This window comes from Halictus rubicundus, chromosome 10 (genome assembly GCF_050948215.1).
Source record: "Halictus rubicundus isolate RS-2024b chromosome 10, iyHalRubi1_principal, whole genome shotgun sequence".
NCBI lineage: Eukaryota > Metazoa > Arthropoda > Insecta > Hymenoptera > Halictidae > Halictus > Halictus rubicundus.
The window spans coordinates 1,905,771-2,026,821 of NC_135158.1; the positions used below are offsets into that span (position 1 = coordinate 1,905,771).

At 37.7% G+C, this 121,051-nt stretch overlaps 19 protein-coding genes, 1 long non-coding RNA gene and 1 other non-coding gene across 28 annotated transcripts; 13 read left to right on the forward strand and 8 right to left on the reverse strand.

The window, feature by feature from the left end:
- Nucleotides 1–6,919: 6,919 nt before the first annotated feature.
- On the reverse strand, nucleotides 6,920–19,807 carry LOC143358034 (E3 ubiquitin-protein ligase KCMF1). Of its 2 annotated transcripts, none has more exons than XM_076794871.1 (8): nucleotides 19,569–19,807; nucleotides 18,011–18,178; nucleotides 17,793–17,932; nucleotides 17,407–17,606; nucleotides 16,816–16,903; nucleotides 16,513–16,733; nucleotides 15,739–16,180; nucleotides 6,920–14,788 (listed from the first exon to the last, which is right to left on the reverse strand). In XM_076794871.1, exons 1-8 carry the CDS (start codon nucleotides 19,582–19,584, stop codon nucleotides 14,630–14,632), a joined length of 1,434 nt encoding a protein of 477 aa, XP_076650986.1. In that variant the 5' UTR covers nucleotides 19,585–19,807; the 3' UTR covers nucleotides 6,920–14,629. The 2 variants fall into 2 exon arrangements, with proteins under 2 accessions (XP_076650986.1, XP_076650985.1); XM_076794870.1 differs by having other exon boundaries at nucleotides 16,816–17,002; nucleotides 19,569–19,806.
- On the forward strand, nucleotides 10,527–13,471 carry LOC143358039 (uncharacterized). The gene is made up of 2 exons (XR_013082917.1): nucleotides 10,527–10,667; nucleotides 11,091–13,471. It is a non-coding gene; the product is annotated as an uncharacterized LOC143358039 (long non-coding RNA).
- An 841-nt stretch (nucleotides 19,808–20,648) lies between the features above and the next one.
- On the forward strand, nucleotides 20,649–22,914 carry Dhpr (dihydropteridine reductase). Its single transcript, XM_076794873.1, has 5 exons — nucleotides 20,649–20,903; nucleotides 21,630–21,713; nucleotides 21,774–22,020; nucleotides 22,097–22,289; nucleotides 22,358–22,914. The coding sequence occupies exons 1-5, from the start codon at nucleotides 20,664–20,666 to the stop codon at nucleotides 22,455–22,457; spliced, it is 864 nt and encodes a 287-aa protein (XP_076650988.1). The 5' UTR covers nucleotides 20,649–20,663; the 3' UTR covers nucleotides 22,458–22,914.
- Nucleotides 22,915–23,219: 305 nt separating this feature from the next.
- On the forward strand, nucleotides 23,220–23,292 carry Trnak-uuu (transfer RNA lysine (anticodon UUU)). Its single transcript has one exon. It is a non-coding gene; the product is annotated as a tRNA-Lys (tRNA).
- A 135-nt stretch (nucleotides 23,293–23,427) lies between these two features.
- Nucleotides 23,428–24,430, reverse strand: Atpsyne (ATP synthase, subunit E). Its single transcript, XM_076794874.1, has 3 exons — nucleotides 24,292–24,430; nucleotides 23,781–23,937; nucleotides 23,428–23,639 (listed from the first exon to the last, which is right to left on the reverse strand). The coding sequence occupies exons 1-3, from the start codon at nucleotides 24,343–24,345 to the stop codon at nucleotides 23,596–23,598; spliced, it is 255 nt and encodes an 84-aa protein (XP_076650989.1). The 5' UTR covers nucleotides 24,346–24,430; the 3' UTR covers nucleotides 23,428–23,595.
- Nucleotides 24,431–24,560: 130 nt separating this feature from the next.
- Nucleotides 24,561–28,285, forward strand: LOC143358033 (WD repeat-containing protein 91). Its single transcript, XM_076794869.1, has 8 exons — nucleotides 24,561–25,205; nucleotides 25,317–25,581; nucleotides 25,669–25,784; nucleotides 25,970–26,157; nucleotides 26,242–26,557; nucleotides 26,627–26,748; nucleotides 26,824–27,478; nucleotides 27,583–28,285. Exons 1-8 carry the CDS (start codon nucleotides 25,086–25,088, stop codon nucleotides 27,730–27,732), a joined length of 1,932 nt encoding a protein of 643 aa, XP_076650984.1. The 5' UTR covers nucleotides 24,561–25,085; the 3' UTR covers nucleotides 27,733–28,285.
- Nucleotides 28,286–28,299: 14 nt separating this feature from the next.
- On the reverse strand, nucleotides 28,300–29,860 carry Spt3 (Transcription initiation protein Spt3). Its single transcript, XM_076794872.1, has 5 exons — nucleotides 29,672–29,860; nucleotides 29,380–29,610; nucleotides 28,992–29,306; nucleotides 28,730–28,917; nucleotides 28,300–28,650 (listed from the first exon to the last, which is right to left on the reverse strand). Exons 1-5 carry the CDS (start codon nucleotides 29,745–29,747, stop codon nucleotides 28,513–28,515), a joined length of 948 nt encoding a protein of 315 aa, XP_076650987.1. The 5' UTR covers nucleotides 29,748–29,860; the 3' UTR covers nucleotides 28,300–28,512.
- A 3,550-nt stretch (nucleotides 29,861–33,410) lies between these two features.
- Nucleotides 33,411–39,603, forward strand: LOC143358011 (uncharacterized). Its single transcript, XM_076794823.1, has 6 exons — nucleotides 33,411–34,396; nucleotides 34,463–34,675; nucleotides 34,748–35,163; nucleotides 35,242–36,196; nucleotides 36,268–36,424; nucleotides 39,498–39,603. The coding sequence occupies exons 1-4, from the start codon at nucleotides 33,787–33,789 to the stop codon at nucleotides 35,773–35,775; spliced, it is 1,773 nt and encodes a 590-aa protein (XP_076650938.1). The 5' UTR covers nucleotides 33,411–33,786; the 3' UTR covers nucleotides 35,776–36,196; nucleotides 36,268–36,424; nucleotides 39,498–39,603.
- On the reverse strand, nucleotides 36,034–37,954 carry LOC143358012 (uncharacterized). Its single transcript, XM_076794824.1, has 8 exons — nucleotides 37,778–37,954; nucleotides 37,560–37,716; nucleotides 37,186–37,472; nucleotides 36,905–37,114; nucleotides 36,677–36,841; nucleotides 36,477–36,596; nucleotides 36,231–36,397; nucleotides 36,034–36,170 (listed from the first exon to the last, which is right to left on the reverse strand). The coding sequence occupies exons 1-8, from the start codon at nucleotides 37,952–37,954 to the stop codon at nucleotides 36,041–36,043; spliced, it is 1,413 nt and encodes a 470-aa protein (XP_076650939.1). The 3' UTR covers nucleotides 36,034–36,040.
- On the reverse strand, nucleotides 38,820–39,463 carry LOC143358163 (uncharacterized). The gene is made up of 2 exons (XM_076795111.1): nucleotides 39,440–39,463; nucleotides 38,820–39,252 (listed from the first exon to the last, which is right to left on the reverse strand). Exons 1-2 carry the CDS (start codon nucleotides 39,461–39,463, stop codon nucleotides 38,956–38,958), a joined length of 321 nt encoding a protein of 106 aa, XP_076651226.1. The 3' UTR covers nucleotides 38,820–38,955.
- On the reverse strand, nucleotides 39,422–40,760 carry LOC143358016 (thialysine N-epsilon-acetyltransferase-like). The gene is made up of 5 exons (XM_076794831.1): nucleotides 40,411–40,760; nucleotides 40,288–40,339; nucleotides 40,007–40,212; nucleotides 39,758–39,917; nucleotides 39,422–39,551 (listed from the first exon to the last, which is right to left on the reverse strand). Exons 1-5 carry the CDS (start codon nucleotides 40,591–40,593, stop codon nucleotides 39,469–39,471), a joined length of 684 nt encoding a protein of 227 aa, XP_076650946.1. The 5' UTR covers nucleotides 40,594–40,760; the 3' UTR covers nucleotides 39,422–39,468.
- A 221-nt stretch (nucleotides 40,761–40,981) lies between these two features.
- LOC143358015 (uncharacterized) lies at nucleotides 40,982–45,860 on the forward strand. Of its 3 annotated transcripts, none has more exons than XM_076794828.1 (5): nucleotides 40,982–41,159; nucleotides 43,601–44,172; nucleotides 44,256–44,425; nucleotides 44,698–44,884; nucleotides 45,254–45,860. In XM_076794828.1, the coding sequence occupies exons 1-5, from the start codon at nucleotides 41,123–41,125 to the stop codon at nucleotides 45,443–45,445; spliced, it is 1,158 nt and encodes a 385-aa protein (XP_076650943.1). In that variant the 5' UTR covers nucleotides 40,982–41,122; the 3' UTR covers nucleotides 45,446–45,860. The 3 variants fall into 3 exon arrangements, with proteins under 3 accessions (XP_076650943.1, XP_076650945.1, XP_076650944.1); XM_076794830.1 differs by having other exon boundaries at nucleotides 44,767–44,884; XM_076794829.1 differs by lacking the exon at nucleotides 40,982–41,159 and adding an exon at nucleotides 41,966–42,825.
- A 126-nt stretch (nucleotides 45,861–45,986) lies between these two features.
- On the forward strand, nucleotides 45,987–49,022 carry LOC143358013 (succinate--CoA ligase [ADP-forming] subunit beta, mitochondrial-like). The gene is made up of 7 exons (XM_076794826.1): nucleotides 45,987–47,018; nucleotides 47,099–47,355; nucleotides 47,439–47,601; nucleotides 47,688–47,955; nucleotides 48,026–48,330; nucleotides 48,417–48,536; nucleotides 48,603–49,022. Exons 1-7 carry the CDS (start codon nucleotides 46,962–46,964, stop codon nucleotides 48,798–48,800), a joined length of 1,368 nt encoding a protein of 455 aa, XP_076650941.1. The 5' UTR covers nucleotides 45,987–46,961; the 3' UTR covers nucleotides 48,801–49,022.
- Nucleotides 49,023–49,493: 471 nt separating this feature from the next.
- LOC143358014 (succinate--CoA ligase [ADP-forming] subunit beta, mitochondrial-like) lies at nucleotides 49,494–53,035 on the forward strand. The gene is made up of 7 exons (XM_076794827.1): nucleotides 49,494–49,651; nucleotides 50,682–50,941; nucleotides 51,028–51,190; nucleotides 51,265–51,529; nucleotides 51,592–51,896; nucleotides 51,982–52,101; nucleotides 52,177–53,035. The coding sequence occupies exons 1-7, from the start codon at nucleotides 49,586–49,588 to the stop codon at nucleotides 52,345–52,347; spliced, it is 1,350 nt and encodes a 449-aa protein (XP_076650942.1). The 5' UTR covers nucleotides 49,494–49,585; the 3' UTR covers nucleotides 52,348–53,035.
- Nucleotides 53,036–53,187: 152 nt separating this feature from the next.
- On the forward strand, nucleotides 53,188–54,800 carry LOC143358017 (PCNA-associated factor). Its single transcript, XM_076794832.1, has 4 exons — nucleotides 53,188–53,936; nucleotides 54,094–54,165; nucleotides 54,374–54,495; nucleotides 54,571–54,800. The coding sequence occupies exons 1-4, from the start codon at nucleotides 53,900–53,902 to the stop codon at nucleotides 54,610–54,612; spliced, it is 273 nt and encodes a 90-aa protein (XP_076650947.1). The 5' UTR covers nucleotides 53,188–53,899; the 3' UTR covers nucleotides 54,613–54,800.
- Nucleotides 54,801–58,599: 3,799 nt separating this feature from the next.
- Nucleotides 58,600–60,942, forward strand: LOC143358381 (chitinase-3-like protein 1). The gene is made up of 5 exons (XM_076795481.1): nucleotides 58,600–58,638; nucleotides 59,062–59,125; nucleotides 59,285–59,952; nucleotides 60,025–60,317; nucleotides 60,427–60,942. The coding sequence occupies exons 2-5, from the start codon at nucleotides 59,062–59,064 to the stop codon at nucleotides 60,833–60,835; spliced, it is 1,434 nt and encodes a 477-aa protein (XP_076651596.1). The 5' UTR covers nucleotides 58,600–58,638; the 3' UTR covers nucleotides 60,836–60,942.
- Nucleotides 60,943–71,672: 10,730 nt separating this feature from the next.
- On the reverse strand, nucleotides 71,673–76,542 carry LOC143357867 (methanethiol oxidase-like). The gene is made up of 8 exons (XM_076794512.1): nucleotides 76,265–76,542; nucleotides 76,015–76,184; nucleotides 73,776–73,955; nucleotides 73,337–73,640; nucleotides 72,978–73,238; nucleotides 72,187–72,520; nucleotides 71,981–72,103; nucleotides 71,673–71,885 (listed from the first exon to the last, which is right to left on the reverse strand). Exons 1-8 carry the CDS (start codon nucleotides 76,275–76,277, stop codon nucleotides 71,834–71,836), a joined length of 1,437 nt encoding a protein of 478 aa, XP_076650627.1. The 5' UTR covers nucleotides 76,278–76,542; the 3' UTR covers nucleotides 71,673–71,833.
- A 7,625-nt stretch (nucleotides 76,543–84,167) lies between these two features.
- Nucleotides 84,168–90,219, forward strand: Cand1 (Cullin-associated and neddylation-dissociated 1). Of its 4 annotated transcripts, XM_076794191.1 has the most exons (17): nucleotides 84,168–84,461; nucleotides 84,964–85,133; nucleotides 85,321–85,534; nucleotides 85,610–85,902; nucleotides 85,974–86,136; nucleotides 86,219–86,492; nucleotides 86,605–87,111; nucleotides 87,181–87,464; nucleotides 87,537–87,668; nucleotides 87,754–87,922; nucleotides 88,001–88,289; nucleotides 88,358–88,556; nucleotides 88,683–88,940; nucleotides 89,007–89,195; nucleotides 89,352–89,595; nucleotides 89,668–89,814; nucleotides 89,877–90,219. In XM_076794191.1, exons 1-17 carry the CDS (start codon nucleotides 84,420–84,422, stop codon nucleotides 90,008–90,010), a joined length of 3,708 nt encoding a protein of 1,235 aa, XP_076650306.1. In that variant the 5' UTR covers nucleotides 84,168–84,419; the 3' UTR covers nucleotides 90,011–90,219. The 4 variants fall into 4 exon arrangements, with proteins under 4 accessions (XP_076650306.1, XP_076650304.1, XP_076650305.1 ...); XM_076794189.1 differs by having other exon boundaries at nucleotides 86,605–87,464; XM_076794190.1 differs by having other exon boundaries at nucleotides 85,613–85,902; nucleotides 86,605–87,464.
- A 2,311-nt stretch (nucleotides 90,220–92,530) lies between these two features.
- Nucleotides 92,531–104,110, forward strand: LOC143358226 (transmembrane protein 205). Its single transcript, XM_076795202.1, has 4 exons — nucleotides 92,531–93,034; nucleotides 102,959–103,152; nucleotides 103,264–103,427; nucleotides 103,823–104,110. The coding sequence occupies exons 1-4, from the start codon at nucleotides 92,727–92,729 to the stop codon at nucleotides 104,108–104,110; spliced, it is 954 nt and encodes a 317-aa protein (XP_076651317.1). The 5' UTR covers nucleotides 92,531–92,726.
- A 1,441-nt stretch (nucleotides 104,111–105,551) lies between these two features.
- On the reverse strand, nucleotides 105,552–108,024 carry Wap (DDB1 and CUL4 associated factor wap). 2 transcript variants are annotated; one of them, XM_076795198.1, is made up of 4 exons: nucleotides 107,824–108,024; nucleotides 107,306–107,579; nucleotides 106,680–107,232; nucleotides 105,552–106,598 (listed from the first exon to the last, which is right to left on the reverse strand). In XM_076795198.1, the coding sequence occupies exons 2-4, from the start codon at nucleotides 107,556–107,558 to the stop codon at nucleotides 106,364–106,366; spliced, it is 1,041 nt and encodes a 346-aa protein (XP_076651313.1). In that variant the 5' UTR covers nucleotides 107,559–107,579; nucleotides 107,824–108,024; the 3' UTR covers nucleotides 105,552–106,363. The 2 variants fall into 2 exon arrangements, with proteins under 2 accessions (XP_076651313.1, XP_076651312.1); XM_076795197.1 differs by lacking the exon at nucleotides 107,824–108,024 and adding an exon at nucleotides 107,678–107,731.
- Nucleotides 108,025–118,260: 10,236 nt separating this feature from the next.
- On the forward strand, nucleotides 118,261–119,478 carry LOC143358164 (uncharacterized). Its single transcript, XM_076795112.1, has one exon. It carries the CDS (start codon nucleotides 118,261–118,263, stop codon nucleotides 119,476–119,478), a length of 1,218 nt encoding a protein of 405 aa, XP_076651227.1.
- Nucleotides 119,479–121,051: the final 1,573 nt, after the last annotated feature.

Consider the following 121,051-nt stretch of genomic DNA (forward strand, 5'->3'; position numbering starts at 1 on the left):
GGTACCATCCATATTCAAGGAAGAACAATTTTTTGCGACGATCATTGAAAAAATAAAAGTGTTTCCTTCATTTCAGTGCTTTAGTGCGTTGGTGACGTAGCGCCCAGCACACCTACCTGTGTTCTGTGTCACATCTGGAGTTTTATGGTACGCTAACAATCCCTATTGAGTCGCAAGCCAGACCATACAAACGAATGCATCCACAACTTCCAGAGACCTGCCTCCAAAACTAATTAAAGGAAGGCTAGACAGTGTACTAAACTCCTCAAAAGAGGTGGATTCCAGTCGCTCGTGTCATAAACCGCATTCGATACTTCATCGACAGGGTGATTACACACGTCACATAATTTTTATTTTCTAATTTTGTCAAAGTAGTATATATAACAGAATCATACAAGTGTCTACAATTACTTGAAATCCAAAATACAGAGCGTTTCTTCCTCTGCGACTGTAAAAAAAGGACTTTAAAAGAATGTTTAGATAACAGGTGGGCTGTCCTTCCAAAAGGCACCTGTGGTCAGAATTGGGCATTATTTAGATAAAAAATTATTTAAACAACGATTCGAAGGTTCGAATAAAAAAAGTATCTTTATTCGACGAGTATCAGATAAATAATTTTATTCGACGAGAATTTATCCTACGAATAAAGATAATTTTTTTTATTCGAAGCGGATTTATTCGAACTTCGAATAATTTTTTCATCTTTTATCTGTATCTTTTATTCGAAGGCTTCGAATAAATCTTCGAATAACTTTTGCCGAGCGCCGAGCATCAAAGACTCAGCGACGACAGACGACATACAATGTAAGCGGATGGAGAATCGCGCACGAATGAAAGTTTAAACTTTTAGATTTTTCAACATATCCTCATAAAATTGTGACGACCGAATGGATGGGATTTTCCTGGTGAAAATGAGGTCAAATTCGAGTGTAATCGAACAAGTTTCACTGAATCAGAACAATATTGTTAATACGAATGAATTGTAGAGCTTGTTCCGATCGAAATGAGTCCAAACACGACATCATTTGGACTGTCTTTAATGAGATTGTAATTTTTATCGTAACATTACGTATCAGTGAAACTTGTTCGATTACACTCGAATTTGACCTCATTTTCATCAGGAAAATCCCCTCCATTCGCTCGTCACAATTTTATGAGGATATGTTGAAAAATCTAAAAGTTTAAACTTTCATTCGTGCGCGATTCTCCATCCGCTTACATTGTATGTCGTCTGTCGTCGCTGGGTCTTCGACGTTCGGCGCTCGTCGGTCCTCGTCGGCCGTCGTCGCCGTTTATTCGTCGAGCTGGCAAAAGTTAAAAATGCTAAATACAGTCCAATTTGTACCGTGTTTAGTGTCATATTAATCAGAAGAATGCCACGAATTAGTTGGCGCAAGTCCCATAAAAATATCATGAAAAACAATGAAGTTTTGCAATTGGATTGGTAGTTCTTTCACACCGATCTCTCGGGACTCCGCGAGCTCGGAACTTCAAAGACCAGCGACCGACCAACAGCCTACAATGTAAGCGGATGGAGAATCGATCATTATTGGCAATTTATGCTTTTATGTTTTGAATCAGAACAACATTGTTAATACGAATGAATTGTAGAGCTTATCCCGATCAAAATGAGTCCAAACACGACATCATTTGGACTGTCTTTAATGCCGTTTTGATAGTGTAAAGGCTATTCGATTTCAAATTCGCCAATTTCGAAACGCCTTGATCAAAATTGGCAACAACGCATCTGACAATAAATTGAAAATTGAGATTTTGTCTATTATGCGCAAGATAAATGAATTTGAATTTATTACCAGTTTTATCATTTGGTACGAAATATTATCAAAAATTAACATCGTCAGCAAAGTATTGCACAATCAAAAGATGCACATCGATTTGGCCACGAAGCATCTGAAAGGTCTTAACGTATTCTTTGCGGAATACAGAAATGAAGGATTTAGCAAAGCTATGATCGCAGCAAATAAAGTTGCAAAGGAAATGGACATAACACCAGATTTCAAATCATCATACCTTCTCGGTAATTTTTGTATGCGTTTATTACAAAAAGACTTCTCCAATTTGTATTTTACATATTCCATAAAACATTACATGTGTGAAACATAAAAAAAAATACATATAAAATACATATTTAGAAAGTAAAAAATAGTTCGGAAGTTTATATTTAAACAATTACGTTTTAATAAAAAAGATCCATGAGAATTAATTAAAAATTATTGTTTAACAAAAAATGCGATCTGCGATCCAGGTTTGTACATAGAGTAGCTTGCTGAGACGGCAAAATTTTCCGGGTTTTCACCGGGTGTGTACGCGTTGCCGAAGACGGGCGGGAAGGTTGACCCGAACCCCAGTACATGGTCGTGACCAGCTGTTTTCGTGGCTGTAAAATAATTTAGTTTGTTTTAATTTGGAGCCTTTCTTGTTCCACGACGGAACAATGAGCGAACACAGAGTTAATCGTGTTCGATAATTGAGAGAAGATACTTCCTCAGTTACATATCCAAGTAATTAAAATATTCACTTGCACTGTTGTTTATATATACGTAAAGGGTTCCATATTTATATTCTATAATCTGCTCTGTGCTAATTTTTCTATATCTATGTTCACCTTTTGTATTATATTTATTTTCTCCTTAAATTAGATAACGTTTCTTATTTTATTACATTCATTGTATTGTTTATTATCTGTATTATATTTATTACTTTATTTAAATAAGTAGATAATACTTATTATTTTGTTGTTCGAATGACAGTAAAAAAGGATTGTTATCAAGGTTTCTTGGAATAAATAATTCCTGAAATTTAAAAAATAAAGTTTAAGTAACTTTAGCCCGCTCTTTCTAGAATTTAAGAACCGTTCCCATACAGTTAAAATGGATTACATTAACCTTCCTTGGTTAACCCAATTTAACCCCTTGGTTATGGTTAAGCGACGGTTCGAACCCCTGTTAACGAATAACAGAATTTACGGTACGAGCGACTGAAATCCAGTGTTTTTGAGGATTTTGGCACACGGCATTTTCTGTGTTCCTTTACTTATTTTAGCCTTGGAGTCAGGCCTCTGGAAGTTGCGAATGGGTTTGCTTGTACGGTCTGACTTGCAACTCAATGTCGATTGTTAGCGTGCCATATAACTCCAGATGTGACACAGTAGGGATGTGCGGGCCGGCTCGTGAATCGGGCACTCGAATCGGGACACGTCGAGAGGCCCGAGCCTTTCGGACGACCCATGACCCGACCTCATCGAGCGCGTTCGAAAAGAATCGGACAAGTTCGGGCGAGCGAGTTATCGCAATACCCAAGATTCAACTCTGCGTTCTTTTTGAAATAAACAATGGTAATAATAGTATTTCATTTGTAACTTATAACGGGATTTTTAATATATTTGATTTTTTAAATAACTACATTAGGTATATTCGGCAAGTATGTGCGTAATCTTTATTTGTATTAATATTTGAAATAATTCACGTGAAAAACTTAAAAGACAATATTCCCGGCATTCTAACGAATTTGTTTCGAATGAACTTACATATGAATCGATAATATCATTAAAATACCCTTACGGAGTTACATACACATAGAAGGTATATAAATATGGTAAATCATCATAATTTTTTGGAGGGTGATGTTATTATTAACTGCTATATGGCTTGCTTAATATCGTGTTATTTAACTTACTGAACTATCATTAACCTTACGTAAATTGTGCAACGCCTACTGACGCCGTGAATTCATTTTCTCACGTAAGCCTTGCAGGATACTGCACAAAGATCCCTTGTTCAAGGATCTTTCCCCGAAACTTGTATCGCCTTACTCCTGAGTGTCTGCCTGCGATGTGTCAATTGTCATTGAGTGGAGTACGGCTGGTCTGTCTTCTTGTTTCTAGACCCGTACCCAAGCCCGTAACAAATTCTTAAGGCCAAGCATGCCAATAAATAACTAAAAAATTACAGTGTCCCACTCATTCGTAACACAGACTCAGACATGATGTCTGAGCATGGGCAATCATGATGCCTAAACAATTCTAGAAAAATATAATATTAAATTCCCTACATTTCAATTTAAATAAGATAAGTTAATTTTTAAAGTAAGTTAAATTACAATCAAAGTAAATACTTTTGTCTACACGTATAACTCCACACAATCAAATTGTACAAAAATTTTAACAGCTTACAGCTAGCAAAGATTATTCGAAGAAAATTATTCGAAGCGTTTGAATAGCAATACACATCAAATTATATCGTGTTTAGTGTCATTTTAATCAGAAAAACTCCACAAATAGGTTAATGGAAGTGCTATAAAAAATAATGAAAAATAAAGAAGTTTTGTAATTTGATTGGTGGAGTTTCACACCGATATACCTGTTCTCGCCTCGGTCGCGCGGCTGCCGTTTATTGCATCGCTGGGCGACCGAGGCTTCTGGGCCTGGGCCGACGGGGCTCGAAGCCGCTTATTCGAGCTGAAGAAATTATTCGAAATTCGGAAGAATTAGTCGTAGCCTCCGAATAACAGTACAGATAAAAAATGAAAATTTAATTTGGAGCTTCGAATATAAAACAGTATTTTTATTCGTCGGATAAATTCTCATCTAATAAAATTATTTATTCGACACTCGTCCAATAAAGATGCTTTTTTTTTATTCGAACCTTCAAATAACAAATAAAGATAAAGTATCTTTTATTCGAATTTTTATTTAAATAATTTTTATCCCAAATAATGCCCAACTCTGCGAGGGCCGTTAGCAGCGTGAAAGATTTACTTCATATTTTATTGAATTTAATTATTACAAAGAGTGTATCATGAACAAAGTGTATGCACTTTCGATGCAGTATCGAATGAGGTTTATAACACGAGCGACTGGAATCCGCCTCTTTTGAGGAGTTTATTACACACTGCATGTCTAGCCTTCCTTTAATTAGTTTTGGAGGCAGGTCTCTGGAAGTTGTGAATGCATTCGCTTGTATGGTTTGGCTTGCGACTCAATAGGGATTGTTAGAATACCATAAAATTCCAGATATGACACAGAACACAGGTAAATAGGTGTGCTGGGCGCTACGTCACCAACGCACTAAAGGACTGAAATGAAGGAAACACTTTTATTTTTTCAATGATCGTCGCAAAAAATTGTTCTTCCTTGAATATGGATGGTACCATGGTATTGAGTTGTAAAAGAGTGTTAAACAGAGCTGCAATGCAGCCCATAAAAAATTAGTAGAACGGTGAAATAAAGAGTAAACTAGAATGTTTTCGAGTAAAATTATTTAAAAATAGTTCTAATGTGTTTTTAAAGTCATCTAGTAAAAATCTTATGGTGTTGAGGCGGAAAAAAATATTTATTCATGAAAGAAAATTTTTTTTAATTAGTAATAACAGTAACTAAATATATGAAAAAAATTAAGATAGTGTTGATGACAATAGCTCATTATTAAATTAATATTCAGGTTGGTCGCTTTTAAACTTCGATATGAAATCTGTATTTGTTCGAATTTTTCCGGATTTTCCATTTTTTACAACTAGAGTTTGCAACTACAAAATTGGAAAAAAATAAGATACGTATCATTACAATTAATATTATTCTTAATTTATATTAATTAGAGATTTTGTACACAAGATTTACATGTTAGTTACATATTTCATATAAAACAATTAAGCTGTACGTTCTAATCCTGGTTAAAAAAATAATGTGCGTTCAGTCTTATGCTAAAAGACTGACCGGTTCTGTTCCAGGAAAGACTGACCGGTTCTGTGCCATGCTAAAAGACTGACCGGTTCTGTTCCAGGAGAGACTGACCGGTTCTGTGCCATGCTAAAGCGGCGATGTCACGAAAGTGGGAACGCCGAAACCCCGGGCGTGAGCACTCTCATTCCTCTCTGCTTGTACGATCTAGCGTTGTGTGCAGCAAACCATGGCACACGCACACGGCACGCACACGGCACACACACTGTCATTTGAGCTTCTCCTATGCGGCCGTTCGTAGCGTGAAGATCGCTAGGAAGCTTCTCCTAGTTCCTGTTTGGAGCGTGGCGACTCAAGGCCACGTAGGAAAACTGGCCCTTAACACGGGGGCTGGCAGTCTTTATATATATCTCGTCGGTGATTGGGGCCATTACCGACCGCTCCCAGTACCCACCTGGGACCCACTTTGAGATACGCAGTTTAACATGCGGGCTGGCAGTCTTTCTAAATATCTCGTCGATGCCCTGGGGTCTTGTCCATGATAAGGCTGAGCAGATGTCAGCACTATACCGGGAACTGTGGGGAGTATGGCGCTGGTGTCGTCATTCCACTAGGTCGCGCCTAGGGAGATCACCGTCAAGAAGTTGGCAGCCCTACTCCCAACCGTCTCTCGTAGCGACCGTTACGCGAGGCTTCCCTCGCACAATTCAAAATAGTAATTCTTTGCGATCGGACGTATCTGAACTCTTCCAGTTTTACTGCGTTACGAGACTTACCTCGTGGTACATATTCTTCGTCGTACCGATACGACGGATGTAATTATAGTTACAAATAAAACACAGTTAAATGGTTCTCGTTGAACTAAAAATTCAGTGAGTTTATTAAAATCCTAACCACGTGGTTCCGTGTAAACGTAGAGTAGGCTACGTTTTTCGGTACCTTTCCCGAAGTTTTATATATTCTCCGTGGGAGAGGTATATACTAATCCTACAGAACGCCGAAAACTCGGACATGAGCACTCTCGTATCCTCTCTGCATGCGTACACCCTACGCCACCGCCATTGTATCGTTCCATTATTTTCAAACTCATCTTCGATGACGGATGAGAACGACTCCAATAGCGAGCCACATTTGAAACACGTGTTAAGGCGGCAAAATTCAAATTCAAATAATTCGATTCCGTGACAATCACCGGAAATACAGGGAGTTCGAAAAACAACGAGACTCAATCGAATTTCCATTATATTCAGCATCAGAGGCGAATAACACAAAATACAACCAAACACAATTTACATTTCAATAATTATTATGTATAAGATTTCACTTTAATTTTCTATCAGTACTTTAATAGTAATATTCGTCTCAACACTTTCCGTATCAACGTGTCACGTGCGCAGTACTCTCTCTCTCTCTCTCTCTCTCTCTCTCTCTCTCTCTCTCTCTCTCTGTCTCTCTTTCCCTCTCTCTCACACACGCACACACACAATGTTCGACGTTCATTCATCAGGCTCGTACATTTTTTTCTGTTATCGATTAATTCTTAAAAATCAGGTAAAAATTCGCAAACCGTTATCGTCGCATCGAGTCAATTTGTTCGCGTACGTATTTCGAGCAGACTTGAGAGGGGAAAAAATCGTTAGCAAAATTCATGTTGATGACACCGTACTAATTGTGCGGCAACTTCATCAAGATCAAAAAGCGTTCCGAGGTCCACTTTGTACAACGAAGGGCAAACTTTGGCCGTCGTCGACGTACAAGGCCGAATTAAGGTAATATCGTGAGTGCATAATAATCGTGTAAAATCTATATGATCGATCGTACGGACACACCAGGCTCGCATAAGTACAATCGAAATCATTCATCACCGACACCTGCCCTACGAAACATTCTCGCGTAAACTGTTTAGTGCGATCCTAACGCAGAACGAACACCTCGCGTTTAAGCTTGCACACGTACGAAGCTAATAAAGTTTCTTTTTTTTCTTCAAATACCGTTTTTTTCGTTCTCTTTTTCTGTCTTTTCGTCTTCATTGAAATTCAAGCGATCGATCACGCTCAATACGGCCGTGTCGAGGAAAGTTTACGACGATACTAATCGCGATGTCGCGAGTGCCAATAATCCTATGAGCAGAATTGCATTGCTAACCTTACTTCAAAGACTTTTTCCCAAGCTATAAAATTCTCGAAGCGAAAAACCGTTTGAAAAAAAGAAACGCAAAATATTATTAATATATTCCAGTTTCACATCTTCTCAGTCAGGCATAAACATACATTTATAGGCATTTGCACATGCGCACAGTATTTCCGTTTCTCTCTCTCTCTCTCTCTCTCTCTCTCTCTCTCTCTCTCTCCGTCTTCTTCTCACACACGCACGCGTCCGCACACTATTTTTCGCTGTCTTTCTGTCCGATGAACTAGAAAGAACTTCGCGGAGAAGTTTCGTCTTGTCGATTCTGTTTTTTTTTTGATTCTACCCTCTTATCCCGTACACCACCCACCATTAATTGAAACGACAATGAAAAAAGAAAACCTAGATGTTAGAGGGCCATGAAGCCGCTACGTAAGTTTCTTCAACCCACTCTTCTTTACCTAGCGTTGATACATTCATCTATATGCGCTTTGCTAGCTCCTACAAATTTTGCTCATCGTGCTCTCCTCCGCACACAACTCGCATCTTCCCTTCGATTATGTTGTTTTTTTTCCTGTTTGGTTAAGCAAAACTTGTCAGACTTTCGTAAACAAATTATCGATCGATTTTATGAGGAACGTACACCGATCGAGAGACGATCCGGTTCGCAGATTGAATATACAATACATTGTCGGTGACACATTTGAATTATTCATCGAAAGAAAATGTACGCCGAAAGTGCACCTAGGTATCGATTGTAAACGAGCAAGTATTAGCGAGATACGACACGATTCGACTAACGAGTTCTATCACGGACGCGACAACGTTAGTCAAATTAAACGGTACTCTTTCTTTCCCTCTGTTTTTTTTAACATCTTCTCTTTTCGTCGATTTACTTATTATTTCCTTAGAGTCTTCCGAGCTCTTGCGTTCAACGCTGAAATATTTTCGTTTGTTTATCGATCGCGTACCATGCATATCTGACGTGAGGAAGGCAACAGCGATAGTTATCGATGGTGCATATTACGCGTATGCATACTTTATATCACAGTACAAAAATACTGTGGGAAAATATAGTGTAATAAATATCCTTAATAAAAAGTAAAAGGAAGTTTCCTTTCTCACGTTTACAATGTGTTTTTTTTTGTTTTGTATGTGTTTTTTTTTAGTTATTCGTTAGCAACCGTTTTATCTTTATCAGACAATTTCTTACAACGACGAAGTAGAGTAATTCGAGTGTGAGTTGAATCGCGCGCCATTAACCTGATAACCAGAGACGATCTCTATGGATTCAAGAATCTTTGCGTAAACAGATGGAAAGAAAACATTGAAAATTTATAAATATAGGTATAAGATATACGTTTGAACACCGATCACCATTTAACTTTTGTCCACTCCGGTTAACAGGCTAAATGACAGAGCATCGTTCTAATGTCAATGACAAATCTTCCTTGTTCGAAATGATCGTATCGATATATTATTATACAAACTTTCGCCATCTTGGGCCTCTATCTACCTACAAGTCCTAATTTATTATTAAATACTAATAAATCGATTATAACGATAAGAAAATTGTATCGCGATAAGAGCGTAATATATGAGAAATCATTGTATTCGATCGCATCTCGAAAGTTTCTTTTTTTCTCTTCTGATTACTTTCTCGGCCTTGCGATTATTCATTTCCGTCTTTTTATATATTTTGTTTGTTTTTCTTTTTTTTTTTGCGTTTTTTGTCTCAATACGTGTGCATACTTGCGAGTGATGAGAGTGATCACTAGACCACGCCACTGTAAATAATTTCTGCGAAAAATCACTCAGTTGAAAATACGACGGAGATGCCCGAGACCGAATGGAACGTTTCGCAGTCTAGCGATCATCATCGATCGTCGATCGTAAGAGGTAGGCAAAGTATCCTTTTACCACAAGGATATTCTACAATCGTTCGAAACAAAACTGCTATTTGAATTTCTACAAGCGGGAATCTTTTTTATTCGACGAACAGAGCGGATAAAAAATTATGTGTAGATAAAAGTTTTGCCAGTCTCTACTGTCCGCTTCCGGTATACACACGTGCGCGCGAATACACTTGCTTGAACGTATATATAAATATTTCATCTATACGCACGCGTATATATAGTAATATTTGTGTATATTTATGCGGTAGGCAATGATAAGTAAAATAACGGGACAATTTTTCGTCGAATAGAAAAGGGGTTGAGATTTGGGAGAGAAAAAAGCGCGCTTTTTCATCCTCTCCGATTTTTCTTGTTCGCGTGACGAGATCGAAAACTATGGCGCCATGTTCATGGAAATTCGTTGTCAAGTTCGCCCTCTTTTTCGTGAAAACCCACTTATCTTTTCCCAAAAACCATTCGATACAATTGATCGAGAATTCTGGTACGCTCTCTTCTTTTCCAGTGGCGGAATATTTATCCATCGTAACGAATGACGCAGTAATTGCTATCAATATATTTATCCCCGGAATGGTATAAAAATTTACTAGAATGGAAGTGAAAGAAACTACGTATTTGCAATTATTTTGCAATGCAGTATCGGAAATTGGTATACAGAAATTTTGTCTAGGATCACAATAAACCCGAAGGTACCGTTCCAGGGTTACTCGTGTAATGTAATGCGTTTATTTGTTTCCGTTCGTAATTTCAGATGACAATTTCCAAACTTTATTCTGTCCTAGGCTTTTCGAATGCATAATCCACCACTGTTACTGCATCCCGAAAAAAGCGGGAACATTTCGAAACGAAAAGAGAGAAGAGAGAAGAGAGAAAGTTACGACGATACTCTAAGGGATCCTTTCGTTTTTACGAATAAATATACATATACATATGTATGTGTACATATTTTATATGTAACGTAAAAAGCCGTTCTGCTTTGAAGATTACGCCGAGATTTGAATTAATCGACGAAGTAAATGAAAAATCGGTGACGATAGCGCAGCGTTCCATTGGGAGGCGGCTGTAATTATTAGGTATCGGAAAAAGCTCGTATAATCAATTCTCATTAAATTTGGTTACTGTGAAAACGAATTGTGCACTTTTTTCTGTTAATAAATCGTTTAATAGCGATAGCAGTTTCTTTTAATGTTCAGTTATTAAAAAGTCTGTCGATAGACTTCCAGTATTTAAAGCGGTAACAGTTATTTTAAGAAAGTTCAGATTTCTTCGAACGAACATTTTTCGTTACCTAATAGATTGTGGGTTTATTGTGTTGATTACAAAATATTTAGTTAATCGAGACACGTTGTTTTCAGCGAAAATTATTGCGGCTCGCCGGAACGACCGCAGCGTAATACTAATTTACGAGTAATCGGACTGTTGCTCGAGCTTTTTGGGATTCCGGAAGTGACGTAGAAACAAGGGGAACGCAAGTTTGCTGCGGACAGAACAGCGGCACATTGGAATCGTGAAAGAAAAAAATGAAGAGGCGCAGCACGTGCTAATCGTCGACTTTATATGAAGAAAGTTGAATTCGATACATAGGAAAGTCGGAGCCACTGTCGATGCTCTCGTCGCATTCGTTTTCTCTTGTCGATCAATGGGAATTGAGTTTCGTGTCGCATGCTCGCGCGGAGTCTTGCTTCGTTCTGATCAAACGCTGACAAAACGCTTTTTCCCCTCTCCGTCGAGTGTAAGTAACTCTTTCTCCGTAATCGACACCATCTCTTCCGGTGTAGCGAATGATCTTGCGTTTTTTAGTATCTTCTAACAGCAACGATTATATCCGTGTTTACATGTATTTATTACTGCGATAGAAACTAATTGTTTACCTCGCATAATTGTGTACGCGTCCCAAAACCACCCGGTTAACAAATTGTAAGACTTTTTTTAATTGTAAAATCGACACATCTCCGAAAGGTTCCCTGTGAATTTTATCAGGCAATTCGTGTTAAGGCAGTTAGTATATTATCTTTTTTTTTGTTCCTCCTTGTCTAGTGGCCTTTTCTCCATTTTTCTTGTCCTCTTTTTTTCTCGCAGTGTTAATTGTTAATTCACGAATCGCAAAGTACACGAGAATACGATTAACAGGGGATCAGACAGAAATTCAACAAAAGATTCGGGAGGATGAGAGAGAGAGAGAGAGAGAGAGAGAGAGAGAGAAAGAAATAGAGAGACAGAGAGAAACGAAACGTCTAGTCTTTCAACACCTTTGGTTATTCGTAACGTTAATATGACAAATTCGATTACGAATTTGAACGTTTAAAAAAGCCGGAACACGCGAGAGCATGTAAAGACAATTAAAAAAGTAATTGTAATAATGAAAAGTCACACGCTACATACTTTATATAATTTTTTATCAGTTTATATGTATATGTATAAGTGTGTATATATATATATATATGTATAATTTTACTTTGTTGTTTTCATCATCCACGTCTGGCAGATACACCCACAAAAGAAAAAAAAAATAGTTAAAGCAACATAAGATGAGAAATTAATACAAAGAAAAATTAATTACAAAACGAAATGTACACAAATGGATTAACGAAGAGAACCTATGCGGTGAAATTAAAAAGAAAGAGCGGTAAGGGGCTGGTGGGGTGAGTGGAGGGGATCGTGATGGCATCAGGTGGTTGTTAATGACGGAGGAAGGAAGGGAGGCATGAGGATGATCGAAACATAACTAATTTACTCGTTTTAGACGCGAGCTGGTTTGATTGCAGTTCTACTCTCAGTAGAATCGCCGCGTCGGAGAATGTCCGCGCAATGCATTCGCAACGTGCGTCACACGCACGCGTTCGATGCATCTTCTCTTTTTCTTGCATTTTTTTCCGTCGCCTTCAAGATTATAATTTTACTATTTTTCCTAGTTAAAACGCAAATCGACCAATTCATTCGCCGAACAAAAGAAAACAAACAGAAATTCAGATGAAGCCTCTTACACCGAAAATGAAAATAAAACGAAATAAAACACACGTATAAATATATTGTAAATTTAATCTCGCTTCGTACCGTAAAATGGAGCGATTAGATTTGCCATTATAGGCGAAAACGAAGAAAAAAAGACGACGAAATGCCGTGCGAATCGTTTTTTTTTTTTGTTTGTTTTAAGGGACACGCGTATCTAATAAATATCTCGCTCGCTTTGAATTAAGTATATTCGAGGTTTTCTGATTAAAATATAATTTAAAGCTCCGTCTAATCCCTCCATTTTCCAACAGCGATCGCTAGAGCAGCCGTAACATGCCAAGGGATGGCCCGCCAATCTAATTTTGAAGATACACGTGTCGCAGCAATTAATTCTGCAAGCATCGAGATTGATTTGACATAATAATCGCGACCGTCTCGCGACTACTCTTTTCCATTCGATAACTGTAATGCAGGTTTTATGCATATATAGAATATATCAATGTTTAAAGTTCAGTGCAGTTAAAAAGACGATAAAGTTCGACGAGGATCTCGCTTTGTACGAAACGGTTTCTGTAAAATAGTTCTTAAAAATCTACATTTGCATAAACATCCGCACACTATCGAAAGGTCTATGAGTTACGTGTATACGTGATTGTGTGTATGTATGTGTGGCTGTGTACCGGTGTATGGACAAATTTGTATCGCTGAAACGGCGAGACATTAAAAGTTCTTTCATGGTCGATCACTGCCTTAATACGTTCCGTTCTAATCTGGATTTGTCAACCCGTTAACCGAGAAAAACAAGACAAACTCATTATAATTGTAATCGCTAGACTGAGGATATTATGTATTTGTTGGAATCTTGACATTCCGAAACTCTGAGATTTATATTTTATTTGGAACTCAATGAAATTTTTAATAAAAGAATTAGATTAATGTTCGGCTGAAATTTTCTAAAATCCATAGTCTAGTAATCTCACCTATATTTGCTTCCGAACATTTTCGAATTAAAGCGTGTTATGATGTTTTTTCGGCAACATCGACTGTTAGCCGGTTAACAGGTTGAATCGCGAACGGACCAACCCAGGCGACAAATAAATCCCTAATTTTCTATGAAACACGTGTTCCGTATCCTAAAAGCAAACAAAACGAGAGTACAGGATACGTTAGCTGCTAACCGTTTAACAAAGTACACAATATAATCAGTATAGAGGAAAAGAAGATTAATTTCACCAGCTCTCTCGGATCCGGCGTTGTAAAAGCGTAATGCGTACGACGAGCACGGTGCGTTTTCTAAGTTCCTCGAATTCTCTGTATTCACAGGGCTCCCGTGTGATTCGAGATGTACATTTTTGAGTATTCTTTCGCCTTCATCGAACAAGTCCGACTCTGTCCGAAACCGTTACTTATATGTATACGCAGTCACCAGTAAACCATGAAACTTTTAATATTTTTTTTTTTGTCCACGTTGCCGTGCTCTGCGATCCTTTTTACGTTATTCTTTTGCGTTTCTCTCGGCCAGTCCCAACATATATATATCCTCAATTCAACGTGTGTGTCGTGACACAGAATACAACAGAAATGTTTTCAATATGGAAGAACGTGGCAAGACTCGCTGAGGAGCGGTGCACGAGGAGTTTGTGTATGACTGCAAGAAGTGAGTTATGTACATTATTTGCATGTGTCGGCGAATCAGCCCTTGCCCTTGTTCCATGTCACAATAACGACAAAAAAGATGGCGAGATTAGAGTTTCAGTTTTCTTTTTTTTTTTTGTTTGGAAAGTGATAAGATAGGGAGGGTGAGGAGGAGGGCATTCGAATAATTATTAATATATAATATTATAATAATAACAATAATGATGAGGTGTTCTAAACAGTGCTAGGACTAGTGCTAGAGGGTCCTGTGAGGAGTCAGGGTGGGTGGGTACGGGCTAAGGAGGGGTTAGTGTGGGGGCGGAGGTTCCGTAGACTGGTTTCTGCCATCTACAGCCCTAACCGGCTTCCTACGCGAAGAACCTGTTACTCTATGGTACGCTGGTGTCGGGGTCGCCATCGGGTCTCTGATAGTTCTAACTGGTGACACCAATGGTTCACGCAGTACCTGTACGCAAACATTTCAAACGTTCATTTACCAGAAAACCATCTCGTCTTATTATCAGGACAATCTGTTAGTTGAGCAACATTCTGTACCAGAGTTGGGCAAAAGTTATTTCAAATAACGAATAAATTAATTATTAATTACTTCATTTAAAACTTACGTACACTGGATGCAAAAAGTATTTGAACACCAAATACCATATACCTATATTTAAACTGTGATAATTTCGTAAAAAATGATTGCAAGACAATAAATTTGGACTCATTTTAAAGCTAGAAGCCTCTAGTTTCATAATCCATCGTTCATATTATTCTAAGATTTTTCTCACGATGTAGCGCGCGAGAAACTGAAGACGCGTTTTTTTTTCGAAAAAGCTATATATTCGAACGTTTGTGAAAATTTTGAAAGATTTTTTTCGTGACTGAAACCACCATGGAATTAAACATTGAAGCTTCTTCTTTACAACGATACCTTAAAAATTGATGTACGATTCTTTTTAGTCGTTTCATAGAACTTTGATTGAGGGATATACCGCCAACTTTACAGTAGTATAAGTTACAGTATGAGAGCTTTAGACGACTGAACTTGTTCCACATTTTCGTTCTATAAAACAGTGAAAAAAAAATCGTATCAAAGAAACAGTTACTTTATGAATTTAGCCGGTCCCGATTTTTGTCGCTAATCGGCAGACTACAGTGTAACGAATAAAGGAATAACGAATAACAAATGAAAATTTATTAGAATAATGCCCAATTCTGTTCTGTACGTACTATAAATAGCTTTAATATTCGGATACTACATAATTATTTGTTGTGTTCAACGTGTATCTAGAAAATTGATCGTGTAGAATGCTACAGAGAAAAATACAGAATGACGAAATAAACTGTGTAATATCCGTATATTAAAGGGGTTCGTTATAAACAAAATCGGTGAAATATTTAGCGAAGACTCACCAGTGGCGGTAATACACTATGCATCAGTGTTTGAACCCTAGGTGTGTTTTGTGTCGCGAGGTTATTCGAGTTCGGGGGCGGCAATCCTTGAGTCTGTACACCTGTTCCCACGCCGTCAGCAGCAGCAGCCTGAACAGTATGCGATTGTTGTGTAGACGTTTGCGTTACGTTTTTACTCGTCGCTTGATCCCTTTTCGCCTCCTGAGTTAAACTTAATTTCTTCGTAGAAACGGTTGACGAGTTGGCGTTCGGCGTTTCCGGACTGGTAGTGGCAGTAGTTGCACTCGACACTGGCGTTTGCGCTGCGGACTCCTGCTGTATCAACTCCGGCAATGTTTGTGACAGAGTACTGACGATTAATTCGCGCGTGAACAGGCTCCTGTTCGCGCTCTCGCGTTCAATGTTCTGCAGATGTAAGTCAGACAGAGTACTCGTGATGCATCTGGGGAAAATAAAAAGAAAACAACGTCGAACGATTAAATGTCTGTTAGTATCCGAGCTAGTAAACATATGCTTGTTGCCTCATGGAAGTTAAGAATAGCTATACCGCAGCATTTGCTCTCAACGGGATATCTTAAAATATAGCTTTTGGCACCTAATACAATGACCATGATATGCACTTTTACTGCTTTCCGACAAAGAACTCGCATGCACGTATATCATGACGGAATATACGACGGTATAGATGAAAATTTAGTGTATCGGTTTCTTATTTCGTACAGCAGTTATGTAAGAAACTATACTATCCAATCGAAACTTTTTTAACCGACATACCTGGGTAATAGAAACATATAGTTCTGTGAATTGGTAGACAATACGCCGGACGGGTTGGCCACATTGGTTGCATTATTATTACTACTCCCACTATTTGCTACCACATTGGTCAAAGTTGTAGAAGGACCTCCACTGGTACCTCCTCCACCACTCACAGAACCAATAGCCTGTGTCTGCCTCCTAGTATGGGGAGGTAACCGCTCCAATTGTTGCCTAGCAGCCTAGAACCATGTGCCTTATTATTTATACTGCATACCTCGAACGAGTAAGACTTTCGGTTACCGAACAACACAGTGTACATACTCTAAATTGTTGGCGCTCCATTTGTAGCTGCATTTGCAAGTGTTGTAATTGCGAGGGTGTTGATGGGCTCTGACCAGTTCCTCCACCTCTACGAACACCGGATAATTGAGAGAGTAACTCAGTAATCGGATCTATACCATCTCGACTACTCGGACTCAATCCCCCGGACGAACTGAAATGCATGGACCTGCAGGTCCAATGACACACCAATGAGCATTATCTAAGATGAGATGACAATGAACAACTGTTCCTGAAGTCTTATTTCGTGACCCTTAATATTCGGCAGCGATGTATTGCGAGGGTTTAAGAATGAGCACCTAATGAATCGATACATTAAAATCCTTACAGTACAAACGAAAAAACAATACGGCCAAATACATGCATTCGAAGGTGAAACTTCGAAATTAGATGTGTACGATGCACTGACGCATTCGTGTTACTCAACATACATGTTAGCAACCTCGCTTCGTATTGTTCCTCTGATCGAACGCGACCACACCAAAATTTGTGTATTTTGGTTGAAACGTATGGCAATCATTTTTTTCAGATTATACTGCAACGTTCGCCACACACGCTCACCGAAATACATACCTGCGAGGTCGTGGCCCACTAAGAACTCTAGATTGATGCAGTTGTACCCGTCTACCGCTATGTCTACTTGAAGCTGGTTCGTCTAGAAAAGAGATCAGGTCCCTTGGTCCACTACGATGCTCCAAACTTAAATGTGCCGCGAAATCATCAGTCACGCTATTAGGATCTCCTCCTGGAGTGGATGCGCATACAGGACAAACCTACAATGAAGTTGCAAGCTCAGACGTCGTTTACTACTGTAAACTGTATTCGCACAGCACCCTGTTGCACGTACTACAATTTTAATATGACCGCCTATTTGTTTTACATTTTTAATTGACCACCAACGTGTTCTTGAATCGTATACAGTAGTATTTATGTCTCATCCATTATCATCTGATACTTACCACTTCGAAAGAAGTGTCCGGATGATCTGCGGTAACATGCTCTTGCAAGGTAGTCTCGGTGAAGCCCATTCTTGTACAATAGGGACAAGTTAAAGACTGTGGCTGCTCTATACTCACTCCCTCTCCACCATAATACAATTCTATTAGATAGCATATCAAAATGTTAATTGTTATTCGAACGTGAGAAACAAGAGCAAGAGATTTGTATATTTTCTTACCAAAATCAGATCTAGTAAGTATACATTGCATCGGATGATCGGTGAGATGACGTGTACTGCTGACACCTCCTTCATAACAGCTAGCACATAAGTCATAGTCGAAGCACACTAGGCACTTATACCTGCGACCCCGAAAATGACCCTTTAAGCAAGAGTCACAGCTTACCCCTGAAATAAATTCAATAATATGTTATTGTACACCGACTGAGAAATGTTCCACAAAGATGACAGTGGAATCATGACGCCGAGTCTCAAAACAGCGCAAACGCTGTTGTTCCTGCAAAAGATATTTATATATATACATATCTTATGCACAGGTATGTGTGCACTAACCTTGAACCAAATCTATAAAAAGTAACTTGCTTCAGTCTACTTTTAAATTTGAATGCAAGTGCATGCAACTCTTCGAACAAAGATTGCTCCACATTTTTATAATAATATATGGATTTTTTTTAGCTGTTTAATGGCCAGCTGTAAATAGTAAACATGTAAATAGTAAACATCATTATGCATAAATACATAATTTCTGACAATTAACCTTTGTTTGTTACATTAGAAGCACTGTTTATATTTATATATAGAATATCATCACCTATGGCACCACTCTTTTCGCTTTGACATGTATTTTGAATATTTATTTTTTTGCAACATTAAAGATATAGAATAGTTTTAGCGAAATAATATAAATATAAACGTAGTCTATGCAAATAATTTGTAATCTATAGGTATACAAAAGGTAAAAAGAATTTTTTGTAATCTTGACACAGATATCGATACAAGCGTAATATCGACAACACTTTTGTGCTTCAACGCGATATTTGTAACTTTAATTATGTAACATGCAAAGATGTAATGAGATAGAAAAAATAATACGTATTTACATTGCCTGTGCAAATATTGTGATTTTAAATCTACGATTGTATCATTTAGACTTCGAAAACAAATGTACAGAATTGTTTAATACTAGAATTAGGATCTTCCAGGTAAATAAACAATGTTTTGTTATTCGTAGAACAGAAATTCGAAATTGAAGAAAGACAGATGAAAAGACTGGCTCAATGTAGAAGAACAAAAGGAATTCGTTCCAATATGTTTTACAAGTCTAACATTATGAGAAAGAGAAGGGGATTGAAGAAAACTAATTCCAAAGTAGTCAGCTGGTGGAGTATTCTGACAGCCGGCCAAAACGATTTTTTCGACAGAGCTTTTTCGCCTGCGAGGACAAAGCATCGGGAAGGAATGACATCGCAAAAAAGTTTACCGAAATCATCAAAGAAGAACATTACAAATCCTCAGAAATTGGAGTAATTTTTTAATAAGTGCTGCCATCTGGCCTCTGACATTAGACCCTTTGATACAGGGCTCGCGAGAGAAATGTCTCTTGCGAAAAATCTCATGTGTCGCAGATCTCGTAACCTCGACGACGATTCTGCACGAATTATTCATGAACCCGAATTATCGTCGACCCAATCATTTTATGATCAACGCGAAACAAATTAGCGAACAGGGGAATTCGAGGCTGACTTGCCTGGCCAGGGAACAGCGCACACGTACGTACCTTCATGTCGATTCATTTTCCGTTTAAAATCTCATATACGCCGATAGCGCGAGGTCTCGCGATCGAACGGTTCACGAGATACGATTGCCTGCTCGCCACTGCGTTCACTCTTCACACGTTTTGCTCAGCGCAGCGGACACGATGGGAAAAAATGAATCGTCGAACAAAAAATTTCTCGTTAGAATTTCCAGCGTAAACCTAACCCAACTAGGCTACCGTGACGTCACGCTAGACCTACGCTCCCGGAGAACGTTGCGGGCAGGGTCTCTGTCGTTGCGACGTTGCCACTCGCCGTGAAAAACGCGCGCGGGAAATTCAAACGTTATTCAGTATAATTCTTTCGTCTCAACGGTATTATTGAAAATTTCTATTATTTCGAATATACTAATACTCACACATTGACACTAAACGTTACATTTCGTACATAAAACTTTATGTAAATCATAACACAATATTTTCTTTGCCAATTTTAAAAGAACGGGCAAGCGCGGCTAATTCAAATGTTATTGAGCACAAGCCTTTTATTTCAAAGGTATTATTGAAAATTGCTGTTATTTCGAATGTACATCAATATAAAGCTTATAGTTCGTACACAGTTAATATTTCATACACTACTTGTAGTAAAGTAAACCATAGAAAATATTTTCTTTGTTCATTTTAATCGAACGGACATGTGCGATAAATTGAAATTTTTTAGGCACGATTGTTTGTTCTCAGCGATATTTACTGAAGATTTCCATTACTTCAAATATATTAATTCTTATGTGTTAATACGAAGTTTATATTTCATACATAGTTTTAAGCAAACCATAGAAAACATTTCTTTACTGATTTTAAAAGGAGACAGACGATGTGTTGTCTGTAAAATTCAAATTCGCTAACATCCTTTTTCGAAGCCAACGAACAAGAGTTCGCCAGTTACTAACAGAAATTAATGTTAAACTGTATGTGTCACACGATAATAATTTCCAATACAAGTTTAAATACTTTTATTAATAAGTGTTTGATTTTTAATACATTTAAGTAGGGCGTTATTTTGCAATGTGTTTGAAGTTCTTTCTGTTGATGTAATATCAACCACTCGATTGGCGATCTATGATCATAGTTAATGTCGAGATCCGGCAATCCGGCACTCCTTTCACGAACTTTTCCGAGAGTTTCTCGTATGACTTCGTATTATTCCGTATAAAATCGCGCAAACACCCGAAACCTATATCGCGAAGTTGTTTCTCATTTATTGAACAAATGGCGAATACAGTAGGACGCGTTCTCGTATACGGCGGTAGAGGAGCCTTAGGCTCTGTTTGTGTCTCGACATTTAAATCAAATAATTGGGTAAGTTAACTGTACAAAAGTGTTTATTAGAACTAAAAAGATTGAGCATCTGTTTCACTATAATTGACGTCGGTTTCGCTGTTAGAGGAAGTCTCAGCTTTTCCTTATAATTTCGAAGAATACTAACTCTATAAATTAATGACGACCAACATTCTTCACATGAGAATTATTGTAGAACATTAATAGCATGAATTATGACAAATAATTACAAAATTAATAACGAATAATTATTACTTTCAGAAGTATGCGAGCAAAGAGATTTCATTGCGCAAGATTTATCTCAAACGATAGTAATATTCTTTTTACTATAAAAAATGTTCTTTTATCTCTTTTTTCTTTTCTTAAGTTTATCTTGTAGCTGTTTGAAAACTCCGTGCAATGATTAACATACGTTTGATATTTTCTTAAATATATATGATTTCTAAATTTTCGCGATGTGTTTTTTTTTCACATATTATTTTGATAGTGTGCTTAAATTATAATTTAGTATTTTTAAATATTATTTTATCGATATAAATATTACGATTCATCGTAATTGTTGAATAATTCTTAACCATGTAGGACAATTAGATCAAGGCCATTACTGGTAACTAGATCCTTTCACATTATGAAACCTTGGAATTATACTGTCATGATTATTGAAAAATTTCATTTCAAATTTTAATATTGTCTATATTGTAAAGAAATTAAAAACATTATTATTATATGCTGCTTTTATAATTGCAGTGGGTTGGGTCCATTGATATGAAAAAAAATGATCAGGCAGATGTAAGCATAATTGTAAAACCTGAAAACTCCTGGCAGGAACAGGTAATTGTATACTTCTTTATAAAAAAATAAATTTATATGTACATGTATGTATATTTTTAGGAAACTGATGTTCTCCAGCAAGTCACCAATATTTTAAATGGGGATAAAGTAGATGGTGTGATTTGCGTAGCTGGAGGATGGGCTGGTGGAAATGCTGCCCATTCTGATTATGTAAAGAATAGTGATCTCATGTGGAAGCAGAGTGTATGGAGCTCAGTCATCGCTAGCAGTATCGCTGCCCATCATTTAAAAGAAGGAGGTTTCCTTTCATTGACTGGTGCCAAACCTGCATTAAACGGCACACCGGGTACATATTCTTTTAAACTTATTTGAAAACAATCTTTTTATATTTTCATATAAATTATATCGTTTCATCTAACTAGGAATGATCGGCTATGGAATGGCCAAAGCAGCCGTTCACCATCTGACAAAGTCTTTGGCATCTGAAGAGAGTGGCCTGCCAAAGGATTCTTTAGTGACTGCTATTTTACCTGTAACTTTGGACACACCTATGAATAGAAAGTGGATGTCCAATGCTGATACCAGTGCTTGGACTCCTCTCGAATTTGTGGCAGAGTATGAACACACCTAATTCTCTTCTAATTGGTTTTATTACCTACTAACATTATTGTTTTATTTGACAGACTATTCTGGAAATGGTCACAGGGACAAGACCGTCCTACTAATGGCAGTCTTCTACAACTGATTACTCGAGAGAACAAAACGAAATTGGTTCCAGTGTAAAAAGGAAATATCAGATACATGCAGGAACAAAAACTTCTGGATGCTTCCTTGACAATACAAATATCTGATGCGCATGATCTGTATTTGGACTTCTGGCCCATTACCTCAGTGTTATGTTTGAAACCTCTATCATTTACAATATAAGCATTTAAGAAAGTTGTTACTAAAAATGTACAAAAATACTTTTATCTTCATTCCAATGTAATAGATCTGTCACCATGAAAGTATGTAACCTGAAGACATCATTTTAAGAAAATGTCATTATAAGTTACACATGATTTTGTGTATTTATTTTTATACGAATGTAATATATTTTTTATAGTAAAGTAATACTTAATTCACGAGAATGTAATATTTTACAATTTTCTGAAAACTATTGTGTTACGTGTATAAAATGAAGGAATATGAAAGATGTTCTACAATATAATATATAAAGAATATATTAGAAAGATATTAATTGATGTAGTTTTCATTTGTGCATGCCTGCTACTATATAGTATACACGAAGTTTCGTTGACTTTATTAATCAATCACGCAGGAATAAATAAAATTTTTCTTTTTTTTAAATCTTACTATTTTAATTAAGAAAAACTACTTTATAAGAATCGATACTTTTACATAATCTAAAATCAATGCACAATTATCTGTCTTTGTAAAATATGCAATTATGTTATGTTAATTTTATGATAATTACATCTTCAATTTAATGTCATTGTAATTTAACTAAGAAAATGACGTATTTTAAACACGTTATATCCAAATGCCTGAATAGCTCAGTCGGTAGAGCATTAGACTTTTAATCTAAGGGTCCAGGGTTCGAGTCCCTGTTCGGGCGATTTTTTTTTCACTTTAAAAAATGAAGAAAATATTTAATAATTTATACGACACGTCATTAACAATATGATAATTTTATTAACGAGTCACAACGAAAATTTGTACGAAGTATGAAAGTCAATATAAAAACGAAGTCTTAGAATAATGCACTGTATGTTATTTTATTTCATAAATAATACAATGGAAAGTTTATGAGTCATGCCCACTGCAAATTCTAAATATGAATGTACACATAATGGATCTCGTTTGATAGATTTATTGACAATAACCATTTACACTAACGCTAAGGCAATGATAAAATTTATTACAGTTTCCCTGAAACGAGATCGTCCAACATTTTCTTTTCAGCTGAAACAGAGGAATATATGATTGATTATAATTTAATAAAAGAGAGCTAATGTATTTCAACATTTTACTTGTTGAGTTATGCGTAATATAGAAATATTATAATAGTAATTTGAATTAATCCTCAATCAGACTGTCTTTTACCTTCTTGAGCACGCTTCCTTTCTTCAGCTAGTTTTGCATCTCGCATAGGCTTCTCAGCCAATTCTTTCTCACGAAGTTGTGCTTCCTTTTTGCTGAACCTGCGTTGATGGTAAGATCCCCAAACAACTCCAAGCAATAGAAAACTCCATCGACTGAACTGTATGAAATATTAAAAATTAGTAAGTTTATACAGTTGCAACTGTTCAGCATTCAGTCAGTAGACAAGGTTAAGAAATAATAGTAAAGTTCATTGACGACCATAAATCTATTAACACGTCAGAGAAAGAACAAATCATTTTCATTTATATTTAATCTCGTGGATGTTGGTTAATAGTTTTGTCAAAATCCAATAAAAATTATGTAATGCGATCAACTTGAATATCCGAAACGGATATTCGTTCGAATAACAAAAGAACGTATGACAGGTGATTAGTTCTCGGAACAACTATTTTAAACAGTACTAGACTATGTTCGTTTTTCGAATTTTAATAGAACAAGTGATGGTACTCACTTTAATAAGAGGAGATACCCGGACAGGTTGCGAACCAACTTCCACGGACGACATTTTGCTAGTGAGTAAGAAGAGATCGTACCGAGTACTGAGAGATTGAGAGTACTGAACGAAAATCTAGTCTATCATCCATAGATTGGTAAAAACGTTCGTTCATGAGCCTCCTTTAAAATACAGACAATAATAATTAACTACTGTTTTTTTTCTTTTTTCTTCAAACAAATGTAATATTTGATTTATGCCTAAAATATAATTTCTTTATTAGTAGAAATCGTGAGAAAAATTCTTTGTTATATTTATGATAATATTCAGTGGTATATAGTACATTTTTGAAAATACAGAAAAAATAATCTGTTTATCATGAGATATTTTATGTAATATTTAATGTTACAACAATATTATAATATGTGTTTGTAACATCGTGTGGCGGTACATATCTATATACCCAAGCTATAGACCAATCAATATTGTGATCACGCCATCAAGTGGCAATAATATAAATTTTAAGCGTTTGCTGAATTTATTAGTAATCGCCATTCATTTATTTAATATACGTTTAAGTTAGTATGTTTATTTGGTATTGGTTCGCAGCATTACTTAAACAAAAATACAAATTAATTATCACCGTGCCTAGAGTTCTTTATGGAACGAGTATTGGTAGTACTGTTCTTAAAACGATAACACGAAACTTTCACTATGTGTATATTCAGCGAGTATCAAAATGGTCAAAGGATGACAATACATAGTTGTCAGTTGAAGGAAAAAAGAGATATTTCGAAAAGAATCGCGGGAAAATGTCTCATATCCAGTATGTAGACGAATTGGTCAAGGAATACTTACTTTTTAGAGGTTTTAGTCAAACTTTAAAAGCTTTCGATAATGACTTAAAAGCTGAGAAGGAGAAAGGCTTTCGGGTAAGTGCACAGCAAAATGCTGTGGAAACAGAAGGATATACAAAAACAATACGTAAAAGACATTGCACATAGAAATCCTTTGTGAATTCATGCTCTATCATCTGTTATTAGGTAGACAAGATTGTGGATCAATTGATGCAATATGTGTACAATTATGACTTAACATCTTTGAGAGAATTATGGGGGCACTTGGATACAAAAATGTTTTCTCGGCTGGAGAGCCATTTTACACCAGCTGTGAGAAAATTGGAAAATGCTGTTTTAAAAATGTATTTGGTAAACGCAGCATTGAATAATAAGCAGGATCGAATTCAAGAATTTTTTATGAAAATGACACCAGAACTGCAGGGCCATTCGGAATGGAAGGAATGGTTCGGTAGGATATCCAACAGCTCCTTTCATTCGGTTCCAAGATTTGTAAGAGATACGATTTATTCTACTTTATTCCCTTTCTATCTTACAGCATTACCATTCGTTAAAAATCCAGAAGACAATCCAGCATACTCTGTACATTTTAGTAGACAGTGGCAAGACACTATGTTACTATCCCTACACAATTTCCTTGCTACTATTTTCCAAGTAGGTGAAAGGTATTTTGCATCTTGCCTCTCATATTATCAGTTCCATGAATCGCTAACATACTAGGTTTTGTGGAAGTTCATAATCTTTTCAATAAAGAGAATTTGTTACAAGTTCTTCTAGAACACAGAAATCATGAGATTGTAAAATGAAATGTACAAAGCATATTTATTTAAATTTTACAGTGTATGCCACTACCAACGCTACTCACTATAGACGAAGATACAAATAAATTAAAACGCTTGCAAGAGGAGAATGAAGCCCTCAGGCAACGATTAAGCGATTCGGTTAAGATCGATAATATAATGGATGTAAATCCAGGACCAGCTCCTCAGCATCCGCCTATTATGGACGATTTTTATATAATAGCACAGTAAGCATTGCGTCTATTGTAAAAATTGAACTATTAGTAGAAAGGATATGTAAATAGCTAATTCTTTTATTTTTATCCGAGTAGAGAATCTCCTTTATTAGAAAACCCCAAGACTCTAAGGAACCTGATACGAAATATAGGTGGAGGTTCTAGTCCCATTTTAAGTAGAAAATCTGCAGCAAGTTCAAGGAAGACGACCGAACCCGAGGCAGTATCTACGAAACGAACGAACACCAAGGGGAAATTGAGTTCAATCAGTAAGTCTGATACTGTTACCAAAAGAAGCATTAGCTGTGATTCAAGATTAACTAGCTCTAGAAAAAGAGACTCGTCCATCGACGCGGTGGCCGAAAGGAAGGCTAAAGATAAAATTGATTCCACTTATATTCTTCTTAGCCAGGTAATACAATTTTACTTATGTTGCGAACGTTTTGCAAATTTCATGTAACAAAAAAAAACTAATTTTCAGGAGGAGTATACGGAGCATAAAACATCGATAATCCAATGTAAAAGTAATGCGAGCGGTTCGTACGTCGCTACGGGCGATGCTGATGGTATTATTAAAGTCTGGACTCCGATACCGTCACCAAAGTAAGTCTATCAAGCTTAGATTTATTTGCAAGCTAATGCTTCGATCTAATATATTTTGTTCTATTTGTCGGACAGGACTGTTACTACATATATCTCTGCTACAGCGAACTCGAACAAAGCTATAACAGCGCTAGACTGGATCTCAAAGAACGAACGTTATTTTTTACACGGTGATAACAATGGTTTAATCCAGTTGCACGATACTCGCGACTGTAAAACTTTGTGGGATATTCAACACGAGAACTCACGAATCATAACTCTGCTCTGCAATCCGACCGAATCCACGTTCGTGTGTTCCGTATCGGATTCGATCGAAGGGAGACTTTTGTTATACGATATTAAAACGAGAAAATTGGAGAGAACGTTACCATTGGAACAAAACGTAACCGCGTTATGCTCTGCGTTTAATCACAACGGTCAACTTCTTATCACAGGGTTATCTAACGGAAATATTTTGATTCACGATTTGAGACGGAACGAAATTATTGATAATATTAGTTGTCATTCAAGCCCAGTCATCGATATAGAATTAATTAACGATTATACGAACATTTGCACGCAAAGCGAAGACGGCAAATTATGTCAAAGAAGTTTGAATCACTCGGGAAAGATCCTTTGGGAGACGAAGATCAAAGTGGAGAAAAATACAGTCCATGGAAAACTGTTTACTTTCGACCAAAGCGGTAATTATATGCTACTCTGTACACAAACCGGAGGAAATATATACAAGGTACGTCATTTTTATCAGACGATGCTACTGAGATCTAATCCTTGCTTTCAATGCATTAGTAATTGCATTTTAAAGTACATACTAAAACGGAAATTACTTTGCAGATGCCACCAGGTGCACAAGCCAAAGTCTTAGAATTGGGTGGTCATAAAGGCACACTCTGTTGCGATTGGTCTACCGCCAATCAATCCGGAACTTGCATAACTGGTGGTGCTGAAGGAAAAGTCCGAGTATCGACGTTGCTTTCACCATGATACAAAAGCAGAATTAGTATCTGTGTGAATTCATAAAACGACTGCAAAGTTCGTCGGATTAGCTCAAATTTGTAGATAGTATTTACTTACTTAGCACATTGAATGTTAGGAAGAGGTTTTACAATTACTATACTAAGGACGAGTTCGAAGAAGCGAAGTCCGGAATTATTTCTGCTGATTCACGTGTTACTCGTCCCGAGTATCAAAGAATGGAATTCGAGAATATTCCGAGCGATACGTTCGTAATATCATAAAGCCGAAGGAAAGATCCAAGTATTTTGTGAAAAGTACAATGAACAGAAACGTATCATACATTAGTTCAAAAATCGACTGTATTATAATTATATGATTATAACTCAAATCAGGGATTACCAAATGTAACATATACAAAAATACTGTAAAAAGGAATACTATGAATCTTACGTTAAAAATAGGTCACATGACTAGAAAATTTTGTAAAAAAAATATATGGGGAACTAGACTAATTTGCGTAGTAACGGTCATGTGTAAAATTAGCGATTAAGTTAAATAGTGTAGGAGGTACAGGAATATGTCAATAAACATTGGTCAATTTTAAAATATTCTATATTGTTGACATGCTGACAAAATCCAACAAAATACTTCCGGTATAAAATACTGACAACGCATTTCGAATTGCGTTTCCTCGGGACAACAAAATTACGTTAACATATTCGCTGCCGATGACGTAAATTTACGTAATTTCAAATTCTATTTCTGATTGCCATGAAAAAAAATAAAAAATTATCGGTTCCTAAAGTGTTAACAGGCGAGAAGTTTTAAATGTGGTTTCCTCATTGACCAACGATCGAACGGGCCTGTCATATCTAATTGCGGAGACCAGAACCTCCTGAGAGCTTCGATAATTTCCGCGGGTGATATTGGTTTTGTTACAGCAACCTAACAAGAAAACATTGAACGAGATTTGTTACAATTTTTCTACGAGTTTCACATGTGATTTTTTCTTAATAGTACAAACCTTGCCATGGTAGTATGGCTTATAAGTGTATGGATTCACATAACTGAGTCTGAGTCGATCTATAGCATCTCCATAAATTTTATTTTGGTCCTGCCTTACCAACAATGATAAATCTACAATTTGTGCTACCGTTTCGTATGCTAAATATCCCAGAATTGTGTATCCTTGTTTTGTTATTGTTATCTCACCTATAAAAAATGAAAGCATACTTAATGCCTGAAGTTGTGCCTATTGGCAAGCATATTTTCAGTTTAATGCTCACTTTCTGGTGACAGCCAGTCGCTAAATTTATGTCTATTTTTATTTGCAAACGACGCGTTCCGGGCCTTACTGAATTTTAAGTATCTAGCTTCATCCATGGATCGTGTCATTATTTCAGCACGAACGCATCTCTGTTGTTTAATCTCGTCCACGGTGGATGCGTCTTCAAAGAGTTCACCGGTGTTGTCAATTTGATTTAAAAAACTATGAAATGGTCCTTTATTTTTGGAATTTTCTGCACTTTCACCGTTTAGAATATCCTCGGGCATATCGCTATCTATAGTTTTGTTCAAAGAAGATTTGTAATCTTTTAATTCTGTAAAGTAAATGTTCAGGTAAGTATTTTTATCCGGCTATGTCCTGGAATTAAATGATAACATTAGACCTGCCTAAATATTTTATAAGTCGCTGTAACTTCACTTTATCTTTGCGTAACAAAAAGATTAGATCTTCCGCACAGATGTTGGTGCCCTTTTTTGAAATTCCTCGTCTTTCGGAAACTTCGCACGCTTTTTTTACGATCGTCCTCATTTGTTGTAAAACTACTTCCTCAACAATTCTTGCAGATTCCATTAGAGGCTCGCTACTATCTCCGAAACCATGCATCATTTGTCGAATTTCTAAAAAGCATTATTTATGTAGCGAGTTAAATTTATTTTACAAATTTAAAGTTATCAATACCGGTAGTGTAATTCACAGGTTCGTTTCGAATAAACTGTGATTCGCTCGCCGATTTCGCGAACGTTGATTCAGCCATTGTCGCTAATTGGTTGTTGATATCTATTATCTGATATCTGACAAATTTTCCAAAAACAATAACAATTAGGTTAAGTATCACATATGTACATTGCTATACTGAAATGTCACGTTTGCTGATTCGAAGTTGACAGAGCTTCCCAGGAAGCGAAAGTGGCGCCACTTGTAGTAAAATGGTAAAACGCTCAAACTGCTAGCCAAATGTTGCCGACAGATCTGTATTACCGACGGTCAGTACGATAGCGTTTTTTTTAAGGGCCAGTTTTCCTACGTGGCCTTGAGTCGCCACGCTCCAAACAGGAACTAGGAGAAGCTTCCTAGCGATCTTCACGCTACCAACGGCCGCTAGGAGAAGCTCAAATGACAGTGTGTGTGCCGTGTGCGTGTGCCATGGTATGCCCCACACAACGCTAGATCCGCAAGAACGAAAAAGATTGCCAGGGTTCAGGAGGCGGCAAATCATTGTTCGATAATGCAAAGATGGGGCTTTCCAGGGGTGAAAAGCGTTAGATAAAAGATAAATCTAGAGCGCTCGCGAACGAACAGGTCGTACTTTTGCGTTTTCTAGGCATAATTTGCAATATTCGGCAGAATGTAGATATAAGGACACATTTTCTTAAATAACCGGGTTCTTTTTTTTTTTTTTTTTTTTATTAATAACATCTTAGGCCATTATTGGCCCATAGATACATATTGAGCTACAAAAATATAGACGCCTGTTGAAATAAACAAATATAGATACACGTTAAGATACCAAAACAATATAAACAGCTTATACAATAATCTCCTCCTTACACATCCCCTTACAAATTAATATCGCATTTCTTACAAAAGTCATAACCGGGTTCTTATTGAGAATGTTGACGGCGAGCGCTCTAGCGGTGACATATACAATGTCAATGCAACGCCTATTATATTGTATAATTACGTATTAAACAAAGGATTTGCCGCCCCCGAAAAACCATCCCACAGCTATTATCAGAGAGGAATGAGAGTGCTCACGCCCGGGGTTTCGGCGTTCCCACTTTCGTAACATCGCCGCTTTAGCATGGCACAGAACCGGTCAGTCTTTCCTGGAACAGAACCGGTCCGTCTTTTAGCATAAAACTGAACGCACATTATTTTTTTAACCAAGATTAGAACGTACAGCTAAAGTGTTTATATGAAATATGTAACTAACATGTAAATCTTGTGTACAAAATCTCTAATTAATATAAATTAAGAATATTATTAATTGTAATGATACGTATTTTATTTTTTTCCAAGTTTGTAGTTGCAAACTCTAGTTGTAAAAAATGGAAAATCCGGAAAAATTCGAACAAATACAGATCTCATATCGAAGTTTAAAAGCGACCAAACTGAATATTAATTTAATAATGAGCTATTGTCATCAACACTATCTTAAATTTTTTCATATATATAGCTACTGTTATTATTAATTAAAAAAAATTTTCTTTCGTGAATAAATATTTTTTCCACCTCAGCACCATAAGATTTTTACTAGATGACTTTAAAAACACATTAGAACTATTTTTAAATAATTTTACTCGAAAACATTCTAGTTTACTCTTTATTTCACCGTTCTACTAATTTTTTATGGGCTGCATTGCAGCTCTGTTTAACACCCCTTTACAACCCAATACCATGGTACAATCCATATTCAAGGAAGAACAATTTTTTGCGACGATCATTGAAAAAACAAAAGTGTTTCCTTCATTTCAGTCCTTTAGTGCGTTGGTGACATAGCGCCCAGCACACCTACCTGTGTTCTGTGTCACATCTGGAGTTTTATGGTATCCTAACAATCCCTATTGAGTCGCAATGCAGACCATACAAGCGAATGCATCCACAACTTCCAGAGACCTGCCTCCAAAACTAATTAAAGGAAGGCTAGACATGCAGTGTGTACTAAACTCCTCAAAAGAGGCGGATTCCAGTCGCTCGTGTTATAAACCTCATTCGATTCTTCATCGAAAGGGTGATCTTACATATTTCTGTAACAGTTCCAAGTGCATGCACTTTGTTCATGATACACTCTTTGTAATTATTAAATTCAATTAAATATTAAGTAAATCTTTCACGGTGCTAACGGCCCTCGCCGAGATGGGCATTATTTGGGATAAAAAATTATTTAAATGAAAATTTGAGTAAAAGATACTTTATCTTTATTTGTTATTTGAAGGTTCGAATAAAAAAAAGCATCTTTATTGGACGAGTATCGGATAAATAATTTTATTCGTCGAGAATTTATCCGACGAATAAAGATAATTTTTTCTATTCAAAGCGGATTTATTCGAACTTCGAATAATTTTTTCATCTTTTATCTGTATCTTTTATTCGAAGGCTTGGAATAAATCTTCGAATAACTTTTACCGAGCGCCGAGCTTCAAAAACCCAGCAACGACGGACGACATACAATGTAAGCGAATGGAGAATCGCGCACGTATGAAAGTTTAAACTTTTAGATTGTTCAATATATCCTCATAAAATTGTGACGTTCGAATGGAGGGCATTTTCCTGATGAAAATGAGGTCAAATTCGAGTATAATCGAACAAGTTTCTCTGATACGTAATGTTACGATAAAAATTACAATCTCATTAAAGACAGTCCAAATGATGTCGTGTTTGGACTCATTTTGATCGGGATAAGCTCTACAACTCATTCCTATTAACAATATTGTCCTGATTAAAAACATAAAAGCATAAATTGCTAATAATGCTGGATTCTCCATCTGCTTACATTCCAGGCTGTTGGTCGGTCTTTAAAAAAAAATCTTTATTCGTCGAATAAATTCATTACGTGTGGAATAGAGATAACATAATTATTTTTATTTGACGCGTAACAAATAATTTTTTTATCTTTTATTCGCTGTTTGAAATGTCTAGTTCAATAAAAATTTGCCTATCTTTGCTCCTACAATTATATTATTTTATATTATATTAATTAATCCACGTGATTCCCTCTCAAACTCTATACTATTCGGAATAGTACGTTACATAAACGCTACTCTGGTTTTCAACATATTTCTGTTCCCACAGATCGATTCTTGGAACAATTATCTATAAAAAAAAGTGTAAGGAAATAATGCTTGTTCATGAAATATTTTTAAATTACAAATTAAGGTATCTCATATGGAAGTAGAAATTGATTTCCCTAAAATTATGCTTTAATAATTTCTTACGTAAAATATTTTTACGAATTTTTCGTCCTTGATATTAGTTTTACTTTTAATATTTTAAATCTTAAAAAGCAACACTAAAAAAAATATCTGTTTAATTTGAATACGTTTATCGGAGAATGTAACATTTAATAATCGATATGGTTCCGTGATGATTCACCTTCTCACCGACGAGAATTTCCTTAGTGGCTTCTGCACCGACGAGATACCATCGTTGGCCTTCTGATTCTGTTTCTTACTCCAGCCAAAATCTATCCTAGAGGGCGGTAGAAGACACCGCATTTTTCGAGCGACACATTCTCCCGTAAGGCTGGCAGTCTTTATATATATCTGTATATATCTCGTCGGTGGACCGGTTCTGTTCCAGGAAAGACTGACCGGTTCTATGCCATGCTAAGGCTGAGCAGATGTCAGCACTATATCGGGAACGCCGAAAACCCGGCGTGAGCACTCTCATTCCTCTCTGCTACGAAACGCTCACTCTACATACACACGACATCAAGGATTCCAATAGGAATTTCGCCTCTATAAGAGTTTTCTGTAGTTAATGAATCCATAAACATAAATAAGGAACTATTCAACCATTATTTCTGCTATTATGTAAATATGCACTGTTACGCTTTCAGATTTTTAAGACATAAACAATGTTTTTAAAAATAGCTAATGCGTTCAATCATTGTTGACTTGTTATGTTACCGAACAAGGTGAAGGCTCCACTTAAAATGCGATTTCGAAGAATAATTTATGTTGATAAAAAAAATGGTTGCACACTGTTTATTATTCGTGACAAAATAACACTATAAGGTATTGAACAATCAGGCTATTTAGAGTTCCAATAAAACTTCAGCGACACTGAGAAAAATGATGCCGATACCTAATTTATTTTGTCTACTATGCAAGAGGACTTTCGACATTTCGTCCTGTATAAATATATTTTGTACAGCTCTCCCTCGCAACGGAGAATTATTAGCGAATTTCATATCAAAAGTGTTGCGTGCAACTCTTTCAGAATTAAATGATTCGTATGTCTGTTCTCAATGCTATAAAATGTTCGAAATGCTAGAACAAGCTCAGAAAACTGTTCTAAATATACGTTGTGAAATTTTAAAGATATACTGTGCTGGTCAGAGAAGAAAAACTATGAAACAATTGATAAACAACGATGCAATATTGAATGCAAGAACAGTTTTAGAAGAAAACAAATTAGACTTGAATGGGAAAAATTTACAACCTTTCCCAATCAAAGAACTGGTTAAACAACAATGTATCAAAAACAAAGTAACAGACCATGTATCGAATCTAGTTGATAGTATTAATATTGAAACAACAAGCACGGAGAATATTAGAACTTATGATAATAATAATAGTCAGAATAATGTGAAGAAGAGACAAATTTTAAAAAATGGTACAAGTTGTCATTCACTATCATTGATTAATGACAACAATATATATAATATTGATTCTTCAGAAGGTAAAAAAACATTATTTCGAATAATGTAAGTATCTGAATTAATAACATTTTCCAAAATGCTTTCAGTGAATATATGTACAGTAAAATTGCATACAGGGGAAAGAAGCTGTTTTTCCTCTGTGAATTCTGGGAGCAAATTAAAGAGTTTAAAAGAATCCAATCCTTTACTTTCTGACAATAAGTTGCAAGTACAAAACATTACAGAGTCCATCGAATCGAAATGTAAAAAAATTGATGAAAATGCATTAGAGATAAATGAAAGTACTGGATGCTCAACTGGTAAGGAAATTTCTAAAAAATTACTTTTTAAACAGTATACTTGTAATTATTGAAATTTTTATACAAATTCAGCATTGAAAGCTAAGAAAGCAAAAGTTCCTGCAAAATCAGAGAAAGCTTCAAAACTCAAGCCAAAATCATTTACATGTTCCACTTGTGGAACGAAATGGAATACATCAGCTGAATTGAAAATACATGTAAAAACTCATGCTTCATTAAAACCCTATATGTGTGAAAAATGTGGTCAGGCATACAAACGCAAACATGCATTGGAAGTACATGTAGGAATGCATAATGGAATTAATCCATTCCAATGCAATTTCTGTAACAAGTGCTTCTCACAGAAAGTAGCACTTATAAGACACTTGCCAATGCACACTGGTGAAACCCCTTATCAGTGTGAGTTATGTGGCAAAAGGTTTATACATCATACGTCTTATAATATGCATAAACTGTCGCACAGTGGAAAGAAATCTTATAAATGCCATGTCCGTAATATTTTCTGTTTATCGCTTGTTTCACATTTAAAAAATTAAACCTTTATTGAAGTCGTTTCCTTATTACAGATTTGCGACTTGTCCTTCCTCTCAACATCCCATTTGAAGAGACATACGCGAGCTCATAGTGGTGAAAAACCATACAGCTGTACATTGTGTGGAAAACGTTTTACGCAACGATATAATTTACTTGCACACCAGAAGATTCATAACCCGTTCGAAAATAAAACGAAGAAAGCTCATGCGGACGGTAACTCTGATCTTAAAAACTCGTGCACAGGCTCTTCGGTTGAACCAGAATCAAACGATTTATCGAGGAACGTAGATGCCGAGGATATGATGCATGAAAAGTGGATTCAAATGAATCATTCGAAATCAGAACAAATCGATACACAAACGAAGCTTGTACTTTTACAAAATCCTCTGCCCGAAATCGACGAGAGTTCCTTCGCAGTCACGTTCGACAATCAGAGGGAGAGTACAAATTATAATGCAAGTTTGCAAGTAATTACACAATCATCGGATACTTCGATTTTTAATAAAAATCTCTCCTCATTTGATAAAACGGCATGTGGCCAATCGTTGAATGACGTTACATATTAAAACATAAGTAATACGTAACTTTAGCACCGTTAAATAGATTTTAGCGATAAAAGAATAATTTATTTTTCAACATTTTTAAGGCAAGAAAACGCTAATTATATTTTATTAACTCAATCACGACTAAATAAATACATTAAGTAAATTGATGATAGTTCCTCGTGCAAAAGTATTTCTGACAAAGTGTGTTCTTATAAGAATAAGTGTGAACTTATTAAAAATAAACTACGGTAAGCTTATAATGAATGAAGTTTATAAATTCTTGTGGTTAATCATCATTGGCGTCGCGACATTTCTTTGAATCGCGGGACATTTGACTAGGCATCAATTTTTTAAATGATGTAACACCGTAAGTTCTTAACCACGTTTTTGTTTGCAGTTTTGACGACGAGAGTGATCTATAAATTTAAATATTCAGAGTCAAGTAAACATAAAAAATTGGTAAAACATATACTTACTGTCTTATTTCTTCAGTTACAGTATTTACCATTGCAGGAATAGCAACTTGTGAAAAGTGTTCAGTTTCAGTAAAAAATTTAGGTTGCTCAGTGGAGTAGCCTGTATACGATTTATAAATAATATTGATCAGTCTATTAAAGGCCAGCTTATATTCGTCTGTCAACAACTACAAAAAGCAATGGAATCTAATTAAGTAAGCATTGCACATTTTGTATCTTCTACTGGATTATGGTAAAAATTCATACCACTAAACAAAAAAATCCTGGATTATTTACATGGTGCTTCAAGTACATTGTTCTTGTTTTTATTACAAGATCAGTGTACATTTCCTTCAAGTATTCTGGATTTCTTGTTTCCATTAGGAACTTGAAATAAATGGCAAAACAACATTGCATTGTGTATAGAACGTTAACATTAAGATAGGAAGAAAGTTTTTAGTACAAACTTGATCGAATAATGTTTCTTCGCTTGACCCTGATTCGCTTAGATTATCTGGGGTATATAATTCTCGATGTAATAATGTACTCCTACGCTGCATCAGTTTTGCTTGATGCCTTTTTCGTTTTAAAACTTCGTCTTCTTCTACGGTCAATCCTTTATCCAAAATTACCTAATCAATGAAACAATTATTTATTCTTGAAACTATTAATTGTTAAGTATCAATGTTTTATACCCTCAAATCGTTTTCTTTATCTAATGTAGAACTAAACGATGGGTCAATGAATTTTGTATCAGTTAATTGTTCTCCTTCAAATTTGATATATTTTTTCTCTTCAATTTCTTCATCACTTTTCTTTGAAAAGACTCTTGGTAATGATGAACTACTTTCATGTATACAAGCTACATTTTTGCTTTCTGCTTCTTCTTGAAAGTTTTCTGCATCCTAACGACCGAAATCTTTGCAACAATAATAATATCATTGTAAAGACAGAGGAATGTGTATATTGTTCATACATTACTCGAATCATCTTCATCTTCGTGTATCACAGTTCCCTCGGATTCTATACTCTCCCCGTTCATACTTTTGCTTTCCTTTGGTGAACATTCTGTACTTTCCTTAATACATGTATATACATCAAACTTCTCCTTAATCCAACTGCGATGAATTTTCTCGCTTTTCGTCAACACAAGAATCGGCTTAGCATTGGAGTACCGTCTACACATTTGTATAGCTGCATGCAAATCCATTTGTGTAATACCAATTTTCTTTTCAGATATTAACGAAGCGATTTGATTGTGATCTGCTCAAATACATAGGGGCAATTACAATTTGTCCATACTCGAATAAAAAAATATCGCTCGCAAAATTTAATATATTTTTAACTAACGAAACCCATAACTGTTTCCTAACATTTCTTGAATCGCTAGAAATTCTCCGCGGCGAGACATATCGTTAAATTCTTCCCTATTTGCAAAAATGTACGACTGCCGTTCTAGTTTACTGTCGCCTAATTCTTTTGTGGTGTACCATGGGCAGTACTTTATCTGAAATTAATTGTTAATCTTAAACGTCCTGGCTCAGCATCTCTATGTATAGCTGTATTACCTTTTTTGAAAGTGTTTGAACAACGTGTTGTGCTAAAGACATTTTTTTTACTGCTGATGGGCCGGTAAGTAGTAATAATGGTGGGCTTGCTTCATCATATGGTAGAACATGGAGATCAATTGTAGGTATATTTAATTGTTCTAATAAAGTTAGTTTCGTTACAGTGCGGGCCGCCATTAAATTTACCGGTGATGCAAACAAAGTTGCTGCAACGATCTGTTCGAATTACTTTTCTTCAATGTGATGACATTATTATATTTCACCATTTAATTGCATACTTTTTCAGACGAATGTACGGGAACACCATCAATTTTTTGTATACTCGGTATGGAGAACAAGAGTACAGCTTTATAATTAGGCCATTCTGTGCAACCATTTCCTCTAAGATCTATTTCATCGGTGAAACCCTTGAAGTTCAGTAATTCCAGTAAATCTGAAATTCTATTAAACTTCAAGTCTATTACACGTAAGCTGTATCCATCCTAAACGAAAATTTTACGTTTAAAACTTTTTACTACCTGATGGATCAAGCATAATATTACAGATATTATTACTTTAAAAAATTCCAAGTTAGAGATTCTATTGTATCCTAAGTATATTTCTCGCAAATGTGGCAAAGTGTTAATATTGTACTCAGGTATACCAGATCTAAATGATGTTATACAATTGCCTTCCAGGTTGAGTTGTTGAATATTCAATTTATCCAAATTCTCGATACATTCGATTAAATTGTACGACAAATTTAAGTACTTCAAATATCTAAAAAGACCACCATGGCTGAACACCACAAATTGTTTTCTTTTTTAAGTAAGCGCGGCAAGTATACTAACTTTAAATTGTGCAAGCCGGAGATTACTTCGATCGCATTGTGAGATAAATCCAAGTGTACGATACTCCAAAAGCAACTAATATCGCGCATCTCTGATATATAATTATAAGACAAATCTACGTAAGTCAAATACCAAGGTGGATCAAAGTCTAAAATTGTGCTCACTCTATTATGCATTAGATTTAGATGCATTAAATAGGGAATTTTTCCCAAAGGAGATAAATTCGATATATGATTATATGCAAGATCAATGTATCTCAAATAACGGTGCAAATGTAACATTGTAATGTTTGAAATAGCCTGTGGGAAAATGGTCCGTATTAAGAGAGATTTCTTTTTGTCAATGATGCTAACAAAGTACCATGTTCCTCATAACGAATTTGTTTAGTACGTAAAGGCCGTTTTCCGGGGACTTAGCCAAGAATGAAGATCCAATTCCTATCAGTCTATCTGTTAGAAAGCCACAGAATTCAAAATCATCGAACATCACTTCTTTAAGATTTCTCAACTGTACAACAGGTGCTCTATCATCATCCCATGCATTCGCGTCTACAGCATAACTACCCCAACTGCTTTCGGTTGCACAATGCACTGCACCTATACTTGTTGGTACTGGCATTTGATCAAGTACAATCGATGGACTAGACTTAGAACGTGTAAGAAAATTATTACTTTGATTTCATTAACAAAGTGCGAAGTAATATTTACACTCGAGCCAGAAGAAATTGAAGAAGAAGACGAAGAGGACCCGTCGTATAAAATTTCATATGGCACATATCTATCCTCTAACGAGCCCCAACTCATATCACTATGTGACAATAAATCAGAATCACTGTCAATGTGATCATTCTCGACATGATCCTTATGTGGTTTTTCCTTTCCAATAGGAAGTGGAATTATATTGGATCCATGCAGCGATGTGGTCGAAGAAAAGAGATATGTAAGCTGTACATAAAATGAGACAGAGGGAATTAAATACTGTAACATTAATCCTAAATTTGCATTACATACTATGTTACCTTTCTATTACTCATTTTTATATTGAAATGATTATTAGCATAGATATGTAACTAATGATCTTCATACATTTGTTAACAGTTGAATACGTTGTCACATATAGGGGGTTTAAAAATAAAGTAATAACTATATACTAGCAGCTAAAGCTTTTAAAGCTGTGTCCGAGAAACGGTAGTGATGCCATCCTTCATCTACAGTCAAGTCTGTAGCTCCCTTAATTTTATAAAACTCTTGTGCAGGGTTCCATTCAAGAACTGAAAAATCTAATCTGCAGCAATTGTTATCCGTGGCTTCCTGTAATGTATGACAAATTTATTAATTATAATTTACTTGAATATTAATGTAATTTTAATAACAAGTTCTTCACATTCGAGAGCTTATACCTTAGCAATTGCTTTCAACAATTGACCACCAATATGTTGTTTTCGATATTCTTGCGTTACATATATATCTTCTAAATACATAGCTTTCCCACACCATGTAGAGTACGTATAATATGAAATTGCATATCCTAGTACATTCCCATTAATCTCTGCCACAAAGCAAATGAAGAAGGGATGCTCCGTATCGAATCCATCCTTTTCTAATGCTAAAATTGTTTGTAAATTTATTTATAACTAGCTTTGTAATGTTACAATGAAAATATTTAAAACAGACTCGTTACTTTTATGATCGATCCTTGGTCCATCTGACATTTTTTCAAAATCCGCAAGTTCCTAAAAAAGGATAACAATAAAAGTGGAAAATATATATATTTTTTATAATAAATAAAAAATAAATATTTTACTTGTATTAAATTTCTTATAGCCTTGCAATCTTCACGCTTTGCTTTGCGGATTATAGCTTCCATATTTGGTAATAAATTTACTGATATTGTTTTGAAAAATGTAACAAGGCTAAGAATGAACTTAACCTCAAAGCATTCAGTGTACGTATATAAATCATCGGTATTGAATGTTAATATATACATTAGTCGTTAATAAAGGGAAGTAATTCTTATCTTCGGCCATAATATTCAAATACTTATTTTTTATTTAAGAAACGTATTTTATTTCAGAGTCGGACAATGTTTAATGCAATTAATTATTAATAATTGCAGTCGACATGATTGATTATCAGTTGTTACACAGTTATGTATAACGTATAATCGTAGTTAATAAAATATTTTAATCGGTCAATGACCAATTATGTTTTATTCGACAAGTAGCTGAACGGTAAATATTCAGATGAATTTTAAAATTTGGCGGGCGATTGTATCGATTTCCTTCGTTCGTCCAATGAACAGAAACTTCCGGTCAGGGACAACGGTGACTTCCTGCCGCTGATGCACCGTTTGTAGAGTGTATTGGAGTGTATTCACTTGGGTTCGGTGCGTCTTGTGATGTCATTTTGTGCGACCGGTGGTGACGTTCGAATGATAATTTCGGGTTGATAGTCGGTTCGCGATTCTCGTCTATTCTTCGTAAAAACTGATACAGAAAAGAGAAAGATTCAGAAAAATGTCAGAGATTGACGCGAAAGTGAACATGTCGCTTGGTAAGTGGCTAGAATCTCGAAAATCTAGCGGTTTCGCCGATAATCCTGGGTGAGCGTACGGCTACCGTTTCTTCTTTTGCACGAATTCAATATGGCGACGGAAAAAATCGTAAGCGTAGATATACCCACCAATTTATTTTCGTTCCGTTTACGCCCGACGATAGATAATGATTTAAAAAAAAGTGGGTTTCAACGACGAGGCTTAATTAATTCCGGCATTAATTTTTAACCACGTTTAATCGTTGTTGAGAAAAGAGAGACGTGTGTGTGTGTGGGACCTTTCGATCACTGGAAGAAAAAAATGTCCTTGGGAGTTTACGATACGTTGGGCAACGTTTATGGCGGTGTACGCATTCCTATTCGGCAAAAAATAAAATAGAAGGAGAATATTGAGACCATTCAGTACAACCATGGCGATAAATGCGTTATCGTGAGTTCGGCGAGTATTAGTGAAAAAGGAGAAAATAGCCGCCGCAAAAGGATTTACTATGATTCACGTAGAATTATAGTGGAAATTGGAAAATTGACGAACATGAACCCGGGACACTATTTTGGATGTGGCCGCAACCGAAGCCGTGACTCACGCTTCACAGAAAAGAAGTCAACTTTCTCGTTGCGTGGGATACGCGTTTGCGTAACTTTCGTTGTATTTTTATCTCTGCTATCATGTTCCTCGAGTTTCTCTTCCTTCATGCGATGAACCTGAAACGGTGCACCATCCACGAGCGTATGCAAAAGCTTCTATACACTGTTAAATTAAATTGTTTGATTTCTTTATGAATGACAGTATACGTATGTATACGACAAGTATCTGTCACTCAGGATGATTACGTTTTATGTTTAAACATGTTCAGTTTGAAAAAATACACATATGTATATATATACATATACATAAATGTTCAGAATGACAGGATATTCTATGCAAATGGTTCATTGTACGTATGTTATTTGAATGATAAAGAACTGATGAAGCGCAGAATAAGCTAACTTCAAGGAGACAAGGAGTCTGAACAATCCTGAGTCAACTATATATATTTGCACAGATACAATGTTTGTGGAAACTTAGTATTAGCAGAGCAAACATAAACGGTCGCTACGGATTCAATTTGAAACAGGAAAACAGGAGAACTATATGGTTTCGATTCAAGACCCATGTCGATATCAGAAAACTTAAAATCATCGTTATTCGTGCAATCAAGTCACCATAATTTAATAGAAAGAGTCATGAAACTAATATTTGCAAACTATTTTATGCAAGCATTCATATCATTTTTCTGGATCCCTTTTATTCAAAGAATAACTAATTCAGTATTTTTAAACAAGCACAAAGAGATAGAAAAAGTAACTGAGCCAAGATACGTGTAATATCAAAGACAAAAAGACAGATTATTAAAAATCATACAGAAGAAGACAACATCTTGATCAGGCTAAATCAGAAATCACAGAAAGTCTGAGAACGCTGAAGATCAATTATTTTCTATTGAGAAATTGGTGGAAAAGACATTCTATGAACTGTTAAGATATAAAAAGGAGGAATCGCGTAGAGTCAAGAGTCAGAAAAATATCGGTGAAAGAAAAATTAAATATACAACTGGATCTACTCCTTGGAGTAACAAGTAACAATGGACATTTAATAATATCTTTAATGGAGCAAGAAGAAGGACTGGTAATGAAGAAAACAATACGTTTATAGGATACTAGTAGAACCTTGAAAATATGGGAAGAAAGAAGAAAAATACTATAAAAATGATAAAGCAGAATAATTGATTGTCGCCTTACACATCAGTCCTGAATGCTTCCTGGATGACCAATAATAATTACATACAAAAACTTTAATAATCATAAATTCATATACCATATGAATTAAATATATTTTATACATTTTATAATTTATAAATTTTACTATAGCATTGAAAGATACCTTAAAAGTTTAAATAGTAGTACATTTTACAGTTAGGAGGGTTTTAATATCTCTTGTAATTTTTTCATTAGAGCAATATGTTTGATTTCGTTGCTATCTTTATTGTTATTATTTTAATACTACACTTAGATAGTTAGCAAAGAGTCTTACACTATTCTCAAGTGATTGGGAAACATTAAACAATAATTCACACACAGGACAGTCGAATGTTATGGTTTTAATATATATTGAATTAATAAATTTATATATAAATTTACTCAATGAAAAACGATTTGAATATGCACGTATACATATATCAGAGGAAAATCAGGGAAGCGGTTAACAAAAAACAGACCAGATTCCATAATGGAATTAATACATTGAGTTTCTCATCTTGAATTATCCTTCAGTGTCATCCGTACAGGAGGGGAGTTTTCACGTATTCCAGATTAAAGCTTAAAAACCAAAAAACAAAAACAAATTAACTTCCAGAACTAAGGCCGTACGCTCACTAAACCTTGTGAATTTTCTTCCTTTTAAGATGAAATCATAAAGATGGAGAAAAAGGAGAAAAAGAAAAAGGCTGGGACCGCCAATGGAAAAGCTGGTGTTAAACGCACACAAGGTAGTGCAAGAGGACGGAATGGACTGAGAGGTAGAGGTGCAAGAGTGAAACGTAACATTGGAACTGCTAAGAAAGAACAGCCCTGGCAAGCTGGACAGAATAATAATAATGTGCGCGGAGGTTATGTGAGAAAACGGTACAAGAAAAACAATGGTCTCACCAGATCACGAAGCAATTTAACATTGAACCAAAAGTCCAACACACGAGGGGCTTTCAATGTTCGCCGTGGTCGAGCCAACAGATTTGGTCTGACTCGCAGTAGAAGTCGTACAAATCTGACTTTTACTCAAGGAGGATTTTTTACCAATAATAAAACACCGTTGAAAAGAACGAACAGTCTGCCGAATTTGCGGGACCCGACTTCAGTCCACAATCGGCTAGGATATCAAAGTCCTGCTCAAATTGCTTACCGAAATCGTGTCAAGAGAGCAAAACAGCTGTTGTTGCAGAGACAAAATCAGAGATTATCTTTGCAAAATCAGTTCAGAGTAAGTATCTCGTTCTGCGCGCAGTCGTGAGCAAGCTGGAAAACCGTAGTCGCATAGAAACTAGAACAATTGTTTTATTGCAGGTGCCGCAAGCTGGAAAATCTTTGTTGTCGCTGCAGCAAAGAAGCGCCATAGAAAGAAGACAGCAGATTTTAACATCTCAACGCCGTTTCACTACCGGCGGATTGCGGTCAGATCAGATTGCCAGAGCACAGAGACGCGCACAATACGAACAGAAATTGATGAGACTAAGGTATGATTAAAGTACCTTTGACGATCTCGTTACGAATAGGTTATGAGCAAAATTTACAAGTAGTTTGTTGGCATTTTTCATTGGGTCAGTGGAGAAGTTCGTGTCCAATTTCCGTATTAAAATACAAGAAGGAATCGGGCACGTACTCCTTTTACACTGACCTAATACATTCTGTTTAGACTTTTAAAGTTGTATCGTCACTTTGGAGACACCTTTTTTTTAAGTGAGCATTGTACATATTTGAGCTTAATACGATGAAACAATGTTTGTAGTTCTCCACGATTAAGTACTAATTCAAATGTGAACTTCATGTGTACCATGGGAAATGAATATACTCCTAGCACGCATCAACGTCCGCTTGCTCTTGCACCAAGCCGAAATGGAAGCGCTGTGAATAGTTTGCGCCAGTTACCCAGGGGACGTTCACCATTCAGACAGAGTCTACAAAGTTTAAATATGGTATGTTTAAATTATAAGTCACAGGGGCGATTTAGGGGACTGTTGTAATAAGATAGCTGCTTCATTAAGGAGGTATTCTGGTTTTCCATTTTCAAGAAATCGATTTTTCTTTCAATATGAGTGCTGTAGGTGTGCAAAGGGATTTTTTTGAATTCATAAAATTAACGTATTTAGAAACGATTGCCACAATATCTCAATTTTTTTATTTCCAATCAGTAGAAAAACCTGAATCATGGCGACCGTCGACCCATGTATTTGCAAAACATATTCATGTAATTTTGATTGTTAATTAAAAATGAATTTCTAGTGTTACGGATACTATAACGTTTTTTTTTTCAACGCAGTTCTAATAAACTGAATGGATTTCAGGTTGGTCGGGCACCTCTTTTCGGTCGACAACGTTCGAGGTCCAGATCCCGTTCCCGCTCTCGTACACGTAATACCCCATCATCGGATGCTGGAGCAGATGTTGATGATCGTACCTTCAGCGAAGTCATGTACAGCTTATCCGGAAACCTCGGCGTCACGGGGAGAACGTTGAACGATAGATTTAGCTTTTGAATTTAACGAAAGGATTTGTTTTGTATTTAGAGTATAAGACTGTTGAGGCCAGAGATGAAAGTTTTATGCTTGAAACATATAGATACAGCAATCTTACAAATTATATTGATGTTTAAGTTGTATCACGTGCAAAAGAAAAAAATGAAAACTAGTTTCTTTGCACGTACTTTTGAATTTTTTCTCATTTCATATTTCAGAAAATATGAAGGTTTATTTTTAAGCTGTAGACTGTAGACGATTTATGTTTCGAATATATTAAGAGAATTAGATATAGATATAGTATATAAATATCTATATCGTTTTTAATAAAATTTAATATTTCTATTATTTTCAATGTTTGACATTGCGTTAAAGTCTTAAAGTATTTTTTATTTTGAATCTCGTACATAGTAAAATGTTCGTTCTTTATTTCCTTCCAACATTTATTTCTTCGCTTATTCACTTACACGAACAAAATTTTGCTGCTCGTGTTTACAAACCTTAATAAATATCTAGTGATGGAATTTTAGAATTTTTATATCGAGACATGTTTAATTTATTATAATCTCGTATGATTCTGTTCGTCTACATCTTGAATATTTCCGGGTTATTTCTAGAAACTCAAGGCCTCGATAAGCATTCTATTTGTTCCATAATTGAGTCATACGCATCATCCAAGTGTGAAGTATAATAAGAAGTAAAACTGAGATACTATAACTCTATACGAATTATCAGAATATTAGAAAACTCGTTAAGGACCTAGTTCCTAAGATAATCGTAAGTCTGATTTAATAAGAAAAATATTGTTATTGAACCGAGTGGTATTAACACATGATCGACTTATCACGCGTATCGAACTATATCTAAACTGACATACCAATAAATTATTATGAAAATAACGTAGTATGAAATGAATTCTCTTTCTGTTAAAATTATCTTAATTATAAACGCTTGTAAGAAAATCTGTAATCCGATTCTACATAGATGAAATTGTAAATTGACTTTTTATATTGTATTGTATTAACATAATGTAATACATGTATCTGCAATGCGTATAAAAGAGAATAGATAAATATCGCAGGTATATTACGATAATCTAAAAGTTCAATCTAACCGGAAGACTCATTTTCTTAATTCGCTGTTTCTACCGATACTGGACGTTGTTACACGAAGAGTGTAAGAAAACAGTATTTTGTAATTACTTTTGACGGTATACATGTTCTGGGATTATCAACTGGAAGCGGTATCAACCGCACATAAATACATACATATACATTTATCGTAATAAGACAAAGGAGCGCCCGCTCACTGCCTACTCAGCTTAATCTAAAGTGTATGCATACAATGAAGTTCATTCTGAAACTTGTAAGTTGAACATTCTTTATGATGGCTCTGCGAATAGATTTGCCTGCAAGATTTATAAGTATCAAAGTATCATTTTCTGTATTCTCGTAAACCTTGCGTTACATCGAGTGAACGGATTCATTGGATCGCCTTTTGCGCAGACTAAGCTGGTCAAACTTTATCAACTGATAACATGTCAATCAGAATATTATCTCTTTTATCAATCGGTACACGGACCATAAAGGGACAGGTAGTTATCTTCGCGTTTTAAATGCTAGTTTCATTCAAACGTATCCTTGCCGATTCATGCGAAAAAAATATATGTTTCAGTGTATTCGTCGATCAAACCTTTTTTTCCAACAAATTCGACGGCTGCAAGTTCACGAGCATGCTGCATATACTTTATTGAAGGAAGCTGGAATTCCGACACCAGTATTTAAGGTAGCCAAAACTCCAGATGAAACTGCCACGGCGGTCAAGGACCTGGCTTTAAAGGATATTGTTCTGAAAGCCCAAGTCCTTGCTGGGGGTCGAGGAAAGGGGCATTTTAAAGGTACCGATGTTAGCGGCGTTGTTATGTGCGACACGTGAGTCTGATCAGAACTTGATTTTAGCAATTGTATGTAATCATTAATTTCAAAAGCGTTGTTCAACTCCAGTAACTTTGCAGAGCCGAACAAGCAAAAGATATAGCCAGTAACATGATCGGAAAATTCTTAGTAACGAAACAGACTGGAGAAGCTGGAAGAATTTGTAATTCGATCATGGTCACGACCCGAATGTTTCCCCGCAAAGAATATTATCTGGCAGTTATGTTGGAGACAAGTTTTGATGTAAGTCTCCCAAATCCCATCATCTCCCGATCTCATCATTCGGAGGCAATCGATCAACGATCGCTAAATCTATCTACAAATTTCAGGGACCGGTTGTAATCGCGTCTAAACAAGGTGGTGTTAATATTGAGGACATCGCTGCTACGAATCCTGAAGCTATATCGTACATTCCAGTTAATATTATGAAGGGTTTGTCAGTTGAACAAGCAAACAAAATTGCAGATACGTTAGGGGTAAAAGAAGAAGACAAAAAGATTATTTCGGCCATCGCTTGCAATCTTTATGAGCTGTTCATTGAAAAAGATGCTTTGTTACTCGAGATAAATCCGTTGGCGTTAGATCTTTGTGAAGAATGTATGTTTAAAAACGATATTAATTAATCCACCGGGCAAGAACATTTGATTAGTAATCTATGTATTTTCAGATTATGCGTTAGACTGTAAATGTTCATTCGATGACAGTGCAGAATTCAGGCAGAAAGAACTGTTTGCTTTGCAAGACTTCTCGCAGATGGATCCTAATGAAGTCCAAGCGAATAAATTCCAGTTAAATTATATAGCTCTCGATGGGAATATAGGATGCATGGTAAACGGGGCTGGATTAGCCATGGCTACTATGGATATAATAAAACATTACGGTGGTACGCCAGCCAATTTTTTGGACGTAGGCGGTACTGCCACGGCGGAAACTGTCAAGGAAGCTTTTCAAATAATAGTTTCTGATGCAAAGGTAATTTTACAATGAAATGGGAATGCCAATTCTTAAGTTCAATTATTAATTATCACATAAGTTGAATTCTTTCTCTAAATTTCCAGGTAGACGCCATTTTTGTGAATATATTTGGTGGTATCATGAGGTGCGACATAATTGCTCAAGGAATTATTACCGCATCGAAAGACTTGAACTTGAACTTGCCGATAATCGTAAGATTACAAGTAAGTTATCAAGAAACTTGATAGACGTTCGTAAAAATCAATACATTTTATGTTTCGTTTCCCCAGGGTACCAACGTGGAGGAAGCGAGAGTGTTAATTCGAGATGCTCAATTAAAAGTGATTTCCGTGGACGATTTTGCTGGTGCATCTGAGGCGGTCGTCAAATTGGCTCTAATGGTGAACTTGGCAAATTCTTTGAATCTCGATATTTCATTTGTAAGCAAGGAGAAATCGAATGACAAAAATAGCAAATGCAAAACGTAAACGAAAAGATAACGAAAGGAATTTTGTAAATGTTTAAGGAAAGAATGTAAAAGCATTGTATGATATCTATTACTTTTAAATATATAGTCTTTTTGTATCTCGCTTTTATTTGTCTAATTAATGACTTTAAAATCATAATTCATAGCCATAATCATATTTCTGTATAGCATATTTATAGGGATATGAATGTTATAAAGAAATAAAGATTGTCTTCACAATTCATAGTGCGTTAACACTTTAGCTACCGAAAGCCTATATACATTTATTAAAAAACCCTCGTTTATCTTCGCTTTTGAAGGACTACTCTGCTGCAAAAGTATTGGGTAAAATAATTTACCCTACTTTCGAAACATATTAATCATTGTTCTCAATTTGGTCGCATGTAGGCGACTGAAACATCCAAATAGATTTAAAACTTTAGTATTCAATATCTTTTACATGTATTTTAATTTTAAAAATACGTATCGCTGGAACAGTGTACGGAGGATAGACGGTGCAGTGTGGTTTTGTATTTTCAGATCTAGATAAAGGATTGCTAAAGAAACGTACAGTAAATAGGTAGCTGAATACCCGGTTGCCTATACAGGGGCTACATTGAAACGATCGAGCCGATAACGCAAATGATTTTTGTTTCAAATAATGATTAGCTTAGTAGAAATGTGGTGCCGCCACCGCGGCTCTTCAGCTGCGGAGTTTGCGTCATGTTTTTGCAGGAAACATCAAGGAAGGTGGGGACATGAAGGCGCAGCTTACGCTCGGCAGTCCACTGCCACTGCTTTAGTAAGATGGCTACCATGTTGTCGCGGTCCATCTCACTTGCTGAGAATCTTGCCCGATTCAACGGGTGCAAGGTACGTTCAGGTCACATTTACTACAGTGTGACCTTCCATCTATTTGTTTTCGCTCGCCTGGAACTAGTCGGTCTGTTTACATACCGAATAAAATTTGTCGGATATGTCCGAATGATTCATACGAAGGGCAACCACCATATTTGATGTCTGTAGTCTGCTAAATTGGGCGCCAGGGTCAGTCGATTCGAAGCCAAAGATCGCGGCCTCGTACTAAACTCAATTTTTTCACGAATTATGTGTGTGACAGTTATGCAATATTTTATATACGCGAATATTTCTATGCCCGCTCGTCCATTCATTGGTCATTGACTCTGCATCGTTCGTTTGTATTTAATTAACAGTGATTGAATTACATCCGAACGAGCACCACTTGTCAAACAATCAACAGTGGTCGTGTTCTGCGAAAATTCAAAGTTCAAACTAATCGACCGACCGATCTCTCTCGTCATTTGTTTTCCTTCTTATCGTTCCCTTTGACTCGTCTTTGGTGATATTTATCAACAAACCGTTATTTTTTAAAAAGATAGCGGTTTTTGTTTTCATTGAAAATGTCACTCACTACTCGGAAATTTAAAAAATTATGAAACATTCAATCGTGAACGGCTACATTCGAATATTAAAGGGAAAACACATTTATTGGTAATGTTTGTCATATTAATCATGTTTCTTACTCATGTCCCACAAAGTTTCGTAATTTTTTAAATTTCCGAGTTGGGGATCTTCCTTTGTTTGTTATCGAAAACAACTCAGGGACAATAGTGATCAAGCGTAACGTATGTGGGTCATTACCAATGATCGATCTCAGAGTTCAGATTATTTTTAAATCTGAGAGGCAACAGAGTATTTTGAGCCTATGAAATGCCAATGACAAGGTGTCAGGCTCTTTGTATTTAAGTCATCTTTGTTCTTGCACTTGAACATTCTTTCTGCCCTGTTAAAGTAGTAATTATATTATTATACGAATTAATTGCCTAATAAAGATATTATTTTTACGGAACATTGCTAATTTTTCAATTATTTGTCTTTATAGATACTAGGATGCAAGACCAACTTAGTAAAGCAACCAGTGAGGAACCTAAACGTGCACGAGCACATCAGCTATAGTCTTCTAAACGAAGCTGGAGTGCCAACTCCAAAGTTTGGAGTTGCGAAAACTCCAGATGAGGCTGCAAAACTTGCCGCCGATTTAAAGAGCAAAGACATTGTGCTGAAGGCGCAAGTTTTAGCTGGTGGCAGAGGAAAAGGCCATTTTAAAGACACCAATGTCAGCGGTGTGAAAATGTGTGAAACGTATGTCATTAGTAATCATATGAATTATCACAATGATTACATTAAAATGTCTATTGCTTTGTAATACATTCTTATTTGATTCCTAGGCCAGAAGAAGCTAAGAAGTTAGCCAATCAAATGTTAGGTAAATTATTAATTACAAAGCAAACAGGTGAAGCTGGTAGGATATGCAATGCGGTGATGGTCACACAGCGCATGTTTCCCCGCAAAGAGTACTACCTTGCGGTCATGATGGAGAGAGCCTTTGGAGTATGTTGTTAAATAAAATACAAAATTCGAATCATTAAAGATCCAATGCATAACACGTGAACTTTTCATTTAAGGGTCCAGTTATAATAGCTTCGAGCCAAGGTGGTGTGAACATCGAAGAAGTTGCTGCAACAAATCCTAGCGCTATCATGTATGAGCCCATTGACATTCAAAAAGGAATTACAAAAGAGCAGGCAGATCGCATTGCCGTTAAGCTCGGTCTGCAAAACGTTAAGGACTATATTTCCAAGATCATTGTGAATCTGTATCAGATGTTTATTAAGAAGGATGCTCTTCTGTTGGAAGTGAACCCTCTTGCAGAGGATATTAATGGAAACTGTAAGTTTAATGTAAAAATTGATAGGGATAGACACAAAGTAATGTTATTTTGTCGTACGTAGACTTTGCTTTGGACTGCAAATGCAGATTCGACGATAACGCCGAGTTTAGGCAAAAAGAATTATTTGCCCTGAGAGATTGGACTCAAGAAGACACTAAAGAAGTCGAAGCAGCAAAGTTTGATCTGAATTACATCGCACTCGACGGCAACATTGGTTGTATGGTCAATGGAGCTGGTTTAGCTATGGCTACTATGGACATTATCAAATTACACGGTGGAGAACCAGCTAACTTCTTGGACGTTGGCGGTGGTGCGTCCACCTCTGCTGTAAAAGAAGCATTTAAAATTATTACATCCGATGCACGCGTAAGTGATACGCTTAAATATTATTCGACCAAGCATACAAATTTGTTGTACAATTAAATTGAATATTTCACTTCCATCAACATAGGTCCATGCTCTTTTGGTTAATATATTTGGTGGTATCATGAGGTGCGATGTTATTGCGGAGGGAATTATAGCTGCAACTAAAGAACTTAGCTTAAAAATTCCTGTCGTTGTTCGATTGCAGGTAACTGAAGAATGATGTTTTTTTTTAAGTTTGCGTCATAAAAATGCAAAGCATTCAATTGTTTTGTTATTTTAGGGTACAAACGTGGACGAAGCGAAAGCCTTGATCGCTAACGCAGGATTAAAGATCGTGCCGATCGACGATCTCGACGAAGCTGCCCGAGTCGCGGTTAAGTTGTCTACGATCGTCAAATTGGCGCAATCGGAGAATCTTAGTGTTAATTTCGAGATACCTTCGATTTCATAGATATAGCGAGAATTGTAATTTACACGCGTTATCAGATAACGAGGAAAATCAAGAATGTATTCTCGAGCATTGTTAAACGGTTGGAACAACATTTGAAAGTAATAACTACATAACAATTTCGAATGTTATTTCTGCGCTTATCTCTTTAGAATCACATTTTCAGTGTTCCGAACGCCGCCGCCGCCGCCGCCGTGCGTGTCGCACGGAGTAGAAAAATATTCGTCGAATGTGTTCTGGAAAAGACTTGTACTTTTCTGTAAGAACACACGGTTTCTTTACGCAGTCTTGTAAATGTTGAATGCTAGAAAAATTATTCAGACTATATCCATTCAAATTCTTTGGTGTTGCTTCTTTTCCAGTGTAAGCACAAACTTACTACCGAGAGAGAAGTATATGCAGACTTCTCCGAGGGTATACATTTATTGCTTACCCATCGCCGGGTCTCTGTGATTCAGTATTAAAACTAAGTTATATGATATATATTTATCAACATAGCTATATTTTTTGCACGGAAGTCTATACAACATCCTTTCAAACATTGTCCACGAACGAACCAATTGTAACATCTCCCACACAAAAAAAGAAATTGTTGTATGTAAGCTATATGTCATCCAAGCAAAGGCCTGTTTAATGTAACATAGACATATATGTAGTTATATGTATACATATATAAATTATTTTACGTAATTTTCATTTGTTTTATTTTCTGTTAACGATTGAGTACGCAACGCGCACGTTTTTCATCACCCTGAAATATAATTTCATTACGAAATAAGAAGATTTTGCTGTGTCAGTATTATACGCACATATGTATATATATATACTCATGACGTGATTCAGTAATGATAATATAAATAATGACACGTTGATTCTCGTATCCAAGATACAGAAATATATCATATAACTGACATATTCCATAATGTCGTTCGTTTATAAGAACTCGTTCAGAAAAAGTTCTCTTTGATAAATATATACAATGTAATGTTACTTTAAATACAATGAAAACTTTAAATAAAACAGCAAATGTTCCTTCATATGTGTGACGCAGTTCGAAAGTATATATTATCGGTTTATTAATACTATGTTATATTTTTCTTAATAAGAATATTGCGATAATGTACAAATTTATGAGAATAGGAATTTGCGTATCAAAATGTTTGAACAACATGTTTATTAACTTAAGACTATGTTTATACTTTTTAATATTTGTTATAAAAAAAAGACAAGAAGGTCGAGCATAAAGATTATGAGACAAAAACATAATTTTGAAATATTTAAATTATTAATTGATATTACAATAAATTATACATAAGAATTTCATAACTTTAAATCTTTTTTAAATTTACTATTTTATGTCATAGTCGTTCTCAGGTTGGCTCTCCTGTCTGGAACAGGTACTAAAGAGTAGGGATGTAGGGGTCTACAATTGGTAACAGAACCGCAGTTGACCGCAGTAGACATATGATTTGAATAACGTGTATTGTATATTGTAACGAAAATTTCATATTTTCTCTTGCAATTCTAATTTATTAAGACCTTTCAGTTTGAGAATATGGTGAGAACAAAAGCAGATCGTGTGCCAAGCAAAGGTGAATGAATTTTGTTGAAATTTCTAACTAAATTCTCGACTTCAGCGAACTCTGAAAATGATTCCTTTGTTTGTATTTGATCTTGATTTCCATTTTCTATTAAACTTTCAAATAAGTCTAATCCTATTTAGAATTATTGTTTGTTCTTTCTTTGTAGTCGTTGGCGGCAAAGCACCAGCTAAATCCGTGAAAAGTACACCCGTGAAGAAAGTTGTGGGAACCAGCAAAGGTAGACAAAATTTATCAGTAATTATTACAAACAAAAATAATATTTATGCACTAGCATTTACTAACAATAATATTTCTTATTTAACAACTATAAAATCACCTTTGGCCCAGTGTTATATTAACAGTTGATACAAAAATCTAGTGGTTGCATAAATATTTTTCTTTCTGTGTATATTATTAATGCTTCAAGTATAGAAATTTCATTTTAGGAAAGAATTATTCAGGTGGTAATCCATACCATCCAAGAGAGACACCTGAATGGCAGAAGCCGATCACGTGTTTCCTTAATCAAAATTCTTCTACAGAATATGTTGATACTTCGGCATCACAGGTACATTTTTACATATTATATAGTAAGATATAACTTGACCAGAAAGTTAGTTTAACATTAATTTATCATCGATAGGAAATTGGAGGCCAGAATGAGGATGAAGAAACTGGAAATTAAACAAATTAAAAACTAGGGGAAACTAGAAACCTAGAAAACTAGTTAAAAGGTTTCCATGTAATGCCATATTATCTCGTTGATACATCCCAGTACAAACATTATTTATTTCTCATAAATAGCATAGGCATAACTTGCTACTAATTTATATTTTCATCGATACATTACAAAAACTTCAAGTTTTTAAACATATGTGATAAGACACAGAGTAGATGAATTTATTAGATTTCTTAGTGTTTAAAACTAGGAGTATTATAAATTATAAATAATTTTAAACTTTTTTTTTATGAGTGATATTCAAAATATGTTCAGTTCATTGCAAGTAGATTACGGATATTCATCTAAATATTAATTTTGTAAGTACGATATTAAAATGTTAATTATTATTTTATTTAAGATAAGAATTTTTAGCTCATTGCATTTTTAGTTTTTCCGGTTATAAGAAGTCCTCACAAATTTCGGAGCTTTAAGACTGTAAAATTTTTAATAAATGATCAAGTATTTTTATAGTTAGATATTGACTAACTCTGACATAAAACCACATACGAGGTATAAGCAGAGAGGAATGAGAGTGCTCACGCCCGGGTTTTCGGCGTTCCCGATATAGTGCTGACATCTGCTCAGCCTTAGCATGGCACAGAACCGGTCAGTCTTTCCTGGAACAGAACCGGTCCGTCTTTTAGCATAAAACTGAACGCACATTATTTTTTTAACCAAGATTAGAACGTACAGCTTAATCGTTTTATATGAAATATGTAACTAACATGTAAATCTTGTGTACAAAATCTCTAATTAATATAAATTAAGAATATTATTAATTGTAATGATACGTATTTTATTTTTTTCCAAGTTTGTAGTTGCAAACTCTAGTTGTAAAAAATGGAAAATCCGGAAAAATTCGAACAAATACAGATCTCATATCGTAGTTTAAAAGCGACCAACCTGAATATTAATTTAATAATGAGATATTGTCATCAACACTATCTTAAATTTTTTCATATATTTAGCTATTGTTATTATTAATTAAAAAAATTTTTCTTTCATGAATAAATATTTTTTCCACCTCAGCACCATAAGATTTTTACTAGATGACTTTAAAAACACATTAGAACTATTTTTAAATAATTTTACTCGAAAACATTCTAGTTTACTCTTTATTTCACCGTTCTACTAATTTTTTATGGGCTGCATTGCAGCTCTGTTTAACACTCTTTTACAACTCAATACCATGGTACCATCCATATTCAAGGAAGAACAATTTTTTGCGACGATCATTGAAAAAACAAAAGTGTTTCCTTCATTTCAGTCCTTTAGTGCGTTGATGACGTAGCGCCCAGCACACCTACCTGTGTTCTGTGTCACATCTGGAGTTTTATGGTATCCTAACAATCCCTATTGAGTCGCAATGCAGACCATACAAGCGAATGCATCCACAACTTCCAGAGACCTGCCTCCAAAACTAATTAAAGGAAGGCTAGACATGCAGTGTGTACTAAACTCCTCAAAAGAGGCGGATTCCAGTCGCTCGTGTTATAAACCTCATTCGATACTTTATCGAAAGGGTGATCTTACATATTTCTGTAACAGTTCCAAGTGCATGCACTTTGTTCACTCTTGTAATGATACACTCTTTAAATATTAAGTAAATCTTTCACGCTGCTAACGGCCCTCGCAGAGTTGGGCATTATTTGGGATAAAAAATTATTTAAATAAAAATTTGAATAAAAGATACTTTATCTTTATTTGTTATTTGAAGGTTCCAATAAAAAAAAGCATCTTTATTGGACGAGTGTCGAATAAATAATTTTATTAGATGAGAATTTATCCGACGAATAAGAATACTTTTTTATATTCGAAGCTTCAAATTAAATTTTCATTTTTTATCTGTACTGTTATTCGGAGGCTACGACTAATTCTTCCGAATTTCGAATAATTTTCGTCAGCTCGAATAAGCGGCTTCGAGCCCCGTTGGCACAGGCCCAGAAGCTCGTGCCACCCAGAGTTGGGCATTATTTAGATAAAAAATTATTTAAATAACGATTCGAATAAAAGATACTTTATCTTTATTCGTTATTCGAAGGTTCGAATAAAAAAAGTATCTTTATTCGACGAGTATCGGATAAATAATTTTATTCGACGAGAATTTATCCGACGAATAAAGATAATTTTTTTTATTCGAAGCGGATTTATTCGAACTTCGAATAATTTTTTCATCTTTTATCTGCATCTTTTATTTTTATCGAAGCCTTCGAATAAATCTTCGAATAACTTTTGCCGAGCGCCGAGCTTCAAAGACCCAACGATGACAGACGACATACAATGTAAGCGGATGGAGAATCGCGCACGAATGAAAGTTTAAACTTTTAGATTTTTCAATATACCCTCATAAAATTGTGACGAGCGAATGGAGGAGATTTTCCTGATGAAAATGAGGTCAAATTCGAGTGTAATCGAACAAGTTTCACTGATACGTAATGTTACGCTAAAAATTACAATCTCATTAAAGACAGTCCAAATGATGTCGTGTTTGCACTCATTTTGATCGGAACAAGCTCTACAACTCATTCGTCTTAACAATATTGTTCTGATTAAAAACATAAATTGCCAATAATGCTCGATTCTCCATCTGCTTACATTGTAGACTGTTGGTCGGTCTTTAAAAAAAAAATCTTTATTCGTCGAATAAATTCATTACGTGTGGAATAGAGATAACATAATTAGTTTTATTTGACGCGTAACAAATCATTTTTTATCTTTTATTCGCTGTTTGAAATGTCTATTTCAATAAAAATTTGCCCATCTTTGCTCCTACAATTATATTATTTTATATTATATTAATTCATCCACGTGATTCTCTCTCAAACTCTATACTATTCGGAATAGTACGTTAAATAAACGCTACTCTGGTTTTCAACATATTTCTGTATTTCTGTATATTTCTGTTTTTCTGTATTTCTGTTTCTTTCATATTTCTGTTTTTCTGTTATAAAAAAAGTGTAAGGAAATAATGCTTGTTCATGAAATATTTTTAAATTACAAATTAAGTTATCTCATATGAAATTTGAAGTAGAAATTGATTTTCCTAAAATTATGCTTTAATAATTTCTTACGTAAAATATTTCTACGAATCTTTTGTCCTTGATATCAGTTTTACTTTCAATATTTTAAATCTTAAAAAGCAACACTAAAAAAAAGATATCTGTTTAATTCGAATACGTTCGTCGGAGAATGTAACATTTGATAATCGATATGGTTCCGTGATGATTCACCTTCTCACCGACGAGAATTTCCTTAGTGGCCTTCTGCACCGACGAGATACCGTCGTTGGCCTTATGTTTCTTACTCCAGGCAAAATCTATCCTAGAGGGTGGTAGACAACACCGTATTTTGCGAGCGACACATTCTCCCGTAAGGCTGGCAAAATTAGACTAGGGGGCAACACTATACCGTGAGCACTCTCATTTCCTTTCTGTCATGATCTACCGCGGAACCATGAATTTGCCGTGTAGACCGTCGATATTGTGGCCTTATATTCAAATGCATCCTCGAAAATTCAGACGTCAAAGACGTATTCGAATGAACAAACAAATCGCTGCTGTTCGGCAATTTCCATTGTTCTTTTTTCACGAAGGTTACCGGTGCACTTTGATTCATAAAAAAATCAATTAAAGATTAGCTTCGATGGTACAGCTCGTGGCGAAGGTGATCTATTGTAATCGATAGATCACCAATTAATCATCTTCCGTCATTGATTATGTCGTAGTCGATTTGCTTTCAAGTGATGAAATAAGAGTTCACCGCGTCGGCGGATTCGGACGTGTTAGACCAAGTGTCACGCTGTTTTTGTACGAGCATATGTATTTATATGTGTGTGCGATTAGATCGTGACTGATAAAGTCCTTTCCATATCCATATGTAACGCCGATAACACCGATTACAAATATTCGGACGGAATATAAAAAGGATCGAGAAGACGATGCCGGTAGAGTGGTAGAATCTGCAGAACGTCGCCGGAAGCGAGGAACTAAGGTATCGCGACTTAGACATCAAACATGCTTAACGCTAGAACTACCGGATCAGTCAAAATGACTTGCTCCCAATTTTTTCGTTTAGAAATAATGGAATTATAAAGATGATTTCAAGAGAATCTTTTTCTAATAAACTTCTCTATCGAAGTAGATATTTAAACAAATCTGGTACGAAATGTATATCAGTTGCACTTGCTGCTTGGTAGTTCTAGTGTTAATCGGGCTTAGCGTGCGTATTCTCGAAACTTGAAGTTGCGATAACTTGTTCAATGATCGACATTCTGCTTCGTAGGATACGTATGTATTCCGTAATCATGCATCTTTTCGCGGAGAAGACTATATCTTCTGAAACATGGTTGTCACCCTAAAGAGTGAAGAAGCTATCGGTAGATAAAGTGTTAAGAAACGAATCTCTTGTTTCCAGATGTTCAAGGTAGCGTTCTTGGTCACATTCATGGCGACAATCGTCGCCAATGTTCAAGCTGAAAGTAAGTATCCTTGTACTTGATAATGCTGAAAGAAAAGCTTTTTACCCAGATGATCGTTTAAGCCACAATATCTACGTTGGCAATCGGTTGTCGGGGCTTTCTATCGTAGACAAGATCCGTGACATTTATTGTATAATACAATGCGCTCTCGTTATTTAGAGAAGATCGTTTGCTACTTCGGTAGCTGGACCGTGTATCGTCCAGGGAACGGACAGATCCAAATATCGGACATCAACCCCAGTCTTTGCACGCACATGATCTACACCTTCATCGGTATCAACACGGACGGCACTGTCAAAATATTGGATCCGTGGGCCGATTTACCGGACGGCGGCGGCAAGAACGGTTTCGGCCAGTTGGTTGCCCGCAGCAAACAAAGCCCCGGTACCAAGGCTTTGATCGCGATCGGCGGCTGGAACGAGGGATCCGCCAAGTTCTCGCAGGTGGTCAGAAATCCGCAAACCCGTTCCCGACTGGTTCAGGACGTGGTCGGGTTCCTGCAACGGTACAACTTCGACGGTTTCGACGTCGACTGGGAATACCCTAACCAGCGCGGTGGTCAACCGTCCGACAAAGAGAATTTCGTGGCTCTGTTGAGGGAGCTGAGACAGGCTTTCGACAGCCGCGGTTACATCCTCAGCGTGGCCGTTGGCGCCGCTGAGAAGTCCGCTTCCCTATCCTACATCATCGATCAGGTGGCGCGGTATGTTCATTTCATCAATCTAATGACCTACGACATGAACGGTTCCTGGAATAACTTCGCTGGCCACAACGCCCCTCTGTATGCTTCAGCTCGTGAACAAGGAGAACAGGCTAAACTCAATGTTGTAAGTGCACGTTGTACAGCTTGAATGTCGGTGTAGTTTATTGTCCAATCACGATGTTCTTTATTATTCTAGGATGCTGCCGTCCGCTACTGGCTCTCTAAAGGTGCTCCGGCCGATAAGCTCGTTGTTGGTATTCCTTCCTACGGAAGATCCTTCACTCTGGCAAACTCTGGCAACAATGATGTAGGTGCTCCAACGACTGGTGCCGGAGCTGCTGGACCATACACCAGACAGCCAGGCATGCTCGGCTACAACGAGATTTGCGAATCTATGCGCCAAGGCGGCTGGACCGTTCGTCGGCAGAATGAGCAACGCGTGCCTTTTGCCGTCAAAGGCAACCAATGGGTCGGATACGACGATGTCCAGTAAGTGTTCTGCATTCCTGTAAAACGCTCTGCATAGTTACGAGTGGAGTACGCGCTAAAAGAATTGTAGATAATTTGTTTAATCGTACGTGTTTGCGTTCGTTTTCAGGTCCGTTGACGAAAAGTGTAACTACATTAACAAGCTCAATCTTGGCGGTGGTATGATGTGGAGCGTTGAAACCGACGACTTCCGTGGTATCTGTGGACCAAAGTATCCTCTCCTGACTAAAATGAACGAGGTTCTAAGAGGCCGTGTACCCAGCGATCCTCAACCACCACCAAACACAACACCAAACCCACCCCCAACGCCAAAACCAACGCCATCGCCGCCCCCACCGTCATCAGGATTATGCAACAAAGAAGGATATGTCCGCGACCCTAAAGACTGCTCCATCTTCTACTATTGCCAGAATATGAACGGACAATGGAATCCGATCCAGTTCCACTGCCCAGATGGTCTCGTCTTTGACCCGTCCATCCTCGCCTGCAACTACAGAGACAAAGTACCGGGCTGCTGAACTATGCCAACCGAATAAATAGACTGTTATACCGAATTATTTTTGTGATATACACGTTTTGTAGTCCGAAAAACATTTTAATAAAAAAAAAATCGTTAAAGAAAGCCTTAACCCGTATTATTATCACGAGATGAACCTATGGTCCAAATTTTGTTACTCTCCTACTTTTCTTACAATCTGTTTGATGTCGAGCGGATTATTTATACAGTTATGTCTGTTGAGGCTTTCGGGTGTAGGCCGTGTCCTAAAGGAAAAAATTTCCCAACGTTTCGCAAGCATTGCAGCTAGCTTCATCAGTGTGTCTACTGACCCCCTGATGAAGCTAGCTGCAATGCTTGCGGATCGTTGGGAAATTTCTTCCTTTAGGACACGGTTTACACCCGGAAGCCTCAACAGACATAACTGTATGATGCCGGGCCGAGAAAGTCTCAAATCTCGGATTATTTATAGATCATTTATGCCGCAAGGTTTTTTGTATTTTTAAAAACTGTTTTGTTAATTCGAAAGTTGGTTTTACATTAACAAGAAACGAAATGCTTAGTAACACGAAATTCTAAGCAGACTAATGGCACAATTTAACATATTAGTGCAAAGAAATAGTGGTTAGCATTATAAATTGCTATTAGGTAGTAATAGTTACGTCTTATCACCATTTGCTACGGATAAGAAATAATTGTTACTGATAAACAAACCTTACAAAGCTCAACTGCGGTTTCAAATGATAATAGATAACGACAGTGTTTGTCTAAAGAATTAAAAGATAGCAATAAAAAAAATTCCAATAAAAATAGTACGCAATTTTGATAACAATAATTCTCTGAACAAACAATGGAAAGTGAGAACAATTTCAAAGAATTTCTAGGATTTTACATTCAGTCTCGATAGCAGTCATTGGTTTGAAAGTGTTCTTTCACATATTTTTCCATAACATTCATATTGTTCAACGATTGTACGTCCGTTGTAAAAAAAAAACAAAAATTATTTATTATACATTTGTCGGTTTGATTTCCATATGTTTTCACATGATCTTAGATACCAATAAGAATGGTTAAATCGATTTTATCTTGAGTAAATATTGGCTAGAGACTATTAAATTGAAGTGAAGAGTACATAGACAAACTTTCGAAAACGAAAGATTATGCATATTATACACTTCGATTGAAGAGTATAATAATTGAATGTGTCAGATCGGCAAACCGTTTAAATATAATTTTGCATTAAAAAATATCTTCGGTGCTATAAAACGTTCCCAGTTAGCCAAATGCCCACTCGACCAAATTGAGTGGAATGTGTGCTGCACACATTGCGAGCAAAAGACTTATGTATTTGGTAGCAAACCCTGCTCGAAGCAGAATTTAGTTCTCATTTGGTATGATTTTGACACCAAAATTTGTCGTCAAATTCCTAGTCAAATGCGGAAACAGATGGATGTCAAAATCCATGCGAAGTCTCCAGGTAAAATTCCATGCGGAATTGGAGCCAAACTTTGGCTTCGTTATAGAGAGCAGGTCCGTCGCACTAAGAACGGACCTTGTTGTAACCTTGTTCTAACAGTAAATATCGGGAAAAAATGAAGTAAATCTTCCGGGGAAAAGGTAGGGTGGGAAAAGGTATTTTATTTAAGTTTCGATGCGTAATAAAGATAAAGTGATGCGTAAACACCACAATGGCCCCTAGTAACAGATTACAAAAGCGGTTCACATCGATCGGTTCACTGTACGCGTCTTAAAACGTCCTATTAGATAGTACATAGAAAAGTTTATCATTCTAATTTAGAAAATGGAGTTGACCTTCATATGTCCTCTGCGCGTCCACCTACCAAGAAAACCATTAACATGGAACTATGCCGCCCTCGAAACCATGCAAGTTTTGTCTTACAGGAGGGTTTACTGTATTTCTGGCGAACAGTTCTTAGGGAATAATTTTATCAATGATATTTTTACCGTGATTAGAACGCCAGCATTCAATATTAGCTCCATCAAGGTGCCCCAGCCAACAAGCTCATCGTTGGAATACCATTCTACTGAATAACCTTCATTCTGAAGGACAACAGCAAACACGGTCTTCGTGCCCCCACATCTGAGCCTTGGAAGAAGGGACCGTTAACCAACGACGAAGGTAACATTGGCTACAACGAGATGTGTGTGAAGCTGAAGAAAGGCGAATGGGCCGTCGTCCGAACTCGTAAGGAAGGTAACGCGTACAAAGGTAACCAATGGGTCAGCTATGATGATCCAAGGTGAGTGTTTGTTCGTAATACTAAAATATTGAGCACGTAAAAAGATTAAATCGATTACGCATAATGTGTATACGTTTGTATAAAATGTCCTTACAGCTCGGTCAGGTTAAAGGCCGAATTCGCCAAGTCTCATAATCTCGGTGGTGTGATGATCTGGAGCGTAGATACTGACGACTTCCATGGAAACTGTGGCCCCAAAAACGCGCTTCTCAAAGCTATCAATGGGGTTTTGAAAAAGTGTGAGTAATAACAAAAAAAAAAGAGTAAACTATGTATTGAACCTGTATGGCAAATATGGTCGATTTGTTTGTAGAAGTCGCATAACATTATCTGGATGGATCGACGACGTTGTTTCCACCTGACGCGTTCGAAAAAAAGACGTGCAACTGCAAATATTTAAATGAAACAAAAAAATAAAATATAAGAATAAGCCAGATGAATTGAAATGCAAATAAAGAATATAAATAGTATAAATTGTTTCCTCCTTTAACCCCTACCCGTCCCTTGCAACAATTTCACACATTTCCACGGATTCTGAGTAAATAACTGCTTATCGTATTGTTGATTGTTAACAACGTGAATAATCTTAGTTTACATATTCCACGTCTTATCGGATTTCTTAATTTTCCAAGAAGAAAATTACAAAATCAATTATTTATCTTTCCATCATATTGATCTTTTATCGTTGCGTCAATTTGACATCAGGAGTTAAATTAAACCTACAGAACAGTAAAATATTAAATGCTAAGTATAAAACACAAGATTTGAAAAGCAAAGTAACCAAAGTTAATGTTTCAACAAATCTATAAATGATTGGATTACTTTCTTGATGGTTTATTGGATCATGACCAGAATTGCCATTGCTGTTGAGTAATTTTTTACGAAATACTCAGCTGCAAGTCATAAACATTTAAAATATACTATATAGACGCCAGTAACTATACGTATATAAATATACGTATAAATATACGTGTGGTTTATTATAATATTGTAAGTACACCTCTATTTTAAAGTGATCTGCTCAAATATATTATAATTCGCAGTTGATTGTATAGCGATTAAAAACTCAAGAGACAGCCTTGCTATAGGCAACCCGGCGTATTAGCTTGTAAGAGGGTCAATTGGAAAACAGGAGTCATGATGGTCTGCCCACAGATGAGGTATAGGAGTAGACCAATCACCATTTGGGGTTTCGTGTCTCACGATCTGAAATACCGACATCGTTAACAACAACTAGATTTCTTACGTCATCTACGCTGACGAACGATAAATGTTGCAACTAGATCCACGAGAAGCTGAGATCATATACAGAGAGGAAATGAGAGTGCTCACGCTCGGGGTTTTAGTATCCCCACTTTTCTGCATCATCTTTTTAGCCTGGACCAGAACCTGCATCACCTTTTTAGCCTGTATTAGAATCTACATAATCTTTTAGGCTGGATCAGAGCCTACATACAAGAGCCTCTTTTAACACAGAAGCACCGACGAGATATATATAAAGACTGCCAGCCCCCGTGTACTGCGAGTCTCAAAGTGGGTGCCAGGTGGGTGCTGGGAGCGGTCGGTAACGGCCCCAATCACCGACGAGATATACAGGGTGGCCCACATAACTCTGAACAGCTCAATAAATAGCGTTATGGAATTATACGCGCTTGAGTCCTTTGCTTATTCATGAAGAAACACAAACAATAATATTTACAATTCTTGAGTTTGACTCACTTATCTGTGAAAACGTTTTCAGTTTAGAGCTGTTATTCAAGCAGTAACATTGTGATTATGGCTACTTTTGACACAGAAGTGAACATGTTATTAACGTTAGGTGAATGCCAAAAAAATTGTCGGCGTGCAGCAGTGATGTTTTTTGAACGTTATAGGATCAAAAAATGTCATGCAACGTCATGATGAGGCCACTTTTATGAATTCAGGGCATGTAAATAGACATAATCTGCATTATTGGGCCGTGGAAAACCCAAATTGGATGCGATGTGTTCCCTTTCAACATCGATGGTCTTTAAATGTTTGGTGTGGCCTAATAGGAGATTTTGTGAATGGAGCTTATTTTTTTCAAGAAACTGTAACATCTGCAAGTTATTGTGATTTCTTAAAAAATCATTTGCCTGCGCTTTTGGAAGATGTGCCACTGCACGTTAGAAGAGAAATGTGGTTCCAACAAGACGGCGCTCCTCCACATTTTGCAATCATCACCAGGCAATTTTTGAACGAAAAATTTGGGAACAAATGGATAGGTCGTGGGGGACCTCGTCAATGGCCTCCTTGATCCCCCGATCTAACACCATTAGATTTTTTCTTATGGGGATATGTAAAGGACAAAGTTATGTTTGAACCACCGACGACAAAAGAGGATATGAAACAAAGAATACGTGACGCTTGCGCTTCAGTGACTCCCGAAATGTTAAAAAATGTTAGAACAACTTTGATGTTTCGAGTCAATAAATGTTTACAAGCCCGTGGTGGACATTTTGAACATTTCATTTAAAGTACATTTTATTTCTTCACGAATAAGCAAAGGACTCAAGCGCGTATAATTCCATAACGCTATTTCCGAGCGGTTCAAGTACCTACAACTCAAAACTTCAAACTGTTATATCTCATCATGGAAGTATCTGACAAAAAAATGTTTCAGACAAAATTGACTTGTTTTTTCCGGTAGAATCTAAATATGTAACATTTTATAGGTGGTTCCATTTAAAATTAGAAAGGTACCTCCCCTCCCCCGTTAAAGGGGAAGGGAGGCCACTTCACGTTTATGTAGTCAGAAAGGCCCTTCAGTTCCATGCAATTTAAGACTAAGAACTTTAAAATCGATGGCATAGTTTTCGAGATATTGAGCTGTTCATAGTTATGTGGGCCACCCTGTATATACTACTTTGACAAAATTAGAAAATAAAAATTATGTGGCGTGTGTAATGTCGTACAAAGTAGTTTCAGATGAATGATAATGTGTTCAGGAACTGTTACAAAAATATGTAAGAAATATGTGAGATTTTGAGGAGTTTAGTACACACTGCGTGTCTAGCCTTCCTTTAATTAGTTTTGGAGGCAGGTCTCTGGAAGTTGTGGATGCATTCGCTTGTACGGTCTGGCTTGCGAGTCAATAGCAATTGTTAGCGTACCATAAAACTCCAGATGTGACACAGAACACAGGTAGGTGTGCTGGGCGCTACGTCACCAACGCACTAAAGGACTGAAATGAAGGAAACACTTTTGTTTTTTCAATGATCGTCGCAAAAAATTGTTCTTCCTTGAATATGGATGGTACCATGGTATTGGGTTGTAAAGGGGTGTTAAACAGAGCTGCAATGCAGCCCATAAAAAATTAGTAGAACGGTGAAATAAAGAGTAAACTAGAATGTTTTCGAGTAAAATTATTTAAAAATAGTTCTAATGTGTTTTTAAAGTCATCTAGTCAAAATCTTATGGTGCTGAGGTGGAAAAAATATTTAGTCATGAAAGAAAATTTTTTTAAATTAATAATAACAGTAGCTAAATATATGAAAAAATTTAAGATAGTTTTTATGACAATAGCTCATTATTAAATTAATATTCAGGTTGGTCGCTTTTAAACTTCGATATGAGATCTGTATTTGTTCGAATTTTTCCGGATTTTCTATTTTTTACAATTAGAGTTTGTAACTACAAACTTGGAAAAAAATAAAATACGTATCATTACAATTAATATTATTCTTAATTTATATTAATTAGAGATTTTGTACACAAGATTTACATGTTAGTTACATATTTCATATAAAACAATTAAGCTGTACGTTCTAATCCTGGTTAAAAAAATAATGTGCGTTCAGTTTTATGCTAAAAGACTGACCGGTTCTGTTCCAGGAAAGACTGACCGGTTCTGTGCCATGCTAAGGCTGAGCAGATGTCAGCACTATATCGGGAACGCCGAAAACTCGGGCGTGAGCACTCTCATTCCTCTCTGCTTATAACCAGAGAGGATAGGAGAGTGCTCACGCCCGGGGTTTCGGCGTTCCCACTTTCGTGACATCGCCGCTTTAGCATGGCACAGAACCGTGTCGTCTTTCCTGGAACAGAACCGTGTCGTCTTTTAGCATGACACAGAACCGTGTCGTCTTTCCTGGAACAGAACCGTGTTGTCTTTCCTGGAACATAACCGTGTCGTCTTTTAGCATAAAACCGAACGCACATTATTTTTTTAACCAGGATTAGAACGTACAGCTTAATTGTTTTATATGAAATATCTAACTAACATGTAAATCTTGTGTACAAAATCTCTAATTAATATAAATTAAGAATAATATTAATTGTAATGATACGTATTTTATTTTTTTCCAATTTTGTAGTTGCAAACTCTAGTTGTAAAAAATGGAAAACCCGGAAAAATTTGAATAAACACAGATCTCATATCGAAGTTTAAAAGCGACCAACCTGAATATTAATCTAATAATGAGCTATTGTCATCAACACTATCTTAAATTTGTTCATATATTTAGCTGCTGTTATTATTAATTAAAAAAAATTTTCTTTCATGAATAAATATTTTTTCCACCTCAGCACCAAAAGATTTTTACTAGATGACTTTAAAAACACATTAGAACTATTTTTAAATAATTTTACTCGAAAACATTCTAGTTTGCTCTTTATTTCACCGTTCTACTAATTTTTTATGGGCTGCATTGCACTCTTTTACAACTCAATACCATGGTACCATCCATATTCAAGGAAGAACAATTTTTTGCGACGATCATTGAAAAAACAAAAGTGTTTCCTTCATTTCAGTCCTTTAGTGCGTTGGTGACGTAGCGCCCAGCACACCTACCTGTGTTCTGTGTCACATCTGGAGTTTTATGGTACGCTAACTCGCAAGCCAGACCATACAAGCGAATGCATCCACAACTTGCAGAGACCTGCCTCCAAAACTAATTAAAGGAAGGCTAGACATGCAGTGTGTACTAAACTCCTCAAAAGGGGCGGATTCCAGTCGCTCGTGTTATAAACCTCATTCGATACTTCATCGAAAGGGTGATCTTACATATTTTTGTAACAGTTCCAAGTGCATGCACTTTGTTCATGATACACTCTTTGTAATTATTAAATTCAATTAAATATTAAGTAAATCTTTCACGGTGCTAACGGCCCTCGCAGAGATGGGCATTATTTGGGATAAAAAATTATTTAAATAAAAATTCGAATAAAAGATACTTAGTTATTTGCAAATAGGGACCAAATGCTGCTTCAAGCATGCTTCTGACACCTAAATGACCAGCTTTTACTCGCAAAGTACGATTACAAACATTGATCAACATTTGCTTGAAGCAATTTTGGCTGACTGAGAGCTGTTACTTAATACATTATTACAATTTGACGGGAAAATACCCGTCCTATTTAGGTCCTAAGATTCCTCTGCATATGTAGAAGTCTCCATGGCACCATAACGACCCGACACTCTCGACGAACGAATGGACGCTCCCAGATAGCACAGAGACGTCTTAAAGACGTCTTAAAGACGTCTGTCGATGGACATTCAGACGTCTTAAAGACGTCTTGAATGTCCTACGAACGTCTTCCGAACGTCTTGTGAACGTCTCTGGAACGTCTTTGTTATAAAACTGTACGTCTTAAAGACGTCTTTAAAACGTCTGTTAGACGTCTTTAAGACGTCTGTTAGACGTCTTTAAGACGTCTGTTAGACGCCTTTAAAACGTCTGTTAGACGTCTTTAAGACGTCTTTAAAACGTCTGTCAGACGCCTTTAAAACGTCTGTTAGACGTCTTTAAGACGTCTTTAAAACGTCTGTCAGACGTCTTTAAGACGTCTCGAAACAGAGGTCTTTAAGACGTTCATAAATTTTAGTAAAATGCAATTAAAGAGGGATTAAATAGGGATTAATTAGGGATTGGGAGAGAAAAATTTTTAAAGAAAAACGAGTTCAAAGTATATTCATTTTATTATCAAGCTCAAACAAATAATACTACATAAAGTTAAACTTAAAATTAAACACACTTAAACAAATAATACTATTTAAAGATAAACTTAAAATTAACATTAAACAAATTAAACGAATAATACAACATAAACTTAATATCAATCAATTAGTTTATTTGATCCCCTCAGGGTTACAAATTCATACCCTTCCCCTCACTTAAACCTAAATCGCTCTTAACCTAATTACATCTAACGCCGCACCCTACTCGCCAGAACATAAACTTAATATTAAATAAGTTAAAGTTAAACTTAAAAGTAAAATTAAAACTAAAATTAAAATTAAAATTAAAATTAAAATTAAAATTAAAATTAAAATTAAATTTAAATTGTACATTTATGGTGTATAATAGTTGTAACTTACCGAAAGTGCTATTTTTAAAAATTTTTACTTTATATTTGGACCATAAATTGCTACTGGCCTCCATTTTTTTAAGGGCTGTGATTAAACGTGCCCTTTGGTACGGTGGCCAATAACAATTCTCGCCCTCTGACCACCTGGACGGAACAGCCTCTACGCTGCCATCCTCTATAAATTGTACCACTGTCCACGTTTTCATCTCCATTCTGTAGTTGCCTAGAATTGGAAAATACAGTCAAAATTTGTGTAGCATGACTGAATACAGTGAAATCTCGTTGTATAACAGTGCCAACTTTACGTTTCCAACGAAGAAGCTCGAGAGCCGTTGCGGCCACAACATTGTCCGATTTCGTATTCGTGTAGGTAAAAATAACGGCGGTACATACAACGAGATTTCACTGTATTGTAGTTCACAGGATTATATAAAAAAAAATATATAGCGAAAAAGCGTAAGAGAAAACACTAATGGTAACAAATAATAGCAATAAAAATACTTACTTGTCTATGTGGATCTCGGGTGAAATAAATGAGACTAAATGAGGCTCGTTGATATGTATGGTTCGTTATTTGTACGGATCGTCGACCGTCCTGTTCCAGCGTACGCGAGCGAATGTTCGTCGTTTGCATTCGTTTGTCCGAACTTTTGTCTCGCCATGCGATTATTTTGCAAACGACGATCGACCTCGGAACCGATCTTCGCGTGTTTCGTTTCCCGAGGATGGTCGCCGCCGCGCATACTATGTATCTGGTGGTTCGTCGGTGTGCTCGTTGCACAGGCCGCCACATCGAATTAAAGGACTCGAGCGCGTATAATTCCATAACGCTATTTCCGAGCGCTTCAAGTACCTACAACTCGAAACTTCAAACTGTTATATCTCATCATGGAAGTATCTGACAAAAAAATGTTTCCGACAAAATTGACTTGTTTTTTCCTGTAGAATCTAAATATGTAACATTTTATAGGGGGTTCCATTTAAAATTATAAATGTACCTCCCCTCCCTCGTTAAAAGGGAAGGGAGGCCACTTCACGTTTATGTAGTCAGAAAGGCCCTTCAGTTCCATGCAATTTAAGACTAAGAACTTTAAAATCGATGGCATAGTTTTCGAGATATTGAGTTGTTCAGAGTTATGTGGGCCACCCTGTATATGGCAGTTGTTGCATGAATAAGGATGCTCCTTACCGATTTTGAAAACAATTTATATAAATATATTGTAACTCAATATTTTGAACAATTTTTGTGTGCCTATACACTATGCATGTTACCGCATTTTTTCCGTATATGTTACCGCATTTTTCCAACGACGACGTCGCTGACCAGGATTTCTTGCAGTAGTATATATACAGTAATAAAGTTTTTCGCAAATATCTCTAAAACTGACCTTTATACATAACATTTAACAATCATCGAAATCGGTGAAGTGTAACTTACTGTACATATATACACTTACTACAATTAAATCTGTCCTAGCCAATTGTAACATTATATTGCAGTTGTGCTATATATACATGTATAAAGCCAGTCAAATTGTGGGACGATAGGGCTACCGGCAAACTACCCACATAAAAAAAAAAACAGCAACGTGCCAGGGGGTAACACCTCAATAGGTGGTAATGGAAGATTACCCATTATATTTGTATCAGGGAGCAAAATGGTACTGAGAATAACAGTTTCCAACTCTTATATTGATCGGTTCTGTTTAAAACAGTTTTGAAGAACCGAAATATTTAGTCTTGAAAAAGACATCGATGTCTTAAAGATTTTTAATAAGACCTCTGAAATGAAACGTCTCGAAAAAGACGTTTTATTTTAGACGTAAAAATGACGACTCCAAAAAGACGTCTTAAAGACGTCTGAAATAAGACGTCGTTTTTACGTCTGAAATAAGACGTCGTTTTTACGTCTGAAATAAGACGTCGTTTTTACGTCTGAAACGAGACGTCTTAAAGACGTCTTTTTCGGGACGTCGTTTTTACGTCTGAAACGAGACGTCTTAAAGACGTCTTTTTCGGGACGTCGTTTTTACGTCTGAAACGAGACGTCTTAAAGACGTCTTTTTCGGGACGTCGTTTTTACGTCTGAAATAAGACGCCTTAAAGACGCCTTTTCCAGACGTAAGACTTTCAGACGTAAAATGGACGTAAAACAGACGTCTTTAAGACGTCGCGTGCTATCTGGGCTATTCTTCGAGAACTGCACCGCTTCCGAGTTCCGAGTCGAGAAAATAGAAAGGAAGGAGAGTAATGAACCGCCAAGACAACTTACAACAGCAAACAATCAACCTTTATTGCAACTCGCGACATCTCGAAGAAGATCGGACGCGCTTCGTTGTCCACGCGCGCGCAATATCCTTATCCAATTTAATCAATATCCAATATCCTTTTTTCCGATTGTAGAGAAAACGCGAGAGAAGGTTATCGCATCAAGGATGTTCAGGTAACCATATGTCGGATGTGCAATCGCCTCCGGGGTACCTGAAACGTAAACGACCACGATATATTTCCGAAAAAATACTTCGCTACGCTTAAAACATTGTGTAATCGTGTGATCACGATAGCAAGTCGGTTACCGCATTTCGTGTGCAAGTAGTACATCATTTTTATCCTCGCCAAAGTCTATCAAAAATTCATTGTCAAGTTTTAAACCACCGTTCTCCGTGTCCACGTCCAGCTTGACCATTACCGATCCGTTCCTAGAACAACGAGGTATCGTACGAGTGAGTTTACGAACGATAGGCAGGAAAATGCGTGTACAATAAGAAAGAGCGTATCTTACTCGACTTGATCGGGATAAAATTGTTGATCCCATGGTTTGAACATAGAAGTGGTCACGTATAAGCGCGTTCCGTCGAGGCTCAGTTGAAGCATCTGCGGCGCGCCGTAAAATCGACGGCTCTTCACGTAAACCGGGCTCGGTTGTTCGGTTAATTCTTCGTCGTGAATCACGCGAACCTTCGAGCCGTTTAAAATCGACCCGCCGAGGAAGATTTGGCCGGTTAACTTTGGATTCTTCCTGTCGGAGATGTCGTACTGTCTGACGTCTCCGTGAAGCCAATTCGAGAGATAAAGATATTTGTCGTCGAGGCTGATCAATATGTCGGTAATTATACCTACGAAACGGTGGATTAAGGGTCGATTCATATACGTCGGAGATGGACCGTATAGCATGGGGACCCTTCTAAAGGGACACAATTAAATCAATCAATTAAAAATGCATCTCTCGAAATTAAGAGAATCTCTCTGCGGCAGCCATCTTGTGACGTCATACTTGCATCAGAAAGCGAATTTTCTGCCGAATATTACAAATTACACGACGATGAGGTAGAAATTCGCAATTTGGGCTCCGGACAGACGTAGATTGGACTTTTGGGAAACACAAGTAACCACTTTTAAACTGCTCATTGCAATATTGAAGCGTCAATTTGTCAAGATTTTGACCCTTGCAATCGTATTCTCTTAATTTCGAGAGATTTAGTGTTCGTATCGAAAAAAGGCTCGAACTCGGCCGAACGAAATTTCCAAACTGGTGGTATGTATATCCTAGTCGGAAAAAGAAGGAAGGATTACCTGGCATTTGCGGAGCGATCCAGCCCTCGACTTTTTTAGCAGGCACTTGAATCACCTTTTCGGTGCGCCATTCGCCTTCCGGTGTTTCGTAGAATCTGTGCACGTTCGAACTGACCGCGCATCCGACGAAACCCTCGCTGGCTTTCGGATCGTGCAGAAACCTGACTTCAAGAGGAGCGATTCCATCGTCTCCCAAGTTAATCGTTTGCTTCAACTTTCTTTCGCTCCACGAATAAAAATTCAAACTTCTGCCGTAAATTGCTGCGAAAAGATAACGTATCAGCGGATTCGATTCGATTCAATTCGATTCGAAATAGATAAAGAGAGAGAGAGGGAGAGAGAGAGATGCGAAGACCAACTTGGATCGGTGCTGTCCGTGATATTGAATCCTCGTTTAAACTCTCTGGGTACACCCCATTCGCTGGCAACGAGCACGTCGTGATACGGCTGGTACCAAAAATCGTAACCGAAAGCCGCTTTTTGCTCTCCCTTCGTCCACACGCCTTTCACCTCGAACGTCTCCGAGTCGATGCGAAGGAATTCGCCTTGCGCGTCACCGTTTGGCTTGCCCATCGCGGAAATCATTATCTCTCCTGTAGGCGCGCAATGGCTTGTATGTATGGCCGATAACCCGTATCCGTGTACCTCGGCCGGCGACAACACCTTCACACGGCGATGCAACGCGACGGGACAACCAGATAGAATAGAATGGGATGGAATGGAAAAGAGAAGAGAAAATAAGAGAAACGACAGTCACGCGAACGTGAAGAAAGGTTTGTAACGCGAACGTGGACAAACCTTCTTGATGGACGGTGCTCGTTCGTTGCTCGTGTCGATGAAATAGACACGGTCTGACATCAGACACGGGAGCACCAAGATGTCCCGTTTACGCGGCTGACCGTGGCAGCTGCTGCAAATGTTCCATCCCGTATGATGAAGTTCGTCGCCGACATACAGCATTCGTAGTTTGTGAATGATCTACGCGAATTTTCGCGATGGGATCGCGCGGAAAGGCGCACGGAAACGGAAACAGAAACAGAAACAGAGATTAGATCGATTGGAATCAGAGTACCGATAGCTTGCACCCTTGTGCAATATGGAGCGTTTATTTTGAAAGTGGTGCAAGTGCATTTTTTGCTGATAAAAAAAAAACCATGCAAATGTACGAATTAACACTAAACCTTCCACAGCCGGTCAAAATGACCGTTCCAGATTTTTTATTTTACAGTTACTGAAATTGTAAAAGTGCTTTCGTGGGAAATGATTAAATAAATATATTTAGGAGAGCATGTATTATAATACGAACCGCACAAAATCCAAATAAATTCAATCTCGTCATTTTTATAAGACAACATGTATTAGTTGCTTTTAAGGCTCGATAGGTTTAGTGTTAAAAGGAAACCTACAAATTAACACTTTGACTGCCAAACTCGAAACTTCAAATATTCCATAAAATCAAAGTAAGTTATTTAATGAAATAAAAATTGAAAAAATTAAATGTATGTGTTACGTATGGAGACGTTCTCCACGTTTATTTCGATTAGAATTTGTAATCTCTTTTCTGAGAACGAAAAGCGTCCCAACAGGCCCCTTTTATTAACGAAAGATACTGTATGCCTTCTTTATATCAAAATCTCTAGACACTCCCTTCTGGCATCCGTTAATCAATATTCTGATAGGAAATAGCCCGGATAACCTTCATTAACCCCTTTCCACGAAAATCTAACTTAGGCCTGCTTTTCATTAGAAGTGACAAAAAATGTGACTGTGACCCTAAACGACATCAAATCTTAAACAGAGTACCCCTTTCATTTTCAAGGTATATAAACCCATTCGTTTTCATCCTCTTTGGTTAGTCGAGAAGCGGTTCAGCCAAGATTCAGACGCGGTTCAGTACTCGTGCAGTCACGTCGCGTCAAGTCTAGTGAGATCGGGTTAAAGTCCCTTTCGAATCAATTCATAACCTTATAGATTCCGTTAGTTCGGTATATATTCTATTTGGCATTCAACAATCGCCATCTAACCCCGCATTGCCAGTGCGTCAACACCGTGCAACATAGGTAACAAATTCTCAAATTGTACATTCACTCGCGACACAAACAACAACATTTGTAATTATCTTAAATCAGAATATATTTGTCTTGTTTGTTAACTCGCGTAATATACAACCCTTAATGATTGCCTAATATCCTAATCTAATAATTGAACGTTCCCACACGATACAATTTTACCGCACGGATTGTATCAATTAAATTATATATAAGTTACGAGGCTTACTAATCTTAAATTCAAATCAACGAAGATTTTTTCCCACCTAGTGGCTCCCCGGTTCCGCATTGGGTGCTTCCACGAAAACTATACCATCCTAGCGGATCCCCGATTTCGCATTGGGTTCTTCCGTATCCTAGCAGCTCCCTGATTTTGCATCAGGTGCGTCTGTGAGTTTTCCACCTTCCTTTCATATCGGGTTCGCCGCGTGTCCAACCTAGTGACTCACCGATCTCGCATTGGGTGCGTTCGCGAAGTTTCATCCTCCTAGTAGCTCCTCGGTTTCGGATCGGGTGCGTCTGCGTTTGACTCCAACCTCCCAGAGGTTCCCTGATTTCGCATCAGGTGCGTCCTCGACGTCAACTATCCTAGCGGCTCCCCGATTTCGCATTGGGTGCGTCCGCGTACCTAACTAACAAATTGAAACCATATTCCTGGGGTAACAACCCCTCGCCGGCCTCTCGCGTTGCTCGCAGCCCTGGCTCGTAACATATGATATTGAGTAGTCCTCCAACTTTCTTGAATTTGACAGATCCTAATCAAATTAGGCACAATGAATATATTAACGTACTTAAATATTCATTTTAAAACCTGGACAAATAATTCCGTCACCCACATATGGGTGACATGGCAGTCAACGTGTTAAACAATTATAAAATTTTAAATATACAAATTATGTGATATCCCATTGTTTTTTTTTTTTTAAACAAATGGACTTACACCACTTACAAAATAAACGGTCCATATGATAGTATGCGGTAGTTTCTACCTTGCAGTAGGTTGGGCTCGCTGGATCCACGTCTACGGTGGAAAGCACATCCGGTTTTTCGGGATCCGTGTGCACGCAAACAACGTACAACAACTTTTCGCGCGGGCCCTCGAGCATCGCAGCTTTCGGCGATTTGTAACCGGGACCGGCGCAGTTCGAACATCCTGACCCTAGAATCAATCATTCTCTCGAAACTCTGCTAAATCGTTTATAAGACTAAGTCCACCGGTTGTCGAAACTTCATGCGTACCTTTGCTTTCCATAGTCCGTATTCCCGTGTTCGCTTCTCGACTGGATCCTGTGCTCGACGAATCGAAACTGATGCCGAGCCAAGAGTCAACACGCCCTATATACGTAGTTTAAATCGTACAAAAAGAAAATCAGGAACAAGTGACAAACGATTTAAACGTAAACTCCGACTGCTGCGTATCAGCGACCAACCGAGAATATCCACGCACACGCGATGACACGTATGTTTGATATAAACCGCTCTCGACAGCCGATAATTGACAACACGTGTAGTGCTCGTCACGGTTACGTAACAAACTTGCTCGGTAACCGTTCGTCGACTAAACTACAGATACAGAGTGAATCATTAATCTTGAGAGTGTTATCATCACAGGCTTAACGGCGACTGCCGTTACGATAAAAACTAACGTGTTCATTGAGTATGTTCGATTCCGACTCAATTTCTAATATTAGTTATCATTTCTAACAACAGTCCGCCTCTTTTCCGTAGTTCGAGACCGTATCTGTTCGAAGCTAACAACGCGATCAACGCAACCGTCATAACAATCGTAAATCTTAAAAGGCTCTTTTGCAACAGCGTCATCGTATTTGGAAGATTTATCGTCGAATATTGTTGCCGTTGCGCTCGACGTTCCCATTTTGCGATTTGAATTCAACTTTGTAAACCTCGCAGGCGCCCCGTCAACTAGTCGACGGTTACAGAGTACTTTTGGTATTCTTCTCTTGAAGAATAAAAAGCTTGTTATTATATGACGCGACGCGACACAAGACAGAGACAGAGACGTAGACAGAGAGAAATAGACCCAAACAAACTCAGCCATCGTGTTACCCGCTTCGCGTTTCCACGAACATATACATACATATGTTTCGATGCTGGAAGGTCGCCACACACAAGACAGGCAAGATGCCGAAGTTGTTTGGGAGCCTAAAATCGCCGCCCATAAGGACTGAGCGTATCCGTAGGCCACTTGAGAGGCGCTCGAGGTGCTCGCAACAAAGGCCAAGTGCCGAGAATCGTCAACTCTCGGAAGGCCAATCTGGAAGCAATAAAACGTTCAAAGTTATGGCCCCAACGACGTTGGAAAAGACTTCTGGCACGAAGACCATTCTTCGGCCGGCAAATTTCTAACCCTTGTTTTTGAATCTAGGCGCCCAAACAACTTCGGCATCTTGCCTGTCTTGTGTGTGCCTGGGTTGGAGGTCATTTGTAGGTCATATTGTGTTACATGGATGAATTCGTTATTTTGTCAGCTACAACATTACGTTAACGAAGATATATCATTCCATTTAAAAAAACATCGATTACTTTGAAATCTCATAAAAAAATGACCTTGAAAATTTTTTCCCTTACACCGTTACATGTGGCCCTTCAAACAGTATAACTTTGTCTTAAGAATTTTTTTGTACAACGAAAAGTAACGGAGATATTTAGGTGTTCTCACTCGTTCTCACTTATGTTCGGGCTCACCCTGTATATGTATTTTTATTTTTGTAGGAGAGTACTAAACACAAATTGCTTTGTAAACATTAAGAAAATCTACTATCAACTATTTCATGTAATAATAATAAAATCTATCTAATATACGCGGGTATCTGATGAGTAGACTGGGGATTTTATGCATTTATGGCAAAAATGAGTTGGTGCGATTGAAAACAATGAAGAAGTTAAAAGAATCTAAGAACGTTGTCTTCTGCTTCTTGTAATTGCTCCAAACAATTTTTATTGTGCATAAAGATCCGCATTCTATTTGTAAGATACCTTGGTAATTTTTGTTTACCCGGGTATCTCAAAAGTAACTTCTCTACTAGCCACTGTTTATTACATAGGCTTGCGTAAAGATAATCTACCTGTCTGTTGAACGGTATCAAGTGAACCGAGTCCAGTCGAGCGTTCGCTCCCGTGGCACCGGAAATCCTAGTGGACGGCGACGAGCATCGTCGACCGAACGATGAGCTTGCGTACGTCGCGATGCTGCACGACTCTTCCGCGTAGTGGTACCGTATCAACAGGAACGTACCATTTGCGAAGAAAGTGTTCAGGCCCGGCACGCGTTTCGCATCTACAACAAACGGAACGAACGAAAGAAACAATTACAATGGACATTAATCGCGAGACGGCTCACGATCGGCTTCTAAGCGACGCGACGGATCTCCTTGCCAAGTATCACGAATTCCATCAGTGAAATATACTCTTTAATTCGCTTACCGGCAAATTGACAAAGTGTAAAGCCAACGATCAACGAAAACATGTTTTCTCTCCGCAATTCGAAGCTATGAATCAAACTATAGAACCATACAACTAATTTGCTCCTCTGTACGTTGCACCAATCACTTTCTCTCTTCGTAGAGGAATATCATGTGAACTGTACAGAAAGATTTCCCTGACAAATTCAACTCGCGTCGAAGTCAACCCCAACCCGGTATTTATCCGTATCCCTTATTCCTTCCCAACTTTCTCATCTCGAACAATTGTGGACGCGACCACTGATCGCGCATTTAGCATGCACGGTGCATAATACATTACTCGCTTTGCATCTCTCTCTCTCTCTCTCTCTCTCTCTCTCTCTCTCTCTCTCTCTTTTCATCCAAACATCCGTCTATTCGACCTCAAAGCATCATCCGTACCAAATCGTTTATACTCCCTCTGTTCCATAATAATAGTAGCAAGTGTATATTTAAACGGGAATTATTGGTGAACACAGCTGTAAGTTATGGTGTGGCGCAAAGCTGCGAAGCCTTCAATCAAAATCAATGTTTCATGATTGGTTTCGACACATCTTTCTATTTTTAGGCTAACATAATTATTACGAATTCTAACTATTTTTCTAATTTTATCCGCTGATCGAAATCAATTGTTTTATTTCAGTTGAATATCAACCTATTGTGAAAGTACGATGGAAAAAAGAGAGTTTGAAGACCGATGGTTCCAATAATTTTAAGCTCACTCATATGGGGAAAGCAAAGCTTCGTAGCCAAGGTATCCTACCTACAAGTTTAAAATGCAGTAACGAAATTATTGAAATATCCAGAAACTATGTGAACACTCAAAATAAAAATTAGGGGTAATATTTTTGATTTGTTGTTTAATTTAATCTAGTTTTTTAATAATGGATGCTCCGTTCAATAGTTATTTTCTCTTGCTACTATTATTATGGGACAAATTAAATTCACCAACTGCTACTATTATTATGGGACAGAGGGAGTATAAGTTTATACCCTCACGTTCTCATACCAGAGAGGAATGAGAGTGCTCACGCCCGGGGTTTCGGCGTTCCCACTTTCGTAACATCGCCGCTTTAGCATGGCACAGAACCGGTCAGTCTTTCCTGGAACAGAACCGGTCAGTCTTGTAGCATGGCACAGAACCGGTCAGTCTTTTAGAATAAAACTGAACGCACATTATTTTTTTAACCAGGATTAGAACGTACAGCTTAATTGTTTTATATGAAATATGTAACTAACATGTTAATCTTGTGTACAAAATCTCTAATTAATATAAATTAAGAATAATATTAATTGTAATGATACGTATTTTATTTTTTTCCAATTTTGTAGTTGCAAACTCTAGTTGTAAAAAATGGAAAACCCGGAAAAATTCGAACAAATACAGATCTCATATCGAAGTTTAAAAGCGACCAACCTGAATATTAATCTAATAATGAGCTATTGTCATCAACACTATCTTAAATTTTTTCATATATTTAGCTACTGTTATTATTAATTAAAAAAAATTTTCTTTCATGAATAAATATTTTTTCCACCTCAGCACCATAAGATTTTTACTAGATGACTTTAAAAACACATTAGAACTATTTTTAAATAATTTTACTCGAAAACATTCTAGTTTACTCTTTATTTCACCGTTCTACTAATTTTTTATGGGCTGCATTGCAGCTCTGTTTAACACCCCTTTACAACCCAATACCATGGTACCATCCATCTTCAAGAAAGAACAATTTTTTGCGACGATCATTGAAAAAACAAAAGTGTTTCCTTCGTTTCAGTCCTTTAGTGCGTTGGTGACATAGCGCCCAGCACACCTACCTGTGTTCTGTGTAACATCTGGAGTTTTATGGTACGCTAACAATTGCTATTGACTCGCAAGCCAGACCGTACAAGCGAATGCATTCACAACTTCCAGAGACCTGCCTCCAAAACTAATTAAAGGAAGGCTAGACATGCAGTGTGTACTAAACTCCTCAAAAGAGGCGGATTCCAGTCGCTCGTGTTATAAACCTCATTCGATACTTCATCGAAAGGGTGATCTTACATATTTCTGTAACAGTTCCAAGTGCATGCACTTTGTTCATGATACACTCTTTGTAATTATTAAATTCAATTAAATATTAAGTAAATCTTTCACGGTGCTAACGGCCCTCGCAGAGATGGGCATTATTTGGGATAAAAAATTATTTAAATGAAAATTTGAATAAAAGATTCTTTATCTTTATTTGTTATTTGAAGGTTCGAATAAAAAAAGCATCTTTATTGGACGAGTATCGGATAAATAATTTTATTCGTCGAGAATTTATCCGACGAATAAAGATAATTTTTTCTATTCGAAGTGGATTTATTCGAACTTCGAATAATTTTTTCATCTTTTATCTGTATCTTTTATTCGAAGGCTTCGAACAAATCTTGGAATAACTTTTGCCGAGCGCCGAGCTTCAAAGACCCAGCAACGACGGACGACATACAATGTAAGCGAATGGAGAATCGTGCACGTATGAAAGTTTAAACTTTTAGATTTTTCAATATATCCTCATGAAATTGTGACGAGCGAATGGAGGTGATTTTCCTGATGAAAATGAGGTCAAATTCGAGTGTAATCGAACAAGTTTCACTGATACGTAATGTTACGATAAAAATTACAATCTCATTAAAGACAGTCCAAATGATGTCGCGTTTGGACTCATTTTGATCGGAACAAGCTCTACAACTCATTCGTCTTAACAATATTGTTCTGATTAAAAACATACAAGCATAAATTGCCAGTAATGCTCGATTCCCCATCTGCTTACATTGTAGGCTGTTGGTCGGTCGCTGGTCTTTGAAGTTCCGAGCTCGCAGAGTCGCGAGATATCGGTGTGAAACAACTACCAATCCAATTGCAAAACTTCATTATTTTTCATGATTTTTTTATGGGACTTGCGCCAACTAATTCGTGGCATTCTTCTGATTAAAATGACACTAAACACGGTACAAATTGGAATGTATTTAATATTTTTATCCGTAGATTTATTCGAAGGCTTCGAATAAATCTTCGGATAACTTTTGCCAGCTCGACGAATAAACGGCGACGACGGCTGACGAGGACCGACGAGCGCTGAACGTCGAAGACCCAGCGACTGCCAAACGGTATACAATGTAAGCGGATGGAGAATCCCGCATTATTGGCAATTTATGGTTGTATGTTTTTAATCAGAACAATATTGTTAAGACGAATGAGTTGTAGAGCTTGTTCCGATCGAAATGAGTCCAAACACGACATCATTTGGACTGTCTTTAATGAGATTGTAATTCTTATCGTAACATTACATATCAGTGAAACTTGTTCGATTACACTCGAATTTGACCTCATTTTCATCAGAAAAATCCCCTCCATACGCTCGTCACAATTTTTTGAGGATATGTTGAAAAATCTAAAACTTTAAACTTTCATTCGTGCGCGATTCTCCATCCGCTTACATTGTATGTCGTCTGTCGTCGCTGAGTCTTTGATGCTCGGCGCTCGGCAAAAGTTATTCGAAGATTTATTCGAAGCCTTCGAATAAAAGATACAGATAAAAGTTGAAAAAATTATTCGAAGTTCGAATAAATCCGCTTCGAATAAAAAAAATTATCTTTATTCGTCGGATAAATTCTCGTCGAATAAAATTATTTATCTGATACTCGTCGAATAAAGATACTTTTTTTATTCGAACCTTCGAATAACGAATAAAGATAAAGTATCTTTTATTCGAATCGTTATTTAAATAATTTTTTATCTAAATAATGCCCAACTCTGGCCACAGGTGCCTTTTGGAAGGACAGCCCACCTGTTATCTTAACATTCTTTTAAAGTCCTTTTTTTACAGTCGCAGAGGAAGAAACGCTCTGTATTTTGGATTTCAAGTAATTGTAGACACTTGTATGATTCTGTTATATATACTACTTTGACAAAATTAGAAAATAAAAATTATGTGGCGTGTGTAATGTCGTACAAAGCAGTTTCAGATGAATGATAATGTGTTCAGGAACTGTTACAGAAATATGTAAGATCACCCTGTCGATGAAGTATCGAATGCGGTTTATGACACGAGCGACTTGAATCCACCTCTTTTGAGGAGTTTAGTACACACTGCATGTCTAGCCTTCCTTTAATTAGTTTTGGAGGCAGGTCTCCGGAAGTTGTGGATGCATTCGTTTGTATGGTCTGGCTTGCGACTCAATAGGGATTGTTAGCGTACCATAAAACTCCAGATGTGACACAGAACACAGGCAGGTGTGCTGGGCGCTACGTCACCAACGCACTAAAGGACTGAAATGAAGGAAACACTTTTATTTTTTCAATGATCGTCGCAAAAAATTGTTCTTCCTTGAATATGGATGGTACCATGGTATTGGGTTGTAAAGGGGTGTTAAACAGAGCTGCAATGCAGCCCATAAAAAATTAGTAGAACGGTGAAATAAAGAGTAAACTAGAATGTTTTCGAGTAAAATTATTTAAAAATAGTTCTAATGTGTTTTTAAAGTCATCTAGTAAAAATCTTATGGCGCTGAGGTGGAAAAAATATTTATTCATGAAAGAAAATTTTTTTTAATTAATAATAACAGTAGCTATATATATGAAAAAATTTAAGATAGTGTTGATGACAATAGCTCATTATTAGATTAATATTCAGTTTGGTCGCTTTTAAACTTCGATATGAGATCTGTATTTGTTCGAATTTTTCCGGATTTTCCATTTTTTACAACTAAAGTTTGCAACTACAAACTTGGAAAAAAAATAAAATACGTATCATTACAATTAATATTATTCTTAATTTATATTAATTAGAGATTTTGTACACAAGATTTACATGTTAGTTACATATTTCATATACAACAATTAAGCTGTACGTTCTAATCCTGGTTAAAAAAATAATGTGCGTTCAGTTTTATGCTAAAAGACTGACCGGTTCTGTCCCAGGAAAGACTGACCGGTTCTGTGCCATGCTAAAAGACTGACCGGTTCTGTTTCAGGAAAGACTGACCGGTTCTGTGCCATGCTAAGGCTGAGCAGATGTCAGCACTATATCGGGAACGCCGAAAACCCGGGCGTGAGCACTCTTATTCCTCTCTGTTATAACTTGTCTGTGATATAGTTATTTTTAATTTTAATTCCTACCAATAACGATGCTGTCAGCAGATTTTAGTTCCAGTTGGTAATATAGGATGTGAGACGAAAATGGTAATGGGGTTACGTGACCCCACAAAAGTGGGCCACGAAAATACATTGGATGACAGATCTATCCTATACCTCGTCTCTGCCATTACCGACCGCTCCCAGTACCCACTTGGAACCCACTTTGAGGCTCGCAGTTTAACACGGGGGCTGGCAATCTTTCTAAATATCTCGTCGGTGGTTACGTGCAGTTACGTGACCCCGAAAAAGTGATCCAGAAAAATACATTGGATGATAGGTTTATCCTATACCTCGTCTGTGATAAAACCTTTTCACGAATATTTTTGCATTTCTCCCGCATTTTTTGGTAATCAATTTGCAGTACGCATGCGTCCTCTAGTAGTCCTCCGAATTCACGTTTCAAATATTGCCGCGCTTTCAAATTGTCCAAATTTCTTGATTCGTTAACATCAAAAATTCCGACTCGAGTTTCGCCTCTCTGATATCTATTTCCCGTGACTGTTATTTCGATGGGTTCCGGAACGCACGATTACCATCAAAATTTTGGCAGTCGAAGTTGCGGTAAAGATTCGCAGTATTGAAATGTTGCGGGCGGTGAAATTTCATTAGAACGAAGCTTTCCTAACAAGATCTTCGACTGAACGAACGGAATCGAATTCAGTGTCACCTGTTCCCCGGAAACTCCGTAATTTTCTGTTCTTTTTGTTGAATTACAACGTAGAAATATTGGGAACGACAACTGTAACCGGCTGTGAAAAAGTTTTCAATCATGGCTAGTGTCTCTTATCACATTGCTAACTTGCTGGAGAAGGTATTTATCATGGTTCCTTTAAACGAATCTTTTTATCAGACCGAACATTACGAATCTTTGCTTGTTATTTTGAAATTATCCCGCACGAAACTGTTAACGTTGTAACCGTTAATGATACTCAACTTTTACATAACCTTTATCTACGTAAAAAGCTTCTGTTGATTTCGTAAATTCGAGTTGATCTTCAATACGAGTACACATCGATCCATTTATCTAAATTGATCTGATTTTTGTTTGAAAATGTATCCACTATTTTTCGCTATTATCTATCATAAATGGAAATTTGTATTGCAATAAGTGCATTGAGATTCAATGAGAATCAGAGTTGCATTTAACTGTCAAAAAAATAGTTTAATGCGAATGTTATCCTATTTAATTTAATAGAGGCTGTTACAGTATTTTTAAACCTTCACATTACATATTTTCATTAATTTTTGTTTATTTTATAATTTTATATGTTTTGAATCATTTGAACGAAATCTAATAGAATGTATTATCTTAGATGACCTCCAGCGACAAGGACTTCAGATTTATGGCAACCAACGATCTTATGAGTGAATTACAAAAAGATAGCATCAAATTGGATGATGAATCAGAGCGCAAAGTTGTAAAAATGCTTTTAAAACTGCTAGAAGACAAGAATGGAGAAGTACAAAATCTTGCTGTAAAATGGTACAGTTGCATATAAATTAAACCTAGACTATAAGACATTGCCTCTATCGTTTTGTGTAAAATTAGCTTACAATGGATATAGATATCCAGTATTTCCTTTATTTTAAAAGACTAGTTAAGCTCTTTCTTGCATTTGCAAGATTTTCTCTGTATTTGGACATGATTACAGAAACGTGTCCGATTTCAGTTTGGGCCCATTAGTCAATAAGGTAAAGGAGTACCAAGTGGAAACTATTGTAGATGCGTTATGCAGTAACATGGTGTCAGACAAAGAACAATTAAGAGACATCTCCAGTATCGGATTGAAGACTGTAATCTCCGAACTTCCTTTAGGATCCAGTGAACTAGTTGCGAACGTTTGTAAACGAATAACCGGTCGTCTTAGCAGCGCTATCGAAAAAGTAATTATGGCCGCTGAATTGCTGAAATACTCGATACAAGTTTCAAAGAAAAACTACTAATTACTATTCACATAGCAGGAAGATGTATCTGTACAACTTGAAGCTCTTGATATCGTCGCTGATCTATTGTCTCGATTCGGTGCTTTACTAGTCACCTTTCACTCTATCATTTTGGCTGCTCTGTTACCACAACTCTCTTCACCGCGTCAAGCAGTTCGAAAACGTACTATAGTAGCGTTGAGTCATCTGTTAACTTCGAGTAACAATTACTTGTACAATAAGCTTTTGGATCATTTGCTTGAAGGTCTTTCCACTCAAACTGCTAAAAATGTGGTACGCACTTATATACAATGCATCGCGTCTATTTGGTGAGTATTTCTCAGAGAACAGTTTTAGCTCACCCTGTATATGATTTTCTACTGTTATCGTTAAATTTCAGTCGTCAAGCCGGACACAGATTTGGAGAACAAATAGGGAGGGTAATGCCTCTAATCTTACAGTATAGCATGGACGACGACGATGAACTTAGAGAATATTGTTTGCAAGCTTTTGAATCTTTTGTATACAGATGCCCCAAAGAAATTACCCCGCATATAAGTAAAGTAAGATATCTCTTTGTACAGTTTTGCTACAGACTCATCAGACTCGTTATCCACCGAGACTCAACAAACATCTGTTCTGTAGATTATAGATATTTGTTTGATGTACATCACCTATGACCCAAACTATAATTACGATGATGATATGAACGATGCGTCCGATGGAGAAGGTGCCGTGATGGAAGTAGAAGAAGATGGAGAGGAAGATGCAGAGGACGAATACTCAGATGACGATGATATGAGTTGGAAGGTTCGCAGGGCAGCTGCGAAGTGTCTCGAGGCTGTTGTTTCTAGTAGGCGAGAACTTCTCCCAGAACTTTACAAGGATGTTTCTCCAGCTTTAATTGCAAGATTTAAAGGTATAGAATAAAATGCCCGATACAAACAATTACTATTACATCTATTACTATTACATCTATTACTATTACAATTACTATTACTAGTAAAATTACAACATATATGTTAACACAGAGAGAGAAGAGAATGTAAAATCGGATATATTCCACGCATACATCGCTCTTCTGAAACAAACTAGACCAACCACTGGAGTGCCACTCGATCCTGACGCGATGGAGGACGACGACGGTCCAATATCGTTACTCCAACAACAAGTTCCGTTAATAGTAAAAGCAGTCCACCGTCAGATGAAAGAGAAAAGCATTAAAACCAGACAGGACTGTTTCTCTCTGTTGAAAGAGTTAGTACTCGTGTTGCCTGGTGCTTTGAATAACCACATACCGGCGTTAATATCCGGTATTCAATACTCATTGGGAGACAAGAATTCCTCATCGAATATGAAGATCGATGCACTCGCTTTCGTGCATACGTTATTAATTACACATCAACCGGAAGTGTTTCATCCGCACATGGCGGTCCTAGCGCCTCCGATTATAGCTGCCGTTGGAGATCCATTTTACAAAATTACAGCGGAGGCGTTACTGGTATTGCAACAGCTTGTACAAGTAATTCGACCACACGGTAGGTTGTGGGAGATCATGTTTAAATGGTTTGATAAAATAAGAAGTTTTAAGATAAATGCTGTTCCAGATAAACCATGCTATTTCGAATTAACATCACTATCTGGCGAGATATATCGTTGCACATTGACGAGACTAAAAACAGCGGACATCGATCAGGAAGTGAAAGAAAGAGCAATCGCTTGCATGGGTCAGATTCTAGCTCATTTCGGAGACATCTTGTCGGATGAATTGCACGTGTGTCTGCCTATATTCCTGGACAGACTTCGTAACGAGATCACGCGACTGACAACCGTGAAGGCCCTGACTTGTATAGCATCGTCGCCTTTGAGAGTAGATCTTAAGCCGATTATGGTACGTGTATTTCATTGTACGGTACGCATAAGCTTCGTGCAAGCTTCATGTATTATCTTCTACTTTCTGTAGGATGAGGCCATTCCAATTCTTGGATCTTTCCTCCGAAAAAATCAACGAGCTTTGAAATTGTGTTCCCTACCACTTTTAGATACTCTCGTGCAAAATTACAGCTCTGCTCTTCATGTAGATTTATTAGATAAGGTAATGGATGCCCAAGAGCACCGTATAATTAAATATCAATTAGACATTGAAATTGTGTGTTGTAAAATAATATTTCATTCGTTAGGTAACCGCGGAGCTACCAGCATTACTGAATGAGACTGATCTGCATATTGCGCAATTAACTCTTAATCTCCTGACCGTTATCGCGATGCTCCATCCCGTCGCTTTGACAAAGGTGTCTGATTACATCCTCCCAGAAATATTGATTTTGGTCAAATCTCCGCTCCTCCAAGGTAATTATAATTAAAAATTGCTGTGCTATCATAATTTTCCTTCCCGTTATCGTTCACTCGTTTACGTTTGTAATTTAGGCGTGGCCTTGACTTCTATGCTGGAATTCTTCCAAGCATTGGTCCAGGCAGACATACCGGGTCTGGGGTACAGAGAATTGCTTTCGATGTTGATAACGCCTGTGAATCAGTCTGTACTTCATAAGCAAGCCTACCATTCCCTTGCTAAATGCGCGGCCGCGTTAACGATCACGTGGCACCAGGAAGCTCAGGCAGTGGTAGAACAATTTTTGAAAGACGTTCAGAAACCTCAGAGCGACGCGCAACATATCTTCGCGCTGTTAGTCATCGGTGAAATAGGCAGACACGTGTAAGTAATATATCACGAAGTGTTTCGGATTTACACCGCGTCTAGAATTGCATTTCGTTCTCGTGCAGGGATCTGAGCAGAATCACGTCTCTGAAGCATATAATTTTAAACTCGTTCTCGTCTCACTCGGAGGAAGTGAAATCGGCAGCCAGCTACACATTGGGGAACATAGCAGTCGGCAACCTTCCGGAGTATTTACCATTCATACTGAAGGAAATCGAGGCACAACCGAAACGTCAATATCTTCTCTTGCACTCACTGAAAGAGGTAGAATACGTTGTATTCGGTCGTCTCGCGAGCAATGTTTTATAAATTAATTAGAACCGCAGAAGTGTATCAGATCATTTTGACTTTGTAGAAAACATTGTACATTTGGAATGTGTGATTTTACAGATCATTACGTGTCAATCTGCTAGTCTGTCCGGCGTGTCCCACTTGCAAAACTTCGTGCCTTCGATTTGGATGTTGTTGTACAGGCATTGCGAATGCACGGAAGAAGGCACGCGCAACGTTGTCGCCGAATGTCTAGGAAAACTTACTCTGATCGATCCTGCTACCCTGTTACCAAAACTACAAGAGTCATTGAAATCGCCTTCCGCGTTCATGAGAACCACCACAGTCACCGCTGTCAAGTTCACCATTTCCGATCAGGTATATCGAAAGTCACATACTCAAATTGTCATATTGCATATTAATAAATCGTAACATCTTTCACAGCCTCAGCAAATCGATGTCATGTTAAAACAATGCATGGGCAACTTCTTGGTGGCTTTAGAGGATCCTGATCTGAATGTAAGGAGGGTAGCTTTAGTCGCATTCAATTCGGCAGCTCATAACAAGCCGATGCTAATCAGAGATTTATTAGACTCCGTGTTACCACATCTTTATGCCGAAACGAAGATAAAGGTACTCCAAGAACGCTTCTGTTGCGAATGTATTAGGTCAGTGCAAAAGTTCCTGCCCGATTCCTTGTTGTATTTTAATACGACTTTTGCACTAACCTAATACTTTTCGGTCGTAAGAGAATGTTAATCGTCTACATTTCGAATACTTTGTATACAGAAAGAACTGATAAGAGAAGTGGAAATGGGACCGTTCAAACATACAGTAGACGACGGCCTGGATCTTAGAAAAGCAGCATTCGAATGCATGTACACATTGTTGGATTCGTGTCTCGACCGGTTGGATGTTTTCAACTTCTTGAACCACGTCGAAAATGGTCTCAGAGATCACTACGACATCAAGATGTTGACCTACCTTATGACGGCCAGGCTCGCTCAACTATGTCCTACGGCAGTCTTGCAAAGTGAATATTACATGCTAATTATTATTAACTAACTATTCTTACACCATTTATTTACATGGCTTCAATACGCAGGGTTGGAAAGGTTAGTCGAACCGTTGAAGAGTACTTGTACAATGAAAGTCAAAGCAAATTCAGTGAAGCAAGAGTATGAGAAACAAGATGAATTGAAACGTTCGGCACTGAGGGCAGTGGCAGCGCTATTAACAATTCCAGATGCCGGTAAATATTTAAATCGTTATATGGATTGCACAAACTCTATGAGCTGATGTATTTTCTTTCAGATAAAAATCCGTCGCTGTGCGAGTTCGTGACACAGATCAAAGCAACGCCCGAATTGCAACCACTTTTCGAAATAATTCAGAAGGACTGCAGCGGAAGCAGTATGAATGAAACCAACGCGATGGATCAGAGTTAAAAGTCTACGAACTGACTTTTTGTATTTCACATTAGACCGTTGTTAGCTATGCATGATCGCGGTCATATTATTCATAGTTTATTTCTATACGTTATTTTTTCATTATTGTCCTCGACCCGAAACGTAGTTTGAAATGAATGTGATTTCATGTAACACGCCATGTATAAATTACGAAAATAAATTTGCCAATTGTAAGCATTTTACGATAACGCATCGGGCTTCGGTTTATCAGTGTAACACGCGCAAACGATTCGTTTCTAAAGAGGAGAATGAAATATTCAAGAAAAGAACCATCTCTCTGAAAATGTTGAATAACGAAAACTTTCAAAGGCCTTCGGAACGTGACTGTTGTCACGTTTGCAAGTGTTCCATTTATGATTGCGCCAATCGACCGCGATGTTTATGATTAATGTTCGATCGTTTTGCGGGCATTCTTACCTCCATTGGCCCACTTATTCCGATCCTTAATCAATTTCTTAGCAAGGCTGACCGAAACTTTCCCTTGAAACATTTATATCTATGATCCTTAAGCGACTAAAAATTCTATTAAAATTTTGTTTGACACTAAACGTTTCTCTCAGTGCCTTCAATTCACAAGGAAACTGGATCAATTTATGTGATATAAGTGGTACCGTTAAATGAGTCGTTTATTATAAGTTCGTGATGTTTCTCTTACGCGTGTAAAGTCCAGACCTTCACCTAATTCCAAAACCTGCCGCGAATCACTTTTTTTCGACTAATTCAAGAAACCAGTTTTCCGTGCGACCATCATTTACATTTTCAAGGGCTCTCGAAGAATTTCTCGAAAGACATATCATTGCCCTAAAGAATATAAAATGTATTTTGGGAGTATTTATTGAAAAGTATTAGCAATTGTAAGAATATATGACGTAACACAATTATAAAATTCCGGCATTCTGAGAAGCATTGGTTTCGTCAGAATAGGAACCGTAGCATGATACATTCTACGAATCGAGGTCTACCCAAAAATTTCTGTCGTTGCTGGGAATCACGTAGGCACCCGTACCCGTAAGCCGAATCGCTTTTAACTCGACGCGTTCGTGTGCGTGCGATGCGACAGAATGAGAAGATGCAGGCTCATCGATTCGTCAGCGTTAATTGCATTTATAGCTCCTCATGAAACGTTATACTCAAGAAGGGGTACCCGCTATACATATATATTTTTTTATTAATCGCGTCCCCTTCCAATAAATTCCTCTGCTACTCAAGAAGAGGATAGGAATCAATTTCAAGAAACGTCGAATCTGTTGATAAAACAAATTTCTATAGAATCTTGAAAAAATAATGTCCAATTCGAACACGTTACAGTTGCATCCTGGAACAATCGCTGACAGATGGCATCTACATAAGCAAAATTTTACGGTCACGTTCCCTGAGTTTTCATTAATAAATACGTCTTGTCAAGCAAAATATAAATTTGCGTGACTCACGGAGAGGTGAGCGATATTAAAGATAATATCAATATTTTCATTGTTTCGTACGACGCAAAGTCAAATTGTGTTTCCGTGGTCGTAATAATTCAGAAGGTTGTGTTCTTAAATAAGAAAATTGCACAAATAGATTTCATTATCGCATTAAATCCCATTAGCGACCCTTAATCTGAAACCACTTAGGCAAAATGCAATCGTTGACAAATAATGCCGAGTGTGGTTTCGAAAGATGCACTGCATACCTTGATTCTTCATGTTCTTTTTCCGTGTCCGGTTCCTTGCAGTAACTTCGGGGTCTGAATTATGCATTGATTTCTTTTGGAGAAGCCGTCCGTATTAAGTGGCCGAATAAATAATAAAACAAGGAAATGCTACAATAAGACAAGAATTAAATTGCGAAAGTAAATACCACACGTACGTATACCTTGGTAAAGGGTCCTAAAAACAATTTAATAAAGATATTTTCCCGCCATTTGGTGGCAGTTTGTTTGAAATTATTTGCTTCTGATTAATACTATATTAAATTGCAACATAGTCGCGCAGTATTAATTATGTGTAAAATATAGGGATGTTGACCCAGAATCGCTATCGCACGAACGCACATGATAAATCAAGATCTTATCGTTACAAAAAACACAAGCATTTCAACGTTTCCTCGTTTGCGTCGAACGCATACAATCTTCAAGATCGCTTTTTCTTTCTGCGAGAAATAGGAGATGAATCACATTGTGTCGATGGCCCCGATCGATTTCCGAAATCGACATAGAAGCTCGACAAAAGTGTTACGAAATTCTGTCCATTTCACGAAATCGTTTATAGCATTTCTAACGAATCGTTACGAGGATTCGGCAATTTTGCAAGGGGTTTACGCGGGGACATTCGAACGCGTAAATTTAAATGTTGTAATTAACATTGCGGGTCTCCATGGATCAGTGAACTTATCCTTTGTGAATTTAGGGTTCCCGAACGGGAAACCCTTTCGGCCGTTTAGATCCCGTGGATTGGCTGATCATGGATCGATGGTGGGGCAGTATAAAAGGGGATTACGTCCACGGAGCAGCGCACTGTGCGATAGCACAAGTTCGCGATCGCGTCGATCTGTATCGTGGTTTCAAAATTCTCTCTGAAAAAGTTTGCGAAAAATTTTATGGTGACGGTACCTATATGGTGTAATTGGCGAGACACGATCTGTTACGTTCCGAAACTGAATTCGATTTCTCTTTTCTTCACGTACGAACTCGACGGTTGCCAAAGGGAGAAACACCATGTGTCTTCGTACATCGCTCGGTATGGAGCCCACGGAGCCGGTAGTGGCGCATCATCAGCACCAGCACCAGCAACAGCAACAACAACAGCAGAACAACAGATTACAAAAAGCGAAAGAGAAGTATATGAAATTGCACGACGAGCTGGTGGCCAGAGAGTTGGACATCATCGAGGAGCAAAAGGCCCAGGCTGTTTTCATTCCTGAACTGGCCGATGACATACTGAGGGCCAGCACCATCAACTACAGCTCTCTTCTGAAGAATTTGTCAAAATATTACGAAGCGTTGCAGCAGACGAAATTTTTCAAGTACGTATCCCTTTGCTGTCTCGTTCCTTTATCCTGTCAATCGGGATACTCTGCCCAGTCCAATTTGATTTTACTTTACGGGTAATTATGTGCTTTGTCTGTTCATTCATGCCACTTGCAATATAAGTGCGAAGCGGATGTAGATGTGACGATCGGTGTGTCGAATCTCTTGTTTGCGAAACTAGGTTATAATAATTCTTGTATGTATCGTATGTACTTGGCAGAATTTTTGAGCGGTGTTTCTTCTAAACCAGAGCCGTTCGGCATGCCTATTAGCGGGCAACGGAGCCCGCCGATGCCCGCGGTTACGGCTACGGGCAAAGCTATGGGCAATTGACTTAGCAGAGTGGGGGTAGGCCTTAGCATAGCCGAAGCTGGCCACGTAGCTGTGACAATGCGTGTGACGAATACATGCGCCCTTGCCCGTAGGGGCGTGGCTTCGTGCCCGCCGTTCTGTGTTCTATGCCCAGAGGAAGAAAATCGCTGCCCGTACGGGCAGACGCTGAACAGATCTGTTCTAACCGATACCGTTCGAAAGATCGCGTATAACGGATTCACAATTCCGCGAATTGATGAATTGTGAAAAAGAAAGTGGAATTCCAGTCGAACGGAGGAATTAAAAGAAACTAAATCATTTTTTTGATGGTGTAATCGTAACAATGCTCGGCTCGATTGCGAAACTTTCGGCGTGGATAATAAGTCGGGGGTCTGATAAGTCGACAATTAACAGTGGTTAATAGATGAGCGGATAAACGAATAGCGTACAGGTGCCGAGATAAAAATACAGCGTCGATTTTAGATGCATTCGAGAGATTTCGAGTAATCTTTGTGGATATAGCTAAATACAAATGCATACGGTGGTGATAGGATAACAGGCGAAGTTTGATGTGCGGGCTATCGCATACTCAATAAATACATAATCATAACGTGTTTTCACACGATTGTCCGCGATAACTATCAAACTTGCGTAGCGTCTGTGGGCCCGATAACGAATAATTGCGAAGCTTGTACCATTTGGACTTTTTCGAAATCTGTCGTTTCATATTTTAACCCTTAGCACTCGAATGGCGACTGTAAGGCGCCACTAAAAATTGCTGTATCATTATTCAAAATATTTTTTACATTATTAAATTTGTTTGTATTTAATAAATGACTAAACATTTCAGTACTCTACGAGTAAATGGCACCATTTTCGTATGTATAGTATGAAAAAATATATATAGAAGGGAAATATTCTAGGTCGGAAGAAATGTTTCGTTTTAGAGCTAAAATGGCTTCGAGTGCAAAGGGTTAATATTATAATCGATAAGAATATTAAGAAAAAATTCTTTTTCAACTGGAACGTAGAAGTAATTTTAATGTCAATTTGAACGAAGAGCTTCCGGTATAAAGTTCTGTAAAACACAGTCGTTTCAACAGCGATAAGGTTACGAATCCGATAACGATAAAAATTTAAATGGAAAATTTGGCAAATTATTTTAAAAATTCGAAATTTCGACCGTCAACTGTCGACAAGTTCATATCCTTCCATTGACTGTGTATGTAAACTAAAAATTGTTAACGAAAGAAATTTTTGTTCGAATTTGAGCAAAGAGTGGGAACTCGTGAGAAGACAATTGTAACGATATTCGCGAATAAAAAGAACGAGGAAGAAACGAAATAAGATGTGAAAGTAATTAGAGCGTGGAACGGTCTACGTGACTATGCGCCTGATTAAGAATGGCACCGAGCTCGACATGATACTAGGGTTGCCACCTTTTCCCATTACAGTATCCGGGTATAATAGGACGTGTAATGGGAGGGGTGTACGCGCGAGAATCTGCTGCATACCGTTAGCAAAAAGTCTGTTTTTTTCCACGTGACGTTTCGAAATCGCGTCGAGTTTGAAGAAGACATTTTTTTCGGAACGCTCGGCGACTCTTATCGAACGAAAATAAACAGATCAATTGCAATATTATTTTTCCACCTTCGACGGTTGCAGCATTAGCATGCAATATAGACTTTGGTCGGACGCGTGATTCATTATTGTACCCGTCGTTTATTCTTGATGTTTATTGGCTCAGTTCGGTCTTTGATCTATTTCTGCATCTGGAGAAGATCAATCGGTTATCGGCCTTTCCTAAACAGTTTACTTTAGCCGACAGGTACGTTTGTCTTTCTTCGGTGCGTAAATTCGTAACGATTCGATTTTAAATCGGGATGATAGCGTTCTTCTCTCAGGAATGTAGATACGTTAATGACAATTGGAAGTTCGGTTGGCACGAGTGTGCAGAGAAGAAGGAACTTTCTATTGGAACACTTTTCATTCAGAAACTACAGGTGGACGTTCATAAAACAGAAATAGGACGCAAGAGAAATAGATCACCGTCGACGGTATAAATACACGGCATTGAATCCGCGTCGGTTTTTCTCTTTAAAGTGCATTCACTCCTGACTAAAAATAGCCGGATATTGTATAATAATTACGCGTACCCCGTGACAACGGGTGATTCCTCGGACCACGTGCTCTCGCCAGTTTTTCGGAATGCCACGTTCCGCGCATGCGTGCGAGAGAGTCGGATGGAAGGAATGACAGACAGTCGGTCACGCATTCTCCACGCGCGCGCGAAACCAAACTGGCCAGGCCCCGCAACAATTACATAACAAATGCAAGTTTGATAACGACGACGACCACGTCGTACAAGGACCGAATGAAAACGCGAGATCTCGATACTAATCTCGTGACACACGGGACACAGTCCGAATCTCGCGGACATTATCGTTTACAATATTCAAAAAGATGGCGCGCGATTGTCGCCGATATTCAAACGCGAAAGTCTATTGTACGTCGACGCGCGGATGAAAGCAAATCGGAAGCGTAAAAATTGTTCCAAAGCTTTTTTCACGGTTCCATTCGCTTGTTTGCCTTGCCTTTTTACCGCGGCCCCGTTCGTTACGAGGATACACGAAAGCTCTGCGTCACTGCCGGTTAATTATGACGGGCCGATAAAAACTAACGTGTACGGTGGACGAGGTGAAAGCACAGTCTCTCTTGTACCTTTAAAAGGTCATTGTCATAAAGCGTGCTGGCAAACCGTTTAAAAGCATTTCCTAATTCGCCCGCAGTGCTTCGATGCATTAGCGTTTAACATTAGATAAGTGTCGAGCCGTTGCGCATACTACGAGGAAACATATTCAGGTTAACTCGTTCGCGTAGGCAGCCGATCGTCTAATTATATTTACCGGTGTAGACTATAAATACTGTAGTTAATGTTGCAGGATTTTCCTCCTGTGTATATGTATACATAGTCATCTATACGTACATTTACGCTGGTATATTCCGAGGAACCACGCCACCAAACAGACCGCGCGAGCATTTGCCTGACAATCGGAATAACTGACGGGAGCGTGAGCTCCTCGTCGTTTCGCATTCTCGACTTATTTTTCAGTTTGCGTTCCTGATCAGCAGCCAAGACGCAAAAAAAAATAGAATCCGTCTGTTTATATTTGAAAGAGAAAAAGTCTCTCGGGGTGGCTCGAGAAAATTTGGAAGGAGAAAAAGTCCCGGAATTATTCATGGATGGCCTGAGAAGCGACCGTATTTCCCCGAAGGCCTGCACTTTCGACAGAAACGACAGGTAGTCGCGATGGAATTTTAATGACGGGTAATCCCGGCCCCGGCTCCGGCCCCAGCGAACATCTGGTCGGTCGGGAGTGATGCAGGCTAGCTGGCGCTCGGTCAGCGGTAGTGTCAGTATTGTCAGCCGGGAGGACACTTATGCTTCAGCTTTGCTGGATGGTACACGAGCATGACGAGAGAATGACGAGTAAAAACGCGCGCGCGAGACGGTGCATTAAAATCTGGTTCACGTCAAACTTGTCCTCATCCCGTCCGTTTAACGTCTTCGCCCTAAAACACGACGCGCGCCATTAGTCGATTAGCCTTTCGAATATACACGAACATGTTTACTCACCTATATTTTTAAGGTAGAATGGTTATACGATTTGTATTCTGTAGTATAGCTTTTCCTCGTTAGCGTCAAATTCACGAGCACAAGGTCGATAACCAGCATTGTCGTCACATGAACGTAGACTGTAAGGGGTACAGTTTTCCTGTAACGGTCAGCCAATAGAAAGTTGCATCTACTATTTAATGGCACTTTGTTCTAAAATCGACTCGGCGCTAGTCTTTTTATGCATTTGTGACGAAAACGAGTGGGTGTAATTTACAGTCAGTCAAAAAAGTCTCCGTACACCGTACAAGAATTTATTTAAAGTTGCATAATTTTAAAGGAAATGGTAATAAATAAATAATTCTTTCGTTATTATGTTCAGAAATATAACATTAATTATTAGTGCAAACAAAAAGATGTTACATGCATTTGTTAACAAATAAACGAACGAAAATGACGAGCATAACAAAAATGAGGTAAAAAAAGTCTCCGTACAGAGACTGTGAGCGTGTAAATTTATTTCCTTTGTTAACGGTTCAGCTGAATGTTTACAAATAACTCTGAAGGAAACACTCTATGGTCAAGTACAATTTAGTTGCTTGGCTGTTAGCAAGAATAAGAGACGTTTTCGCGAAATAATTTCTCCGAAATGGAAGTACCACTTGCGACCAGAGATTTAATTATAAAATTAAGAGAAGATGGATTATCCATTAGAAAAATAGGTCAAATAGTAAAAAGGACACATTCTTCGGTACAATATATTCTTGATAAATACGCAAAAACTAAATCTATTCAAAGTTTACAACGTACAGGTCAACCACAAAAATTAGACACTAATCATAAACGTGCAATCCTACGAACAATTCGTTGTGATCCACAAACGAGTGCACCAAAATTGGGCAGTATGATAGAAAATGACTATAATATAAAAGTAGTGCTTGAAATTATTCGAAATGTTATAAGAAAAGCTGGATACAATAGTCGCACAGCCAGGAGAAAACCGTTCGTAAGTAAAGTTAATAAAAGAAAACGTTTTGAATTTGCAAAGGCACACGTTAATAAGGATTAAAGCTTTTGGAATAATGTTATATTTAGTGATGAATGTAAATTTACTATTTTTACTTCGGAGGGAAATGTTAAAGTGTGGAGAAAACCAAATGAACAGATGAAACTCAAAAATTTACTCCCATCGTTTAAATACGGAGGCGGCAGCGTGATGGTGTGGGGGTGTATGAGTGCAGCAGGGGTGGGAAATTTAGTCTTTATTGACGGTATAATGGATCAGCATAAATATTTGAAAATTTTTAAAGAAAATTTAATAACCAGTGCCAGAAAATTAAAATCTTGAAGAGTCGTTTATCTTCCAGCAGGATAACGACCCTAAGCACATGGCTAAGAAAGTAAAGGAATGGGTATTATACAATGTCCCGAAACAGCTGCATACACCTCCACAATCTCCCGACATTAATGCAATCGAACATTTGTGGGGAGAAATAAAAAGAAATTTGAAAAAATACACAATAAAAACCAAGGAAGACCTAAAATCTAAAATATTGTTGGAATGGGAAAATATTCAGCCAAGTACAAAGCAAAAATTAGTTCAAACAATGCCAAAGAGGATGCAAGAAATTATAAAATTAAAAGGCGGCCCAACTGATCACTACTTAACAAATTATGAATAATAGTGTTACATGTACGGAGACGTTTTTGACCTCGTTTTCGTTGAGTTTTAGTTTTGCACTTTTTAGTTTTTAATTTACTTTTTTTGCACTGTTACTAAATGTTATGTTGGTGAACATAATAACGCAAGAATTATTTATTTATTACCATTTCCTTTAAAATTGTGCAACTTTAAATAAATTCTTGTACGGTGTACGGAGACTTTTTTGACTGACTGTATATGATTGGTTCCTATGCCTTGGAATTAGTGGTAACAATTTTTATTTTGCAGTCTAGTAATCAGAATTATTCCTTAGGGTCAGTCGCGTTTCTTTCGAGGGCCTCCGAGTCGAACGTGCCGAGGGAACGAATGGCTGCGTGTAGAAAGAGCGAGTCAATTCGTCGTAACCGGTTAACAGGGGTCAAGAAGACGAACGCGTCTCTTCCCTATCGGATCGTGTATCGTCTTGAAACGGGGCCGTACAACAAAGTAACTGATCGTTTGATTCGCGTCTAAATCAGAATGGCAATTGCCCCGGAGGTAGTACGTGCGTGCCATCTCGCACGTCTGCCGGTCGATGGCTCTTGATAACTGGTTCATAATGCCCCATTGTACTGTATATCTTGCAGTTTAATGCTTTGGAAGCCGAGCAGGACTGGTCGGTCCGTCGTAGTCGCATGAACGGTCGCCGTTTGTATTCACGTGTCGAATTACGAACGATCGTATAGTGCAGGCCTCTGAAACCATGTGGGTCTCGATGGTTTCCTTTTCATGCGTGGACCCCCTACAACGAGAGAAAAACCGATTAACAGGGAGAGAACCCAAACGCTCCTTCCGGGAACACGGTTTACAGTTTTGCTGTTTACACAAGCCGCGTCAAATAATCGATGCCGACGAGACTCCAGTTCTATTACGTTGGTCCGCATGTCCGGTCGAAGATCTAGCTGCGTACAGAACCGGGCGAATCGCATACAATCCGGATCATCGATTGTTTTAATCCTTTGCATACGAAGATATTTCAGTTGAGAAACTAAACATTTCTACCGATGTAAAATATGAAATTGACCCAATTTATTCGTACAATACACAAATGTTTAGTAATCCATGTAAGATTCAAACTTTAGTAATGTAAGAAATAGTTTCAATAATAGGGTAATTCTCTGAGATTTCTTTTCCGAGATTCAATTTTATCGTGAGTCGAATAAACTTTTGATTTGGATTTTCTAGTTTCAGTTCCATCAATTAGATTATTTTGATTTTCTGATTTTGGGAATTTTTGGAGTTGATATTAGGCAATTAACGCGTTAATGACTCCTCAGAGTCGCCGTTCGAGCGCGAAGGACTGAAATGAAATCGTAGAGGGGGCAGTGCTGCTGAACGAACAATTCGATGTCCGTTCATTCGGTGGACATTCGGAGGAGATATAATCGCGATAGAAGATCCTCCGACGAATAAACACACGTAGTCATCGAGAACGTAATAACTCGGAAATTAGGAAAGTAACTCGGAGATTTCCGCGAGGCGTCGTAGAAGATACAAAAAAGGCCTTTGCCCAAGGTCCGATCATGTTCCGAATAATTGATGTGAGAGAGTCGTTGGTGGTCGCGCGATGATTCGGAATGATTGATGTAATCACGAAACGGCCGGCATACGATTAGTTGCCGCAGACGTCCGCGTTATCAGCGCCTGTCGCGCTGCGTTTTCATTGACGCATCGTCGATGCGAAATCTCGCGCTCCACGTGTTGTACGCTTCCATTATCTTTCGTCGCGAATTATTTATCATATTTTCGGCGGGGATATGTTTATTCGCGAGACAAGGAGGAGTCGCGCCGCGCGAATTGGTCTTTATTTAGCCAACACGGGACTTCGGAGGATTCGCCGGTCGGTAATAAAATTAGTAAGCTTCCAAAGATGTTTGCGAGAGACTCGTGATTGACGTGGAATCTTTCCCCCGAGAAAATTGATCCGTCGGTTTCGCTAATTTGCCGAACTCTCCCTGCGCAAATATATGTATATGCGGCTTTCGCTAGAACACGCGAGGGCAGGACAGGGCGTGCATAATCCTGTCCCGAAGTTCTTGGAAATGTGTTCGATAGTGTGCGAGGCGGTCGAGTACCTTTCGCAGGAAGAAGTCGGCTCCGAATATCTGCGCGCACGTGATGCACCAAGAATATCGGAGCGTTCTCCACTCTACTAAAGCTTCGCTACCTTCGAACAATCCTTTTCGAACGAAGGGTTCGCGAATTGAGGATTTCCCAATTTTTCGACGACGGTTGAAATTTCATTCGTAAACCGATGTGACTCCTACAAGTTCAAAGAAGATTTGTTCAACACGTTAAACGCTAGGTCGGTCCCTGGGAACCAACGATATCGAATTTACAAAATAATATTTATAATTCGATTGAAGCAGATGAAACGGAAATAAGGTCGGCAAGTCTTTTGCTTGTGCACAAGCGTATTTTTGCATTTAAATTTAAATAAAAAATAAAGTGCAAAGCAAGACAAAATGAGCTCCGCGTTGAACGTGTGACAAATTTTCCTCCAGACATGCCACGGTTATTAAAACAAAAATCTACTGTGAGGCTTCTAGCAGCTAACGCGTGAATAGGCCTTTACACATTTTCCGTTTTGCTTCGAATTTGGGTCAAGTGATCTCAACGACAGCGTGACGAGCTAATGCGACTGTTCAATCTTTGCGGATTCTCTTTGCAGGTTTCCCCTCGGTCGCACACAACATTGTTTGTCCACGGTGCACGCATTAACCGCTAACTATGCGCCAGCTTCCAATGGGACCGAGCCTGAAACATAAGATTAGAAAGTTATCTTTGATAAGTAGACTGCGGTCAGAGGTGCACGAAGACACTCTAATCCTAATAATAGCATCTTCTAAATAAACAAGATTAGAGTGCTCTGTATCGAAGAGGATCAAACGAACCTTCTGTTATCACTAGCAAAGCTTTGATCAAAGCATACTCGCCGACAACCCCGTTCGATTTGCTTTTACAAAGTCTCCTAGGATTCGCAGAATCGTGTCGAAATTCTTTCGGTAGCGGTTTCCGTAACGCTTAATGCGACGAGCTTTCGGGTTGATAATGTTGGGGATAGACACGCGACCGTGGAACTTTCATCATCGGCGGGGAAATGATGCAACCAGTCTACCGGCTACGTGCGAATTGATTGCGACGATATGGCAGGCCTACGGCAAATATCGAATGCTATACGAGGCTTTGCATCCTCCGTCGAAATATGTTTTTCTGTTCGACGGAACACGGTTCAGTAACCAGTTTGTGTCGCAGCTCCGAGACCGTAGAATTTCGTTATCTCTTGATCCATATTTTTTGTTTTGCCATTATTCGCGTCATGTTTTGCGAAGGTGTGATCCAAAAACTCTAACCGTTATCTCCAAGAAGAATAATGAGTTTGCGAATTGTGTAATCACATTTGTTGCAAAATTATTCGCTTATTTCTCCAATTAATTTCGAATAGCGAACCATTTTAGCGACAACACAAGACCGATTATTACAGTCCTTGGGACCATTGTACATTAATTTCTTCAAATGTAGAGATCGTTTTCTGAACCCGTTAATCCGACAACAAATGTTTCTGAGAACTATACCGATTAGCACTACGGCAGGTCCATTTGAACTTGAAGATACTTTTTCTCGTTACAGTTTATTAAATAGCTATCAATTTATATTTTAATTCGAATAGTTTCCTTATGCGATTCCAAGGCGACGGTAAAAATTGCGATACTGTTATTGAAATAAATGTTTACGTTGCTATATTTGTAAAGGAAAATGAGGAAATTGATAAAAAAAAATTTTTAATGCAAGTGTTGTAAGTACGGGTAATAGTGATTAACTATATATTCCTAGAAAGAAGTTTCCTAGTAAAATAGATCTCGGATAATAGAATGACTGAAATGATCGATATAAGAATAGTAGGGATACCATTCTCCGGTGCATGCATGAAAAGATAGAATGTAAATGAACGGTAAAGCTAACATTCCGTTGTACAAGATTTGTTCTTTCCCATGTAAACCGAGCTATCTGAAACGTCGGATCGTCTGGCGCCAGGGACGATGATGCCGCACGCGAGTCTCGTGAGTCGAACTTAACGGAGAACCGGATTCGGTAATAATAAGATGCGGTCTCGTGAACCGTGTAAACCCATAACGAGAATATTGACGCGTATGTTCAGTCGATTTTCGATTGAATCACCGGCGTCGTTATATGGAATCCTTCTTCACGGAAGGGGGTGGGGCTTCTTGGAAATAAAAGAAATGTTTGCTTGAAAAATTTGCGTTGCAACGATGATTTGATTTGTTACAGGATTCTGTTCTACACCACGCAGCCAGCCCACGTAATCATGATCGCAGCGGTTCTGTGTGTAACGTCGGCTCTGGTACCAACGAAGGACAGGATACAGGGTGCTGGTCATCCTTATTCGGGAACAACCACGTTTATTTATTTGGCCTCGTTTGTGATGCATCTTGGTGCTCAAATCTGGATGACCTTCGTCTCAGGTAATATTCAAATCGTGGAGCGCGAACCCCGGCTGGGTTGGTTACTCTCGTCCTTAAACACGGCAACAAAGAAGAACAGTTGTTTCTAATAGCAATTTATTGTCGTTTCAGGTCTCTCCTTGTACTTTGCATTGCCCAGGCACACGTTCGGCGAGGTACAGCGGATTCTGTTCCCAAGATATTTCACCATCAACGCGTGTCTCAGCCTAACTACGCTGCTGATTTTCATTAAACACCATCCGGCGCATACGTGGGACACAGAAATAGCCATACAGGTACGAGCATTCGTAAATTGTGCGCACAAAGAGACAGGATTAGATCAGTGCAAAAGTTCGTGTCCGATCCCTTGTTGCAATTTCACCCTTCGTGGGCAACTTGGGTAGTTTATGTCCGGAGCAAAATTTCTTTCTTACCAATATTTATTTTCTCCCATTAACACTTCAAGCATTTGACGAATGAAATTGCATATTAAGATAGGTAACTTTAATAGGTATTCCAGAATATTTTCCGTTTTTTTTTTTTTTTGAAAGCCTAGAACAGCAAAAAATTTGGTCGTGAGCATAAATGACGCGTGTGTACCCGGAGCGTTAATACGAAATCGGGCACGAACTTTTGCACTGGCCTAATAAACAGTCGGAGGAAGAGAAAGATAATTATTATTTTCTTGTAGGTTGGTGCAATGTCCAGTGCATTTTTCCTGGAGCTGCTAATTAGACTCTATCTGACTCCGCCTCTGTTGCAATTGATAGTTCAAAAGAACGTATTGGAGCGTGCTGCTGGAGTCGGTAACGAGATTGGTCGCCACAATCCTGGCCCGTTGAAACACTGTCCGCACTACTTGAAAATTCACAAAGCTTTCCGACGTGTTCACGTCTACATTGCCATGGGGAACATGTTGACTATGGGATGCACGGTGTTGCATCTTCATTATATAGCCAGCAAAATATGCATTCTTTAATAATGTATTCGAATCACATCTTTCACGAGCACGTGTATATACTAAGAATTGTGCAAGTAGCCAGTTCTATTTTTTCACCAATGTCTCGTGTAACGCTAGCCATGGTGTTCGGATCGAGCATCTTGTCTTTGGACGCCAGGACTTTTCAATGAAAGTATCTGACGTGACCTTTCGAACGGAAAACGATAAGTGAGAAAATTGTGTATAGTCAAATATGCGCTTCCAAGGTTTTCCTAATTTTCTTACGATCACTACAAAAAATGATCAGTCTTGTGACGGGATCCTGCGACACGAGCATTCGATGTAATTTAGCCAAGTATCGCAGGGAATCGGAATGACTATTAACGTTAGAGGTGCTTAACACTGTCGAACGAGGAGCATGACTCAAATCTATTCTTAACGCGATGCATTAATTATAATAAAAAGTTTGAGGAACGATGATCAACGTAAGTTCCGCTTTGTGAGTAAAACTGTGGATACGTACGGATTCGCCGTGTGAGATTTTAATGTTAATCATGCTTTTCTTTTTGTTTGTTTTTTAGAGACATGCATTGTGCGTGTTCGTGGATAGTGTCACGTACCGCAGGATAAAAAGTAAAAGAAATATTACGTTAGTTGATACAGAAATCGATAAATGTGGTTTAGAATAGAAATCTGCAGAAAAGAATCATTATCAAGAGAATCTGACGTAGGAAAATGTATATATTTTGATAAATTAGAACATTCGAAGAAGTAAGAATGCGAAATCGTTGACTATATACTGTTAGGTAGTAAAGAGCTTGCTCTGTATCAGAGTTAATGATATTTATTAAAGTAGCAGTAGTATATAATGCTAATCTTACAGCTGCGTGGAGTCATCAGTTGTTTGATTCAAAACGAGATATTACTGCAAGAATTTAATTTAATTGATTGACTAATATTCTGACTCATATACTCGCATTTCATTATTGTAAATAATGCATCTCGCCCATATTACGTTAACTGTAAATTATGATACATACGTGTCTGACAACAATATGAAATTTGTTTTTCTTCTTTAAATGTTGAAAGTGTGTTGATTGTAATCCCATCATATACATATATGTTGGCTATGAAAAGTATGATTTTTATGAAAGCATGGATTATTGGTACATTGAATTGTCTTAGCGTTAATTCAAATAATTTATGTATAAAAAAACTACCTTTAATTACAAGTTCATGATACAATCTTACGTCTTAAGATTCATTGAAAACTTCGTAAGTATGTAATCATACTATATTATCACATAAGTTGGTTTCCTCGCTAATTCTAGTATCACCAATACTACCACTATAACTTTTGTCATTGCAATAAAAGAATTTAATGTTGCTCTCCCCTCTTATTAAATCAAGAGTATACGCACACACTTTTGCTACGATATAATTATCGTTTAATACAAATATACTGATTGAACTCGGAGAGTATGTAGAAAGCTATTGATATATTAGACGATTTTCTACAAAATCCAGTAAATATGGAAATATAAACATATATACAATTGCATCGCGATCGATATACTTCATTTCGTTTTATCCCATGGAGAAGACAAATGGAGACGATTTTGTAATAGAGCAGACTGCTTTGTGTTTTTCTTTAATTGCGAAATGAAATATCTCGATCATTTTACATTATAATAATATACATGTGATTCGTCAGTCTCTATATATCGCGTCTCCAGAACACATCCATCGATGAATGAAGATATACATAACCCTTCTCTTATACAAACATTACACTACTGTTTCAATTATCATTCGATGAGCTTTAACTTTGTGTATTTGCTATTGTTATTTTACTTGATCACGCGTACATTTGCTTGGTAATCCTGAGAATCTTAAACACATACATAAATACCAGTGGCACAATGATAACACATTGCATTATCGTTAAATTAACATGTACATATACTCGATATTTTCAGATCGGTCCAGCCATACTCGATCTGCCAATTTCAATTCATAAACGTATTTGAACTGTATCCAATTATTTTACCCTTCTAAAATTCTTTGCAATTCTTTCAATAAGTATTCCCCCCATAAATTTGTTTATACTCTTAAAAAATAACTAGTATTTGTACATGCTTATTTTACAGGTACAAAAAGAAATAAAAAAATGTATGGTGAATTGACAAGTCCATACAGAATATTCGAATGAAACGATCTAACGAATTCGTGTAACAATTCGCCGAGAACATCTTTTATACGAAGATGCGAACCTATTGGAAGATACTTTCTTTACACTCTCAGAATTTCTGCAGCTTTGTTGTAACAAATGGCAATCCAATCTGGCTGTGTTGCACCCCATTGAATTTGATTCACCTCTCCCTCGGCAGCGGTGTAAGCTAAGATAGGATCTTCGATGGCTCTCGGCATTTGTTGTATGTCCCAAATTAACGCTTGATGATCGTCACCAGCTGTGCAAATGTGGCAAGACGAATGTGGTGCCCAGGCTATACCATTAACGCTGGCTCTGCAAAATCAAAATAAAGAATGAAAGACATATCAAACGAAGAACTAACATGAAATTAAGAGAACAAGATATCTTTTTTACCTATGATTATTTAATCTGGCAACCGGTGTACATGGAACACGAACGTCTAAGATGATGACTTCACGGGCATCCATAGCTACTGTTGCAAGATAATTTGGATCCTGCTTGTTCCATGCGAGTCTCAACAGTGGCGTGTGTTGAGGGTCCTCATAAATGATCGTTGAGTGCTCTAAATGTCTCAAATCGAACATCCTCACAGAACCATCAGCCCCAACAGATGCAAACATGTCCCGACCACCTCCAGCCCGACTGAAGGCTATATCATACACTTCTTTGTCGTGGGCAATCAATTGTGTTTTAACGTGTCCTGTGACCATATTCACTCTGCCTAACACTTGTCCTGTCTCTAGACCCCAGATGGTACATGTTGTATCTATACTAGCGGTACCAATTAAATTTGGATCCACTTCGTTCCAATCAAACGAAGTAAGAGGTGCACAAAAGTCTGAGTTTTTATTGTTGTTTAAAACACATTCCAAACGAGTCTCTGGTTCTGCTGCTCTCCAGACTCTTAAGTAATCACCGGATGTAGCTAGGAGATCAGGCAACAATCCTGAACGTAATAAAATTATAAATTTAATGTAAATGCTTCTTTGAATTAGATAAAGCAGAGAAAATTCGAATACCTTTACTGTCCGGTATCCACATAACTTTTGTTGTGGGATAAGGATGATCGAAAGTACTTTTCGCACTGAACTCTGACGTCTCTTCGTCCAGAGAAACTATTTGTACTTTATTGTTATATTCTTCTACAAAACTACCAAGAGCCAGACGAAATCGCTTATCAGGTCGAACAGACCAATTCATACTGTACAGAGGCCATGGTGCCTCGTATTTATAAATTTCTTTTCTTTTCGGAGGCACACTGTGCAAAGCCATTATTGCCTTTTGTTTTTCCCACTACAAGTAATATATGGTTAATAGATGTTACATCCCTGTCCCGGTAATATTAAAGTATAATAAAATTGTAACTATGAAAATTTAACATTTGTACGTACATTACAATATAATAATTGGAATAATTGTAAAATAAACATTAACGCAATTATTCGTTGCCATAAAACTGTAGTAATACATTTTGTTTAACGAATATCACGACTTAATGTATAAATAAACAGAAAAATCACTACTTGATGACACTAACCTCAGAATTCGAGGAGTTTGAAACACAATTGCTTTGAGTACAATTTACTCAAGAATGCCAGACGTTTACTCCTCCATATTAAACTTGTATTCACAAAAAGAACTTTATATTTCTGAATATTGAATGAAAAAAATGAATAGGCACGTTACAAAGTTTCATAAAGGTATACAATTAACCACATCTCCCACGATAACATAAAATGGCGCTCTTTTAAATTTGACATTTTGTTGCTGTAACAATCTATTGCTTTGCAAAATTTCACATGAACATTATTCATTTATAATTGCAGGAGCTTATCTTACATATCAGTAATCTAATTATTGTCAACATTATACTATTCGATAGTATTAATAATTATATATGCGTAGCCATTCTTTTATAAAAAGTTGAAATGTATAGACTTCCTACTTCGTAAAAATTAACGTTTAATTAGCGTTTATAAATGGCAAATTTATTTATTCAAACATAAAATACAGTGTCTGTTGCTAAATTTGTGAATAAAAACATCTATATATATATATTCATCCATCAGAAGACGTCAGCAAGTAAGAAAATTTATATTTACAGTATATTACCGTACTTATTCTCAAATTACGATCCATTTATTATAAAGTCCGTTCTTCTAGCTTTAATTAAAGCTCTAAAAAATGAAAACATTTAAATATTATCAGAGAGGATAGATATTATCCAGAGAGGATAGGAGAGTGCTCACGCACGGGTTTTCGGCGTTCCTGATATAGTGCTGACATCTGCTCAGCCTTAGCATGGCACAGAACCGTGTCGTCTTTCCTAGAACAGAACCGTGTCGTCTTTTAGCATGACACAGAACCGTGTCGTCTTTCCTGGAACAGAACCGTGTCGTCTTTCCTGGAAGAGAATCGTGTCGTCTTTTAGCATAAAACCGAACGCACATTATTTTTTTAACCAGGATTAGAACGTACAGCTTAATTGTTTTACATGAAATATCTAACTAACATGTAAATCTTGGGTACAAAATCTCTAATTAATATAAATTAAGAATAATATTAATTGTAATGATACGTATTTTATTTTTTTCCAATTTTGTAGTTGCAAACTCTAGTTGTAAAAAATGGAAAACCCGGAAAAATTCGAACAAATACAGATCTTATATCGAAGTTTAAAAGCGACCAACCTGAATATTAATCTAATAATGAGCTATTGTCATCAACACTATCTTAAATTTGTTCATATATTTAGCTACTGCTATTATTAATTAAAAAAAATTTTCTTTCATGAATAAATATTTTTTCTAGATGACTTTAAAAACACATTAGAACTATTTTTAAATAATTTTACTCGAAAACATTCTAGTTTGCTCTTTATTTCACCGTTCTACTAATTTTTTATGGGCTGCATTGCACTCTTTTACAACTCAATACCATGGTACCATCCATATTCAAGGAAGAATAATTTTTTGCGACGATCATTGAAAAAACAAAAGTGTTTCCTTCATTTCAGTCCTTTAGTGCGTTGGTGACGTAGCGCCCAGCACACCTACCTGTGTTCTGTGTCACATCTGGAGTTTTATGGTACGCTAACTCGCAAGCCAGACCATACAAGCGAATGCATCCACAACTTCCAGAGACCTGCCTCCAAAACTAATTAAAGGAAGGCTAGACATACAGTGTGTACTAAACTCCTCAAAAGGGGCGGATTCCAGTCGCTCGTGTTATAAACCTCATTCGATACTTCATCGAAAGGGTGATCTCACATATTTCTGTAACAGTTCCAAGTGCATGCACTTTGTTCATGATACACTCTTTGTAATTATTAAATTCAATTAAATATTAAGTAAATCTTTCACGGTGCTAACGGCCCTCGCAGAGATGGGCATTATTTGGGATAAAAAATTATTTAAATAAAAATTCGAATAAAAGATACTTTATCTTTATTTGTTATTTGAAGGTTCGAATAAAAAAAGCATCTTTATTGGACGAGTGTCGAATAAATAAATTTATTAGATGAGAATTTATCCGACGAATAAAAATACTTTTTTATATTCGAAGCTTCAAATTAAATTTTCATTTTTTATCTGTGCTGTTATTTGGAGGCTACGACTAATTCTTCCGAATTTCGAATAATTTTCGTCAGCTTGAATAAGCGGCTTCGAGCCCCGTCGGCCCAGGCCCAGAAGCTCGTGCCACCTCGGTCGCCCAGCGGTGCAATAAACGGCAGCCGCGCGATCCGAGGCGAGAGCAGGTATATCGGTGTGAAACTACTCCTAATCAAATTACAAAACTTCTTTATTTTTCATTATTTTTTTATAGCACTTCCATCAACCTATTTGTGGAGTTTTTCTGATTAAAATGACACTAAACACGATATAATTTGATCTGTATTGCTATTCAAACGTTTCGAATAATCTTTGCCAGCTATAAGCTGTTAAAATTTTTGTACAATTTGATTGTGTGGAGTTATACGTGTAGACAAAAATATTTATTTTGATTGTAATTTCACTTACTTTAAAAATTAGCTTATCTTATTTAAATTGAAATGTAGGGAATTTAATATTATATTTTTCTAGAATTGTCTAGACATCATGATTGCCCATGCTCAGACATCATGTCTGGATCTGTTTTACGATCGAGTGAGACACTGTCATTTTTTAGTTATTTATTGGCATGCTTGGCACTAAGAATTCGTTACGGGCTTGGGTACGGGTCTAGAAGCGGGAAGACAGACCAGCCGTACTCCACTCAATGACAATTCACACATCGCAGGCAGACACTCAGGAGAAAGGCGATACAAGTTTCGGGGAAAGATCCTTGAACAAGGGATCTTTGTGCAGTATCCTGCGAGGCTTACGTGAGAAAATGAATTCACGGAGTCAGTAGGCGTTGCACAATTTACGTAAGGTTAATGATAGTTCAGTAAGTTAAATAACACGATATTAAGCAAGCCATATAGAAGTTAATAATAACATCACTCTCCAAAAAATTATTATAATTTACCATATTTATATACCTTCTATGTGTATGTAACTCCGTAAGGAGTTAATGATATTATCGATTTATATGTAAGTTCATTCGAAACAAATTCGTCAAAATGCCGGAAATATTGTCTTTTAAGTTTTTCACGTGAAACGTGCATTATTTCAAATATTAATACAAATAAAGGTTACGCACATACTTGCCGAATATACCTAGTGTAATTATTTAAAAAATCAAATATATTAAAAATCACGTTATAAGTTACAAATGAAATACTATTATTACCATTATCTATTTCAAAAAGAACGCAGAGTTGAATCTTGGGTATTGCGATAACTCGCTCGCCCGAACTTGCCCGATTCTTTTCGAACGCGCTCGATGAAGTCGGGTCATGGGCCGTCCGAAAGGTTCGGACCGCTCGACGTGTCCCGATTCGAGTGCCCGATTCACGAGCCGGCCCGCACATCCCTACTGTGTCACATCTGGAGTTTTATGGTATGCTAACAATCGACATTGAGTTGCAAATCAGACCGTACAAGCAAACGCATTCGCAACTTCCAGAGGCCTGATTCCAAGGCTAAAAGGAGAGGCCACGACCTTCGGGTCACCGATTCTGTTGAAATTTTGCACACTTATAGATCTCGTTCTCCTGTTCACGAATATATACCATTATAGGGGCAGATACTCAATAGTTTTCGAGATATTGACGATTAAAGTTTCATTATTTCTTATATAATGCCGTATTTTTCCTAGATTACAAGAATCGGTGTGGCACGACGGTAGCGTACCAAGTTTTCAGCCGAACGACAAGGGTTCAAATCTTGCCGACTAATGCATTTTTTTTTATTATGTTTTATCATTGTCTATTTATATTATTAATTTCAATCGATTAAATTTCACGCATAAAATTGCATTTTGAATTATAAATAACATGTATTTATTTACTAACAACAGAATTATTTACTATTATTATATATTATTATTTATATATCAAATATATATATTAAATTTTAAGAAGTCTTTATAAATATCCTGTGTTCATTTTCCGGTTTCCGAACAAGTTACTGTTACGTTTGTGTGATGTGACATAAGTTCATCTACCTTTACTTGAACCAGTGCTGTCTTTTCTCCCTTTTATGTTATCGTAATTTCGAACGTTGATTGATACTGACGTCCTGTCTGATCCATGTTGATTATATAATTTAAATGGAATTGCTAGGTGATATATTTTACTACTTTCCGATAATTTTCGGCGGCCTGCTATGTTTTATCAAAATGAAATCGGTACTTATCATTATATTGAAATTTAATCGATTTAAATTGATAATATAAATATATAATGATAAAACATAATAAAATTTTTAAAAAATGCGTTAGTCGTCAGGATTTGAACACTGGAACATATTTACTATGTCTGTATTTCTATCGATATCTGCATTCCTATGTAATAAATGATTTTTTGCTTTTCCATCAATGATATTATTTCTTAACTTATTCAGTGATATTACTTTGAAGTGGGTAAGGGGATATAAAATACCAGAGACTGTCCTCACTTCATTTATTACTGATATCGGTAAGCGCGAAGGTCAGTGCAGTGTTGGTGTTGTCGTCTCGTAGGCTTACTATCGACTGGCGACTCTCGTTGCAATCTTAAGCACGACGGAGTTAGAGAAGGCAAAATGATAGGGGAGAAAAAGAAAAGAGAATAGAAAAGGAAAACTTGAGAAGACAGTGACAGCGATAGGGACAGCGGAAAAGAGTCATAAACAGAGAAAGCTAAGAGGTAGGCGAAGGACCGAGACTAACGAAAACCAGAACCCTGGCGACGTTCTCAAGGATGCATGGGAAATTCGTGAAGGGCCGGTTACCAAGCATGCGACTAGCAGACAGGAAATAGAGAATAATAGCGTGACAGAGTTAGAAGGGAAAGAGAAATTCTTAGAAGAAATATATGCATTGGCGTACGTGGTGATATTGCCACCACAACTTATTAGAAGATCAATGATATTACTTCTTAACTTACACCGGATTATATCCCGCTTTGTATTAAACAATTTTTGGATATTATTCCGAAAGGCACCGATGGCCGATTGAGATGAAACTTGGTGGGTATGTAAACCTCAACAACTTTTTCCTATACATGTAACCGCGGCTCGGCCATAGTTTCGGAGATATTCCTATACGTGCACGTCCGAGGCGTGCGTATCACATTTCTAGCGGAAAAAACATAAACAGATCATTGTGTCGATTCCGTCCTCTCAACGGCCTAACCCCAACAAACTTGAATTATACCACCGGCTGTACTTCCGAAAAGCATCGGGGAAACACAATACGCACGCCTCGGACGTATTTACACGTATAGGCAAAATTCAATGTAGTAGTAGCTGCAGTTTTCCGCGAATATCTCCGAAACTATGGCTGAGCCGCGGTTACATGTATAGGAAAAAGTTATTCAGAATGTTGAGTTTTACATACTCACCAAGTTTCATCTCGATCGGCCACAGGTGCCTTTTGGAAGGACAGCCCACCTGTTATCTAAACATTCTTTTAAAGTCCTTTCTTACAGTCGCAGAGGAAGAAACGCTCTGTATTTTGGAATTCAAGTAATTGTAGACACTTGTATGATTCTGTTATATATACTACTTTGACAAAATTAGAAAATAAAAATTATGTGGCGTGTGTAATACCGTACAAAGCAGTTTCAGGACACAAATGTGTTCAGGAACTGTTACAGAAATATGTAAGATCACCCTGTCGATGAAGTATCGAATGCGGTTTATGACACGAGCGACTGGAATCCACCTCTTTTGAGGAGTTTCGTGCACACTGCATGTTTAGCCTTCCTTTAATTAGTTTTGGAGACAGGTCTCTGGAAGTTGTGGATGCATTCGCTTGTACGGTCTGGCTTGCGACTCAATAGCGATTGTTAGCGTACCATAAAACTCCAGATGGGACACAGAACACAGGTAGGTGTTCTGGGCGCTAAGTCACAAACGCACTAAAGTACTGCATTGTGGAAACACTTTTGTTTTTTCAATGATCGTCGCAAAAAATTGTTCTTCCTTGAATATGGATGGTACCATGGTATTGAGTTGTAAAAGAGTGCAATGCAGCCCATAAAAAATTAGTAGAACGGTGAAATAAAGAGCAAACTAGAATGTTTTCGAGTAAAACTATTTAAAAATAGTTCTAATGTGTTTTTAAAGTCATCTAGTAAAAATCTTATGGTGCTGAGGTGGAAAAAATATTTATTCATGAAAGAAAATTTTTTTCAATTAATAATAACAGTAGCTAAATATATGAAAAAATTTAAGATAGTGTTGATGACAATGGCTCATTATTAAATTAATTTTCAGGGTGGTCGCTTTTAAACTTCGTTATGAAATCTGTATTTGTTTGAATTTTTCCGGGTTTTCCATTTTTTACAACTCGAGTTTGCAACTACAAAATTGGAAAGAAATAAAATACGTATCATTACAATTAATATTATTCTTAATTTATATTAATTAGAGATTTTGTACCCAAGATTTACATGTTAGTTACATATTTCATATACAACAATTAAGCTGTACGTTCTAATCCTGGTTAAAAAAATAATGTGCGTTCGGTTTTATGCTAAAAGACGACACGGTTATGTTCCAGGAAAGACGACACGGTTCTGTTCCAGGAAAGACGACACGGTTCTGTGCCATGCTAAAAGACGACACGGTTCTGTTCCAGGAAAGACGACACGGTTCTGTGCCATGCTAAAGCGGCGATGTCACGAAAGTGGGAACGCCGAAACCCTGGGCGTGAGCACTCTCCTATCCTCTGTTACGTCCCGCGGCTCGCGTTTGGTTTTCTTCCCGCCCCCCCCTTTGGGATCGCGAGATTTACCGCGGATCAAGACGCTAATTACCCGACTTCGGTCCACGCGACGCGTACGTCCGTCGTATGACTCGGGATTCGCGATATAATGGCAAGTCCGGCACTTATCAGCGCTGCCCTATCGTCTCGCTGCTGCCGTTGACGGGGAGTTAGTTTATGGCCTTGGTCACACCGCTGGCGTTCACCTTCGCGTACAGCTTCTTCCTCGGGTCGCGGGCAGGTATTCGGGTGACGCTGTGGATGACTGGTGGAAGGGTGATTGGCACCAGATCGTAACGTGGGCCAGTAGGGATGACCTGTGTGCGTGTACGCACAGGGACCCTGACTTCCTTTTGTGACTGTGGCTGCTGCTGCTGGGCAGGAGCTGGAGCTGGACCGGCGACGACTCGTATTCTCGCGGAACACACGATTTCGCGGATTATACGCGGAGCGGAATAGATGCCGACGTACGGACTGAAGCGATAGTTGGACACGTCGGATTCGTACTTGCGAGCTAACCGCTTTAATTGATATTTTCGTCCGGCGCGGCGCAGCATGAAGAGCTTTTAGAACAACCACGAATTTACGATGCACTGTCTATTCATTTGGGAATCTTCCGTTATCGTGCCGAGACTGCCTGGTGGGCTCAGACACACGCTAAGGGAAAGATTCAGTCTTATTTTGCGAGAAATTCCGTTCTTGCGCCGAGACAGCCTGGTCGGCTCAGACACGCAATCAGGGAACTTATTGATGATATTTTAATTATTATGTCACGATGCTCTTCACTTCGCGTAGAAACCGGAATGGGAATAATAAACACTGAGTTTAATAATAATACTTGTTTAATACGTGAAAAGGATAATACAAAGATATAAGTAAACTAAAGATATAATTAATACGCGTGATACTGGTTAATGATATAAGCGGTAAAATACAATATGGAAGTAGTAGAAACTATAAGACGCTTGATATAGTAACGCTTTGGAACGAAATTGCAAGATGTGAGCGCGACTGACCGGCGATCAAGCGCGAGCTTGCCTTTTTCTAGGGGCTACACGGACCTTCCTCGCTCGGGGTCCGTGTGGGGCGAGCGTGACGCAACCGGGTATCAAGGTGGGGCTCGCCAGCACCTGATGACGTACTGTCGAGCGTCTTGGCGCGCTCGCGGATGGAAATGATGGGGAAGTAATAACTTATAATTAACTTATTTTCTACCTTAACCTATGATGCGTCGCGGGTGACGTCATTAACAACACGTCGGTCGTCCGACGTGACACCTCTCTGTATAAAGACTGCCAGCCTTACGGGAGAATGCGTCGCTCGAAAAATGCGGTGTTTTCTACCGCCCTCTAGGATAGATTTTGGCTGGAGTAAGAAACAGAAGGCCAACGACGGTATTTCTTCGGTGCAGAAGCCCACTAAGAAAATTCTCGTCGGTGAGAAGGTGAATCATCACGGACCCATATCGATTATCAAATGTTACATTCTCCGACCAGAGTTGGGCAAAATATTTATCTAAATAAAAATTTCGAATAACCAATAAAACATAAAAAAATTTTTATTTCCTTATTCGAAGGTTCGAATAAAAAAAGTATCTTTATTCGACGAGTATCGGATAAATAATTTTATTCGACGAGAATTTATCCGACGAAGAAAGATAATTTTTTTTATTCGAAGTGGATTTATTCAAACTTCGAATAATTTTTTCATCTTTTATCTGTATTTTCTATTCGAAGGCTTCTAATAAATCTTCGAATTACTTTTACCGAGCGCCGAGATTCAAAGACCTACAGTGTTTTTCGAGCGACTCATTCTCCCGTAAGGCTGGCAGTCTTTATATATATTTCGTCGGTGGTCCGTGATGATTCACCTTCTCACCGACGAGAATTTCCTTAGTGGACTTCTGCACCGACGAAATACCGTCGGTGGCCTTCTGTTTCTTGCTCCAGCCAAAATCTATCCTACAGTCGTGAGATGACTTTTCGGGAGGATACCACCACCGACGAGGTGTTTTGTTTTTTTTTTTTTGATCGCGAGAATTCCCAAGTGAAAATACAAGAAAACCGGTGTACCAACTCCCACGGACGCTGTCCAATTTACCTGTACAGAAATCTTTTTTTTTTCACTATCTCTGAATCCCTTCATACTGTTCCAGGATTTAGAAGAATTAGAAGCCTGGGCCCTCGGGGCCTCAGGCAACGGAGAAGCCATAATGGCGTCCAAAAACAACGCCAATGACAAAGGCATGGCAGGAAACCCCACGCCGCCATCCAAGAACCAAACAGTGACCAAAACAAACAATAACAAGAGAAAATCAAATGAACCATCCAACTCAGAGCACACGGGAACAAAGGTAACAGACACAAAGAATATAATAGAGAATGAATACTTATTCAAAAGAAGACGCGAATATGTCATCAACCAATACCCAGCCTCTCACAAGGGCCCAGCATATGTCTCGGCCACATTCAGTAGGACCCATGCCAAACCCAGGAACTCCCAAAACGCTCTCATGTTAGCCAAAGCCTTGAGTAAAAACCATGAAGGCGTAGAAGAAATCAAAAACGAAGGATTTGGAAAATTCAATATAAAGTTCAGAACAGGCACCCAGGCAAACAACTTCGTGAAATCTGACAATAAGGACCTACAGGGAATCAATATATATATCCCCAAATTCCGAATCACAAGGAGAGGCCTCATCAAGGGCTTCTCCACTGATTGCGAATTGGAAGATATAAAGGAATTCACAGACTCCCCAGTTCCCATACTAGACGCCAGGAGACTCAATAGGAAAATAAGAAACCCACAAACAAACACATGGGAGTGGATTCCCAGCGAATCCATAGTTATCACCTTTGAGGGCACGACTCTTCCAGATTACATTAAACTATACAAACTAATCCATACACCTGTAGAACTATACATAGATCCGTTAAAAATATGTCATAACTGCTTTAAAACAGGACACACTGCCAAATTCTGCCGCAGCGAAAAATTGTGCAAAAATTGTGGAAATCCAGGACACAATATCACTGATTGCTCTACAATAGATACACCTACCTGTGCTCACTGCAAAGAAGCACATCCTACTTTACACCCAAGCTGCTCGTCACTCCAAACCAACAAGGAAATAAATAGACAGATGTCACTACTAAACGTAAGCTTCTACGAAGCCAAACAGTTGGCCACGAGACATTCGCTCAAGAACAATTCCAGAACTATACAGGACAACAAGGAGAACTTTCCTCCCCTATGCCAACCATCCCAACAACGCATCCTTCAACTCAAAGAGTTCGGAGGTCAAAAGGTACCTGCTTCGACTTCTACCTCTTCCTCTTCCAAAGCATGGTCTCAAGCAAACCCAGCAAACAACACCTCCTCTAGAGCATCCACCCCTGCACCTAAACAACAAAACAAAACAGAAAATAACCCACTAGGAAACACTTTAAAAACTAAACAGAATTCCCTACCGACCATCAAATCCGTAATAACCTTAACAAAAACATCATCTCCCACCCTTCATACCGAAACCCGTATCCAATCTGCTTCCAACATAAAGCCTCCTCCCTTAATCAAGCAATATAAACCAGCCCCATCCCCAACCTCTAAGCCCTAAATTAAAACACCAAACAACCTCATAATGAACAACTCTCTCCGCATCCTGTATTGGAACTGCAGAAGCATACGCACCAAAAAAATAGAAATTACCCATCTGGCAAAAGGGGCAGACATAGTTGTCTGTGTCGAAACCTGGTTGAGACCAGAAATAGATTTCCAATTACCAGGATTCCATTCAGTAAGGAAAGATCGTCAACACCTACATGGTGGCGGAATAGCCATCTTCATCGCCAAGCACCTAAAATACATCCCCCTTAATAATCTTGGAATAGCAGACGGCCATACCGAAACTTGTTGTATTCAGATAACAAACGTGTCAGAAAATACCACAATAGCTGCATGTTACAGACCTCCATCCAACAAAATTACAGAATCACACTGGGACGCGTTCATTCAATCACTCCAAGACATAGGACCATTCATTATTATGGGAGACTGCAACGCCCAACATTCAGAATGGAACTGCTCCAAAATAGACAGCCCTGGAAGAACACTTATACAAATTTTAGATAAACATGAAATAACCATAATTAACCATGACACTTCTTCCCACTTTGATGCCAGAAATGGCTCGTTCAATAACCTGGATCTCGTGCTAACATATGGAAGCATTGGAGAAGAAACAACTGTATTCCAGGAAGAGGAACCGTTCGGATCAGACCACTTTCCACTCCATATCACAATCAACATTTGCAAAAATATATATAGACGAAAGAATAACAGAATATCCTCACAGAGAACCGATTGGGAGGCATACACAGCAAAAATGGATTATCAACTTGAATCATCCATGTTGGCAATGGAAACCTCCTCTACTGATAAATATAACCACTTCGTACAGGGTATGACCCAAGCAGTACTCGAGTGCACACCAAAGAAAAGTTCAGGACATACATACGCCCACAGAAATCCAGTCCCTTGGTGGGGTCAGGAGTGTGACAGATCCGTCAGAATTAGAAAGGCACGCTTTAAAACATGGCAGCATCAGTCAACCACCAACAACTGGTTCCTTTATAAAAAACAAGTAGCTCTGACCAAAAAACTTATAAAAAAGAAAAAAAGAGAAAATTTGCCGCCAACCTCTCCCACAAAACTTCACTCACCTACATCTGGAACCACATCAGGGTACTTAAAAACAAGTGGACATCCACGAAGAACAAAGAAAGTACAAACTCTGAGCTACTCAAGGAAAATATTAACAAAGCCTCAGACAAACTCTCCCCTCCTTGGGTTCCAATAAATCCCATCATAAACGTAAAAGTTACTCCAAACCCGTTCCTAGACTCCCCGTTCGACTTCGTCGAATTCAACAATGTCATAGACCGATCCAACCCCAAATCATCCCCTGGACTCGATGGAGTAGATTATAGGATGATTCAAAAATTATCAACCAAAGCTAGACTTCATCTACTTGACATTTACAACGAATTATTCACAAATCACCGCACATCAGAAGACTGGAACAAAACCCAGGTACTATTCATTAAAAAACCGGACAATCAAAACTTTAGACCCATCTCACTCACGTCTTGCATGAGTAAAATCATGGAAAGATTAATAAACAACAGATTACTGTGGTGGTGTGAGATCGTAGACCTCATACCCCCAACTCAGGCAGGCTTCAGAAAGGGACGCTCATCTACCGACAACATCCTCAACCTAGCAACCTACATACGGTCAGGCTTCGCTCTTAACCAACTCACAACTGCAGCTTTTCTCGATGTCAGCGCCGCCTTTGATAACGTCCAATGCCACATTCTGCTGAATACTCTAGCCAAGATGGGAATCTCACGCAACATCTTACACTTTATAGCCAACTGGTCATACTGCCGCTTCGCTTGGTCCCCCAGCTTCCATGGCATGAGGGTAATCTACAAAGGCCTGCCACAAGGAGGAGTCCTCAGCCCACTTCTCTACAATCTTTACGTCGCCAACATCTTCCAAGATATTCCCAAGAAAGTGCACATCTCCCAGTACGCAGACGACATAGCCATATACACAAGAAGCTCAAGCCTGGAAGAAGCCAAAACAACTATTGAAAAATCTTTTGAAAAGGTACGAACCAATCTCTCTGCAATAGGCCTCGATCTTTCATCAGAAAAGACCAATATAGTAGTCTTTAACAACGGAAGATTACCAGCCGGACGCACTCAATTTCGATTAGGCACTACAGAAAAGACGGATGTAGACTCTGCAAAATTTCTGGGAATTCACTTTGACAACAGACTAAACTTCAAAGCTCACATACTTTCTCTCCACAACCGCTGCTTACGCACCATGAACATAATTAAATTCCTTAGAGGCGTCTGGTGGGGAACCCACCCAGACACATTAATTGTACTATATAAAGCCCTGATCAGATCCAGACTGGATTATGCCTCCCACATATACTTTCCAAGCCAACAATCTCTCATAACCAAACTCGAGTCCATTCAAGTGCGTGCCCTCAAACTGGCCCTCGGACTCAGAACATCCGCTCCTACTAATGTAGTTTTGGCAGAAGCAGGGATACCATATCTCCAAAACAGAGCATCCTTTTTAGGCAAAACCCATCTCATCAAGATTACTTCCAACGTAAACCACATTTCCAACAGGTACATAAAAGAATTTGATCAAATAACCTCCTCGAACCCTGGCAATTTACTCCATAAAGCCTCCAATGTTCTCATGCACTGCATCAGCAATATTCAAAAGATCTCCCATACTTGCCATAAAGACGATAACTTCCCCTGCATAGCCGCATCCTACAATGCCATGAATTTCCAAATTTCCTGCGACCTCAAAACAGGATTTCAATTACAAGGATCCCCATC

Bases quoted from the DNA above. Each gene is read 5' to 3' on its own strand.
- LOC143358034 (XM_076794870.1), bottom strand. The intron at 17,003-17,406 runs GTATGTATTTCG...TTGGACCTGCAG, and splicing joins AGTGGGCCACGACCTCGCAG to GTCCATGCATTTCAGTTCGT. The intron at 16,734-16,815 runs GTATGTACACTG...ACATGGTTCTAG, and splicing joins TGGAGCGCCAACAATTTAGA to GCTGCTAGGCAACAATTGGA.
- Dhpr (XM_076794873.1), top strand. From the start codon at position 20,664: ATGATCATAGTTAATGTCGAGATCCGGCAATCCGGCACTCCTTTCACG. The intron at 20,904-21,629 runs GTAAGTTAACTG...TTATAATTGCAG, and splicing joins CATTTAAATCAAATAATTGG to TGGGTTGGGTCCATTGATAT. The intron at 21,714-21,773 runs GTAATTGTATAC...GTATATTTTTAG, and splicing joins AAAACTCCTGGCAGGAACAG to GAAACTGATGTTCTCCAGCA.
- Atpsyne (XM_076794874.1), bottom strand. From the start codon at position 24,345: ATGTCGTCCGTGGAAGTTGGTTCGCAACCTGTCCGGGTATCTCCTCTT. The intron at 23,938-24,291 runs GTGAGTACCATC...TATTTCATACAG, and splicing joins GGGTATCTCCTCTTATTAAA to TTCAGTCGATGGAGTTTTCT. The intron at 23,640-23,780 runs GTAAAAGACAGT...CCTCTGTTTCAG, and splicing joins AAGGAAGCGTGCTCAAGAAG to CTGAAAAGAAAATGTTGGAC.
- LOC143358033 (XM_076794869.1), top strand. From the start codon at position 25,086: ATGTCTCATATCCAGTATGTAGACGAATTGGTCAAGGAATACTTACTT. The intron at 25,206-25,316 runs GTAAGTGCACAG...ATCTGTTATTAG, and splicing joins AGAAGGAGAAAGGCTTTCGG to GTAGACAAGATTGTGGATCA. The intron at 27,479-27,582 runs GTACGTCATTTT...ATTACTTTGCAG, and splicing joins CCGGAGGAAATATATACAAG to ATGCCACCAGGTGCACAAGC.
- Spt3 (XM_076794872.1), bottom strand. From the start codon at position 29,747: ATGGCTGAATCAACGTTCGCGAAATCGGCGAGCGAATCACAGTTTATT. The intron at 28,918-28,991 runs GTGAGCATTAAA...CATTTTTTATAG, and splicing joins CGACTGGCTGTCACCAGAAA to GTGAGATAACAATAACAAAA. The intron at 28,651-28,729 runs GTTTGTACTATT...TTTTCTTGTTAG, and splicing joins AGCCATACTACCATGGCAAG to GTTGCTGTAACAAAACCAAT.
- LOC143358011 (XM_076794823.1), top strand. From the start codon at position 33,787: ATGATGCCGATACCTAATTTATTTTGTCTACTATGCAAGAGGACTTTC. The intron at 34,397-34,462 runs GTAAAAAAACAT...AAATGCTTTCAG, and splicing joins TAATATTGATTCTTCAGAAG to TGAATATATGTACAGTAAAA. The intron at 35,164-35,241 runs GTCCGTAATATT...TCCTTATTACAG, and splicing joins AGAAATCTTATAAATGCCAT to ATTTGCGACTTGTCCTTCCT.
- LOC143358012 (XM_076794824.1), bottom strand. From the start codon at position 37,954: ATGGCGGCCCGCACTGTAACGAAACTAACTTTATTAGAACAATTAAAT. The intron at 37,473-37,559 runs GTTAGTTAAAAA...GTATTTGAGCAG, and splicing joins AGGAAACAGTTATGGGTTTC to ATCACAATCAAATCGCTTCG. The intron at 36,597-36,676 runs GTTTGTACTAAA...ATTTATTTCAAG, and splicing joins AAGAAACATTATTCGATCAA to TTCCTAATGGAAACAAGAAA.
- LOC143358163 (XM_076795111.1), bottom strand. From the start codon at position 39,463: ATGTCGAGAATGATCACATTGACA. The intron at 39,253-39,439 runs GTGATTCTGATT...ACACGTTCTAAG, and splicing joins CGAGAATGATCACATTGACA to TCTAGTCCATCGATTGTACT.
- LOC143358016 (XM_076794831.1), bottom strand. From the start codon at position 40,593: ATGTATATATTAACATTCAATACCGATGATTTATATACGTACACTGAA. The intron at 40,213-40,287 runs GTAACGAGTCTG...AAACAATTTTAG, and splicing joins ACCAAGGATCGATCATAAAA to CATTAGAAAAGGATGGATTC. The intron at 39,918-40,006 runs GTATAAGCTCTC...CATACATTACAG, and splicing joins TGTTGAAAGCAATTGCTAAG to GAAGCCACGGATAACAATTG.
- LOC143358015 (XM_076794828.1), top strand. From the start codon at position 41,123: ATGTCAGAGATTGACGCGAAAGTGAACATGTCGCTTG. The intron at 41,160-43,600 runs GTAAGTGGCTAG...CTTCCTTTTAAG, and splicing joins GAAAGTGAACATGTCGCTTG to ATGAAATCATAAAGATGGAG. The intron at 44,173-44,255 runs GTAAGTATCTCG...GTTTTATTGCAG, and splicing joins CTTTGCAAAATCAGTTCAGA to GTGCCGCAAGCTGGAAAATC.
- LOC143358013 (XM_076794826.1), top strand. From the start codon at position 46,962: ATGTCAATCAGAATATTATCTCTTTTATCAATCGGTACACGGACCATA. The intron at 47,602-47,687 runs GTAAGTCTCCCA...TACAAATTTCAG, and splicing joins TGTTGGAGACAAGTTTTGAT to GGACCGGTTGTAATCGCGTC. The intron at 47,956-48,025 runs GTATGTTTAAAA...ATGTATTTTCAG, and splicing joins GTTAGATCTTTGTGAAGAAT to ATTATGCGTTAGACTGTAAA.
- LOC143358014 (XM_076794827.1), top strand. From the start codon at position 49,586: ATGGCTACCATGTTGTCGCGGTCCATCTCACTTGCTGAGAATCTTGCC. The intron at 49,652-50,681 runs GTACGTTCAGGT...TTGTCTTTATAG, and splicing joins CCCGATTCAACGGGTGCAAG to ATACTAGGATGCAAGACCAA. The intron at 50,942-51,027 runs GTATGTCATTAG...TTTGATTCCTAG, and splicing joins GGTGTGAAAATGTGTGAAAC to GCCAGAAGAAGCTAAGAAGT.
- LOC143358017 (XM_076794832.1), top strand. From the start codon at position 53,900: ATGGTGAGAACAAAAGCAGATCGTGTGCCAAGCAAAG. The intron at 54,166-54,373 runs GTAGACAAAATT...ATTTCATTTTAG, and splicing joins AGTTGTGGGAACCAGCAAAG to GAAAGAATTATTCAGGTGGT. The intron at 54,496-54,570 runs GTACATTTTTAC...TATCATCGATAG, and splicing joins TTGATACTTCGGCATCACAG to GAAATTGGAGGCCAGAATGA.
- LOC143358381 (XM_076795481.1), top strand. From the start codon at position 59,062: ATGTTCAAGGTAGCGTTCTTGGTCACATTCATGGCGACAATCGTCGCC. The intron at 59,953-60,024 runs GTAAGTGCACGT...TTATTATTCTAG, and splicing joins AACAGGCTAAACTCAATGTT to GATGCTGCCGTCCGCTACTG. The intron at 60,318-60,426 runs GTAAGTGTTCTG...GTTCGTTTTCAG, and splicing joins GTCGGATACGACGATGTCCA to GTCCGTTGACGAAAAGTGTA.
- LOC143357867 (XM_076794512.1), bottom strand. The intron at 73,956-76,014 runs GTAGAAACTACC...AAATTCGCGTAG, and splicing joins CGAGCCCAACCTACTGCAAG to ATCATTCACAAACTACGAAT. The intron at 73,641-73,775 runs GTTTGTCCACGT...CGCCGTGTGAAG, and splicing joins GAGCACCGTCCATCAAGAAG to GTGTTGTCGCCGGCCGAGGT.
- Cand1 (XM_076794189.1), top strand. From the start codon at position 84,420: ATGGCTAGTGTCTCTTATCACATTGCTAACTTGCTGGAGAAG. The intron at 88,557-88,682 runs GTAGAATACGTT...GTGATTTTACAG, and splicing joins TCTTGCACTCACTGAAAGAG to ATCATTACGTGTCAATCTGC. The intron at 89,815-89,876 runs GTAAATATTTAA...ATTTTCTTTCAG, and splicing joins ATTAACAATTCCAGATGCCG to ATAAAAATCCGTCGCTGTGC.
- LOC143358226 (XM_076795202.1), top strand. From the start codon at position 92,727: ATGTGTCTTCGTACATCGCTCGGTATGGAGCCCACGGAGCCGGTAGTG. The intron at 103,153-103,263 runs GTAATATTCAAA...TTGTCGTTTCAG, and splicing joins CTGGATGACCTTCGTCTCAG to GTCTCTCCTTGTACTTTGCA. The intron at 103,428-103,822 runs GTACGAGCATTC...ATTTTCTTGTAG, and splicing joins ACACAGAAATAGCCATACAG to GTTGGTGCAATGTCCAGTGC.
- Wap (XM_076795197.1), bottom strand. From the start codon at position 107,716: ATGTTTATTTTACAATTATTCCAATTATTATATTGTAAT. The intron at 107,233-107,305 runs GTATTCGAATTT...TATTACGTTCAG, and splicing joins GTGGATACCGGACAGTAAAG to GATTGTTGCCTGATCTCCTA. The intron at 106,599-106,679 runs GTAAAAAAGATA...TTGATTTTGCAG, and splicing joins GCCAGATTAAATAATCATAG to AGCCAGCGTTAATGGTATAG.
- LOC143358164 (XM_076795112.1), top strand. From the start codon at position 118,261: ATGAACAACTCTCTCCGCATCCTGTATTGGAACTGCAGAAGCATACGC.